The sequence below is a fragment of the Ziziphus jujuba genome, chromosome 11 (genome assembly GCF_031755915.1).
Source record: "Ziziphus jujuba cultivar Dongzao chromosome 11, ASM3175591v1".
Lineage (NCBI taxonomy): Eukaryota > Viridiplantae > Streptophyta > Magnoliopsida > Rosales > Rhamnaceae > Ziziphus > Ziziphus jujuba.
This window is the reverse complement of record NC_083389.1, coordinates 25,198,120-25,340,100: the sequence shown is the minus strand read 5'-3', so window position 1 is coordinate 25,340,100 and position 141,981 is coordinate 25,198,120. Positions and strand designations below refer to the sequence as shown.

Sequence of the window (141,981 nt, the reverse complement as noted above, 5' to 3'; positions counted from 1 at the left end):
ATACTAGATATGACCTCAAAATAACAGGGGTCAAGGTCGGCCAATGAGACTATGGGGGATAAGCTTCATCGTCGAGAGTGAAACAGCCCGAATCACCAGCTAAGGCCCCTAAATGACCTCTCAGTGATAAAGGAGGTAAGGGTGTAGAGATAGCCAAGAGGTTTGCCTAGAAGTAGCCACCCTTGAAAGAGTGCGTAATAGTTCACTAATCGAGCGCTCTTGCACCAAAGATGAATGGGGCTAAGTGATCTATTGAGGCTGTGGGATGTAAAAATGCATTTGGAGGGGAGCGTTCCACCCAGAGGTAAGCACCAGCGCGAGCAGTGGTAGATGAAGTAGAAGCAAGAATGTTAGCTTGAGTAACGCAAACATTGGTGAGAATCCAATGCCCCGAAAACCTAACGGTTCCTCCACAAGGTTCATCCACAGAGGGTGAGTCAGGGCCTACGACCAGGCCGAAAGGTTAGTCAATGGAAAACAGGTGAATATTTCTATACTACCCCTTGTTGGTCCCCAAGGATGGAGGAGGCTAGGTTAGCTGAAAGATGGTTATTGGTTTAAGAATGCAAGGTGCCCCTGCTTTTTCAAGGTAAGAAGGGGTAAAGAAAATGCCCCGAGCCAATGTTTGAGTTTCAGGCGCTATAGCACTGAAATAACCCATGCCATACTCCCAGGAAAAGCTCGAACGCCCTTCAATGAAAGGGTACCTGTAATTGAAACCAACACAAGTGGGTAGGTAGAGAATACCTAAGAGCACGAGACAACTCTCTCTAAGGAACTAGGCAAAATAGCCCCGTTGCTTCGGGAGAAGGGGTGCCTCCTCACAAAGGGGGTCACAGTGATCAGGCCCAAGCAACTACTTACCAAAAACATAGGTCTCTACAAAGTCATAAGACCATGTATGGGGGCTGATGCCTGCTCAATGTCGGAAGGTCAAGGAAGTTGGTGACCTGATGATAGGGGAGCCTGGGATTGGTTTAGGCCTTTCCTGTGCAGCTTAGGTGGAGGGCGAGGAAGTCCTCCTTCCGAGGAGCCCAAGCCATCAGTGAGATACCACTCTGGAAGAGCTAGAATTCTAACCTTGTGTCAAGACCTATGGGGCAAGGGACAGTCTCGGGTAGACAGTTTCTATGGGTAGTAATGGAGGCATGCAAAGGTTTCCTCGGGCCAGACGGAGATTGGCCCTTACATGCAAAGGCAGAAGGGAGCTTAACTGTAAGACCCACTGGTCAAGCAAAGATGAAAGTTGGTCTTAGTGATCCGACAGTGCTGAGTGGAAGGGCCGTCGCTCAACGGATAAAAGTTACTCTAAGGACAACAGGCTGATCATCCCTAAGAGCTCACAATGACGGGAAAGTTTGGTGCTTTGGCACCTCGATGTCAGCTCTTCGTCACCTGCGGCTGTAGTATGTTCCAAGGGTTGGGATGTTCGCCCATTAAAGCAGTACGTGAGCTGGGTTCAAAATGTCGTGAGACAGTTCAGTCCATATCTAATATGGGCATTAGAGCATTGAGAGGACCTTTCCTTAGTACGAGAGGATCGGGAGGGACGCACCTCTGGTGTACTAGTTATCATGCCCATGGAAAATGCTGGGTAGCCAAGTGCGGACCGAATAACTGTTAAAAGCATCTAAGTAGTAAGCCTACCCAAGTTGAGTGCTTTCCTATTCTGACTTCCCCAGAGCTTTTGGTAGCACAGCCAACGCAGCGATGAATTTTTTGCCCCTACGGGGGTGGAGCGATAGAAATTTTGAGAATTCAAGAGAAGGTCATGGCGAGACAAGCCGTCGTTTATTATTACGATAAGTGTCAAGTGGAAGTGTAGTGATGTATGCAGCCGAGGCATCCTAACAGACCAATAGACTTGAACGTTGTTCCTACATGACCCGATCAATTCGATCAGGCACTCACCATTCTTTGTTTAACTCTTTGACAACACCAAAAAACCATTTTTCAACTCTTTGACAACAACAAAAAATCAAAAGCTCTGCCTTTCCTCTCTATCCATCCAAGGGATAGAAGGGCAGAGGCCTTTGGTGTCTGCTCCAGTCAAGAAGTGGGGCCTCATAATCACTAGCCAATATGCTTTTCTTTCATGCCTTTCTTCGTTCATGGTTCAATATTCTGGTGTCCTAGGTGTAGAGGAACCACACCAATCCATCCCGAACTTGGTGGTTAAACTCTACTGCGGTAACAATACTGTAGGGGAGGTCCTGCAGAAAAATAGCTTAACACCTCTCATTCTTATTACTTTATTTTTTTCAATATGAAAAAAAAATGAAAAGTGAAAAGGTCGTCTTATTCAAAAACCCCAATTATGAAATCCCTTCTTTCCCACTTCACACCTCGGAACGCATCGTTCTTATATAAAGAGAGGCGCTTTCACATCTTCTTAACCCGAAATGACTAGGGAGAGGAAATGTTCCCTTTTTTTAGGGTACTCTTGGGAACAGATCTAGTGGAGATGGGATGGGACCTGTAGCTCAGAGGATTAGAGCATGTGGCTACAAACCACAATGTCGGGGGTTCGAATCCCCACCCACAACCAGCCAAAAAGGGAAGGTCCTTTCCCTTTGGGGGTAGGAAATTCATGATCGGGATTGCAGACCCCACGCTATGGAATTTGGGCATGGATCTTTTGTCGAAATGGAACGGCCTTACTCTTTCTTTTTTCTTTCTTTTTATTTATCGTTAATGGTGGATAAATTAAATACAGTATGCCCGACCTGAAGCCCGAATCGACATATTTTTTTGTTTTACGCCCCGTAATTCTTCCTCAGCCAGTCTGGGGTAGAATAGCGGAGAAAGTACAAGTATTAGTAGCATAACAAAAATGCGTTCCTCGTCATTAATATGTTTGCTCACAGTAACAGTGGCCTCCCGGGTGAATCGACGACTGCATCTTTGATGCACTTGCTAGTACATCTGAGAATTCTTAATTTGATAATTGTAAATAGCCCCAGACTGTGGAACAAAGGATTATCCAGACCTACACCGAGGTATTGACAGTGATTCTCAAATATCGCAGAATAGAATGTCATACGATGAGATAGAATGGAATAGAAACAAAGACACAGGGAACGAGTTACCTACTTTTAATGGTCAAAGTGAACCCTTTGATTCCGAATTCTTTAATTTGGAATGAATCAAATCTTCCCAAGTAGGATTCGAACCTACGACCAGTCAATTAACAGTCGACTGCTCTACCACTGAGCTACTAAGGAACAACAGGAAATTAGATCTCATAGAGTTCAATTCACGTTCTAAACCAATGACCAATATAAGCTCGAAGTTTCCTTTGTAACTCCTGGAACTTCATTGTAGTGGCTCCGTTCCATGCGTCATTTCATAGGGTACCCAAAAGTGGCTCTATTTCATTATATTCCATCCATATCCCAATTCCATTCATTTAATATCCCTTTGGTGTCATTGAGATAAGAGATGTTGTTTCTGGTCTATCTCTTTCTATTTCTATATATATATATATATATATATGGAAAGCTTAAAAATCATCATATAATAATCTAGAAATTGCAATAGAAAAGAAAGAAAGGGAGGTTTGTGATGATTTTTAAATCTTTTATACTAGGTAATCTAGTATCCTTATGTATGAAGATAATCAATTCGGTCATTATGGTCGGATTCTATTATGGATTTCTGACCACATTCTCCATAGGGATCTCTTATCTCTTCCTTCTCTGAGCTTGCGTTATGGAAGAAGGAGAAGAAGGAACAGAGAAGAAAGTATCAGCAACAACTGGTTTTATTACGGGGTAGCTCATGATGTTCATATCGATCTATTATGTACCTCTGCATCTACCATTGGGTAGACCTCATACAATAATTGTCCTAGCTTTACCGTATCTTTTGTTTCATTTCTTATGGAACAATCGCAAACCCTTTTTTAATTATGGATCTACTAACAAAAATTCAATGCGTAATTTTAGCATTCAATGTGTATTCCTGAATAATCTCATTTTTCAATTATTCAACTATTTCATTTTACCAAGTTCAATGTTAGTCAGATTAGTCAACATTTATATGTTTCGATGCAACAACCAGATGTTATTTGTAACAAGTAGTTTTGTTGTTTGGTTGATTGGTCACATTTTATTCATGAAATGGGTTGGATTGGTATTAGTCTGGGTACAGCAAAATAATTCTATTAGATCTAACGTACTTATTAGTTCTAATAAGTACCTTGTGTTAGAATCGAGGAATTCTATGGCTAAAATCTTTAGTATTCTCTTATTTATTACCTGTGTCTAGTATTTAGGTAGAATACCATCATCCATTGTTACTAAGAAACTAAAAGAAACCTCAAAAATGGAAGAAATAGGGGAAAGTGAGGAAGAAACAGATGTAGAAATAAAAACAACTTCAGAAACGAGGGGGACTAAATAGGAACAAGAGAGATCCACCAAAGAAGATCCTTCTCCTTCCTTTTTCTTGAAAGAAAAGGAGGATCCGGACAAAATAGATGAAACAGAAGAGATACGAGTGAATGGAAAGGAAATAATAAAGGATAAATTCCACTTTAAGGAGACACGCTATAAAAATAGACCCGTTTATGAAACTTATTATATGCATGTGGATGAAAATCAAGAAAATTCGAAGTTAAAAATATTTACAGAAAAAAAAAAAGATCTACTCTGGGTTGAAAAACCTCTTGTTAATATTCGTTTTTACTATAAGTTTAATTTTAATCTATAAATTAAATAATTGATTGAGTTAACTTAAGTTGAGTTAAGTTTTTTTATTTTATTTTTTATAAATTTTTTATAAATTAAAAGAAAATAAAAAATAAATTAATAAAAAGATTAATACATAAGATATATAGACTAAGAGATAGGAAGAAATTCGACCACCCCCACATATTTGATACCTTCTCCTATGAAAAGACTTACAATATCGACAGCATTCGTAGTTCCATCAATTATTCGTTTATCAAAAAAATAAGTTAGTTGAGCCAATCCTCTTATACCTTTAGTTCAGCATATTGCATAAAAACCATCTACGTAACCATGATTATATGACCAATCGTATATCCCATTTAATAGCTTTTCCCTAAGAATTTTTCTTTGTTTAGGAATAACTTTAACAAATGAATTAAAGAAATTCAAATTTTGTAAAGAGGAATAAACCGGCTTATATAAAAAAGACGCTATAAGGATTCCAGAAAAAGCTATACTAAATGAAAAAGTTGTGTTTGAAATAAATTCATACAAATCCACAGAAGTATTTGGATTTGGATGTAAAAGGTTTATCGCTGGGTTTAAAAATTTTGATAATATATCCAAATCCATAGCTTCCTTATTGAATTGATTGAAGAAAGGAATTCCTATGAATCCAATAAACAAAGTAAATAGTACTAATACAAGCAAAGAAAATAGCATAGTATTGTCCGATTCCTAAGGATATGAGAAAGTGTTCTTAGTTCCAAAATGACCAATAGTAGTAAAAGGGCGCATCATGCTTCTTAGATTACTATCAATTCGATATGCATTTTTAGAAAAAAAAAAAAAAGTAGCATTTTCATTATTATTCATTGTTAATAAAGTTAATAAAGTAACATTTTTTTTTAATTAACTTTTTGCCCTTCTTTACCCCATAGAGATATTAAATAGAACGAGCTATTTTTTTTTTCCACTATAAGTTTGAAACTGAAGATTTAAATGTCTTTCAAAAGTAAGTAAATAGATCCAAAACATATAAAATGCAGTTAAGCCAGCTGTGGAACAAGTGATTAGTGCAAAAATCGATGAATATAACCAACTATCACTAAGAATTTCATCCTTGGAGCAAAAACATGCAAGGGTGGAATACCACATAGAGAAAGTGTACCTAATAAAAATGCAGTTTTTGTAATTGGTACATGTTTTTGTAAACCGCCCATAAGAACCATAGTCTGGCTTTTATCTGGAGAATATCCAACAATTGTTTCCATGGAATGAATAATTGATCTGGATCCTAAAAACAACAATGCTTTCGAATAAGCATAAGTAATCAAATGAAATAAAGCTGCTCGATAAGACCCCATACCTAGAGCCAACATCATATAACCCAGTTGAGACATTGTAGAATAAGCTAAACCCCTCTTAATATCTTTTTGAGCAAGAGTTAAAGTTTCTACTAAAAGTAATGTTATTTTCCCAATAAAAGCTATTAAATTCATTATGAAAATGTATAACTAAAAACAGAAGAAGCAGAGCTACAAGAAAATTTCTGACTACTACCACAGTAGCAGTGTGTATAACAGCGGAAATAGGGGTAGGTCCTTCCATAGCATGAATAAACCATACATGAAGGGGGAATTGGGCAGATTTAGCAACTGCACCAGCAAATAATAGACAGGCACACAAAATAACCACTAAAAAATCAACTTCATTATTATCAACCACGTTATTGAATATTTCAAACAAATCCCTTGATTCTAAACTACCCGTTATCCAACAAAAACATAAAATTCCTAATAATAACCCAAAATCCCCTACACGATTAGTTATAAACGCCTTTTGACAAGCAGCTGCTGCAATAGATTGGTTTAACCAAAAACCTATTAATAGATAAGAACACATTCCAACAAATTCCCAAAAAAAATAAATTTGTATCAAATTTGAACTAGTAACTAATCCTAACATTGAAGTATTAGAAAAACTCATATAAGCAAAAAATCTCAAATATCCCTGATCATGAGACATATAATTATCACTATAAATAAGAACCATAATTCCAACAGTAGTGATTGATATTAACATAAGATAAGTAAGTGGATCAATTAAATAGCCAAATTCTAAAGAAAAATCATTATTGATGGTCCAATACCATACAGATAGATAAATAGAACTGTTATTTATTTGTTGAATAAATATATGGGCGGAAAAAATCATAACTATACTTAACAATAAAACACTAAGAAAAACCCACATACGACAAAGATTTTTTATTGCTGTTGGAAAAAGTAGAAGTCCTACTCCTATTAACATAGGAGTTGGAAGGGGAATGAAAGGTATGATCCATGAATATTGATATGTATATTCCATTAAAAATAATCTTTTTATCTTAATTAATTGTTCGTGATTCACTGGCTTTTATTTCTTTTGAAAGTATATAAAACTGAAATAGAATTTTCTAGCTTTGATTATTCTGAATCTTTCTCAACTACTTCAAATATTTCAAATCAAGAGGTTAGAGTTGGTCAAACGATATGACCAAGTTACTATGAAAAAGAAATACATTTTTTTATTAAATTATTAAGTCAAATTTTATGAAGATACAAAAAATGAAAATTTAAATTTTTACTACTATTACGTATTACAATAATTTATTTATACATATAGAGCAAGGATAGAAAATTTCACCAAAACCAGTTTTTTATTGTGATATGAAGCGTAAATAACCCTAATTTAACTCATAAAATAAAAGTTATTTATTTTAGTTTTAGTTGGATTATTCAGAATCAATAACGAATTTGAACCGATTGATCGTCTTCTATGCCAATAAAAGACATTTGTCAGAAAGGTTATGATAAAGAAACTATGACTCCAACAGGTAACTTTATATAAAATTCAGAGAAGGAATTCCTAAAATAGCTTTTCTAAAACCATCTATCCTGTATCTTTTGCAGATTAACTACTAGTCTCATTCTAATTTTTAAAATTTAATTAGATTTACTCATTTATCGAGCTTCACCAATTAAATAAAATGAATAATTAATAGAAACAAATTACTAAAGTTTTTTTTTTTTTAAATAAAGATAGGGGTTGGGTTATTAAACATTTCGATGTATTTTATTCCATGTATAAAATTTCGGATGACAAAAAAAAAAAAAACTAGACAGAGATGGAAAGGCACAAGTTTTTTCTTTGTATTTGTTTTTTCTCATACCAACTCCAATCAATTCTAGTTCTATCGCATAGTAGATTCTATAGATATAGAAGATATCAATTTGAAGGAAGATATAAGAGTACCAATAAAATAAATACAAATCTTTCTTCCAAATTGTATGGAATAGAAAAAAAAAACAAATAAAAAAAATTTGTATTTAATTTTTAAAAACCACCATATTGTTTATGTTGCTAGTATTTTATGCGATTTTTCTAGATCCATATTTTTATAAAGGAACTACAATATAGAAAATAAATAGAGCGATAATTATAATTAATAGTAAAGAACAATTGGTTTTGAACAATAGACGTCTTTGACATCCAACCCTAGTAATGAATAACCTATTAGAATTTTTTAATGGCAGTTCCAAAAAAGCACACCTTTATATCAAAAAATATTTGGAAAAGGAAGGGATATTCGGCAGCATTGAAAGGTTTTTCGTTAGCGACATCTCTTTCTATGAGGAATTCAAAAAGTTTTTTTTTTGTGCAACAAATAAATAATCCAAGATTGAGAAAAATCTGAATTGATTTAACTCGAAAAGTAATCTAGTTTCAATTTTTTTTTTTTAAGATGTTTAATTTTTTTTTGTTTGATTTTTATTTTATTTTTTATAAGTTATAGAAATAAAAAAATTGATAATTTATCAAAGTTAAAATAATTAAACTAATAAAAGGAATAATTTATATTCTTGAATGGTTTGATCTGATCAATAGTAATATTAAATAAATTGAAGTTATTTTGCCTTTATAGTCGAATAAGAATTTTGTGTTGACTGAATTTGAAAATCTAAAAATGGTATTTTTTTTTTTTTTTTGAAAAAAGAGTAAAAGCAAGCACAAGATTTCACCTTTCTTTTTAGTATGTTTTATAATTTTCGAGGTGGGGATTCTTATTTTCCCCGTCAATTTGATAATTCAATAAGAACAAAGGTTTGTCTTTTTTTATTTATATTATTTTTATACTATATATTCATATTTTAATATATTTAGAGTACTATAGAATATAGAATAGCAGGTATAAGATCTTTAGTCAAAATTAATGGATCATTTAATATAATAGATCATTGAAACTAATTGATTAAGTTTAAAATATGTCTTATCACTTTCTAAATTCTTATTTCTCTAGGTTCGTATCACTATATATCCCTAACTTTCACCCTTTTACCTTTTTTAGGTGATTATACAAAGACTCTACCAATTTTTTCTTCGTGGATAATTTTTTTGTAGATTCATAAAATCCCATAAACGAGAAATGAATCATTAAAAAATGCACATTATAAAGATAAAGAACATTTTTGAGTTTTATCCATGGATTGAAGTCTGAAATATCTAGGTACAACAGTCCTTGTTTAATCGAGCATAAAATAATAAATTATGAAAAAATCCCATTGATAAGTTAAATAAAACTGACACCCTAATACTAAATATAATGATACACTGAGAAAAGTAAGGATTCTTGTTGAAAAAGATACGTTCAAATCCCTAATTTTGAAATTTTCAAAAAAAAATTTTTAATCATCAATTTTAATGTTTCCTAAAATATATTACATTAAATTGTTTCCTTTAATCTTGACGATTGAATAACAATAGGTTATTATGATTTCTAGCAAGCTGCTATGGTGAAATCGGTAGACACTCTGCTCTTAGAAAGCAGTGCTAGAGCATCTTGGTTCTAGTCCGAGTGGCGGCATGGCATCTTCTACAAGAATAAGTCCTACAATGAAATCAATTCCCGATTTCCATTCCTACAATTGAGATACCCAATTTTTAATTTCAAAAGTTTATGATATTTTCAACTTTAGAGCATATATTAACTCATATATCATTTTTGATCGTTTCAGTTGTAATTACAATTCATTTAATAACCTTATTAGTCGATGAAATCGTAGGCCTATATGATTTGTTAGACAAGGCACGATAACTACTTTTTTCTGTATAAAAGGGTTATTAGTTACCCAATGGATTTATTTTGACATTTACCATTAAGTAATTTATATGAATCATTAATCTTTCTTTCACGGAGCTTTTTCATTATTCATCTGGTTCCCTATTTTAAAAAACAAAAAAAAAAACCATTTTAATTTAAATGCAATAACAACCCCAAGTTTTGCTACTTCGGGTCTTTTAACTGAAATGCATCAATCCGCAATATTAGTATCAGCTCTTCAATCCCATTGGTTAATGATGCACGTTAATATGATGGTATTAGGCTGCGTAGCTCTTTTATGTGGATCGTTATTATCAATAGCTCTTCTAGTCATTACATTTCGAAAATTAATAAGGATTTTTAGTAAAAGCAGCAATTTCATAAATGATCCACTTTCTTTTGGTGAGATTCAATATGTCAATGAAAGAAAAAATGTTTTACAAATCACTTCGTTTCTTTCTTCTAGGAATTATTACAGATCTCAATTGATTCAATAATTGGATCTTTGGAGCTATCGTATTATTGGCCTCGGCTTTATCTTTTTAACCATAGGTATCCTTTCGGGAGCGGTGTGGGCTAATGAAGCATGGGGATCATATTGGAATTGGGATCCTAAAGAGACTTGGGCATTTATTATTTGGACTATATTTGCGATATATTTACATACTCGAACAAATTTTAAAAGCGTAGATTCCACAACTGTGGCATCGATGGGATTTCTTATAATTTGGATATGCCATTTTGGAGTTAATCTATTAGGAATAGGGTTGCATAGTTATGCTTCATTTACATCAATATCAAATTGAATTGAAGAAAGGGCTTGACGAATACAAACCTAGGACAACATAAGCAGCTCTTTTATTTACATGCCCGTAATGCAAAAGAAGCCATCGATAAGATACTAAAAGTTATGAATATTTTTGGAATTACGATAGCCATTCCACCCATTTCCTCGAGATAAACAAGACGTATTCTACCATAACTCGTTCCTGCCAAGAAAAAAAGTGCAGCACAAATAAATCCATGAGAGATTATTTAAGTCCCGTATCATTTATAGAACCAATTCCTATAATTATAAAACGCATATGAGATACGGATGAATAAGCTATTCTTTTTCTTAAAAATTACATTGCTCCGGAGATGTTGAAGCTGCATAGATTATCTAAATTGTGCCTACTATGATCAACCAAGGATAAAAGATAGAATGAGCATGAGATAATAATTGCATATTTATCCGAGCCACTCCACACGCTCCCATTTTTAATAATATTTCAGCTAGAAGCATACAAGTACTGTAATGTGCCTCTCCATGCGTGTCTGGTAACCATGTATGTAAGGGTATAATCGGCAATTTGACAGCAAAAGCAATAAAAAATCCAATATAAAAAATGATTTCCAGTGTTACAGGATACGATTGATTAGTTAATGTTTCAAAATTCAATGTTGGTTCATTAGAACCAAATGAACCGATACATAGAACTCCTATTAATAAAAAAATAGACGCTCCTGCAGTGTAAAAAATAAATTTTGTAGCTGAATACAAACATTTCTTTCCACCCCATATGGATAGAAGTAGATAAAGTGGAATTAATTCTAACTTCCACATGACGAAAAAAAGTAAAAGGTCTTGGGAAGAAAATGGTCCTATTTGACCGCTATACATTGCTAACATCATGAAATGGAATAATCGGAAATCTCGAGTAAGCGGCCAGGCCGCTAAAGTAGCTAAAGTAGTGATAAATCTTGTCAGTAAAATAGGTCCTATTGAAATTCCATCTATTCCCAATCTCCAGTAAAAATTAAAAAAAAAATGGATCCATTTATAATTCTCTATAAGTCGGATTGATGGATCGTCCAATTGGAAATAATACCCAAATGTATAGGTTATTAGAAGGAGTTCTATTATGCATATACAAATAGTATACCACCTAATTACCTTATTCCCTCTATGAGGGAGAAAGAAATTAAAGAACCTGCAGATATTGGCAAAACTACAACTATCGTTAACCAAGGAAAATCATTCGTGGTAAAAACAAGATACACCTGGACCAAAACAACCTATGCTCAAAAATATAAAATAAAATATATTATTTTGAGTGTAGGTTTTTGTTGGTAAAAAAAAAAATAAATAAATATATTCAAGTAAGGTTTTCTGAAACGTATCAATAAGCTAGCCCCATACTTCGAGTTGTTTCATGCCATAAATGACGTCTCCGTAATAGTACGCATTAGTAAAACCAAAATACTCGTACAAACCGGCAAAGTAACCCCATCCCCAACAGTCTAAAGATTAAAATCTTTGTAATATTCTAAACCATTCATGAACATCACAGCAAATATGATTAAAACATTTATAGCTCCCACGTAAATAAGGATTTATGCCACAGCTACAAAATAAGAGTTTAATAGAATATAGAATAAGGATATACAAACAAGAACGAGTCCCAATGAAAAGCAGAATAAATTGGGTTGGTAAATAATACTACTCCTATACCTTCTAATATAAGACTGAATTCCAGAAAGACTAAAAGAAAATCATGTATTGGTCCAGGAAAATCATTATATGTAAAAAAAAGAGATAAAAAATCAAAATTTTTTTAATGACCTTATTGAGACCCGACCAGAAATTTTCTTTTATGATTTATAACCAATTCCTAATTGAATGAAATCCTTGGGGACGTGAATTAGTGTGGGTATAGATATTGGACTAATTTCATTCTTTATCTGAAAAAAAGAGTAGTTCAAATCTGAAACTATATTTCGAAATAATTATATGGACATTAATTACTCGATTTTCAATCCAAATTAAGATGTGATTATTACCAACTAATGAATAGTTGGGATTTGTAGGGTGTGACCAAAAAAAATGAAAGGAACCGTAGTACGTAGTAATTCAAAATTTTTCTTGAATCATTGGAGTTACTTATTTTTTATTTAAGGCGAATTCAAAATCGTTCGAATTGTATAATCATCAATTACTGATATTGGTTACCGACCCAAAGCAATTTGATTATAATTTAATTCATGATGATCATAAGTGGAAAGTTCATATTCTTCAATCATTGATAAACAATTTGTTGGACAATACTCAACGAATATCAGTTTCCAATTTCCAATTGACGACGAAATATACAGATTCCAAAATCAATACTGTAATTAAGCAACCATTTCTTACGAATATCAGTTTCCAATTTCCAATTGACGACGGGTAGATCTATAAGACACACACGAACACATACTTCACAAGCAATACATTTATCAAACTCAAAATGGATTCGACTGCTGAAACGCTCGGCAGTGATTAATTTTTCATAAGGATATTGAATAGTTACAGGTAAACGATTTGCGTGAGATAAGGTAATCATGAAACTTTGACCAATATACCTTGTAGCTCGTACTATTTGTTGACCATAATTGATGAATCCAGTTACCATAGGGAACATATCGTGAATGTATATGAATAATTTAATGTTTGTTTATTTCTCTTGTTTAAGCCAAGTTGTGAATATAGAATATATCATATTCCTTTACAGTGAAAAAAGCTGCAAAAAAGTTGTTAATAATAGATTACCGAGACAAATAGGTAAAAGAAATTTCCATCCAAGATTCAACAGTTGGTCCATTCTTAGCCCAGGTAAAGTCCATTTTGTTGCGATAGGAATGAACAAAAACAAATAAGTTTTAGCTAATGTAATAAAGATACCAATTGTCGCCCCAAGAACCTCATATCGTTGATTTATTTCAAAAAGCTCCGAAACAAATATATACAGAATAAAGACATTCCAACCGTCCAAGTAAAGGACTATTACAAATAATGACAAAACTAATAGGTTTAGATAGGAAGCAACATAAAATAAACCAAATTTTATCCCCGAATATTCAGTTTGATAACCTGCTAATAATTCTTCTTCCGCTTCTGGTAAATCAAAAGGCACTCTCTCATATTCTGCTAGGGAAGAAATTAGAAAAATGATAAACCCTATAGGTTGATGCCACAAATTCCATCCCCAAAAACCATATTTTGATTGTGCCTCAACTGTATCAACTGTACTTGAACTATTAGATAATCATAGTTGGCGGTACCATCACTATTTCCATCATTATTCCAAAACCGTACAAGAGATTTTCACCTCATATTGCTTTTGAAAGGCCATAAAAAAATCTAAGGACTGAATCCTTTTATCTTGTGGTGCTTGGTTATACGATAGATAAGATTCAAATCTATCAAACAGTCCAAAATTAGACCAATTGGATTCTGTCTGTTATGCTTTAATAAATTTTAATTAAAAAATAATAATTAATATAATTAATAATTAAGTTAAAAATTAATAATAAAGAATTCAATTTATTATTAATCTAATAAATTAATAAACTGAATTAATAATAAATAAATAAAATACTTCTGAATTGATCTCATCCTTTTTTTAAAAATTTCCATAATCATTTAAATTTTTCTTTGTTGAGTAATAACTTGATTCTTCAATAAAATACTCCTTGTAAAAAAAAAAAATCAATAACCCATCGTTTTCACTTATGAAAAAGAATTATATAGTACATTAATTCATGAATTATGACATGAATTGTATCGATATAAATCTAGATATAAGAAAAAAAGAACAACAAGGATCTTATTTATTCTTTTGTGTTCCTTTCTTTTTTCGTTCCTATTCTTCTTTCTATTTCTGAAAAAAAGGAGCTTACAAAATCAAAAAAGGGATTATTTTGTTCCCAATAGTCATTTATTTAATCGGTAAAGAGGAGCATACTTTGGATCGAAATCAAGGGGAGTACTGCCTTATAACTTCTACAAATTTAAAGCCTCAATTAGTATCCTTTGTATATTATGTAGAAAACGTCTACTTTTGGATAATTTACAGGATCTACATTACTAATCCTTTACATATCTTGGTGTTTCTACCTATCCACTCGTTTTTGTTCAATCGCCTTTTCTTTTATGGTAATACATGTATGAAAATACATACAAACGATAGTGAAAACTCAATACGGTTGATCTTTTGAGCCCGCTTCAAGTCAGGATGACTAATCAACCAATCTTGGGGTAAACGATATCTTCTGCTTTGGTTTATTTTCACTCAACTCTCTAACTCTTATACATAGAAAATGAGACTCAATATCTATACTACGAATTTATATAGAAGCTGTTCTCTTTCACTCATCGAACTAATCTGATTTAGTTCATCAATCCAACTAATGAATAAAAAAATGAAGATATCTACTCAATTCATTCTACCCATTTCCTAGAAAGAGAAGAATAGAAAGGAAGGAATAGAGAAAAATTTATATCTCAACAAATCACACGTAGAGATATTGATAACACACATAAAGTTAATGGTATTTCATAACTAATTGATTGAGCAGCATCTCGCAGACTGCCTAAAAAGGAATATTTATTATTTGACCTGTATCCTGAAATAAGAAGTCCAATAGGAGCAATACTGGAAATGGCAATCCATAAGAAAACACTGATATTGAGATCCGCTAAAACAAGGTGATAGCCAAAGGAATTACTGAATAGCTTACTAAAATTGATATGACTGCTATGGACGGTCCGATACTGAATAAACGAGTATCTCCTCTCGATGGAAGAAGATTTTCTTTGAAAAGAAGTTTTGTCCCATCTGCTAGAGCTTGAAGAACTCCCAAAGGGCCGACGTATTCAAGTCCAATACGTTGCTGCAGTCCTGTGGATATTTCTCTTTCTAACCATACAATTACCAGTACGCCTATTGTGATTCCCAATACAAGAGTAAAAATAGGAATAAAGGCCCATATAATTCCGTAGACCTCTTTTAAAAACTCCAATCTAGAAAAAGAATTGATATCTTATACTTCTGTCGTATCAATTATCATTTCATCGATCAACTTCTCCCATAATGATATCTATGCTACCTAGTACCGTCATAATATCAGCCAATTTCATTCTTTTAACTAACTGAGGAAGAATTTGCAAATTGATAAAACCTGGTGGGTGAATTTTCCATCTCCAAGGAAAACCACCCTGATCCCCTATCAGAAAAATTTCCAATTCTCCATTAGGGGCTTCAACACTAACATAGACTTCTTATTTTGATAATTCAAATGTAGGAAAAGATTTTTTTACTAATAAATTGATATTCAAAATCATTCCATTTAGGATCTATTCTCTATCAAAGTATCGAATTTCTAAATTCTCATATCGCCCTCCCGGAATTCCTTCTAGAGCCTGTTGAATAATTTTTATGGATTCTGTCATTTCACGAATTCAGACTGGATAACAAGCTAACGAATCTCCTTCGTTTTGCCACTGGACTTCCCAATCAAATTCGTCATAACACTCATAATGATCAACTTTACGAAGATCCCATTGTATTCCAGAAGCCCGCAGCATTGATCCTAATAAACCCCAATTTATTACTTCCTCTGTACCAATAATGCCTACTCGTTCAACTCATTCTACAAAAATAGGATTTTGTGTAATAAGTTTTTGATATTCAGCGATTCCTGTTAAAAAATAATTGCAAAAATCCAAACATTTATCTATTGAGCCATGAGGTAGATCAACAGCTACTCCTCCGATACGAAAATAATTATGCATCATTCTCATACCAGTGGTAGCTTCGAATAGATCATATATTAATTTTCTTTCTGGGAAAATATAGAAGAAAGGCGTCTATGCACCAATATCTGCCATAAAAGGGTTGAGCCATTACAGATGAGAAGCTATACAACTCAACTCTAACATAATTACTCTAATATAGCTGGCTCTTTAAGGCACTTGAATATTTTCCAACTACTCCAGGCCATTTGTGATTATTGCTTCTATGAACATAGTAGCTAAATAATCCCAACGCGTTACATAAGGCAGATATTGTATAATTGTTTACTTTTTCACAATTTTTTTCAATCTCTCGGTGTAAATAGCCCAATATTGGTTCACAGTCAATGGCATCTTCACCATCTAGAGTAACGATGAGTCGAAGAACACCATGCATTGATGGGTGGTGGGGACCCATATTTACTACGATGAGGTCGTTTCTTGTAGCTGGTATATTCATAAGCTTTTCCTCGATTCAGTCTTTCATGAATTGTTGAAAACTAAAATAAGTTCATTAAAATTCAAATTCAAGATCTAATAAATCAAATAATTCAAAATAAACTGCTTTTTCAAATTAGCGAGTTTTTGATTCCCCAATATCCAACTGATTAATTAATTCTTCATAACATATTCTATTTTTCTTTTTTTACAAATAAGATAGCAGCCATTGGCGTTTTCCCAAAATTTAACGTAGTCCTCTCTAAGATAAATAGTCTTTTCTATACAATTCCAAATGTGAAGAAAGTTTTCATATCATATTGCTGAGGCTGCGTATTTGAAATTCAACAGATCCTATTTTTTTCTTCTTTTTCTTCTTGCAAAATAACTGAGATGAATAAATTTTTTACCATAAAATGAAATCTGCCCCTGATGCGAATCCGCTCGAGCTCACACCACCGACAACTCGCTGGGGTACTAATCCGATACGGATGAAAACTGGACCGATCACTAGGGCTCAAGCTAAGAGGTTTAAGGATAACCTTGCTGCCTTTATCCAGAGAGTAATTCATTCTCAAAAGGGCTTGTCCATACCTGAGGATAAAAGATCTGTTTTAAGTATCCAAGTGGTGGAGGCTGATACATCGGATACCCATACATCGGACATTTTATATCGGACACCCTTGTTGATGTGATTCCGCCCGAGGCCGCTCAACCGATAACCCGCTGGGGTGCTGACTCGACACGGATGAAGACTAGGCCAATCACAAGAGCTCAAATTAAGAGATTTAAGGACAACCTGGGAGTATTTATACAGGGGGTAATCAATCTCAACAGAGCTTGTCCATACTTGAAGATACAAAGCCTATTCTAAGCATCCAAGTGGTGGAAACCGATACGGACCCGGGTGACGGTTTTGGTACATTTTTGGAGTCCGAGAAGCATGAAATGGTTCCAATGATTTATGGGTTCAATACATATGCCTAAGAGGTCATGGAATCAAGTTAAAGCAGCCTCAAATGCAATCAAAAAGGGCTTGTACGGACAGCTTCAACAATTTGGCCGAATTTGCTGTATTGCTAGCTGGCTTTACTGTATTTTACTGTATTAGCCTTTTCTTATTTGTCCAAGCATGGGCAACGTGTGGGCCTTCATATTCAGTTTATTTGGCATCCTACAAAGCATCTAGAAGCTGATTTGGAGCTCACTTTGGTCAAAGATTGGTCAAAGTCAAATTAATCAAAAAGCTAGTATTTTAGTTTCCTAATTTTATTCTACTTTTTGTTTTAGGAAACTACCATTATTTTTAGTTTCTATTTATTTATTTTCTGGACAAATAAGATTAGGAAAGTTATTATTTTATTATTTTCATTGTAAATTGATTAATTCCTAATTCAAAATAAAGGAATTAATTAATCCCAATTAGATTAGGAAAAGGAAAGTTTCGGCCAAGGTAGACTTCTCCATTGTGTGGCCGGTTTTTCCTAGGGTTTTTAGGGTTTATTTTGTTTCTTTCAAAGCCTATTTAAAGGCTTATTTTTCATTAATAATATAACTTTAAAACTTTGATTTGATTGAGAAAATACTTGTGAGATTAATTATCTCTTTGTTCTTTGAGAACACCTAAAACACCATTAGAGAATTGGTTGTTTTAGCTTAACTTATCAATAGGTTTTCCATCCCCTATTGTGGCGTCTTCATTATACCAAGGTTTCTAACCACAGGTTGGTTAGGGGTTGAGGTCCATTCCATTAGAACTTGAACTTAATTAAAGATCCGGGCTAATATAATACGGGTTTAGGAGCAGGTCGTCCTAGGTTCGTATCATTTGGTATCAGAGCTAAATTTTGTTCAGGTTTGATCTATCTTTATTTGCTTTATTTGTTTTTGTGTTATTCTGAAATTTTAGCATTAGGTTAAGGTTGCATCCATCCCATACACGTTCTGCATCTTAAACAAAAAAAAAAAAAAAAAAAATTCATTCCTAGTTGAATTTGGTTTCCTAGTTTTATCGTATTTTTGTTTCCTAGTTTGTTGGTTGTCTTTTATCATTGTTCTTGTTAATTTGGTTTTTGTTGATTTTTCTTTGCTGTTTTAGTCTTAAATATTTGCATTCATATATTCAGAAAAAAAAAAAAAAAAAAAAAGAAGTTTGCGGGAACATTTAAAAAAAAAAAAAAAAAAAAAAACTGCACATTTTGTTTATTTGGAGGTCACGGGTTTGGTGTTTGTTTTGGAGTTGGAATTGCAATTTTGGTAATTATTCTTGCTACTGCAGTTGTTTGTGTTCTGTGAGTGAAAAAAAAAAAAAAAAGAAAGAAGAGGTAAAGTCGAATAAAAAAAAAAAAATTCAGTTTGTTGGAGTTTGATTTGTTTCCTGGAAATTTGTTGGAGCTGCTGGTTTTTGATTATTTATTCAATATTTGAGTTGCTGGGAAATTATTCTTGCTGCTGGATATTTGGATTTTGGGTGAATAAATTTTTTGGATTAAAATTAGTTAAAGGAATTGATACAAAACTTGAATTACAAGAACAACAACCAACACTTTTCTATATTTTTGTTCTCTTTGATTCTTGATCGTATTTGAATTTCTTTTCCTAGAATTTTATTCTTGAACTCATAATCTACTACCATCTGGTGCAGTTTTCAAAAATTCCAACGTTTTACCATTATTTTGTGTTTTCTTGTCTAGAAAGCCGAAAAAAATTAGGATTTGTTGGATTCTTTCGGTATTCCCTACTTTTTGCTACTGTTTTGTTGATAAGTTTAATTAAAACATACTAGTGATCTAATTGCTGTTTTGTGGGTGTTTTAATTAGAACTTTGAGATAATTCATTGAGTGGAAAAAGGCAAGAGTGTGTGAGCTTAAAAGAGGGTAAAAGCCGAAACTAGTGTGCAAACACGAGTGTCGAGACCTTGTTTGAGTGAAACACGTGAGGGAGTGAATATTGTGAGGATTTATTTTATTTTTGCAGTATTTTTACTAACATGGCAGATTCTAGAATAAGAAGAGGGGATCCACCCTTGAAGATCAATGAGGAAGAGTCTGTAGCATTTCATGGCGATGACCGAGCTACCGGGAGTGGAGACCAAGTGGACATGAGAGCTATTTTGGAATCAATACAGCGGGTTAGTGCTCAATTTGAGCATGTAAATCAAAGAGTGGGAAGATTAGAAGCCTCACAAGGAAGGCCGAATACAAAAAATAGGCAAGAATTCCATGGAGGACGAGGCCGAGAACGAGGAGGTCGCGAGAGGCCGAGAGAGGAATTTGATGAGGAGCCATTGGACGGTGACTTTGAGGAAGGTATGGACGAAACCTTTGCTGTCCAAGATAGAGCTGGCCGTGGGAGATATAGGAGGGAGGATACAGATGAAGATTTGGGAAATATCAAGGTTAATATCCCACCTTTTATGGGTAAAAGTGATCCTGAAGCTTATTTGGAGTGGGAAGAGAAAATGGAGATGATTTTTGACTGCCACAACTATTCGGAAGGTAAGAAGGTGAAGATGGCAGCAATGGAGTTTGGCCATTATGCACTCCAATGGTGGATAAATGAGCAAAGCACCCGAAGGAGGGTTGGTGAAGACTTAATTACAACATGGCGACAAATGAAAGGAGTCATGAGGAAGCGGTTTGTGCCATCCCATTACCAAAGGTCGCTGCATCAAAGGCTTCAATCTTTGTCTCAAGGAAGTAGGTCCGTGGAGGATTATTATAAAGAGATGGAGATGTTAATGATGAGGTTAAACATGAGGGAGGATAGAGAGGCAACAATGGCAAGATTTCTTGGAGGGTTAAACCGTGACATTGCCAACCAACTTGAATTACAACAATACTTGGAATTGGAGGAGATGTTGCATGTAGCCATTACGCTTGAGAACCAATTCAAGAGAAGGGGTGTTAGTACATGGTTTGGAGGAGTTTCTAGCAGTGGAAGGACAAGTTCAAGTGGCTGGAAAAACAATTCCACTTATGAAAACAAGTTGAGGCCGAAATTAGGAGAAGAATCTACCAACCGGCCAAGAAGGGAGGTCAAGACCGAATCTGTCCAAGCACTTAGAGGTGAGATAAAATCTGATCCTAAACCTCAAAAATCTAGAGAAATAATTTGTTTTAAGTGCCAAGGAAGAGGACACATATCCAGCCAATGCCCAAATAGAAGAATCATGGTATTAAAGGGTGATGGTGAGCTGGAATCCGCAAGTGAAGAAAGTGGAGCTAAAACCGAGCAAGAGGAGGATTGTAATGAAGATGAAACCGAACCTGTAGATACATCTAATGCCGAGTTGAGCTTGGTTTCAAGGAGAGTACTTGCTGTCTACAAAGATGAAGAGCAGATACAAAGAGAAAACATCTTCCACACTCGCTGCGAAATACAAGGTAAAATTTGTAGCATGATTATAGATAGTGGGAGTTGTACTAATGTGATAAGTAATCTTGTAGTTGATAAATTAGGCTTGAAAACAATTAAACATCCAGAACCTTATAGATTACAATGGCTTAATGATAGTGGTGAGATGAAAGTAAACAAACAAGCCAAAGTAAAATTTAATATAGGTAGATATGAGGATGTAGTTTTATGTGATATTGTGCCTATGATTGCTGGACATATACTATTAGGTAGACCATGGCAATTTGATAAAGATGCTACTCATTTTGGTCGAGAAAATAGTATTGTTTTCAGGTTTAAAGGGAAGAAGATCAAGCTGGAACCATTATCTCATAAAGAGGTTTACAAAGACCAATTACAAATGCAACAAAGGAGAGAAGCCGAAAAGCTCAAGGAAAAAGCAAGTATGGCACCAACGGCTTCCCCATCCTTTCAAGAAGGTAAGATTGAGGTTGCTGACCAAGGTAAGGTTTCTAAGGTTCATATTGAGTGGAAAGATCAAGAAAAAGTTGAGAAAGGGGTGAGAAAAGAGAGCAAACCCGAGAGCACAAAAAATCTGGAAACTTCCGCCAATGAGAGCCAAACCGAGGAAAGAAAAAGAAAAGAAAGAAAAGAGAGGAAAAACCAGAATTTTTATTTGAGTTTAGGGGATATTAATAAGGTTATTGAGTGTGAGAAACCTTTGCTGGTCATGATTTATAAAGAAAATTATTTTAATGATCAAACTAACTTTGAAGAACTTGAATTGCCAAGTTCAATGATTTCTCTTTTGAAGGAATTTGGAGATGTCTTCCCAAATGAAATTCCAAGTGGACTACCATCCAATCAAGAGGGAAAAGGTGAGCTTGCTATCCAAGGTAAGCCTTCTAATACTCAGGTTGTGTGGAAAGATTTTAATAAAACTAAGAGTGAAAAATTTGGTGCAAAAGTCGAGAGTGAGGAAGGTGAGATGGCATTGAGTGAGAAAGGAAAAGGAAGACAAGAAAGGAAGAATATAAATTTTTATCTTAGCTTTGGTGATGTTAATAAAGTACTTATGAATAAGAAATCATTGCTGACCATGAATTTTAAAGATACTTATTTAAAGATGTCTTTATTGCATCGAACTTTATCTGCATTGTTGAGAGCTTTACTTAATGGCAATTTGAAAATTTAGGAAATATTGTTTGCTAACTTTAAAAAGTGTAATTTTTACCATAATGAGCATGTATTTCTAGATTTTGTTGTAATAGTGTTTGACCCAGGAGAATTGGTTTGGTTGCACTTACGAAAGGAAAGGTTTCCTAAACAAAGAAAGTCAAAGCTCATGCCGCCTATGGATGGACTTTTTCAAGTTTTGGAGCCGAATAACAAGAATGCCTACAAGCTTGATTTACCAGGTGAGCATAACATGAGTGCTGCATTTAATGTTACTGATTTAACTCCTTTTTCTGCAGGTGATGATCTTGATTTGAGGACAAATCCTTTTCAAGAGGAGGGGAATGATGTGATTCCGCCCGAGGCCGCTCAACCGATAACCCGTTGGGGTGCTGACTCGACACGGATGAAGACTAGGCCAATCACAAGAGCTCAAATTAAGAGATTTAAGGACAACCTGGGAGTATTTATACAGGGGGTAATCAATCTCAACAGAGCTTGTCCATACTTGAAGATACAAAGCCTATTCTAAGCATCCAAGTGGTGGAAGCCGATACGGACCCGGGTGACGGTTTTGGTACATTTTTGGAGTCCGAGAAGCATGAAATGGTTCCAATGCTTTATGGGTTCAATACATATGCCTAAGAGGTCATGGAATCAAGTTAAAGCAGCCTCAAATGCAATCAAAAAGGGCTTGTACGGACAGCTTCAACAATTTGGCCGAATTTGCTGTATTGCTTGCTGGCTTTACTGTATTTTACTGTATTAGCCTTTTCTTATTTTTCCAAGCATGGGCAACGTGTGGGCCTTCATATTCAGTTTATTTGGCATCCTACAAAGCATCTAGAAGCTGATTTGGAGCTCACTTTGGTCAAAGATTGGTCAAAGTCAAATTAGTCAAAAAGCTAGTATTTTAGTTTCCTAATTTTATTCTACTTTTTGTTTTAGGAAACTACCATTATTTTTAGTTTCTATTTATTTATTTTCTGGACAAATAAGATTAGGAAAGTTATTATTTTATTATTTTCATTGTAAATTGATTAATTCCTAATTCAAAATAAAGGAATTAATTAATCCCAATTAGATTAGGAAAAGGAAAGTTTCGGCCAAGGTAGACTTCTCCATTGTGTGGCCGGTTTTTCCTAGGGTTTTTAGGGTTTATTTTGTTTCTTTCAAAAGCCTATTTAAAGGCTTATTTTTCATTAATAATATAACTTTAAAACTTTGATTTGATTGAGAAAATACTTGTGAGATTAATTATCTCTTTGTTCTTTGAGAACACCTAAAACACCATTAGAGAATTGGTTGTTTTAGCTTGACTTATCAATAGGTTTTCCATCCCCTATTGTGGCGTCTTCATTATACCAAGGTTTCTAACCACAGGTTGGTTAGGGATTGAGGTCCATTCCATTAGAACTTGAACTTAATTAAAGATCCGGGCTAATATAATACGGGTTTAGGAGCAGGTCGTCCTAGGTTCGTATCACTTGTTTCAGACATCGGAGCCTTGCCTCGGACATTTAATCTCGAACTTCAGACATCGGATGTAACTTAGCTCGGCCAGACATAACTTAGCTCGGACAGACATCAGTTAGCTCGGCCAGACACAAGTTAGCTCGGACAGACATCAGTTAGCTCGGATAGGCCATAAGTTAGCTCGGACATCAGGCAGACATAAGTTAGCTCGGTTGAAGACATAATTCAACCTAGATGTCAAAGTCAACTCGTTACCTAATTTGCGATTGATTTTATTTCTTTTTGGGTTTTTATTTATTTATAGGTTTTTAGTTTATTGTAAATTAATTGATTCTTAATTTAATATAAAGGAATTAATTAATCAAACTTAGATTAGGAAAGGAAGTATAGTTGCGGCCAACTAGGTTTCTTTATGTGTGTGGTCGGTTTTACCTAGGATTTTTAGGGTTTATTTTGTTTCTTTCAAAGCCTATTTAAAGGCTTATTTTTCAATAAGAATACAACTTTGATTTGATTGAGAAAATACTTGTGAGATTAATTATCTCTTTGTTCTTTGAGAACACCTAAAACACCATTAGAGAATTGGTTGTTTTAGCTTGACTTATCAATAGGTTTTCCATCCCCTATTGTGGCGTCTACATTATACCAAGGTTTCTAACCACAGGTTGGTTAGGGGTTGAGGTCAAATCCATTAGAACTTGAACTTAATTAAGATCCGGGCTAATATAATACGGGTTTAGGAGCAGGTCGTCCTAGGTTCATATCAGCCCCCACTCCCCCCCCCCCCCCCCACTTTGTTCCTATCCTTTTTTTAGTGTTAGGTGGTTTTATTGATCAATAATAATAATGCCATTCATTTTAATTTAGTATACATGATACAATAATCTTAATTTTGTTAATAATTCCAAATTTGATGAAATAAAATTGTAGTCGAATAGGTATACCAAAATCTTCTTTTCGGCACTCACAAAAGATAAAAATTTAGACCTCAAATGAAAAAAAGAAGATTTTGGTGATAATTTATTGATCTAATTGATATGTCAATGAATCATGTATCAGAATGAAATGTAAGCCAATGCATGTGTGCATTTCTTTGTTTTCATAGATCAAACTATAGGAAATATAGGAAAAAAAAATCTACCATTAACTAATGAATTTTGAATCGCAGATACATATGTATCCTTACCAGACTGAAATGACTGCCATTATGGGTATCAAACCAATATCGATTCATACAAGCTAAATCTTCAAATCGATAATTAGGCCAAAGAAAGAATTTTAATTTAATTAGTTTTGTTGTATCTCTTTTGCTTTTATCTAAAACTTTATTGTTTTTGTTCTTACCATTGCAAAATGCTGCATTTCGATACATACCATTTTTGTTCCTAGAATTAAAAAAATTAGAATTCTCAATTCTCTACGACGTCTAGGGGATAAAAAAATTTCAGGCATAAACAAATCATAATGATTGTTGTCTTTATTTCCAGTCATTTTTTGATATTTTGCAATGAATTCAACAGAATTCTTGTTATCAACAGTGCTTTTTGTTAAGTACTTTTGATTTATTTCATGCTTACTCTTATAAACCAATGAAATACCTATGGTTTGATATATAATAAATTGTCCTTCATTTTTTATAGATAGACGGATTGGGTCGATAATCAATATTCCCTTTTTCATCAATTCTATAAGAGTTAAATCTTTCTGAATTAGTAGAATATCTAGGGTCAATTCGCCCCTTTGAATAGAGGATATAAAAATTTCTCTTGGATTTATCAGTCTAAGCAGGAGGCAATTACTTTGATGTTATCGATCATTTTTTTATTTAAAACACCATCCCATCTCAATTGAAAACACAAATACCTTTTTAGGAAGAAATCAAACCCCGCTTCCGTATTGTTCTTGTAGTGTTTTTTGTTTCTATCTTTTTTCATGTCTAATCCCACAAAATCTTCTTCAATATCTTTGTCTTGCTTTAAGAGAGGTGATTCAAAATCTACTTGGCTTGCGGATTCTTTTTTTTCCTTGATTTCTATTTTCTGATTCAAGAGATTTTTTTTTCATTCGAAAATATTGATATATTTCTTTTTTTCTTTCCAGTGATGCTTTTATTTTCACTAGCATTTTCATTTATATTCAAATTAAAAAGAATTAATTTGATTAGAATGGCCCATGGTTTAATCTTATACGTGTTATAAAGTATCAAAAATTCTGGGAAAAACCAACGATCCAGATTTGATACTGGACAACTTCGTATTTCTTCATTCATTCCCATCCAATCAAAAAGGTTTTTTTTTTTTTTTTGTATTGGATAGGTTGAATTCTTGATTTTGAGGAATCGTGAGATAAAAAAGACCTTGCGTATCGGTTTTATCAAGTAGTTGATAATTATTCCCCCGAGTCTTACTATATTTATTACTAGTTGTGTCAGTATCAATATTGATCCAGGCCTCAATATCGACTTTCCTTCTAAGACAAAAATTGAGAATTATCCAATCAAAATATTTTCTATCCGGATTTTTCTCCATATCTATAATATCATCGTCGACTAGATAATTATTGATAGGGATATCTCCTAGCACATTAAAATATTTTCATTTATATGTACTGTAATTATAAAAAATTTCTTGGTTATTATTTACTTGTAATGGTAATCCATAAATAGATGAGTTCTTCTGATCTTCATAATTAATAGATTTAGATGATATAAATTTATATGATAAAAGATCATATCTATAGTGTTTTTTAAAATTCTTTGTTTCCTTTTGTAATGAGGCTGCTTCAAAAGTCTTTTGTTTTTCGTAGTGAATTAATCAGTTTTTTTAATTTTCATATGAATTGCATTTCTTTAAATGGTTAGATTGAGCTATAAAGTGTTGATTGACTCTATTTCGCCACTTTGTTGGTACCAAGCTAGACCATTTGATTGGAGATAAATCATATTGATCGTGACCTTTTAACCAAATTTTCCATTAATTCATTCCCGAATTTCGAAGAGAATTATGTCTCAATTTGGAATGAAATAGTTTCTGTGTTCAACCAAAATAATTCTTTATTTCATTCTTAAGATAAAAAGTTGTTCCATTATACTGAAAAACGGATCTTAACTTGTATAAGTTAAGGGCTAGGTTGTGGTAATTTGTAAAATACATATGCTTGTGACATGTAAAATAAGTAAAAAACAGTCTGTGCGCTTTTTTTACTAATAGTAGAAAGGGACTTTTTTATAGTTGAAATAAAGTGAATTAGACTTTTATTTTTTCTATAAATTATTTTTTGATTTATTTCATTATTAGAATTAGAAATATTTTTATCGTTGTATATATATTTATTAAGAATTTTTTTTGTTGATTCTTGAAAAAATTGTGCATTAATATTCCGGATATCAATGATACCTAAAAAGATATCTATGTATATCTTTTCAATGAAAAAAATTATAAAATAATATGATTTACGAATTAGTCAAGCATTTCTTCTTTTTAATACCTGCCCAATATGTTTTGGCGATTCTAATCTTTTATCATCATAACTCATTTTGTTTTTTTTAGAACTTATATTTTGTATTATAAATTCTTTTTTGTTCTCTTTTTTTTTTTCTATTTGATTTATGAGTGTATTTGTTCCATAAGTTAAATTTTGTATTTTTTTTTTTTTTTTGCTAATGAATAATTTGTGCAATCTGTAGGTCGAATTTTACTAGACGATTCAAGAATTAGCTGATTATTTCTTATTGAATCTTTTTCTTTTTTAGTTTCACTTAATTGATATATTTCTAGTTCTCTCAAGCCAAATAATAGAGTTGGGTTTATTTTTTCGAGTTCTTTTACTATTTTTTTTAGAAATAGAATGGTTTTACTAAACTGGTTTTTTATGTCTTTTGAAACATTTAGAAAAAAATTTGTTTTTTCCTGTAAAATTCTTAGAACTAGAAAATGCTGCTTTTACCATTTTCTAATTTTTTTTGTTGAGTTCTTTAAAAATAGGTTCAAAAACTAAAAGGTAGTTTTTGGGAGAGCCAAAAGGCAGTTCAGTTTCAATTCCCTAAACTGTTAAAAAATAGAAATCATGTTTTTTTTCCTTTCTTTTTCATGGATCGTTAGACGTTTTTTGTAGCTTAGCTTTGTGCCTAGGTTTTATACGAAAAGGAAATAGGATCTTTATCTTAATACCGTCTGTTAGCTAGTTTTTTAGAAATTCTGTTTCTGAAAATTGGATGCCATTATAAGTACATTTAATATGCATTTCTTTATTCCAATCCTTTAAATCCTCAGACCATTTAAGAAATTGAAACATAGTATACGTATAATATTTTTACCTATTATCAAGAAGGGTAATAGAATATTTTTTCTAAAAATAGATTGGGTTACTGACACAAGACCTCTTAGTATTTAAGCAAATATAATATTATCCCATGCTTCTGCTATTTCTATACGTGCTTTTTCTCATCTTTTGTCTTCTTCTATGTTGTATTTTTCTTTGTTTTTCTCAGTGCCTTTTGGCTTTTTTTTCTGTATAATCTGAAATTGTTAATTTTGTGTTTTTCCACATCCAATTTTTTAAAAACATTTTCATAGGCTCAGAGATATCAAAAGAAAAAAAAATGTCTTTTTCGATTCTATCCAAATAAAAGGGTGAATGTACATTTCCTTGAAAGAATTTCCAAATAACTGTTTTACATCTTTGAGCGCGCATAGAAGCTTTTATTATGTGTCGATGAAAATCCAGTTGTTGTGAATAACATACCAAAGCCACTTGCTGCATTTTATCAGGATTATTAGTATCTTTAGTATTAGTGTCAGCAGTTTGTAGGTTATCAGTAAAAATCACTATACGTTTGGAATTTTGTGAATGAATCTCATACTCCGTTGCCACTCCCTCTGCGCTTTCTCCCTCCTGTTGTTCCAAATCACTAATTAATTTGTATGACCATCGAGGAACTTTTTTACTAATTTCTTTTAGTCCGATAGGTTTTTTTCTAATTTTTTTTTTTATCGTTAGGGTCTCTTATAACTGCATCAAATAGAAATTTATAATTTTTTTTGTTATCTTCTTAATCAATTTTTATTTGTTCTTCTTCGGGAAGTAAAGAAAGCTCTTTAAAATTTAAACATGATGGTGGTTTTTCAGTAAGTTCATTGATTAAGTTTAAGAAATGTAAAATTTTTGTTGTTAATGGTTTTTTATCAAATGGATTTTTTATCTGTTCAAATTTTAGATAATTAAAAATAAGAAGGATACTATGAATCTTATTTATCCTAAAACCCTCTATGTCAATGTTGTTTTTTCTGGAAGTTTCATTTAGGATTGCAGTTGAAAAAAAAATTGTGATTCGTTCTCGATAGGGCCATTCAAGAAAGGATCATATATTTTAGGTAAGTATTTGTTTTGAGGATTATCATTACAAAATCTAGTCTCTTTTTCGAGTATATTCCAAACAAAAAAAATCCTATCTAAAGCTTTGACTCTATTTATAAATTTTTTGTTCAGGTCTTTTCTTTTTTGTTCATTGCTAGAACTCCAATTATTATATAATTTCGGTAGAAGAGGGTTTATCTGCTGTAAACAGAGACATCTTTCTTTGTATAATTTCCAAAAAAATTGACAAACTGGGCGGGTATGTAAAAGATATTCTTTCTTTTCCGTCACTTTGACATATATAAAAAAAAATGTTGTGACATTTCTTTTCTTACAGCATTTTCAAATTGATTGTTTTTTATATACCAGAATGGCCTATTCCATCGCTATAGTCAAAAAGAATATTAACAAGAGGTTTTTGAAACTAGAGTAGATCTTGATTTTCATCCATATCCATATAATAAGTTTCATAAACAAGTCTATTTTTATAGCGTGTCTCTTTAAAGTGGAATTCATCCTTTGTTTTTTCCTTTCCATTCACTCATATCTCTTCCGTTTCATCGATTTTGTCTGGATCCTCCCTTTCTTCTGAAAAAAGGGAAAGAGAAGGATCTTCTTCAATAGATATCTCTTGTTCCTGTTTTAGTCCCCCTCGTTTTGAAGTTGTTTCTATTTCTACATCTGTTTCTCCCTCACTTTCCCCCCTTTCTTCCGTTTTTGAGGTTTCATTCAGTTTCTTAGTAACAATGGGTGACAGTATTCTGCCTAATAGTAGACACAGGTAATAAATAAGAGAATACTAAAGATTCGAGCCATAGAATTTCTCAACTCTAACACAAGGTACTTATTAGATCTAACAAGTACATTAGATCTAATAGAATTATTTTGCTGTATGCAGACTAACACCAACCCAACCCATTTCATGAATAAAATGTGACCAATTTACCAACCAACAAAACTACTTGTTACAAATAAGATCTTGTTATTGCATCGAAACATATTAATGTTGACTAATCTGACTAACATTGAACTTGGTAAAATGAAATGGTTGAATAATTGAAAAATGAGATTATTCAGTAATGCACATTGAATGCTAAGATTACGCATTGCATTTATGTTAGTAGATCCATAATCAAAAAAGTGTTTGTGATTGTTCCATAAGAAATGAAACAAAAGATACGGTAGAGCTAGAATAGTTATTGTATGAGGTCTACCCAATGCTAGATGCATAGGCACATCATAGATCGATATGAACATCATGAGCTATCTCGTAATAAAACCGGTTGTCGATGATACTTTCTTCTCGGTTCCTTCTTCTCCTTCTTCCATAACGCGAGCTTGGAGAAGGAAGAGACAAGAGGGCCCTATGGAGAATGTGGTCAGAAATCCACAATAGAGTCCAACCACAATGACCAAATTGATTATCTTCATGCATAAGGACACTAGATTACCTAGTATAAAAGATTTAAAAATCATCACAAACCTCCCTTTTTTCTTTTCTAGTGCAATTTTTGGATTATTATATGATGATTTTTAAACTTTCCATATATATATATATAGAAAGAGATAGACTAGAAACGACATCTCTTATCGCAATTACACCAAAGGGATATTAAATGAAGGGAATTAGGATATCGATGGAATATAATGACATAGAGCCACTTTTGGGTTCCCTATGACATGAGGCATGGATTGGAGCCACTACGAAGAAGTTCCAGGAGTTACAAAGGAAAATTCGAGCTCATATTGGTCATGGCTTGAGAATGGGAATTGAACTCTTTGAGATCTAACCTCCTGTTGTTCCTCAGTAGCTTAATGGTAGAGCGGTCGGCTATTAACTGACTGGTCGTAGGTTCGAATCCTACTTAGGGAGATTTGATTCATTTCGAATTAAAGAATTCAGAATGAAAAGGTTCACTTTGACTGTTAAGAGTAGGTAGCTCGTTCCCTGTGTCTTTGTTTCGATTGCATTCTATCTCATTGTATCACATTTTGTTCTGTGATATTTGAAAATCGTCGTCAATACCTCGGCGTAGGTCCGAGATAATCCTTTGTTGAACAGGCTTGGGCTATTTACAACTATCCAATTAAGAATTCTTAAATGTACTAGCAAGTACATCAAAGATGCAGTCATCGATTCACTCGGGAGGCCACAATTACCGCGAGCAAACATATTAATGATGAGGAATGCATTTTTGTTGTGCTACTAATACTTGTACTTTCTCCGCTATTCTGTCACAAATTGGCTGAGGAAGAATTACATGGCATAAAACTAAAAAGAATATGCCGATTCGGGCTTCGGGCCGGGCATACTATATTTAATTTATCCACCATTAATGATAAATAAAATGAAAGAAAAAAGGAAGAGTAAGGCTGTTCCATTTCGACAAAAGACCCACGCCCAAATTCCATAGCTTGGGGTCCGCAATCCTAATCATGATTTTCCTAACCCCAAAGGGAAAGGTCCTTCCATTTTAGGCCGGTTGTGGGTGAGGAAGGATTCGAACCCCCGACCCCGTGGTTCGTAGCCACGTGCTCTAATCCTCTGAGCTACAGGCCCCAACATGTCTCCCCAGTCATTTCGGGTTAAGAAGATGTGAAAATGCCTTTTTCTATATAAGAACGGTGCGTTCCGAGGTGCGAAGTGGGAGAGAAGGGATTTCATAATTAGGGTTTTGAATAAGACGACCTTTTCATTTTTCAATTTTTTTTTTCATATTACAAAAATAAAATAATAAGAATGAGAGATGTTAAGCTTTTTATCATCCTTGTGTCGAGCTATTTTTCCACAGGACCTCCCCTATAGTATCGTCACCGCAGTAGAGTTTAACCACCATGTTTGGGATTGGTGTGGTTCCTCTATGCCTAAAACACCAGAATATCAAACCGTGAACGAAGAAAGGCATGAGAGAAAAGCATATTGGCTAGTGATTGTGAGGCCCCAATTCTTGATTGGAGGGGACACCAAAGGCCTCTCCCTTTTCATCCCTTGGATAGATGGAGAGGGAGGGCAGAGCTTTTGGTTTTTTCATGTTGTCAAAGAGTTGAACAATGGTTTTTTCATGTTGTCAAAGAGTTAAACAATGAAAATAGATGGTGAGTGCCTGATCGAATTGATCGGGTCATGTAGGAACAAGGTTTAAGTCTACCGGTCTGGTAGGATGCCTCAGCTGCATACATCACTACATTTCCACTTGACACCCATCGTAATGATAAACGGCTTGTCTCTCCATGACCTTCTCTTAAATTCTTAAAACTTCTGTCGCTCCACCCCCGCAAGGGCAGAAAACCCATCGCTGTCTTGCTTGTGCTACCGGAAGCTTTAGGGAAGTCGAATAGGCAGAATAGGATAACAATCATCTTGGGGTGGGCTTACTACTTAGATGCTTTCAGCAGTTATCCGCTCCGCACTTGGCTAGCCAGTGTTTACCATGGGCACGATAACTAGTAAACTAGAGGTCCTCTCATACTAGGGAAAGGTCCTCTCAATGCTCTGACGCCCACATCGAATATGGATCAAACTGTCTCATGACGTTCCGAACCCAGCTCACATACCGCTTTAATGGGCGAATAGTCCAACCCTTGGAACATACTACAACCCCAGGTGGCGAAGAGCCAACATTGAGGTGCCAAACTTTCCCGTCGATGTGAGCTCTTAGGGAAGATCAGCCTATTATCTCTAGAGTACCTTTAATCCATTAAGCGACGGCCCTTCCACTCGGCACCATTAGATCATTAAGGTTGACTTTCATCCTTGCTTGATGGTTTGGTCTTGTAGTCAAGCTCCTTTCTACCTTTACACTCGAGGGCTAATCTCTGTCTGGCCTGAGGAAACCTTTTCACACTTCCATTATCTTTTAGGAGGCCTATAGCCCATAGAAACTTTCTACCTGAGACTGTCTTTTGGCCCGTAGGTCCTGACACAAGGTTAGAATTCTAGCTCTTCTAGAGTGGTATCTCACTAATGGCTCGGGCCCCCTCGGAAGGAGGCATTCTTTGCCCTCCACCTAAGCTATGCAGGAAAGGCCCAAAGCCAATCCCAGGGAATAGTGAAGCTTCATAGGGTCTTTCTGTCTAGGTACAGGTAGTCTGTATCTTCACAGACATGTCCATTTCACCGAGCCTCTCTCTGAGACAATGCCTAGATCGTTACACCTTTCATGCGGGTCAGAACTTACCTGACAAGGAATTTCACTACCTTAGGACCGTTAGTTACGGCCACCATTCACCGAGGCTTCGGTCGCCGGCTCCCCTATCATCAGGTCACCAACTTCCTTGACCTTCCGACACTGGGCAGGCATCATCCCCCATACATGGTCATACAACTTTACGGAGACCTGTGTTTTTGGTAAACAATCGCCGGGACTGGTCACTGCAACCCCCTTTGTGAGGAGGCACCCATTTTCTGGGAGTATGGCATGGGTGACTTCAGCGCCATAGCACCTGGTACTCGAACATTAGCCTAGGGCATTTTCTATACCCCTTTTTACCCTAAAAAAGTAGGAGCACCGTGCATCCTTGAACCGATAACCATCTTTTGGCTAACCTAGACTCCTCCGTCCTTTGGGACCAACAAGGGGTAGTACAGGAATATTCACCTGTTGTCCTCGACTATGCCTTTGGGCCTGATCTTAGGCCCTGACTCACCCTCTATGGATGAACCTTGCAAATATTTGCGTTACTCAAGTCAACATTCTCACTTCCGCTTTATCTACCACAGCTCACGTGGGTGCTTCCCTCTAGGCAGAACATTCCCTTACCGATGCATTTTTACATCTTATAGCTTCGATAGATCGCTTAGCCCAGTTCATCTTCGATGAAAGAGCACTCGATTAGTAAGCTATTACACACTCTTTCAAGGGTGGTTGCTTCTAGGCAAACCTCCTGGCTGTCTCTGCACCCCTACCTCCTTTATCACTAAGCGGTCATTTAGGGGCCTTAGCTGGTGATCCATGTTGTTTCCCTCTCGACGATGAAGCTTATCCCCCATCATCTCACTGGCCGACCTTGACCCCTGTTATGTTAAGGTCATATCTAGTATTCAGAGTTTGCTTCAATTTGGTACCACTCTCGCAGCCCACACTGAAACAGTGCTTTACCTCTAGATGCCCAGTCAACTGCTATGCGTTAACCCATTTCGAGGAGAACCAGCTAGGTCTATGTTCGAATGGCATTTCACCCCTAACCACAACTCATCCATTGGTTCTTCAACATCAGTCGGTTCTGACCTCCACATAGTTTCACCCAAGCTTCATCTTGGTGATAGATAGATCAACCAGGTTCCGGTCCATAAGTAGTGACAATTGCCCTATGAAGACTCACTTTCCTTACCGCTCCGGTGGGTTCCCTTAACCAAGCCACTGCCTATAAGTCACCGGCTCATTCTTCAATAGGCACGCGGTCAGAGCCCTGGTCTCCTCTCACTACTTGGGAGCTTACGGTTTCATGTTCTATTTTCACTCCTCGATGGGGATTCTTTTCACCCTTCCCTCATGGTACTACCTCACTATCTGTCACCCAAGAGTATTTAGCCTTGCAAGGTGGTCCTTGCCGAGTCACATGAGATTCCACGTGTCCCATGCTACTTGGGTTAGAGCATAAGCTAGTGATACTTTCGGCTACTGGACTCTCTCCATCTAGGGTATAGCACTCCACCGCTTCACCTAGCAGCATGACATTTGTATTGCTCTCCCACAACCCCATTTTCATGGTTTAGGCTGCTCCCATTTCGCTCGCCGCTACTTCGGGAATCGTTTTGCTTTCTTTTCCTCTAGCTACTAAGATGTTTCAGTTCTCCAGGTTGTCTCTTGCCTACCCATGGATTCAATAGTAATTCAAAAGGTTGACCTATTCAGGAATCTCTGGATCTACGCTTATTTTCAACTCCTCGAATCATTTCATCATTTATTACGCTCTTCCTCATCTCTAGGTGCCTAGGTATCCATTGTAAGCCTTTCCTTATTTGAACCTCACCCTTAACTTTAAGGCTATGCCATCACCTAAGGTGCTGCTAAATGGGAGGATCTTATCAACATCCATGAATGCTAAATCATAGCATAGATCAAACTGCCGAATCAGGAAAATTGGGTGCTATCATATAGCTTTGTATCGACTAAGTTCATGAGTTGTAGATAAGTGGACTCGAACCGCTGACATTTGCCACAGGGTAAACCACCGCCTCTCAGGCCCCCAGCTGATTCTACCATAGAGGCCAATGATAGATAATAACTTACCCCCGAACACAACTTACAACTTTCATCGTATTGTGCTCTCCAAAGAGCAACTTTTCTCAAAATCTTAAGAGGTGCTGAGTTAGAATCCCATTCTAACTAAGAATTATTATGGTTCTGGAGGATCTAGCTACAGGAGAACTAGGAACAAAAAGCTTTCCCACCCTTTTCCACTGACTCTTTGGTCTTAAGAATGCTGGTTTTAGGATTTATGATTGCCCTTCTCCGACCCTTACTGCCCAACCTGAAAGCGGACAGCTAATGGGTTCCACTTATTGAATAAGATTCTATGGTCGGTCCTCGACCCTTGGATGGAGAAGGCGTACTTAAGGTGATCTTGTAGCTCCTACGGGGTGGAAACGATAGGGTCAGTCTTTGGATTTTCCTTCCTTTTGCCGCATTTGACTCAAAAGGTTAAAGGGACATAGTGCATCAAGCTATTCGTAAGGGCCAACTTGATCCTTTTCCCAGGGATCCCAGATGACGGAACCCTAGGAAAGCCACCGACTCTAACTACCGTTCATGTACGATCCATATTAGATCTGACCAGCTGCCCATCCTACCTCCTCTACATTCTTGACGGCCCATCTTTGTCTCAATAGAGTCTTTCAGTGGCATGTTTCGGTCCTCTTCCCCATTACTTAGAAAAAATGAGCCACCGGTTCAGGTACAAGATACTATCATTACCACCTGGACAATTAGACATCTAGCCTGTAATTGCAACGACCCGATTACAAGAGCAGAGCTCTACAAACTAAGCTATATTCCCCCGAGCCAAGTGGAGTATGCTTCTTCTATTCTTTTCCTTGGTGCAGCTGGGCCATCCTGGACTTGAACCAGAGACTTCGCCCGTGAAGTAAATCATCGCACCTACGGTCCAACCACTTGGGAGAGAATCAATAGATTCCTTTTCGGGAGCGATTCATCCTTCCCGACTGCAGCATACAACTCTCTGTTGTACTGTGCTCTCTAAATGTGCTTATTCCTCCCTTCTTCCTTACCATGGCAAGTCTTTGTAAAATAATTCCGATGAGAAGAAAAAAGAAGGCATTAAAAGACCCTTCTGGCACAACCCTAGACACTCTAAGATCCTTTTTCAAACCTGCTCCCATTTTAAGTCAAAAGATAGATAAGTAGACACATCCCATTGCACTGATCGAAGGCGTTCATAGTGATTGAGGGGGTCAAAGACCAAGAAGTGAGTTATTTATCAGCCAAGCATTCTTCTTAAGGCTAGATCCAATCTCCTGGTCCCTGCAGAAAGGAAAAACAATTTCACGTTCTTCCTTTTGGGAAGGGAGGATTTGGAAAATCCTATTGATTGCAGCTTTCTGCAGACTCCAGGAAAAGCATGAAAAAAATACTCGAATGGTACGATCCCTCCGTCACCCCAGAATGAAAGGGGTGATCTCGTCATTCTTGGTCTGTGAAGCTATGTTGTTAGGTGCTCCATTTTATTTTCCCATTGAGGCCGAAACTAAACCTGTGCTTGAGAGATAGTTGTCCATATACTGATAAGGGATGTATGGATTCTCGAGAAAAGAGGAGTCGTGGTGGTCCCTCACGGACCGTCCCATCTATCCTCCTGAGCAGAAGTTCGATTTCAAACCCCAGTTCGAACAAGAGAAGTATGCCATGCTAATGTGGCTTTTACTCCCCCACGTCACCACACGTGAAAGACATGGGGACCTAAAAAAGTGGATCCTATCAATTTGTTCTGACCTAGGATAATAAGCTCATGAGCTTAGTCTTACTTCACTGTTGAGAAACAAAAGAAGACTTCCATTTCCAAGTTTCACTTAGATGTAGCTCTCTTCTTTTTCGGTGTGCAACAGTGTCAAACCAAAATACCTAACAAGCATTAGCTCTCCCTGAAAAAGAGGTGATCCAGCTGCACCTTCCAGTATGGCTACCTTGTTATGACTTCACTCTAATCACTAGCCCTGCCTTCGGCATCCCCCTCCTTGCGGTTAAGGTAACGACTTCAGGCATGGCCAGCACCCATAGTGTGACGGGCGATGTGTACAAGGCCCAGGAACAAATTCACCGATGTATGGCTAATCGGCGATTACTAGCGATTCCAGCTTCATGTAGGCAAGTTGCAGCCTACAATCCAAACTGAAGATGGGTTTTTGGACTTAGATCACCTTCGCGGGATCGCAACCCTTTTTCCTAGCCATTGTAGCACGTGTGTTGCCCAGGTCATAAGGGACATGATGACTTGACATCATCCTCACCTTCCTCCAGCTTATCACCGTCAGTCTGCTCAGGATTCCAAACTCAACGGTGACAACTACACACGAGGGTTATGCTCATTGTGGACTTAACCCAACACCTTACGGCATGAGCTGATGATAGCCATGCACCACCTGTGTCTGGGTTCCCAAAGGCACCCCTCTCTTTCAAGGGGATTCACGGCATGTCAAGCCCTAGTAAGGTTCTTCTCTTTGCATCAAATTAAACCACATGCTCCACCGCTTGTGCAGGCCCCCGTCAATTCCTTTGAGTTTCATTCTTACAAATGTACTCCCCAAATGGGATATTTAACGCGTTAACTACAGCACTGCATGGATTGATACGCACAGCGCCTAGTATCCATCGTTTACGGCTAGGACTACTAAGGTATCTAATCCCATTTGCTCCCCTAGCTTTCATCTCTCAATGTCAATGTCAGCCTAGCAAAGTGCTTTCGCCATTGGTGTTCTTTCCAATCTCTACACATTTCACTGCTCCACTGAAAATTCCCTCTACCCCTACCGTACTCCAACTTGGTAGTTTCCACCGCCTGTCCAGGGTTGAGCCCTGGGATTTGACGGCAGACATAAAAAGCCACCTACAAATGCTTTATGCCCAATCATTCCAGATAACACTTGCATTCTTTGTATTATCACGGCTGCTGGCACAGAGTTAGCCGATGCTTATTCCCTAGATACCGTCATTGTTTCTTCTCCAGAAAAAAAGTTCATGACCCGTAGGCCTTCTACCTTCACGCGGCATTGCTCCATTAAGCTTTCACCCATTATAGAAAATTCCCCTTTGCTGCCTCTCGTAGGAGTCTGAGTCGTGTCTCAGTCCCAGTGTGGCTGATCATCCTCTCAGACCAGCTACTGATCATCGCCTTGGTAAGCTATTGCCTCACCAACTAGCTAATTAGATGCAAGCCCCTCCTCGGGTGGATTCCTCCTTTTACTCCTCAACCTATGGGGTATTAGCAGCCATTTCCAGCTGTTGTTCCCCTCCCAATGGCAGGTTCTTATGTGTTACTCACCTGTCCGCCACTGGAAACACCACTTCCTGTCCGACTTGCATGTGTTAAGCATGCCGCCAGCATTCATCCTGAGCCAGGATCGAACTCTCCATTGTTTTCAAAGGTAGGATTACTTCTCCAGCCACTTGGATTTGATCTTCCTCTATTGAAAACACCTCCAAACCGTGAGCCTACACCCCTCCTCTTGAATTGATACTCTAATTTAATAGCCATATGCAACATCTCCTTCAATTCCACATATTGTTGTAATTCTAGTTGATTGGCTCTTTCACGATTCAAACCACCAAGAAACCTTGCCATGGTTACTTCTCTATCTTCATTCATGCTTAACCTCATCATAAGCATCTCCATCTCCTTGTAACAATCCTCCATGGACCTAGTTCCTTGAGATAAAGATTGAAGTCTTTGATGCAGCAACCTATGATAGTGTGATGCAGCAACCTCATGGCTCCTTTCATTTGTTGCCATGTAATGATCAAGTCATCACCAACTCTCCTTCGGGGTGTTTTGCTCATTGGTCCACCATTGAAGTGCATAATGACCAACTTCCATTGCTACCAATTTCACCTTCTTAGCCTCCAAATAGTTGTGGCATCGAAATCATCTCCATACGCTCCTCCCATTCCAAGTAAGCCTCTGGATTCCTCTCTCCAATGCCTCCCACGGCCTAGCCTCTCTTGGACAGCAAGTGTTTTATCCATCCCTTCCTCGAAATCATCTCTAAAATATTCCTCTTCAAACTCCTCTCTAGGTCGTCCACGACCTCCTCGACCTCCATGGAACTCTTGTCTCAAATTCGGTCCACCATGAGATGTTTCTATTCTATCCATCATTTGATTTATGTGGTCAAATTGAGCATTCATCCGCTGTAATTGTTCCAAGACAGCCCTCATGTCCATTTGCTCACTACTACCCGTAGCTCGGGAATCACCATGGAATCCTACGGATTCTTCTTCATTAATTCTTAGTGGTGGATCTCCTCTCCTCATCCTTGAATCTGCCATGTTAGTATAAATAATGCAAAATAAAATTAATTCTTAGCTCACACACTCTTGCATTTTTCCAGTCAGTGAATTATCTCAAATTTCTAATTAAAACACCCCAAAAACAGCAATTAGATCACAAGTATGTTTTAATTAAACTTATCAACAAAACAATAGCAAAAAGTAAGCAATACCGAATGAATTAACAAAACCTAATTTTCGGCTTTCTAGGCAAAATAAAGCAAAATAATAAGGAAAATTTTGGAATTAGAAAGAACTGGACCAGATGGTAAGAGATTAAGGATTCAAGAATAAAATTTAGGAAAAATAATTTCAAACACGAACAAGAATCAAATCGAACAAAAATATAGAATAGTGTTGGTTGTTGTCCTTGTAATTCAAGTTTTATATCAAATCCTTCAAATAATTTTAATCCAAATAATTTAAACACACAAAATTCAAATATCCAGCAACAAAAATAATTCTCCAACAACTCCAAATATTGAATAAATAATCAACAAACAGCAGCTCCAATAATTTCCAGCAAATAAATCAAACTCCAACAAAATGAAATTTTTTTTTTAATTCGGCTTTTCTTCTTCCCTTTTTTTTTCACTCACAGATCATAAAACAATTGTAGTAGCAAGAATCAACACCAAAATTTGCAATTCCAACACCAAATAATAACCAAACTCGTGACCTCCCAAACAAAATACAAATTGTGCAGTTTTTTTTTTTTTATATCTGTGTGGCATTTCTTTTTCTTTTTTTGAATATATGAATGCAAATATTTAAGACTAAAACAGTAAAAAAAAATCAACAAAAACCAAAATTAACAAGAACAATGATGAAAAACAACCAACAAACTAGGAAGCAAAAATACGGTAAAACTAGGAAATCCTAATTCAACTAGGAATGAATTTTTTGTTTTTTTTTTTAAATATGTAGAATGTATATGATGATAGAAGCAACCTTAACCTAATGATAAAATTTTATATTAAGACAAAAACAAATAAAGCAAATAAAGATAGATCAAACCTGAACAAAATTTGGCTCTGATACCAAATGATACGAACCTAGGATGACCTGCGCCTAAATCCGTATTATATTAGTCTGGATCTAATTATGTTCAAGTTCTAATGGTCACTTTGACCCCTAACCAACCTGTGATTATAAACCTGGGTATCTAATGAAGACGTCATAATAGGTGATGGAAGGCCTATTAATAAGTCAAACTAAAACATTCATTCACTAATGGTGTTTTAGGTATTCAAAAGAATAAAGAGAAATTCAATCTCACAAAATAAATTTTGAATATTATCAATGGTATGTTATTCCTTAAAAACAAGCCTTTATATAGGCTAATAGAAAACAAAAATAAACCTTAATTACAATAGGTAAAACCAGCCATGCAATGAAGATTCCTATTATGGTCGAAACTATCTCTCCTAATCTAATTTTGATTAATTAATTTCTTTATTTTAAATTAGGAATTAATTAATTTATAATGAAGAGAATAAAATAATAACTTTCCTTAACTTATTTTTCTAAAAAATAGATAAATAAAACCTAAAAAGTAAAGGTAATTTCCTAAAATAAAAAGTAGAAAGCAAATTAGAAATCTAAAATACTAGCTTTTTAACTAAGTTGACTTTGACCAATCTTTGACCAACTTAAGCTCCAAATCAGGTTCCATATATTTTTTAGGATGCCAAATAGGCTAATCATGAAGTCCCACATGTTGCCCTCGCTTAAAGTAAAGAGAAAAAGCCAACTTAGCAAAATACAGTAAAGCCCGCGGAAAATACAGCAAAACCGGCCAAGCTTCCTCTTATGCGCACACCACCTATTTGATTGCCTTTGAAGCTACCTTGACTTGATTCCATGGCCTATTAGAGATATTTATTGAACCATAAAGTGTCGGAACCATTTTATGCTGCCGGACTCCATAAATGCACCAAAACTGTTACCCGGGTTCGTATCAGCTTTCACCATTTGTATGCTCAAAACAGGTCTTGGATCTTTGGGTATGGACAAGCCTTCTTGAGAATCAATTATTCCCTGGATAAAGGAAGCAATTTGGTCCCTAAACCTCTTAGCTTGAACCCTAGTGATCAGCCCAGTCTTCATTCGTATTGGGTCGGCACCCCAACGGGTTGTCAGTTGTGCGGTTTCAGCCTCCCCTGGCTCTTCCACCGTCCAGGCTCCCTTTCCTCCCTATGCTCCCCCGGCACAAGCCTACCATGCTTCACCCCTGAGGCATTTTCGCCAGACAGTCTTTGCCAGTAGTACCATCCTCCCCATTGGCTGTATGGGCAGTTTGTCCCTCACTGCTGCATTCTGTTAGGCTATGGATTACAGGAACAAATGTAGTTGAATGAGACAGCAGGCGGGTTACACGTTCCACTGTATTAAGATGTGAGGTGCAGGTGGTGATGATCACCCCGGGGTATGCGCTAGCGCCCTTGACAGGCACTCCAGGACCCCCCAACGCTCATGAAAACCGGAGTCAGTCGATCCTCCATTCATCCAACTAGAGGTGTGTATAATGAGGCCACCTTCACAACATTCTCCCTTCTGTCCCTGTGTTGTAGTGAGGTAGGGCGGTTCTCTTGAGTTGCTCAACCGTCCCTTAGCCCCGTGCTAAATGTGCTACGGAACCTCCACTGTGCTAGGGGACCAAGCAGGGCATAGCTAGCAGTATAAGAGCCAACTCGGCATCAGCAGCTTCGTGCTGCACTGGAGTGATCTAATATGTGGTTTCGCACATTCCACCACTTCTCCGTTCATTTCCAATACTGATTGTGAAACACCATGAGTAGTAAGATGTTGAGGTCCGAAATTCGAAGTGAAATTTTTTATTTGCCCGTTCTTAGTCGTCATGGGAAAGAAAGGAAGAAATAAGAAAGAGATTATTCCCTAAGAGCTTGTCCAGTACTACTAGTACCAGAAATGCATCTCCTTCGCCCACGCGCGATAGCTCTACCTGGCGTGCCGCCTTGCATGCAAGCGAAGTGCTATTGGTGGAAATAAATAGCTCACTGAGGGAGCCCCTATCTCTGAAAGCTGAAGGAAGGCAGTGCCCTCGATTGTTCCAGAGAGAAAGATCATGGCACCCCGGAACTGTGACATCCAGCAGTAGCACCTCCTTGCGTGTGAGAGACTTCTATGCCAGCCATTATTCTCGGCTCTATTATGAAATACTCATCTTACAGGTGTTCCCTAATGAAGGATTTTAGGAGATTAGGGTTCTCCTTTATCTCCTCCACCCAGGTTTCAGTATCCATTCCGCAGATATTTCCAGATTGCGAGACATAATGTTCTTTGCAGCACTGGAATATCTTTCTACCATTTTGAAAAAGTGAATGGACAGCTTCCCTTTCCCTTTCTCATAATGTTCCCGAACTAGCTCAAGAATCAAAGTGTGAATGGAAGTTCGAAGTGCCTCACATGGGGAACTTCCACCGGTTCTAGAGCCAGCGGGTTCTAAATGAACTCCCTCTCACGATAAAAAGAGTGGTTAACCATCTCGATAAAATCCATATCATCCATTCGAAAAACGTGTCTCAACCACATCTAACTCCCCTGTTACCCTATCGAAAAACCAACCCTACTCAATTTGTTTTAGAAATGCTAACTAAGTGACACACTAGGGCCATGGGTCATGAAAGAGGTTGACCCTCATCCCTACTCAATTTGTTTTAGAAATGCTAACCAAGTGACACACTAGGGCCATGGGTCATGAAAGAGGTTGACCCCCATCCCCCTTCACTATGTATGGCTAACGAACTCCTCGCTTTAGTCAATTCTTTTCCTTCTTTTGGCTCGGGTAGATGGTCACCGTGGTAGCAATGTCCCGGAGCCCAGCTACCAAGTCGAGGTGCTGATTGGGAAAGTAATAAAGGGACGTTAAATGTAATTCTAGAAGGGTGTTACCACAAAAAAGAATAAAAAAATCCGAGTCTTGGCAATTCAAGTGACAGTTTATTAGACTCGTACCACTAAGATGGCCGAGAAACTAACTTCCGAGAGAGTAGCTTTTGCCTCGGTAATTACCTAACAAGAGAGAGTCGATGCCAAAGCAGCCCTTTATGTGAGGGAACGCCAGACAGACTAACCTCTGCTAACGACATTTTATATAGACTGGAAGCTGGAGAGATACTATACTAAGGTATAGTGCTGCTACCAGAGAAGGCTATTTCATGCTAGGCGTCCAAACCAACAACGCTCGAGCTGCTTCCCTGGTACACTTGCTATATCCATTAATACTTCATCCTACCAACTATACCTACGATAAAGTCGTTCTATAACAATTCAAGACAACAAGAAAGCAAGAAAATGATAGTGATCGGTTTAGGAGCATCACCAAGATGGGGGGGGAGCTGAGCCTGCACACTTTATGCTTTTCCCCAGCTTTCCTTCCAGTAATTTATTCTATCTTTTATACCCCCTGTGTCTTGGGGCATGAGTTAAGCATATAGTTGATTGCTTTTTCTTTCAATTGAGCATTGGTACTTTTGGAATATCTCTCTATAGGCATGTAAAACAACGAAGCTATTGCTCCTCGGGGCGGTGAGGTGGACAATCCCTTACTCTAGCTCCAGAGGAGCATCTTTGGATGAATCAATACTAACTCCTCAGTCAGCTAACCTTCGATTTCAGAGATTATAGCAAAAGAACTCCGTAACGACGAAGAAAGGTTTTGCTGAAGCAAGTGCCTTAGTTCTTGTTCATATTTTTGGTATTTTTTGAATTATAATAATATAATAAAGCAAGCACACTTGCCTTACCCATTTATATTTATGATTTTTTTTTTTTTACTTGATCCATAAACTTCTCTCAACCCAATTTGATTCTTTTTTCAATCAGAAGGAGGGGTTATATGGGGCATCTATCTACGGGGGCCTGCACTTTGTTATAGGAAAGGGGAGAAGGATGAACTTCATTCGGTAGCAGCGGGGTATCGAGTCATTGGTAACACCGCCTCATTTCGGAACCAGATCAAAACCCAACCCACTTAAATGTCCTAGAGAGGGGTATCGATAAGGGTTGGATGTGAACCCCTCCCATGAGAAAGAAAGGAGCGTAGCAGCCTTTTATCTATCTATTCCTGATCGAATTCCCTCCCTGTCATCGTATCTTGTGTTAGAATCGCTTTCGAGCTTCTTGGCACTTTCCCATAGTGGCAGTTTTTTCTCTTGTCCCCACCGATAGTAACTAATCAACCTACTGTTGCACCATTATTGGTATATTTCTATCTCAGAGTGGATTAAGGCATCAATCTAAACTCCAAGTGGGAATAAATGCTTCCCTTGAAAGAAGAACAAGCGAAACAATACCTAGATCCGGTTGGGAAACTATAATGTTTCTTAGGTTAAATTGGCACTTTCTTTTTTTGTGAGAATTGGGCTGGCTTCTTTCCTCATCTGAAAGGGTGGGTTTACGGTATCCCCATTAGCGAAGGTCTGCTTCACTAAATGGCCTTGGAGTAGGTCATTCCCACGAATGCAGATCTGCTGCAAACCAAATTTTTTACGTAAGAGAGTGGGACAACTAACTGAAGTAGAAGGCTACTTTTTATAGAGCATGTACGGTGAAAAGGGAGTGAAGTTCAGTATCAGCGTATATCAAGTACTCACTATGGACAAGAAGATGATTCATTAGAGAAGGCCTTAAAGTAAGAGGGTGGGGAAGGAAAAGGTGGAGAGGAGGAGAAAGGAGAAAGAGTCTCTTTTGGTTAGCTAGACCATCTTGCCTTCTTTCAGAACCTTAGTTAGTAGCGAGTATCTTATAAGGGGGGCCAAGACTGATTCCTTCTATCCAAAGATATATCCCCGAGTAGAATCAGTCTTTTCAAGTCAATAATTTCCAATAAGATCTTTGAAAGAAAGAGCTATTTCATAGTTGGATGCCCTGGTGATAGAATCCACTGCTCTTTGATTTGAAGGAGGAATTGCACAACTAGATTAAGAGGGTGAGATTTCGGTAGGAAGATATTTCAAACACTAGTTTAAAAGACTTGACAAAGCGTCTAAAATAATTATGTCCTTTTTGTGGGGTTGTGTGATAGGGCGAGTTTCACCTGGTTTATTCGGTTTTGGAATCTAGGATCGGTACATAAGAAAAAATCTAAAGGACCCGTTTCTTAAGGAGGATAATAGATCCTCGAGTTTCCTATGCTTGAAGTTTTTGCTGTTCTTTATAAGGCTTTTCTCCCTAAGAACTCCATTCCTGGGCTGATTGGTGGTCTTCACACGGCCCAAATAAAGTGAGTCTAGCTGGTGGACATGCTCCTTTATTGTCAGTTGATGAGAAGCCTCCGCCCAAAGGTGCTTTCGCGAAAGCCTAAGCCAGTCCCCGGATGGTGTAAGAGAAGGATTTCCCGCGGTGCAGTAGTTCTTCCATACCATCTTAGCTGCCCAGTGTGCGCTCATGGAGAAAGAAAAACTTTCAATCTAAATGTATAGAATACTCTCAATTGAGGTTGTAATCTTAGCTGCCCAGTCGCTTTCATTTTTCAAGAATTGGACTTTCTTTCGTTGCCCCTCCTATTGAAGTTTTAGTTGCCCTTCCTTCCGTAGAAGAAACAGTTGGAGCAAGGAAAGAACGGAGCAGCCACATGGGTGCTTGAGTACTTTTCTCAAATAGAGATGGTCAAATAGAAGAATATCGATGCTAATACTTTGATTCTTTGGGGAAACGGACCGCAGCGCAACGACTAGGACTCAAAATCCCGCACTGTAAATCTACCGATTCACACTCCAACGTCTATTTCACTCCACAATATGTCGATCGGAAGAGAGGAAAGATGGACTTGCATTGTCAACAAAGGAAGAGTTTCTTCTCTAATTCAACTGGAGTTGAAAATTGTTATCATCTGGTATGAGAGCCCAGACTGTGAGGATATGGTAGCAATACAGTCTTCTGGATCAAGTGTTTTACAAGCTTGATTCAAGTAATAGAATCGAGTTACCAAGCAGCTATGGGGAGAAGGTTCACAGGTCACTACACCTCCAAGAATCTCTGTATTGTCTTTTTCCTGGAATGAAATTGCTGACCTTATTATATAATTAACAATTAAGCTTAATATACACGGTTATTTATGGGCATTATCTGTCAAATGCTTGCTTGCACTCTTTAGATAGGAAATCAGTACTCAGACTAAGATGAAAAAGCAAATAATTCAGAGCTTGGACATTAAAAATTAACAGTTTGATCTATTCTATTCTATCTTGTATTTGAAGGAAATTACAATGCCAAAAAGTTATTATGCTGTATTAAAGGACAAGCCAATCTTAAATCAATTTTGTGCTATCTATTAAAAAATAAACTACCATTTAATAAGTTATCGGAAACGAAATCTTATTCTAGTGTAAAACTCCATTTCCTTTTTATTCCTAATATGGTATTTACTTCTCGTGGATAGAGATTGCCACCAAGGAAGCAGAGATGAACTTTCAAATAACTTTCATTCAAACGCGGATGAAAATAATCTAATATTAGATAGGTGGTACCTAAAAAAAAAAAAAAAAAAAAAAATTATTTAGTACTTCAAATACATCTCTCTCTGAAGTAAGCGTACACCTTCACTGAATACGAACTGTTAGAAATACTTACAACTTCTAATGCATAGAAGTTATTCTGTAAATTTTTTTTTTTTTTTTTGGTTCCCTCTAGGAAAATAAAGAAGTAAATAGAATAACCAATCATCCATAATGATTCTGACTAATTTCACAGAAACTATTTTAAAATTTATTATTAAACTACAATATTCATACACTTTAAAGAAGATGAAATTTACACACTTCAAAAAACACTTTATTTTTCCTTTTTAACTAATTTTGCGCACATAATATTGAACCATTTTGATGATCAAGAATTGACCACATTACATTTCTTCCTAATCTCTCCAGAACTTCCTGTAAGAACTCCAATAGCTCCCATCCTCTTCATTGACTGAGCAAACTCAGAGAAATATTTATCAGAGTTAGCTCCCAACTCTTCAACAATGTTGGCAGCTTCATTGTCAGTCAAAAGAGCAGCATCAGATTGAAAAAGACCCTGATTGAGCTTCAACTGTTTGAAGTAATGGTTATCAAAGGAAAGTGAGCTATCACGGTCCATTCCAACTATGGATGTATTGTCTGAGAGGTTTAGGCATTTGGTTTTCAAGAAAGCAGCATATTCTGCATCTAAAGAAGGACCTGCATCTCCATTTCCTGTGAAATTGTACAGTCTCTTTCTAAACAAATTGCAATGCCCTACACCAATTGTATGTGCACCTGCCATGCATACCCAATTTCTCAAATTTTTTTTTTTTTTTTTTAATCAAACTTTCATCTTTATTCAGTAAAACCTTCTTGAATCTGTATATATATATATATATATACACGGTCCTGCTATGGTGGGCAATCCGGTTACCTGTAATTAATTGATATATCACCTGAATAACATGTAATGAGTAGCTAGAAGCCCAACCAATATTAATTCTTTTATTTTTTATATTTATTATTGTTATTATTATTATTATTATTTTATAAAGTCATGTATCTATAGAGAAAAGCACCTGATAAAACAACAAGATCATGAACTGTGAGACTCTTTTTTTCGAAACCTTTTTTGAGGGTGTTGAAGTTGGAAAATGGAGAAATGAGGTTGGCCAGGGCCTCTGAGGCAATGGAAATTTTTCCATCTCTTCTTCCAGTCAGTACTTTCCACAATGATGTCTTTGACTGTACACATATAATAGTTTTGGTTAATAATCTGTGTTCATAGCATGTTTTCATATATATATATATATATATATATGTTTATGTAGAAGTAGAAGCTAAAGCGATGATATCAGCACAAGAAACTACACCAGGACAGGTTTCCTCTAGTTGGGTTTTGATCTCCTCTATGACATCGAATCCCTCTAGAGGCAGATTTGGAGCTGCTGTTTTTTCTGTTTTTTCCCTTAACTGCTGTCGAATCCAACAGTATTGATGCATCGCAACCCTTATAAACAAACAATAATCCAAATCACACAGAAAGAATTTGTTAAAAATTAATAACATTTTAGCAAAATAGTTAAGGAAAAAAAAATCACAAGTACTACATGAACAATGACATATTGATAAAGATAATGACATTACAGTTTAATAAACCATCTATTATTATTACTAATGGTGACAAATAGTAATAACATTTTTTTTTTAACGACTAATAATGATATGTGAAATATACATACCCTCACAAAACAATCATGGAAATGCAGGCAAAGATGATTTGCTTGCAACATGCTTCCAAGTGATGTCTCCCACAATTTGCTCTGCATTAGGACAACTCTCCTTATAAAAGCTTTTCACCAACTTCCCTCCATTGCAAAAACCAAGAAAATCAACTCCAAAAACTACTACAACTACCAGTTCAGAGACTAAGAATCTTTGCCTCATTTTGATCTCTCTCACTATTAGCTGTAGCTATAATGTGCTTTTCTTGTGTGTGATTTTGCTGCCATATAGATCACCCGAATTCATCTTTACTAAGGGACTGGAATTGTCAAAGTCCTTTACTGGAAAAACAATTCATTAATTAATGAAAATGGGGAGGAAAAAGAAAGGCTAAACAGCAAGTGGGAGAAAACTATACTAAGTCTTGAATTGCTCCAGAGAGAGAATATAAGAGTTTTGAGTATCAGGCTTACTTTTCTTTACCTAACCACAAGGAATCAATGCATGAAAGAGTGAGAGGCTTGGTAATTGGATGGAGTTTGTTTAGTTTATTTGTTGCAAGGTCTCTTTCATTTGGGCCCTTAGGATTTGGGGATAAAAAAAAAAAAATTCTTACCCTCAAAAAATATTAAAGGTATTAATGAACTTTCAAATTATGCGTTCCGGAAATTGTCTTGTAATTACTAAAAAACTTGAAAATTAATTATCGATAAACATGTTATCATGGCAGAGTCTAAGTATGCACTAGAGCTTCTGTTCTCGGCTACATTTAATGAAATTAATTAATAAATAAAATAAAAAGCCAGCTGGTTATCATGAATTATGATCACATCAAACTAAATAATCATTGTCTATAATTCAACGTTAAAAAAATGAGAGCTACTAGAAGATTTTGATTTGAAGGGCATGCAGCTGTTCAAATAATGAACCATGCAAGATTTTGAAGCTTTAAAATATAATTTCATTTTACCAAATCATGTAGATTTTACTGGGTGGGTTTCTAAAGTCTAGACAAAGTCGAAATTTGTGTTTTTCACATGGTCAAAAAGAAGAAAAAATGATTCCTAATAATGCCCAGGAACACTTTTTCTACCATATCATAATTTCTCACCTGATCATATTTCCAATGGCGTACGTATATGTGCATACAATGCAGCAGAATATTATCTGCCTGAAAAAGTGCAGTCTCATAAACTCTACTTTGTGTCCTAGTCAACTGGTTCATTCCATTAAAAGCCGGTTACGCCCAAGTAGGCATGTCGGATACGTTTACAGGTTTCTCATTGGGATCGAGTGGTTTCGGTTTGAACGCAGGCACATATACTTCTTCATAACCATTTCCATATATAGCGCCTGTAAGACCCAGCTGGAAGTGTGCACTTATGGTCTGAAGAAAGACTACCTTGTTTTGCAAGACTATCAAGATCAAGCAACTTGCATTGTTCTTTAAACCAACCACTCTCTGCATGTTTATTATCTCTATCAGCAACACCAGCACTACTACTAACCTTTCGGTTGCTACCTTTCAAACGACGAGCCTCGTCTCTAATAGTCTTCTCCAACTTCCTTTGCCTCTCTTTTGGCGTTGCCCTCGTAGCATGCAACTGATTCAGAATTGCATCCAAATCAGGACGGTCCAAGAGGATCATGGTCTCCTCAATTTTTTTCCTTTTGGTTTTGAGCCCTTGCCAAAAGGGTGCACCAGGCAATGCTTTGCCGGTTAAGAAGCAGGAACTTAATGAGGCTGAATTTATCAAACTGTAATTCCTTCAACAGCTTGTTTTCAACCTCTCTGTCATCATCACCAATATTAGCAAGAATCCCAATAACCTTTTCTGCAAGCCTTTGGCATTGCTGTGGATCCAGTACCTGCTCTTGATCATTATAAGCTTGAGAAATTTTCCTCTGAAGCCAATATGCATCAATTAGGCTCATGCTTCCATTATTAGCCTCCTTCATATCATCATTATCATCATCATCAATCCCGCCTCCCACTTCCAGAGTCGCGGGTTCGGCCACACCATTGTCAACATCATCATCATCATCATCCTCATCGTCATCCTCATGGACCATATCAAGATCACTCACTCCCTCCTCATCATCCTCATCTTCTTGAAATTCAACTGCAACACCCATATCATCGTCAATGTCGATAGCATTAGACAAAACAGAATTATCATCCTCAAATTGATTATAATCAGTAATTTCATTCCCAATTGAAACCAGATCATTAAAATCGGAATCAGATAAAGAATTCAATACCTTCTCAATTTCCTTTTTCTTGTCAAAGCTCTTGATTCTCGTATTCTTCAGCACGGCCAAGACCTAATCTGCTGCACAGTAAAGAACACTGTCAGGGTATCCTCCCAACTGTCTCTGAATGATATCGAGCACGAGATTGTAAACAGCTTCTGTCTTGTCTGTCATGGACTTGTATAGGCCTCCATCGAAGGCACTGAGAACACTCTCTTCGCTAAGTACTCGCCGCTGCTTCTTTGTCTTCCGGTGGAAAGCACACTTTCGGGTTGGTCAAGCTCCTTCCTTTTCTTCATCAATGTCAGCTTTACTCTGGAAACTCCGTCTCCGAAGGTTTTGGGATCAATTTTTCCCCAGAGTGACTCTGCCTCACCGGTTGGCTCGTCGGTTTCGAGCCGGCGAGAGTCAGAGGTGAGGACGAGGCTAGCGTTGGCTCTGTACTCGTACTGCTTGAAGCGCGCATGAGCTTCAGCACCGCCATTGCCACTCAGATTCACCAATGTATTTTTTTTTTTTTTCCCTTACCCCTCTCTGTCTGTCTCTCTGTAGCCTTAAAAAAGCTCTCTATGAAACAAACCTGAAATATATTTCTGAATTCTGACTCCTTCTCTCTCTCTCTCTCTCTCTCTCTCTCTCTCTCTCTCTCCACCGACTTTCCGTAACACAATTTATATCCTAGTAGGATTAGTTTCCTTCTGCTTTCTCTTTGCACAGTGTATATATATATATATATATTTGAAATCACTTTTAAGGAAAATGATTAAGATATATTTCGAAAGCAAAATATGGTGGAAACTTTTTCTGCGTGAACTAAAATTTGATTTGTTGCATATGGAAAATTTAAACTGATGCATAAAAAATAAAAAAATAAAAAAGAGACGCAAAGAACAAAAATTCGAAAAAGGCATTTTTTTTTTTTTGTTTTAAAGGAAAAAAATTAAAGTAAAAAGGATGAATTATGAACCTTAATATTTAATTGCCATGTATCATTAGATTAAAAAATATTTAAAAATAAATTAATGATAAATAATGGCCCTTAATACTTAAATTACCACGTAATCAGGGAATTTCTTTTCTTTTTTTTTAATAAATTTAAAACAGTCAAGCTGATCCACATTGACCGTAGTGCCGTTACTGCATGGGAAACCAGCGTTAGTAGTACAACATGTATTTGGTTTCATGGAGAAGGGGAAAAGGGTATTTTGGTGGATAAGACATTTTGACTTGCGATTAAACTTGTAAAGACTCTGAAATACACTTTCCAAATTCTTTTACGTCATCAAAAACGCATTCTTAATTTGATAGGAAGCTGTCAACTATGACTTCCAACTTAGAATAATAATTATAATAACAATAATAATCACTAAACCTTAACAAAAATAAATATTTATTAGCTTGGTTTGCAAGATTGATATGGTAGGGATTTTGAATTAAATCTTTTTATCATTTTGAGGAAAAAAGGCATCATTTTCATCTCCAACTTTAATTTTTTAAGTTAAAAATGGATGGCTTTTATAAAGTAAAAGTTGATTACTTATATATATATATATATATATATAATAACATGTAGGTTTTCTCATTTGGTTCCACCAAAAAAAAAAAAAAAAAATTCATAATAGATGTCTTAGAGACGAATGTTGATTTTCTCTCTCGTATTTCGTTCTTATATTTGTATGAATGCTAAAATTAATTTTATAATAAGTATATATTCAATCATGTTAACTATAACCATCATTAACACTCAGTATTAAGAAAAAAAGAAAAAGAAATTAAAGAGTGCTATTACATTTATTCTTTTTTTTTTTTTTTGGGGGGGGGGGGGGGGATAAATGCATGATTATTACATACTTATGCAGAAAATAGAACATATATATATATATATATATATATATATTATGTATGTAGTCCTCCGGCTACAATATTGCTGTTTGAACCAATCAACAAGAAAAGCAAATTAAGTAATCAAACATAAAGTTTTAGTTATGCATTAACTTTTCTGCAATTCTTCCTGATTTCACCCTTATCACCAACCCTTGTAATGACTCCAATCTCACTCATTTTCTTAATAGAACGACTAAATTGAGACATAAAAACGAAAAAATTCTCAAAGTCTCTTGCAATCCGAGCTGCATTCCGGTCTGTGAGTAAAGCAGCATCTGATGCTAATAGGCTTTGGTTTCGGTTTAGAGCCACAAAGTAGTGACTGTCAAACCGAAATTCGCTGTTCCTGTCCAACTCCACAGTAATATTAGGATTTGGTGGGTTTGAGCACTTTGTTTTCAAGACCTTTGCATATGATGAATCCAATGCAGGATCTTTATCTCCTTTTCCTGTGAAATTGAACACTCTCCTTGCAAATACGCCACAACGTGCCACGCCAATTGTATGTGCTCCTGCAAAGAAGAGAAGAAAAAAAAAATATATATTTGTTAATGCATTTTCATCAGTAATTAGCATGCTTAACAATCTCTAATCCTTGTTGGAAAATGGTTTTGTAGGAAGTGATTAACTTATGAGACAGGGATGTGTCATCGACTAGTCGTTCTCTCTTATGTTTGACTTCTTTATATTCATAAGGTCCTTTTCCCATTAATACAAGAAATGCTAATGGAAATCAAATCTTTGTTTAAGGTAGAAGTGAAAAGTTAAAGAGTAATTAAGAACCCCTGCTAATTACCTGATAAAGCTAGAAGATCAAATACGTTTAGTCCTTTATTAGCAAACTGCTGTTTGAGTGTAGTGTAGTTTGCAAATGCTGATGGCAAGTCCCTTGCAGCCTCTGTTGCTAGCGACACTTTTCCATCTTTCCTTCCAGTAAAAACCTGCCACATTGATCTCCCAAACTGCACAATTTTCGATACAATTTGCATCTATCAGTCAGACATATGGATGTCATACACGTTCATGATGTTCATCATCATCATCATCAACATCATACATATACATATATAATATACATACTTGGTAAGAGACTGCATCTCGGGCTGCTAGGGCAACGATATCAGCGCATGAGACAGTGTTAGGACACTCTTCTTCTAATTTGGCTTTGATTTCATCAATGATTTCATAACCTGATACAGACCCGTTAGGGATTGCCTTTTTCTCAGTTGAATTACCTTCCACTGAATCTAATAACAGTGATGCATCACATCCCTGCAAGGCATAGACAAGCACATTGCCAAGTTAGCATCAATCTTAAAAAGCTCATACAAAACTAACATGAACTAGAAAGTAGATCCAATTATGCATATGAATATGCTATATAAGTGACATTAAACCAGTAAACCAAACAAAAAGTATATGATAAGGAAAAGGGTTCCAAGTTTTAAATCCATCGAAGCTGATCTCCATTAGACAACCAAGCCAAGTCAATAGAAATGCTTGTAACATTTTATATGTGTTTATACAAATAGTGTGGGTGTATAAATATATATATGTATATTGTATTTGCATGAAGAGCAGCATGATGGTGAGGAATAAAGAACGGTACCCTGACAAAGCAGTCATGGAAATGAAGCCTTAGTAGCTTAGCTGCTACACTGCGGTTTTCTCCAACCTTTTCCCAAGTGATTTGCCTCACTGTTTCTTCAAGTCGAGGGCAATCTTTGCCATAGAAATCCTTCTTCAGTTTCCCTCCGTTGCAGACATTACTAGAAGCTATGAACAAAAGAAGAGAAACTAACACAGAAACAGTCCTAGGCCTCATCTTGGATTTTTCTCTGCTTTAGTTTGAATGAACAAGGTAAGCTTACCATGGGACAGTTTTTATAGCCAATGGAAACCCAAAAGTCCGTCTTAATTCTTGTTACATTTTGGAATTCCTGGAAATGATAAATCTATAATTGAAAAATGATTAATGCTCAAGTCAACTTTAATATTAAATATACATGATCCAACAAAGTCAATGGGTTTCCTTATTACAGAAACAAAGGAAGGGTTGCTTCTTATATAAGTACTAAACTATGACCTTCTGCGATTCTAATACCAGACCCATAATTCATGCAGATTTACCAGTAATTTAACCAAGAATTTCATGAACCCTCTTTATGAAATGTAGTTTCCCTTTCACTGGTCTTCATAATGAAACAAGAAAATCAAGCTAACTCTGTAATGTGGAAAAACCATACAATTTGCAAAGAAGTTATGGTGATTATGTGTAGATTTACTTAAAATAAACAGATTTAAAATAAATTAACAGTTTATCTAAGATTCTCATTAAGTTGGTTAAAACTTCATTAAGGAGAGAGAGAGAGTGGTGTGTGAAGGCCATGAAGTGAGGGGGTTTCCATTTTCAACATTTATCTACTTATTATTAGAGCATGTTCAAGGTACGTGAACCGGCCTAGCATTTTTATGAATAAATGCATGCTTTTGCACTACACCTCCAAGAATCTCTGTGTTGTCTTTTTCTGGAATGAAATTGCTGACCTTATTTAATAATTAAAAACTATGCTTAATATACACGGTCATTTATGGGCATTAGCTGTCAAATGCCTGCACTCTGTACAGAGCTTGGACATAAAAAATTAGCAGTTTGATCTATTCTATTGTATCTTGTATTTGAAGGGAATTACAATGGCAAAAAGTTATCATGCTGTTTTAAAGGACAAGCCAATCTTAAATCAATTTTGTGCTACCTATTAAAAAAATAAACCACCATTTAATAAGTTACAGGAGTCAAAATCTTATTCTAGTGAAGAATTCCATTTCTTTTTTATTCCTAATATGGTATTTGCTTCTGTGGATAAGGGTTGCCACCAAGGAAACAGAGATGAGCTTTCAAATAACTTTCTTTCAAAAGTAGTTGAAAATAATCTAATATTAGATCGGTGATACTTAAAAAAAGAATTATTTAGTACTTCAAATACATCTCTCTCTGAAGTAAGTATACTCCACTGAATACAAACTGTTAGAAATACTTACAACCTCTAATTCATAGAAGTTATTCTGTATTTTTTTTTTTTCCCTTCCCTCTAGGAAAATAAAGAAGTAAATAAATAACCAATCATCCATAATGATTCTGACTAGCTTCATAAAAACTATTTCAAAATTTATTATTAAACTATAATATTCATACACATTAAAGAAGATGAAATTTACACACTTAAAAAAACATTTTATTTTTTCCTTGTTTTTTCAGTAGTTTTTTTTTTTTTTTTTTTTTTTTTTTTTTTGGGCCATGAAAACTAATTTTGCGCACATAGTAATGAACCATTTAGATGATCAAGAATTGACCGCATTACATTTCTTCCTAATCTCTCCAGAACTTCCTGTAAGAACTCCAATAGCTCCCATCCTCTTCATTGACTGAGCAAACTCAGTGAAAAATTTATCAGAGCTAGCTCCCAAATCTTCAACAATGTTGGCAGCTTCATTGTCAGTCTGAAGTGCAGCATCAGATTGGAAAAGACCCTGATTGAGCTTCAACTGTTTGAAGTAATGGTTATCAAAGGAAAGTGAGCTATCACGGTCCACTTCAACTATGGTTGTATTGTCTGAGAGGTTTAGGCATTTGGTTTTCAAGAAAGCAGCATATTCTGCATCTAAAGAAGGATCTGCATCTCCATTTCCTGTGAAATTGTACAGTCTCTTGCTAAACAAATTGCAATGCCCTACACCAATTGTATGTCCACCTGCCATGCGTACCCAATTTCTCAAATTTTTTACCAAACTTTTATCTTTATTCAGTAAAACATATTTTAATCTATATATATATATATATATAAATATATATATAAAAATAGTCCTGCTATGGTGGGCACTCGATTACATGTAATTAATAGGATATATTACCTGAATTACACGTAATCGGTTGGTAGAAGCGCAACCAGTATTAATTCTTTTAATTTTATATTTATTATTATTATTATTATTTTATAAAGTCATGTATCTGGAGAAAAGCACCTGACAAAACAACAAGATCATGAACTGTGAGACTCTTTTTTTCAAAATCTTTTTTGAGGGTGGCGAAGTTGGAAGTTGGAAAAGGGATGTTGGCCAGGACCTCTGAGGCAAGAGAAATTTTTCCATCTCTTCTTCCAGTCAGCACTTTCCACAATGATGTCTTTGACTGTACATATATCACAGTTTTGGTTAATAATTTGTTTTCATCGCAGGTTTTCATATTTATATATATATGTGTGTATATATATATATATGTTTATGTAGAAGTAGAAGTTAATTACTTGGAAAGAAACAGAATCTCTAGCAGCTAAAGCAATGATATCAGCACAAGAAACTACACCAGGACATGTTTCCTCTAGATGGGATTTGATCTCCTCTATGACATCGAATCCATCAAGAGACAGATTTGGAATTGCTGTTTTTTCTGTCTTTTTTTTACTTGCTGTCGAATCCAACAATATTGATGCATCGCAACCCTTATAAACAAACAATAAAACAAATCACACAGAAAGAATTTGTTAAAAATTAATAACATTTTGGTTAAATAGTTAAGGAAAAAAAAATCACATGTACTACATGAACAATGACATATTGTTAAAGATAGTGATGTTACAGTTAATAAACCGTCTATTATTATTACCAATGGTGACAAAGAGTAATAACTTTTTTTTTATACGGATAAGAATGATATGTGAAATATACATACCCTCACAAAACAATCATGGAAATGCATTCTTAGTAACTTAGCAGGCAAAGATGATTTGCTTGCAACATGCTTCCAGGTGATGTCTCTCACGATTTGCTCTGAATTAGGACAACTTTCCTTATAGAAGTTTTTCACCAACTTCCCTCCATTGCAAAAACCAAGAAAATCAACTCCAAAAAATACTACAACTACTACCATATAGACTAAGAATCTTTGCCTCATTTTGATCTCTCTTACTATTAGCTATAGCTATAATGTGCTTTTCTTGTGTGTGTTTTTGCTGCTATATATATATATATATATATTACCCGAATTCATGTTTATAAAGGGATTGGAATTGTCAAAGTCCTTTGCTGGAAAAACAATTCATTAATTAATAAAAATTGGAAGGAAAAAGAAAGCTAAACAAAAAGTGGGAGAAAACTATACCTAGTCTTGAATTGCTCGACGTTGTGGAGAATATAAGAGTTTTGAGTATCAGGCTTACTTTTCTTTACCTGAACACAAGGAATCAAAGAATGAAACAGTGACAGACTTGGTAATTGGAAGTAGTTTGTTGCAAGGTCTCTTTCGTTTAGGCCCTTAGGATTTGGAAAAGAAATAAATTTTTTATCCTAGAAAAATATTAAAGGTATTAATGAATTTTCAACTTATGCGCTCTGTAAATTATCTTGTAATTACTAAAACAATTTAAAATTAATTATCAATAAACATGTTATCATGACAGAGTCTGAGTATGCACTAGAGCTTCTATTCTCAACTACATTTATTGAAATTAATAATATATAAAATAAAAAGCCAGCTGGTTATCAATAATTATGATAACATTAACATCAAACTAAATAGTCATTCTCTATAATTCAAAGTTAATAAAATGAGACCTACTAGAAGCCCTTAATAATTTGAAGGGCATGCAGCTGTTCAAATAATGAACCATGAATTGAAGCTTTCATATATAATAATTTATTTTTACCTAATGATGTAGATTTTATTGGGTTTCTAGACTCTAGACAAAGTTGAAATTTGTGTTCTTCACATGGTCAAAAAGAAGAAAATATAATTCCTAATAATGCCTAGAACACTTTTTCTACCATATCATAATTTCTCACCTGATCATATTTCCAACGGCGTACGTATATGTGCATGCAATGCAGCCAAATTTAAAGACACAGCTTAATTTAACTAAAATATTTTATTCCATGAATTACAAAGCAAAACTTTAACAAGGAAAATGTGAATAGTTTTACAGTGAAAAGAGAAGCAGAGGCGTTTTATATAAAGATTAATAGTCAGTTTGGTTTAATAACTTGGTCTGTCAATTTCCTATGTAAAGACTTCCCCTATATATTGTCATTTTTCAATTTATTTATTTATTTTTGTCTGCTTTTATTTTCGTGCAAGAACGGACATGAAAATCGTAGGAAAAAAAAAAAAAAAAAAAAAAGGTACAAAACATTGTATCTCTTTGGAAACCATTCTCTATTCGTTCATTCTTGTCGTCAATCAAAAGTCATGGTCCAAACTCTTAGCTCATACTATGTTCATTCAGTTTTTACGTTGTAAATTAATTCTAGTAGCGTTGTTGGATAATGTTAGAAGGATTAATTGCACCTTACGACCTCGAGTTTCAGGATTGAGAAGTTTAGACCTTCTGTTAAAAAAATACACCATATTAAGCTCTTGATTTTGGATTTCTTGCACATTAATTCAATTGGTCCCTGAACATGCACTAGACAAGGGAATGAACATGAATTGGACAAATGTGCAAGAATCCAGAATTAAGAGCTTGATCTGGTGGATTCTAAAACAGATGGCCTAAATTGCACAACCCCTAGAGGGTAGTGAAGCCAAAGGGCAATTAACCCACGTAGAATTGGTCACTCTCAAAGCTTCATAATTGTCAACGACACGATGGTTGATAATCCCATCTAAATGGTTAATTTTCTGATCACCAAACACACTTAATCATAATAGCTCGGGGTTCATATGTCATGATTTCTAGAACAAGAACATAAGTTGACAGCAATTCATATGGAATGAAAAGATTTTAGCATGATATTCAAGGTAAACTCTCAATTATTCTACAGCTAGAAGAATACAATTCAATTTTTGACCAAATGATAATTGCATCTCAACTACCAAGATGCTCCGCAGCCACAAAAAATGGGTACCAATATTCTCCCAGTGATCTCCTGCCATCGATAGCATATTTGCTCCTCCTGCAGAAATTCACAAAAAGTTGATTACTATTTTAGTACTTTTAATTTTTGGTCATATATTAGTGCTTAGTATTGACCAACTCCTTTTTCTGCCTAAGTACAATATGTTCCAGATTACAGCGTTCTTCCTAAAGCAACTTCAATTGCTCTGTATGAGGTAGATGAATCAGCTTCCGCCTATTGACAAAGATGTCACTAGTAAAGAACTTGGTCATAGACAATCTTGAATGATGATCTAGCCATAACATGATATTGCTACGAGTAAGGAAATTTTCCCATGTTAGATGATAACAATGCAGTCAAAAACAAGAGAAATTTATCACTTTCTAGGCAGAGTTCAAGGTCAGCCTACTATGCAACTATATTATCAATTTAAAACCTACTTCAATTAGACATTCCAAATATCGTATTTGCACACCAGCCCTTGTACATGACAGGCAACTTGATGCAAGATGGAAACAACCTCTGAAAACTTATCAGAGAAGAGGAAAAACAGATTCTAAGGCCCAAACATTAGGCATGATCTAGGACAAGATGGGCTTATTTGGAATCTTCAAGGATTTTAGTAAATTAATTTAGTTTCCTATTTTTAATTAGAGTATTTTATTATTTAATTAGGTTTCCTATTATTTTCAGTTTCTTAATGTTATTAGTTTTCATTATTTAACTAGGTTTCCTATTATTTTAGTTTCCTAATGTTATTAGATGATTTTAATATAAATAGGGTTCTTTGTAATTCTTGGAGAATTTAATCAATATTAAAAGAATTTTATGAGATTATTTTCTCTGGTTTTGTGTGATACAAAACAAACTTAGGTGTGATGCCTAGGGTTTTGGGAGTGATTCCTAAAATCAATCTAGGATTTTGGGAGTGATTCCTAAAATCAATCTAGTGTGATACTAGAATCCTATCTATTTCTTTTCTATTTTCTTTCTTTCCCTACCTGTCCTACATCAGTTTGGTATCAGAGCCTAGTTCCTAGCCGCATAAGCAGTTCCGTCAACAGTAATTCTTCGGCATGAACAGTAATCCAACGTGAACAGTATCCGGTGATCAAATTGTTTCTTTGAATTAAGGAATCATGACTACGAGATCTGGAAAGAGTTTTAGAGGTAAAATAACTGACAATCAATTTGAAGAATTATTTATTCGTATGGTCGAACAAGTGGAGTCTCTTAATGTTCGGGTTGGTAATATTGAAGCCCAAATATCTCAACCTTGCAGTTCTTCAACCAACAATGAACAAGAGGAGAATCCTGAAGCCAATGATGATAAAAGTCAAGAGAAGCTGCCAGCAAAGACAATTGCTCCAGTGCCTTTCCCTACAGCCCAACAGACACCTAATTGGGTGAGAGATATATTGCAATCAACACAAGGACATCACAATACTTTTGATGACATCACAAAGAGGGTAAAGATTGAAGTACCAAATTTTGAAGGCAAAGTAAATCCAACTGAGTTTGCTGATTGGCTTTCTTCCATTGAAGAATATTTTGATTGGTATGATCTGGATGATGATCAGAGAGTAAGGTTCGCTAAGATGAAGCTAGTAGGTCTTGCCAAAATTTGGTGGATGGGTGTTGAAGGAAATTTAAGGAGAATGGGATCACCACCCATTGGTACTTGGCAAGAGATGAAAGCTAAGCTTAGGGAAAAATACATGCCTACCAATTACTATGATAAATTATGTGAGCAAGCAATCAACTTGAAGCAAGGTAATTTGTCAGTTGCTGAGTATATGCAGAAGTTTGATGAGTTGAAGACTTGAAGCCAACTACCTGAAGATCCAAGGCAAAGATTATCAAGATTTAAATCTGGTTTGAGGTCCGACATTAGGAGGGAGCTACTAAGACAACCTATCTACGGCTTAGAGCAAGCTTTTCAAGTTTCTTTGGATTTGGAGGAGTATCTTGGAAGTTTCAAAAGACCTAATATAAAACACAGCAACAGAGTTATAGCAAATCAGCCTTCAAAACAACCTATGAAGGCCAAGGTACCTTTTCCTAATGCTTCTGAACTTAGAGGAAAAGGCAACCAATGTTTCAAATGTGGACAGCCTGGTCATATGGCATATAATTGTCCTAAAAGAAACCTACATCTTGATGTAGAACATCATGAAGAACCTGATCAACGAAGAGAGGAAGATGAAGACAATTTCAACTATGAAGTTTATAATTATGATGACTTGGAAGAAGATGAAGTAGATACTTCATTAAATGCTATTGTTAGACGTATCCTTTCAATTCCGAAAGATGAGAAGGAAGATTGGAAACGCACCTCTATTTTTCAAATGTTGGTTCGTTGTGAAAATCAAGCACAAAAACTTATCATTGATGGTGGTAGTAGTATGAATGTTGTTTCGGCATCTATGGTAGGACGATTAAAACTTCCTATTGAACCGCATCCACATCCATATAAAGTAGCATGGATTGACAGTACTTCAATTCCAGTAACCCAACGCTGTCTAGTTTCTTTTTCATGTAGGGTTTACAATGACTCAATTTGGTGTGATGTGATTCCGATGAAAGTAACACATATTCTTCTTGGTCGTCCTTGGCTTTATGATAGAGATGTGTTTCACTGTGGGAGAGAAAATATCTACTCTTTCATGTTCAAAGATAGGAAGGTTGTGTTGAAGCCTATGACGGTAGCTGAGATGGATAAATATAAGGTGGAAAAACCAAGTAAGGTTTCTAATAATCCACAAAAGTCTCTACATATTCTTACTAAGAAGAATTTTGAGAGAGAAAGTAAAAAAAATGGAGTTATATATGCTGTTCTAGCAAAGGAAACAAAGAAGGAAACAGCAACCAGCAAGCAAACGTTTCCAGTAGAGATTCAGAAGTTGCTGTCTGATTTTTCAGATTTGGTTCCGGAAGAATTTCCAAGTGAATTACCTCCTTTACGTAACATTCAGCATGCCATAGACCTTGTACCAGGAGCTCAATTACCTAATCTTCCAGCATATCTTATGAATCCTAGCGAGCATGCAGAGCTTAAGAGGCAAGTGGAGGAGTTGCTGTCCAAGGGATTCATCCGTGAGAGTTTAAGTGCTTGTGCTGTTCCTGCTTTGCTTACACCCAAGAAAGATGGGAGTTGGCAAATGTGTGTTGATAGTCGTGCGATTAACAAGATTACAATCCAATATCGCTTCCCTATCCCTCGATTTGATGACATGTTGGACATGATGGCTGGTTCGTGTATATTTTCAAAATTGGATCTAAAAAGTGAATATCACCAAATTCGTCTAAGGCCCGGAGATGAGTGGAAAACAGCTTTCAAAACAAAGGATGGTCTTTATGAATGGCTGGTAATGCCATTTGGTCTTTCAAATGCTCCAAGTACATTTATGAGGTTTATGAATCAAATTCTACAGCCATTCTTTGGTAAATTTTTGATAGTATATTTTGATGATATATTGATATATAGCAAGAGCAAGGAAGAATACAGGTTTGTATATGCCTCTTCCCATACCTCATGAGCCATGGAAGGAGTTAAGCATGGATTTTGTTTTAGGATTACCTAAAACAATAAGGGGGCATGATTGCATAATGGTTGTGGTTGATAGATTTTCAAAAATGGCACACTTTATTGCCTGTTCAAAGACCATGGATGCCGTTCACGTAGCTAAATTATTTTTCAAAGAAATAGTTCCTCTTCATGGACTACCTATGACAATAGTTTCAGATCAGGATGTAAAGTTTATGAGTTATTTTTAGAGAACCTCATGGAAGACAATGAATACCAAATTGAAGTTCTCTTCTGCTTTTCATCCACAATCAGATGGTCAAACAGAAATTGTAAATCGAAGCTTGGGAGATTTACTTCGCTGTCTAGTTGGAGAGCACATAACTAGTTGGGATCAAATATTTCCTATGGCAGAATTTGCATATAATAGCTCCATAAATAGGAGCACAGGTCGCAGCCCATTTGAAATTGTAACTGGGATGCTCCCTAGGAAGCCTATTGACTTGGTTCATTTGCCTTTGGCAACAAGACCAAGTGTTGAAGCTGAAACTTTTGGAAGACACATTCAAGAAATTCATGATGATATTCGCAGAAAAATTGCTCTAAGTAATGAAAACTACAAGGCATATGCTGATTTGAAGAGAAAATTTGCTGAATTTAATGAAGGGGATATGGTAATGGTTCGGATAAGGCCTAAACGTTTTCCTAGGGGCACTTATAAAAAGCTACATTCAAGGAATGTTGGTCCATATAAGATTTTAAAGAAAATCAGCTCAAATGTTTATGTCCTTGATCTACCAAAGGATATGGGTATAAGTAATGTCTTCAATATTGAGGATCTAAGTTCTTATGAGGGACATGAAAATGATACAGCAAGTGGTAGCAAGGCAGCAAGTCTACCATCTACATTTCGATTAAAAGAGGAAATTGAAGATGTTGTTGATCATCAAATAGTATCAACTAGAGGTGGAGGATATCAACGGTATCTTATCAAGTGGAAGAACCGACCACTTTCAGATTGCACATGGATCACTGACCAAGAATTTCAGAAACTCAATCAAGACCTCTATGATCAACTTCATGCCATCAACTCGCCGGGGTCGAGTTTTTCTAAGCCAAGGGGAATTGATGCAAGATGGAAACAACCTCTGAAAACTTATCAGAGAAAAGGAAAAACAGATTCTAAGGCCCAAACATTAATTTGGCATGATCTAGGACAAGATGGGCTTATTTGGGATCTTCAAGGATTTTAGTAGATTAATTTAGTTTCCTATTTTTAATTAGAGTATTTTATTATTTAATTAGGTTTCCTATTATTTTCAGTTTCTTAATGTTATTAGTTTCCTTATTTAATTAGGTTTCCTATTATTTTAGTTTTCTAATGTTATTAGATGATTTTAATATAAATAGGGTTCTTTGTAATTCTTGGAGAAGTTAATCAATATTACAAGAATTTTATGAGATTATTTTCTCTGGTTTTGTGTGATGCAAAACAAACTTAGGTGTGATGCCTAAGGTTTTGGGAGTGATTCCTAAAATCAATCTAGTGTGATACTAGAATCGTATCTATTTCTTTTCTATTTTCTTTCTTTCCCTACCTGTCCTACATCACAACTATAACTAGTGTAACAATAACACCCATATGAACCATGCAACACTCATAATAGTTTAATTGAAGAAAACCTTAAGCTGAAGATTTTTTATTCGCCACTGCATCATGATTTCTCCAAGGATTTAGTGCATCTCTAATAGCCTGAGCCTCTGGAGAACTCTCCCAACTCCGCTTCTCTGACTCCAAGACAGTTACTTTATCATCTGCATGGTAGACAAACAATATGTGAGAATAGAATCACATCATATTAAATGTAGAAAACAAGTTAAAGAACGGGACAAGCGCTTTCCACCAAATGTTGTAGTTATATTGAAAAATTCAAAAGACAAACAAGAATTTTATAGAAATACAAGAATAACAAGACTGTAAATAGACAAACTACAATCACTAGGAATGATGGTCATAATGGAGGTTCCCATTGGGTAGAAATGCACCATTTGGTAATTGCCTCACGTGTGAAACCAAGAGAGCACGACACTTCATTTAAGAACATATGGATGTGATATCTCAACTACGTTCTTTCACTTGCAAGGTTATTTAGATCAAAGTAAGAAATAGATTGCTAAATATACAGTACCATTCCCAGCTAAAAATTCATGTTCAAGATTTTAGTACATTGTACAAGACAGCTTTCACAAACATAATTATACAATAAGAAGCCTTTACTATTCAAATCATAACGATGGTAGTATATTCTACCCAAATTGCAGATCAATTTTGAGGTGAAATTCCCAAATTTCGAAATAATGAAAACATTTTTTTTTTTTTTTGCAATGATACCAAGACGGTATCACAAAATAATTATGGTTTACTTACTTATCTGCGTTCTAATAACCATCATCATCATCTAATCTATGATACATAATCCCTCACACCAAGCCACTAAAAATTGAAACCACCCTTTTAATTATTAAAAAATTGTCAGAAATTGAACCTTTCTTGAGAAACTACAAGAATATATACATATATAATATATATCAGCAATAAAAGGTTATAATAGAAAATGAGGGGAAAAAGGAGGGTTCGCACACAGAAACCAGTCTTGATCATGAACAACTCCATGGAAGCTCCAACCAAAGCCGCCCCAACTGAAATCTTCAAATACCAATCTAGAAACTTCACTTCCCTTTTACTGCATACATACATAGAAATCTATTCATAAATCCAAACAGGAAAAGAAAGAAATCATTCAGACTTTATCAATGGAGTGTTTGTTTCAAGCACTCAAAAGATCAAAAGACTGGGTTTTTTGTCGACATGATAGCAAAAATGGTATACCCAGATCGAGAAAAATGGACCATTTCATCAAAAACATGAAAAACCATTAAAAAAAAAAAAAAAATCTAAAGCATGTAAAGGATTTCAAGCTAAAAATATGAAGCTAAATTTCAAGCTTTGGTATATCCAATATTACCAAAAAGCTCGTGCCATTGATGGGAATTTAGGCGAAGCGGGAAGAAGCGACGGAGGAAGAAGGCAACGGCGGCGAAGGGGCTAAAGATCAGCCGCCACTGTTCAAGTAGTCTTTGACTTCTATACTGTGTTAGGAGCAATGGACCTCATTGACCTCGCACTTTGCTTCTATTTACACCCGAAAAACTGTAATTGAATTTGTAATCATCTTTTTGAATGTAATTTAAAAAAATAAATAAATATATAATTTATAATATAACTTTTACTATGTTTTCTCAGTATAAAGTTTTTCAATTTTTAATAAATATATTGGCATAATTATGAAAATACATGCATATTGGATATTTATTGGATAAGGGAAAAAATAAACATAGGCATAATTACGAAAATATGCATATTGGATAAGGGAGAAATAATAGTAATAGAATTCTTCAATTAGAATAAATAATTGTATAATGAAGAATATCCATAAATTTATAATTGCTTAAAATAATAGCATAAGAATTGTGATCAAAGCAAAGTCCCGTAGCTAATAAAATAAAACTATTTGACTGCTTTTTAGTCAAACCTTCCATCTTTCTTCCGAATATTGACTGCAATTTCCTCATGGTAAAAAACCCACCGTGTATAAATCACTAAGCTATTTTTGGAAAAAAAAATTTACTTTTTATTCAAAAAATACATAATTGTTTTCTTCCAATGTAATTTAAATAACTTTTATCATAAAAACATGAAGCTTATCAAGGGAAAAAGAGAAAGAAATGATTAAAGTTCCCTCGCAATTTGCATTATGGTTGGAAAAAATATAATATGAAATAATGAACGCATTGAATGCATGGACCTACCCTCCCTCATATTGTCCGTGGCTAAAAATTTTTTAAAAAAATATATTTAATCTTTTTGGCCCAGGGCTTGACAAATATTAACTCTTACACCTATTTTTTTTTAAAAAAAAAAAAAGATTTTGAAAACTTTACACATAATTCGTTATTTAAAGGGCGGGGCAGAATTTTTTTATTTTTTTATAAAAAAGAATATCAACTTTTTTGAAATATATTTTATCAAAATGGAATAAAGTAAAATGATGAATAAGAAAAACAAAACTGAAAAAGATTAGAATTTTAGGTTAGCGTGGTTCAAAAGCGAGTAGACAGTGAACCAATGAGAGTGCGAGTAAGGAAATGATCCAATGCGGGAAAGAGAGACGATAAGACAATAAGACATGTTGGACAGCGGACAAGTTTCTCGTCATCTTCCACGCGACCTGACCAAACCATAGTCTTCTCTCTCTTGCTAACCCATTTCATATTTTCCTAGTGTACTAACAAAACCTTCTTAGCAAGCTTCACTAGTCTGTTCCAAACTCTTTGATTCCTTTTATTTCTCGATCTTTGTTTATCATCTTAGATATTTGTATTTTTAGCATCTGGGTTCTGGGTATTGTTTTACTTTCTTTAGTTTTTACAGAATCAAGGCAACTTTTGGGGGGTTCTTGTGGCTGTGGCAAATCATGCAGGCAGCTCAAACAGTCACTAATGGAGCTTCTGAAGAATCATCTCCCCAGGTTGGTAGTTATTCTAGGCATATATATGCTATCTGAATTTTACTTGGTTTGATTAAAGCTGAATCCTTTTTGGCTTTTTATGTTGATTTTGGTTGTTAGTTTATAGATAATCATGGATATTCTATGAGAAAATTAAGTTTGCCTTTAAGTTTGAGGGATGTTCTTGTTTCAGATTTTTATTGATTGGAATTATTCTTGAGGATCTGTTTTACATAATTCTTTGTTCTGCTTCGCAAGTGCGTTTTCTTAACAATTTTTTTTCTTGTCAGTGTATATTTTTGCTTTATTTAAGATCGTTGGTTGGGTAAAATTTTGTATTTTTCAGATCTTCATTGATGTTTGTGATTTAAGTGTGATCTTACTTTTGCTTTCTTCGGGATAACAATGGGGTTGGGGTGGTTGGCTAATTGCAGATCTTGGTTATTTTCTTTTAAAGAATTTTGTCAGTGAACCATTGCCATTTTTAATTGATCCCCTGCATATCCCACATTCGTCTTATAAATTTAGCAGTAAGTTTAATGTTCTGTCCAAAAAAAGTAAGTTTTATGTTGATTTTTATTGTTTGCGATAGTATAATTTAGTTTACTTTAATGTTAACTATAGTGATATAGAGGAACAATTATAATAAAGGAAAAGTCTAAAGCTTAAGAATATGAGCTGCCGTATAAGTGATGTTGAATAATTGGCTTAATGTAGACCGGTCTCCAATCTGGAAAATCCTCGAAGGATGGAGTTTCAGACCCCGGACCAAGTGGGAGGAAGCCAGATATATCACTTCAAATTCCTCCCAGGCCTGTAGGTTTTGGCACTAGCCGCAGTGGAAAGAATTTACAATCTCAAGGTTCCTCTAAAGGTAGTTCATTAGGAGGGTTGTTAAGGGCTTTAAGCTTAAAGAAAAGAGGTCATGTACCAGAAGGTGAGAGAAGTTCCCTCCTTGATTCTGATCCCAGGACAGCTCCAGAAAGTCCTATATTGGCCAATATCAAAGCTGCATTTTCTTGGAAAAGATGTACCTCGCTTCCTGTTAGACCAGCAACAAACTTGTCACCTTCGGTTACTACACCTATGTCAGCAAGATTGCCTAATGAACAACCTAAGTTACATGTAAGTTTTTGCATACTTTGCAGGTTATATATTTTATGGTACTTCCAAAAACAAAATGTTATGTAATTTAGTTGCAATTTGAGGCTATCTAAAAGGAGGGAAAATTTGTAAAATGCAACGGAGAAATTCCTTGAAGGTTGTATAATTCTTGAAATTTTTTATCTCAAGACTGTGTGCTGTCCAAATGGAACTCTGATTCAGGCAGGATTTTGCTCTTTTCAGTGGCTTGTAAATCATGAACTTCTTGAAATTTAAATTGATTATGGTCAATTTTATGCAGAAAGGAGCTGCTGAGGCTACAGTTTCAAGGTCCCTGTCTGTACCTGGGCGAAATGTTGTTATAGTAAGATCTATATCGTTTGCTACCCGTAATGAGCACACCACAGAAGATACTAGTGATGGTATGTAACAGCCCATCATAGTTCCTTATTTATCATGTTGTTTCAAAAACATATATAAAGTTAGAAATTTTATGACTTGTTTAAACTTTTCCATATAGAGTTAATTGAGTCTTTCTCATGCTTTTCTTTATTTCGGTACACTGGTCTCTTCCTTGCCCTATGTCTTATATCAATCATATATGAAATATCAAAAATGCTGATCGATATGTGAAGATAATATATTCCTCTGTGACTTTTATTTATTTATTATTATTATTATTATTATTTTTTTTTTATTTTTTTTTTTTTTTGGGGGGGGGGGGAAATCAGATCAAATAAATCCAGTTCCCATGGGTGAGGGCGATGATGATGAAGAGATTCCTGAAGAGGAAGCAGTATGCAGGATTTGTCTTGATGAATGTCAAGAAGGAAATACACTCAAAATGGAATGCAGTTGCAAAGGTGCCCTTAGGCTAGTACATGAAGAGTGCGCAATTAAATGGTTTAGCACAAAAGGAAACAAGAAATGTGAGGTATGTGGGCAAGAGGTAAAGAATTTGCCTGTGACTTTGCTTCGGATACCAACCTCCACTCGGAGGGATAACAGACAGGATCGCAGCCAAACGAGTCCACGTTCACAATCAATAAGGTGAGATAGTTTGTGATTAGGTTCCTCTTCATCTATGACTTAAATAGAGATGTCTGACAATAATCAGCTAAGTTGGTCCCAGGCACCATTATTAGTGTGTTTATATAGTTAATGATAATGCCACTCATATTCGCTCATGTAAATTTTCATGTCATATAATAGTTGCAAATTTTTCTCATCTTTTTTTTTTTTTAATTTTAAATTTGTGTATTTTCTATTCTTAGCTAATGAAATCTACTTTTATACAGTGCATGGCAGGATTTTGTGGTACTTGTCTTGATTAGCACAATATGCTATTTCTTCTTTCTTGAGCAGCTACTGGTATGTGATTTTTCCATGAGAGAAAGCTTAAAACCAAATAACTTGCTCCTTTGAGTAAGCTAGACTTTGGTCATTTCTCATTTTGATTAGTTGAAAATCGAAACTCTATTAGATTCAGCTAACATTTCAAACTGTTGGGTTTTGGCCTAAACCATGCCCAGTATGGTGCAAAATTTCATGTCAGACCACTCAAAATATTCCAGCAATGTCATGAGATATTCAATGGTATATTTGTATGGTCCATAAACAATTACAGCTTATTTAGGGTCCCAAAAAGGAAGTGCACATGATGAAAGAAAGGATTCACTTCTTGGAATCTTACTTGTTATCACATTTTATATTCAATTATTTGCATTTTCTGTAGTAAACAGCATAACTGAGTTGTTATATTCTTTAAATGCTGTAGATTCATGACATGAAAAGTCAAGCAATAATACTTGCAGCACCATTTGCGTTTACATTGGGCCTTTTGGCGTCCATTTTTGCAGTCATCCTCGGTACAGTCGAGCTTTCCTTTTCACCAGCACTTCTTGTGCAATTAAAGAATTTCTTAACATATGGTGTTTGTCTTGCAGCCATCAAGGAATATATATGGACATACGCGGCTCTTGAATTTGCACTTGTGGCCATCACCCTCCACCTATTTTATACCTTGGTAAGTGGCGATGTCTAATTGTAATCTTTCATTCAATATATTGTTTACCTTGGAAAGTCTGAATATTTTGCTCCTGCTAAGGACTAAAATACAAGATTCCAAGCATCAAGTTGGTAGTAGGTGGACTTCCTGATTCTTTTATTTTCTCATCTTTGATGCGCTGTTAATGTTTCAACCCTTGGTTTCTTGTTAAAAAAAGCTTTTTTGATTTATCTGGCAGCTTAATTTGAAGGCCATTTATGCAATATTGCTTGCTTCAGTTCTTGGTTTTGGAATATCTATGAGTATCAACTCCTTGTATATTCAGTATTATACTTGGAGAATCCAGGTTTCTCATAACACTAACACTAGTCCAGTATGATTGAAGATGGGGTGGCAGAGTTGAAAGAACTGGCTTCGTTGTCATCGACTGTCAAAATCATTTTATTCCACCAATCGTGAAATTAGTTAAATGGACTTGATAATTGCTATGATATATAAGTTTGTTATCATGGAATTCGGGAAAAAAAAAAAAAAAAAAAGGATTATATATATGTGAAGAACAATCATGCACTGTATGTTTCACTTCCATTAAATAAATTTTTATTATTTTTCCGAGTGCAGCATCTACTTGTATCTCCTTCCAACTCTTCTAATCAGCATCTCCGAAAAAACCAAAAAAAAACTATTACCAGAGGAAAAAGAGTTCAGTATGTTGATCATTAGAAGCATTGATGACCAACCAAAAAATAAAGGGAAGACGGAGATGAAAAAGAACTATAGACATATTAAGAGACATTTTTCTTAAAAGAAGAAAAAAAAAAAAAAAAACTGATCAAATTAGGATATACAACTGCCATATACAGATGACTGCACAACAAACAAAACTGCGCAAAAATACAGACAAAATAATAATAATAATAATAATAAAGCTCATTTGGTTTTAGTCACTGGGACGAATTTCTTGCCATCTTTCTTCATCCATATCGTTGAACGGGTTCTCTTAACGTGATCCACGAATATCTGATGCCTGTTAAAGGAATACCATAAGGAACTATAGTTTATTTTGTGTTAAAACCAAAACAGCCAACTATAATTTATTTGTCAGGAATGCAAGTTGATGAATAAAAAGCCATGAAGCGAAGCAAATGATGACTACCTTTCATACTCCAGTTTCTGAGTAACAATCCCATTCAATAACAGCTCGGAACTGTAAATTGCTGCTCCTGAAAAGTATAAAGCAGCATTACAATATTAAGTCTACATATTTTTTTTGAGGATAAAGTTAGATATTAAATAAAGATTATGCTTAACCTTTTTCAAGGAAAGGCACACAGATTTCAAAGTCTTCTTCACAAGATAGAATCAAGAGATCTTCTGGAACTTTCCCATCCTTCAGTGCATTTCTACCAATCCTCTCAACTGCCTAATAATTCAATATAACCATCTTTCATCAGATACTTCTAAGTAACAGTTGCAGGAAGTAATGAGAATCATGATTAATGAGTCAAAATTAAAACACAAAGTACAAACATTGTGTGTGTGTGTGTGTGTGTGTGTGTGAGAGAGAGAGAGAGAGAGAGAGAGAGAGAGAGAGAGAGAGAGAGAAAGAGTTATAAATCCATTATTTCATGCTGAAACTATGCAAGACATTTATTGGAGATAACTAATCAACTAGATCATTCTGATAAATAGATATACAACTAAAAACAAGTAAATTTCTAAATATACAGCTAGAATGAAGAAGAAAGTGTTGGGAAGATTGCATACCTGGCCCTGGACTGCCTTAACCAGACACGAAATTGTTTCTTTCCCAGGCTTTGTATTTGGAGTGACCAATACTCTCCAACCCTGAAGAGATCCATTCTTGTGAGTTCCGAAAAGTGGAACAAGTAGTGACTATAAACCAACATAAATAGATATTTACCTCTAAAAGTGGATGCTGACTTGCTCGTGTCAAAGAAGCTGGCATGCTAAAGCCAAATTCCTTTTCCTTTTTGGCATCCCGTAGCATGTAGTTTTTCTCATCAATGAAGCAGTTAGCTTGGCCACAGCTGGCAAGCCATGAATGTGTCACCACTGGTTTACCAGAAGCAATAGCTTCTAACATATTCCTTGTACGCACAAACTCATCTGCTATAAAATGTGTTGCATCTGTAATAGAGGATGCTATGGAAACTCCTAGACGGGCAATAATCTGAGAGATAAGAACGCCAGACAACATATAAGGTTCAAATCAGTTCGTGTATTGCTAAATGAGAGAATAAATGGAATAGTACCTTCTTTTGCTGCTTAATTATATCATCATCCAAGTGCTGACTGTACAAGACTCGCACATCAGTCATTTCTCTCCTCCTTCGTAAATCTTTTGATGGCGTAGCAGGTTCAGGCCAAGTGGTGCCTAAGCTACTGATTTCTTTTAGTAGTTTTGATCTTGACAGACTCCTCTCACATGATTGGTTGAAATATTCATTACCCATACAAACAGGTGAGGCATCTTTGGCAGGTATTGAACATTTAAGTGGAGTTTCACATGAAGAAGATGATTTAGATTGTGTGGGCAATTTTTCTTCCATCCCAGCGCTTGGCCATGCACTTTTTTTATCGTCTGAAGCCACCACGTCTGGTCTTTGTTGAGGTAATTTTCCTTCCAACAAAGAAGACATAACTGGACAACCACATCTAGATGATTGTTTATTCCTGCATGACCTATTATGCCTAGTAATAGATCGTTCAACTTCTTCTGGCTGAATAGATGACTCACATGGACCATCTAAGTTGCCAAACTCATTAACCTGATTTGACAGATTTCGAAGAGATCTTCTTCCTCTGGGACAGCTTAATGCATTAACCTTATCAGTAAGAGCTGCCATTTTACGATTTAAATGCTGATGTTGGTTTGCTTTGATATTACCAACTTCTATAGATGGAGTATCTCCCAGTTTTGAAGATCTTACATTCAATATTTTAGAAGCCTGAACACCTCTCATGCTATTTTTCTTCTCCTCGGATGCAAAAACCTCTGTCACATAGTTTATCCCCTCTCCACACCCACCAGTTGCATTAGATGGCCTTTTCAAATATACAACCTTGGACCTAGTTCGACGTGCAACAGGTGCAAAATCACTAATTTCCCCTCGTTTATCAAATGCATTGCAGCCACTTGTCAAAGGTCCTGCCTCTCTTTGCTCAATAATCTCACAAGGCATTTTACTGGAGTTTTCACTTCTGTTGCTGTTAAGCTGTTGTTTAGCTTTTGACTTGGCCTTCCTTGGTTTTGTTACCACCAGCTCTGTCTCATGCTGCTTCCTGACATTGTTAAACTGTTCCTTTGATGAAAACAAAGACTCCTTTAAGTTAGCACCCATTCCCCTAGTTTTCTTGGACTTCCTTGAAGCAACTTCTACATCAGTAAGCCATGCTCTTTTTAGAGATTTGGGTTGTTCTGAGCAAATTATATTCTTTTGTTTTTTCCCAATTGAACCTTTTGTAGAACTGATTGATTTTTTTTCAATACCTTGATGGGTATCACTAGCGTTGGTATTGGCACCGTCCTCACCACAAAATAAAGCTTCCATAGCTTCAGCAGCCATCTGAGTATCAAAACCTACATCTGACATTTGTGGTACATCTTTATTGATAGCATTATTTTCCAAGTGTCTTGTCGAGGAGTTAATATTAGACTCTTTGTTGAACTCATTAACAAGATTACTCTTCAATTCCTTTTCAGCGTCATGGAAAGTTATGTCATCGACTTTTAAATTGCGTGTGACTAATCTAGAATCAGAATAAGCTAGGCCCATGGTTTTATTATTTCCATTTAACTTTTCTTTACGAGACCTCTGCTTTTCTAGTTCATTTGATTGGGGCTTTCGAGGTTCCTTCCCTTGACTTCCACTACCAAAGAATTCTTCCTTTCTTCTGCAGAAAATGTCACCTCCTCCTTCATCCTCACGACTGTCATCCCAATCATAAATACCTATTTCTCCGGTGGAGGTTTTATCATTCACCTTCTTGGCCAGCCTTTGTGGCCCTTTTACACTTGAGACACATTTTGAATTCCCACTGGTACTCTTTCCATGGTCCACCTCTTTATCAAGTTCCATAGCATTGTCTTTGAGGAACTTATCCACAATATCAAGTGCATTTGCTTGTGATAGTTCTCCAGGTTCTTGAGACTCAATATAGCTTAAATCTGCTAAATCATAAGCAGGCAAGTGATTCAAGTTTTCTTCTCCATTAGTATCACCGGGAAGTGCCATGCCTTCAGTATCCAAATCTTCAGTAAAGAGTTTTCTTGCTGCTGGCATTCCAATCCTGCATTTGTTCTCACTCTTTAATATCTTCTCTACCTCATTGAATCCCGAATTCTTGTCCTGATCGACTTTACCCTCAACTTCCATTAAAGAAACTGCAGTATCTTTAACTTGCTTTGGAGACTGGCAACTAGTTGGCATAGAACATGACCCGTTGCTAGCATTTTTCAGAGCCTTATTCCGAGCTGCTAAACCTGAGGCCCGGAGAGAGGCCACACCAAGTGAGGCAAACCGCATTCTCCGAGATCCTGAAAAAGACAGGGAGGAGACAATTAAAAGATAAAAACCAACATGCTAATAGCTATTCTACTCATAAACCCAATCATTAAGTTGACCAAGAATCACAACATTCCTATAGAGGAGCCATGACAGACGCCACCTTCCACCGACTAGACATGCAAAATAACCCACTGAATGCATGCATGAAAAAAATGACAAAGAAGATATTAATGAATGGCACACAGCTGAAAAAGAAACTACACAAATTGGTAGCACCTCAAAAAGTAACCAGTCTGATCACTTATGTTTTAACTCAAGCTAGAGACATGCTGTTTCGAGGAGTAATTAAAATTTTGATCTTCCACCGATGAACTTTTATACAATGTTGGATGCAGAAATGGATTTTCTATATGCGAAGACCATACTAGGTTCCACTACAGGGGAAACTTGAGCCACAGGAGTTGCAATGGGAGTATGGTGCTCTGAAACACAGAAATTCTAACTACCTTTAGAAATAGTAGACAAATGTTTTGGCCCGAGAATGCAAATTTAAGTTTGATACCTAAATTCTATATATATATATATATATATACATAGGGAAAAAAAAAAAAATTCTATTACCAAACCAACAACACATAATCTATAACCCATTTTCCACCAAAGCCAACGCACCAGCGGATGATGCACAAGAACAATATCGATGCTCAAACAAAACATACTAAGCTTTAGAAACAGAAACACTCAAAATGATAATATTCTCAAGTGGTTTTGAAAGGACTACCTGAACTGTGCTGCCCATTGCTTAACACATCAGATTGCTCCATTAGCCCTTTCTCACCATGTTTGCAAAGAGAAGTGCCCTGTATCTTATTCTCATTTGTTGATTGACCACCATCTCTTCTAATAGACTCATCATCAGAGAGCTCGTTGTTATCACCCAAAACTTCAGTTTCATCTGTTTCTTCGCCGTCACTATCAATGAAAACTTCATCAGCAAACTCATCTAATAGCTGGGTTTCCATATGCTCAATACTGACATCCTCGAATACTTGGGTCTCACCACCAAAATCCATTAACTGGGTTTCGCCACCAAAATCAATTACTTGGGTTTCACCACCAAAATCTAGTATTTGGGTCTCAAATGCATCGTCAACCATAGCAGGATTATCAAAAGGCTCAGTACTTTGTAGTAACTCATCAGCATCCCCAAATTTGACTTTTCCATCTATTTACGGTTTAAAAATAAAAATAAAAACCACAGAAAAAAGATTGTTCTTTAGAATTTTTTTTTTTTTAAATACAAAAAAAGAAAATATAATTTATCAAATTATAATATAGTATGCAATAGTAACTGATGGGCACAAAAAGGAATTAAACAATCCCATTTTCATCCTCCCAAATAATTATCTACAGAACTTCATTTGCTTGCCACCATTTGTGAAAATCAATGGAAAAAGCACATGTCCATTGAAAAGTTTAAAAAGCTTAAAACAATAAAAAACATTTCATCTATCTTAACCAAGAAATCACAGAGTATGCCCGCATGCAAAATTTCACTCAAATATTCCTAAAAAACCACATCTACTTTTTTCTTTTTCTGAATTTTTTTTTTTTTCCCCTTTGGATCGTTTACCTTAATTGCCATACTGCTTGGTTAAAAGAAAAAAGGAAAAAAAAAATGTTTATATAAACAATACCATATAATGGAGGGGTTGAAATCTGACCATCGAAGGACTGGGTCTCGCTATTTCCATGATCAACAAGCGAACTTGTCTTCATCGATGGCTTAGTTCCACCATTATCGCCCCCAACAGAACCCATTCCTCCTCATCTGCAACACAATGAACAAAATTACAATTTAAAAAAAAAATAAAAGCAAAAAAAACCTGACAAATTACTGGAGATTATCAAAGAAAATACCTAGAGCCAAACTTAACCCAGTTAAGAGAGAGAGAGAGAGAGAGAGAGATGGATTAGGGTTGAGCTTTGGAGGGAAAAAACCAGTAGAAAGTAGAGATTGTGGACAACTTATTTGTTTTGGAGGGAAAATCGATATATATACACTACAAGTCCCTTTCATTTTACTGAGAGACGGTGGGAATTTAATTTACCCTATTTTATGGGACGAAAGGGATTGAATTTACCCATTGGTCTTACTGTCTAACAACTAAGTTATATTGACAGGTGAAGATGGCAAACAGCGGGCATTTGGTCTAGTGGTATGATTCTCGCTTAGGGTGCGAGAGGTCCCGAGTTCAATTCTCGGAATGCCCCTGAACGTTTTTTATTTTATTTTTTTTATTATTTCGTATTTTTGACTTTTTTTTATTGGATTAAAATTTAAATTATTAATTGCTAATTTAATATTTTTTCATTTTTTATTTTCTTAAATAAAAAATCTGTATGGAAAAAAAATTGCAATAGAAAATTAATTTGCTACGAAATTTCTTTAAATCCTTCAAAATCTTGAAAATCTATATATACTTACATGAATAAAATGAACCCCCAGTAAAATAAAAAGGTATTGGGGCATTCCGAGAATCGAACTCGGGACCTCTCGCACCCAAAGCGAGAATCATACCACTAGACCAAATGCCCTCTTTGTTTATCACCAAAATAAACCTAGAAATACTTACATTCCACACGAAATAAGCGGCCAAACTACTACCTAGGCCCTAGCCTGCATGACAAAATGATAAGCTTCTCTCCCTAATAAATCCTTTTTGACAGTCCATTTTCTGCAAAAGAATGTTTTAACATTCATGGGACTCTACTAATATGGCAGAATGTCATATATAATTTATGCCATAATCTTATAGTGTCAAAAGTTTTATATATATATTTATTTATATATTTATAAAGAAAAAAGGAGCTACTACTTCTATTTTGTGGGATTATGTTAAGTCAGAATTTCGGGATGATTGAACATGGATTAATGACTACAGTATCAGATTAGCAATTATGGTTTTTAGTTAATATTGCCTCTTTACCAAGCAAAGCTTGTCTAATGAGTGATGGGTTTATAGCATAAAATGAGAGAGAGAGAGAGAGAGAGAGAGAGAGAGAGAGAGAGAGCAACCCCTTTTAAGCTCATTTCGTAAGAGTCTACGAGGTTTACACATCCGATGACCACAGACAAATTGCTGAAATCAAAGGTACAAAACAATAACATTAGCGGCTAAAAGCTAAAAGCTAAATGCTAAATCTATCTACTTCAAACCAAGAAGAGCTAACGAGTAAACTTTGATTCAAACGAGTGCAGTTAAAACAAGAGTAACTTCGCCAAGTTAAAAAGCTTTTAACCTTCTCTCATGGTTGGCTAAATTTCCAGCCCCATCAACAAGTCGTAAGTACAACCCAACTAGTCAATCCCACATAGAAAATATCGGATCAGAACAAGAAATTTAGAAGGCAACAATGTTCGAACAAAACCATCTTTCTCCACATTGCATCTGAGCCAGGAACAACATAAATACTCAAAAGGACAATGGCTGATGCATTTGTACAAAAATATAACTTGCTCCCTCTGATACCAAGCAAACTCGTCCCTCCTAAGGCAGTGCTTGTATACAGCATTAAGTAGAAGAAAAATAATTAACTGGCAATGCAGCAGGATCAATTTCCCAGCAGCCTCTCAGGCTGCCTTCTCTCTCATTTTTCAGCCGAAAAGCAGGTATCTGGTGGGAGAACTTAAGAAGCTCCATCTGCGCAATAACCTTGCTGATAGTCAATCCTTCTTGAACTTGAGCCTTAAAAACTGAGTTAAAACCATCCACACGCTCCAAAACCATAACCTTTACCCCCTTGTTATTTTCCTCAAGGACTTCCACTATGTCATACTCACAATTTTGCAACTCATAGCTTTTCAAATCAGCACTCCAGTCCCTATATAATGCCCAAACTTCACCTTTCCTAGGATAAATGGCATGTTCATTCTTCTTACCAATAGAATATGCTTTAACCTGATGCGAAAAGGAATTAATTTGATCATAGGCCTGGGTACTGCCCCTTTTAACCCTAAATAAGCCACAGCAAATGGGCATGTCTTGATCACTCCATCTAATCACATGATCTGGTAGTGAGGAGGAGGCAAGCCATGCAATATGCACTCTGAAAACTGGGCATGAATCAATTTTTGTAATCTGACCATAGTATTTTGGCAAGCCATCCTCATCACTATACAATGCCCAGATCTGACCCATCTGAAACTTTTCCTGGGATTTATCATCATCGAAGTTGTAGAATTCAGGTTCTGGAATTTCAATGTCTCTTGTACTAGGAGATGAAGGATCACTAGAGTCTTCAATGTCACTGCCAGAATTACTGTCCTGAGGCTGTGAATGGCTCCTCTTCACGTCATTCTGGTATACAGATGTGTTCTTATCACACCCTGTCTTGGCTTTATTGTTACGTGCAGACCTGAAATATGTGGGCAGTGAAGCAGGATCAAGTTCAAAAGAATCTGGTGGCACTCCTTCTACTTCATCAACTATCATTTTATAGGATGGAACCCTGTGGGAGAATCTCAATAATTCACTTGCTGTAACTAGAAATTTTTCCTTCCCTTCCTTTACAGCCCGGCAGAATAGGCACTCAAAGCCTTTCACCTTTTCCAACAATGCAACATTTACTCCAACACCCTCAACAAACTCAGACAAGATCTCAACAAATTCATATTCATACTTACGCTTATCATGTAAAACATGATCAGAGTTCCATTTGATATCCCAATTCTTGAAAAGTGCCCATGTTTCTCCCTTCATCGGATTTATCTTGCACCTATTTCTGTGGCCACCCTTCACCAAAGAAACCATATGAGAGAACATAAGTCGATTGGTTATTGTATCAGAATTCCCATATCTGAACTTGCCACAAGAAACTGGCAGGTCCCTTTTGATCCATTTAATTTGATCCTTGTCATCTGGATCCGGATCTGGCTCTAGCCAGGTTATCACCACCTTGAACCCAGGATTGAGAACCTTCTTGATCCTAGCATAGAATCTAGGCATGGCATTTTGAACATCATAAAGAGCCCATGTCTGCCCTACTGCAAAACATTCTACTTTTCTGTCCTTTTCAAAGTCACTGAAATCTGGATAAGGTAAATCAAATGACTGCAGACGCGGATCATCATCTGAGACTGAATTTTTGTTATCATGAACTTCAAAAATTTTATCTGAGCCATCATCTTCCATTGGTACTTTACACCTTGTACTCTTCTGGGTTGTCCTACCTCCATTCAGTGAGCATTCCTCAACAATTTTCTTCTGTTTAACCTTCTGATCTTTTTTAAAGCCAGCAACAGAATTGGAATTATTGATATTTGATTCCTCCTTTTTAGATGTATCACCATTTCCCTCTTCAGTAGCATGAGATGATCCAGTACCATTTGGCTTTTTTGAAGGGCTCACAAAATCATCATCATCACTTAAATTTTCCTTGTAGGAAACCTGCTGCTTGCGGCGGGAGGATCTCCGTGGATTTTGTTCTCCAAAATATCCGAAGTTCTGTACACCCTTAATGTCGCCATTCTCATCAATTTCCATAGCTTCTTCAGTCTCGGCACTGCTTTCAGAGTCAGAGTCAGAGCTTTCACTTGATTCTACAACCTGCTTCCTTTCTCTCTTTCGATTAACCTTTACCGAGGTCGCATAAGAATTTAAATCTACTTTCTTACCAGAACTATGAACTGATTCCGCTCTGGGATTCACACGACTAAAATTCTGTTGCCAATGCATTTCCACTTTTCTGCTACCATTGTTTTTCTGTTGCGGGAATACTGGCTGGCTAAAAGCTGTTGGTGCTGCACCTTGCACATTCATATCATATGCAGTGAACGGCTTCTCGCATGTTTGACAACGTATAGATCTATTGATAACATCTTTGTAAAACTGATATCTAATCAAACAAAATGGGCATTGAGTCCAAAATGTCGAGCGGATATTCAAGGGCACAGCTTGAGCAGCCTCTTGTGACTGCCAGTTCTGCGGATTCAAACCTGACATATTACTTCTAAAATTGTTTTGAGACATAATATTTGAGTTCCAACGAGGACCCTGTGGGGGTTGATAAGGTACAGTTGGTTTAACTACAAAAGCCCTGCGTCTGTCATGCATGGCACGTTTTTCTCTATCCAAGAGCACTCTCTGAGCTTCTCCAATTAGTTTGAAAGCAGCTTCTGCACCAGCAAAATTGTTTTTATCGGGATGAAGTTGGAGAGCAAACTTTCTGTATTGCTTCTTAATTGTTGCCTCATTGGATGTTTGCTCAATCTGAAGAATGGCATACCAATCCATCTCATCCCCAAATAATTTCCGCTCAGCAGAGCAATGAACATCGCACACAACAAGCATCTGAGAAATATTCTCCAAATCAGGATAGAGTTGTTGAGCCTTCAAAGCAATCTTACGAGCCCCCACAAAGTCCTTGCTTTGCATCTTCTTCTCAGCAATCTTCTTGGCCCTGACGGCCTCTTCTTTATTACACTCCATCAGTCTTAGGAAAACCTTGTTCACTTATGTAATCAAAGACAACCCGGCTACATTAAATCCACACAAAAGATTGGAAATTAATGCAGCCAAGTTAAAATGCAAAGCCTCTAGCAGCTTCTAGAAAACATAAATCCTCACCAAACTTCACCTCATACATTCATCTCTCACATCAAGTATTGACCATGCAAATATTTTATCTATGAAGCGTGGATTTAAAACCCTGCCATTATAGAAACATAAAAACAAATAATAAAAAAGAGATACATATCAACAACTTTAACTCACCCATCTGAAAGAGACAGGCATAATAAGATGCATTTTAGCGGTTAAAATGAAATTTATGGAAGAGAGCAATATCACAACCCTTTCATCTTTATCCCCCAAACAGAATTTAATTAAAAAATGTCGTAGGCTAGTTCCACAGCATGAACCAAATACATTATAACACTTACTAAACAAAACAAATACACCACCACTGCTTCATAATAACCTAAATTCAACATTGTAGCCCAAACCCATCAAAGTAACTAACTTATATACAGAGGCTCACCGAGAAAATAAAAACAAAACCATTTAAAAAACTGAACAACACTAGCAGAAAAACTGTCTGCAAAGTGGCAAATGGAGACCCAGAAACAACATGTAATCCAGATAGGCCAAAACCCAAGTCAGAATTTTTATCAAAGGAAAAAATATTCATTTATATACATATATACACCCATTGATAGACCCCAAAAAAGAAAAATGAAACAAACCCATAAAATGTTATGCAATGATCAAATAAAGGGTTGTTAAAGATACAAAATTAAACATATATTTTTAAAAAATAATTAAAAATAAAAAACAAAAAATACTGATTAAGACGAAGACTATATTGGGTAGAAGAAAAAGATAACAATTTTTAGAAAGATCAACGCTTACTCCTTTGTCTCGGATGAGAAATCGCAGGGAATAAAGGGCAGGTGGGTGTTGAGAGAGAACACTAAAACAGAGTGGGATTCTCGAAATTGGGGAAGAATAACTATAGAAGGTTCGGATTAATTTCTATTATGCCACTTGTTTGGGTTTATGGGAACTGTGAACTATATTGTAATTCCAGTGAAATTGAAGGGTTTTTTCAGTGAATTGCTCTATTTATTGCCCTAGCGTGAGAATTTTTTTTCTTTTTTCCCTCCCTTCTAAGTATGAGAAAAATCGCTCACACATACAATTCTCGTGTAATTTCTCTGTCAGAATATATTAATTTTTAAAAAAACAATTTATTTGTATTTTAGAGATTTGACAAAAATGCAATTATAAAAAGTAGATTGAAAAAAATATGAGTTTACACTATTAAAGTTAACTATGGTTATTTCTAAGAAAAACAGTTAACCATGGTTGAAAAATTTTCTTGTTGACCAAGTTAACATCCACATTATCTATTTTGCCCTTGCATAAAAAGAATTTTTATGCAATGGACATACTTCTCACCTTTATGCATAAAAAGGTAAAACAGACTTTTTATAAGTCAGATTAGTCAAAAAAATAAAAAAAAGGAATTTTCCATTTATGGCTCAATCGGAAAATACTGAGTCAGCTACTGAACAATAATTTCCCCAAATAATACCTACTTATTGAATTTATTCCAAATCTCAGAGGTAGATGAAGTGATGAATGAGAGTATCGTAGTTCAAAATATATTTTCAGTACCATTATAAATATTATTTTCAGTTTTTATAGCATTTAGATTATCAAGCATTATAAATTAAATTGTTCCCTGCTTTAGATACTTTTTAATTTTTTTTGTTCTTATTAAGATGTTAAAAAATTATTAATCCAAAGAAGAAACAATGAAATCCCAAATCCAAACCTCCTCCAACTTCCCTGGTTATTGAATATTACATAAACAAAATTGAAGAGGCATCATCATCAATTAATCAGATTTCCATTTATTGAAAATTCAAATTTCTAAATGTATATCAGTTTGCAAGAGAGATAAAGAGAAGGTCATACATATAAAGTATTTACAGCAAGTTTTTATGAGGCTGAAAATTTTATTGTAGACAGGGAAGGGTCTCTGAAAAGCTTGTGAAAAGAATCCCTACTGATATTAGATAAGGAAATCTGGGTTAATGCAAGTTGAAACACTGATCATTCTGAAAAATGTAAACTTGCAAGAGAATAACAAAACACATAGTATGTATAAATGCTCTACTTTCTTATAATTTTAGGAAAGTTAGTAACAATAACCTTTTTATACAACACATAACAATTCTTAATTACCATATGGTGTAAATTCAGCTGTGGTAGAACCACTTGAATTGAATCAACAATATATTCCTACTGTACAAAATTCTACATTCATAAAAACCTTACTCTTCAGACCCTACCGCACCCTCCATATCCACGGAGCTTCCCAGTTCAGCTCCCGCTGATAATCCCTCAATATTTTCACCCTCTTGTGCTGATGAAGATGAAGGCAAATCCTTGTTTTCATTCTGTGGCAATGAAACATGACCCGTCAATGGATCTCGGTCTGGTGATCCCTTGACATTTTCACTGTCTTGGGCCGAAGTAGATGGAGGCAAATCCTTGTTTTCGCCCTCTGGCTGTGACTCAGAAACATGAGCAGTTGCAGCTTCATCTTTCAATTCTGATTCCTCAGGCACTGAGGGGCTGCCAATCAATTCCATTTTAGATGAGCCAGCAGCATTATCACCCTCAGTTGTCAACGAAGGTGGAGGCTGATCCAAATTTTCAGAGGAGATGACAACCAATTCCACTTCAGATGAGCCAAGAACATTATCACCCTCTGATGTTGAAGGTGGAGGCTCATCCAAATTCTCAGATTCAATCTCTGCCACCATCCTACAATCCTGAGAAACATCAACCTTATCACCCATTTCAGCTGGAGATCCTTTTGATTCCTCCAATACCACTAAGCTGACTATACCATCCTCAAACAAGCCCTCAAGCTTTTGTTCCTCCGTCACCATAGAGGGTGCTGGCAGAGCCATGTTCTCTGACCTATCGTTGTCTGGCAAGACTGTACTAACCTGAGTTGAAGACAGCACACCATTTTGAGATCATAATAAATAAAAAAAACATATACATCTACAATAGGAAATGAAGAAGCCTGAACATTTTTTTTTTTTTTCCCCTTTTTATCTTCCACCGTAATTAGAAAAAGCAGGCAATACTATTAGATTTTAAGCCATATTTTCATATTCGAACAATTTAGCTCCCATGGATAGTAGTTATAACCTGGAGGGCTGATTTAACTTTTTATTAAATACTTTTCATCTCTTAATTTTGGAACTAACCAACATGGATGGATAATTTAGAAGATTTCTAGCACTAAAAGAATTGTGAGTTTTATTTCTCACAGAATCACACTAACCTGGGATGCACCCAATTGACCATCAACCTCAGAACCCTTTGATTCCACTACTGCTTCTAAGCTGCTCATTCGATTATTTCCGGAAGAACCCTCAGCCTTTTCTTCCTGAGTCTCTAAAGAAGATGTAACAACATCCACCTTTTCTGATACAATATCTTCTGGCATTAACCCAGCATCCTGGGGTATATCATTTGTATCCATTTGATGACTGATTTTATCATCGTTCTTGTTTGATTCATTCAGGGATAATGAGCTGCCCTCCTCCTGACTCTTCTCAGATAAGCCATCACTCTTTTCTAACAAATTTTCCAGACCCAAACCACCAACATGAGAAGCATCGATTAGATCCCTGACCTCAGCTACAGGAATTTGTGGTTCCTCCACTGCCATGGAACAGTCAACATGGCCCTCCTCAGATGAATCCTCAATTTTCATTTCTTTTTCTGCAGTGGGAGAATTTACAGGAAGAATTTCGCCAGCATGGGAAACATCAATTTGGTCATCAACATCATTTTCAGACCCTTTTCGTTCCACCTGTTCCTCTGAACTGCCAATCAGATGCTTTTCAGGTGACCCAGCAGTCTTTCCATCCAAAGTTGCCAGGGGAGATGAAGGTAAATTTATATTTTCTAAATTACTTTCGGGCAAAATTCCACCAATCTGGGAAGCACCCATATCATTAACAATCTCAACCACAGAGTCTTCTGATTCTTTAAATGCTACTGGACTGCTACACAGAGCTTTATCAACTGAGCCCTCAATCTTTTCTCCCTCTGATGCTAAAGAAGATGAAAGCAGATTCATGGTTTCCGATTTTTTACTTTCTGGAGAACCAACAACATCATGACCTGCATCCACTCTATTTTCCACCTTAGCCTCAAAACCTTCCAACCTCTCAAGTTCTACCGACAGGCTCAATGAACACTTCTCCAATGAACTCTCAATCTTTTCTGCATCTGTCACTGACGAAGATGGAGGATGTGCATTTTCTAATAAAAAAATTTCTTGTGACATCTTGCCAGCAAGATACGAATCAGTTTGAACATCTTTAGAACCCTCAGAACTGTCTAGAGGTTGCACAGCCCCTTCAGCTTCAGAATCTTTTGATTCTTCAGGCACTGAGCTGCCCGCTGGATCCTGCTGATATGAGCCCTCAATCTTATCTTCCATGATAGAACCTGATACAACCTTTTCTAGCAATACCTCGTTGTTATTTGATGAATCTAATTGTACATCTATTTCAGCTTCTGAATCTTTTGGTTTCTCTGGTTCCTCAAGTGCTGGACCCTTCTCAGATGAACATCCAATCTCTTCTCCGGACTCTAAACAAGAAGGTAACAAAATAACTTGATCTGGCAAAGTCTCACTGCCCCCCGCAGAATCAAGTTGAATATCCATCCCAGCTTCAGAATCTTTTGGTTCCTTCAAAGCCACCAAGCAGCTAACAGGAAACTTCTCAAATGAACTCTCAATCATTTGTTCCTCTTTCACCGAGGAAGATGAAGGTGGGACTTCTGATATATTTTCTGGCATAAAACCACCCTCACAAGAAACATCCAACTGATCACCAGATTCGGCGTCATCAGGTCCTTTCTGCTCCCCAACTGCTACTGAGTTGCCAACTGGACTTCTCTCAGAGTTATTGAGTTTGTCTTCCTCCGTGACCAATAAAGAAGGCAAAGTAATCTCATTTGATATTTTTTCATGTTCCATCAAAACATTCTGAGAACCATCCATTTGATCACCCTTAGAAGGGTCCAATTCCATATTGCAAGCTTCATCGCTATGATCAGTAGTTTCAATTTCTTGCAGCAGTGTTCCAACATGAGCTTCTGGGATGACTTTGGCACCACTAGATTCAGCTATGACTGACTTTAAAGGGTCCGGCATGGTTTCCTCTTTGTCTTCAGAAGCATCACATTTAGCTTCCAAGTTGCCAGTTTCAGAAGTGTCCTGCAAAGTCTCACTACTATCTCCCAAGGCAATATCAGATGGTCCATGAGCAGCTCCACTATTTTCGACTTTCGGTGAAAATTTTAAACCTGCAACACTGGCTTGACCAGAGCATTCAGCAGCTGTTTCAGCTTCAGCATCATTAGAGGGCAGAACATCTTTCTCAGAGGCATCCTCTTCAAAATGAATACTAGGAGGTTGATCTCCAGTCACAGGAATAGATGATTCAGCTTCAGCATCATTAGAGGGCAGAACATCTTTCTCAGAGGCATCCTCTTCAAAATGAATACTAGGAGGTTGATCTCCAGTCACAGGAATAGATGAGGGATTTCCAAGGCTTCCAATTTCAAGAGAAGATTTTTGAAACTCAGCTTCTGTAGAGCACAGAATAACACTCTCAGAGGAACGCTTCTCAAATTTAACACCAGTGGATCGATCTCGAGTCAAAGAAATAGTTGGAGCATTTTCATCAATTCCAATATCAAGAGAACAATTTTTAACCTCATTTAAAGCAGGCTCTCTATCATTTCCAGACTGAATCTCAGTCATAGGAGGCTCTACCACACTGGAATGATCCAGACTTTGAGAAATTGGTGATTTAGGATGCTCACCATCATCATCATCATCAGCCTTTTCTGAAATTACAGGAGCTTCAGGATTGCCTTCATCTTGTGGAGATGTTAACTGAAGCTCTACCACACTGGAATGATCCAGAATTTGAGAAATTGGTGATTTAGGATGCTCACCATCATCATCATCAGCCTTTTCTGAAATTACAGGAGATGTTAACTGAAGCTCTTTAACAGAAGGCTCTATTTTGTTCTCAGAGCCACTGACAATCATAGCAGAAGTGACCACTATGCCTAAATTTTCTGGAGTCACAGGAATAGGCGGAGTGGTTTCAGGATAATCATTGGACTTGTCTGTTTTTGTGGAAATTGTCTGACATTCAAATCCTCTGGCATCAAGGTGAGAAGAGTTTGGAGACTCCTTTGTCAACATTTCAGTTTTGTTTCCAGAAGTATTTGACATTGCCACAGGCTCCACCACACTTGGAGGAACCAAAGATGAACTTACATCATTGCCAGAGGCCCTTGTAGTAAAACCAGGTGGACCAGCATCAGGAGATTCTCTCTCAGAAAGCCCATCATCCCTTTCTCCAGCACTAAGAGAAGCTGTACATAGAGCTCCTGTGTTAGGCAGTGAAATTGCATCTTCATTAGAATGTTTTTCTGAGTCTGCCATTTTCACAACTGAAACTGCAGTTGTCTTGATTTCCGATTTACTCAAATCAGTCATGAGAACACGGGTGCCATCTGCTTCCATTCCAGATCGTTTTTCATAATTCACCGGAAGGTCAAGAACAGAAGCTGTGGTCAGAGTAGGCATAGATGAATGTGCTTTATCCTCCAAAGTTTGATTTTTGGCCACTTCCATAACAGTCTTACTTACTACCGGTAAATTATGGACAGCCCTACCTTCTTTCCCAGCAGTCTCCCCACTTTTATTTTTTGACAAGCAAGTTCCAGAAAAAACCTCTTTCATAACTCGTGCAACATCATTTACATTAGCTGTTTGAATTCGACCTAAAGCAGAATTTTTATCAGAGGATCCAAGAGCACTGTCAATTGTTGTCGGAGGATTTATTAACTGCTTCACTGGGGGAGTATGACCAGATTGCTCTTTTCTTTTTGGATCCTGACCAGCTAAACCACTAGGCAAATTGACCTCAGATATCTGAGCCTGAATAACATTGTTTTCCTGTGTGTCAGTTCCATGCTTACCCCTTAGGATAGCAGACTTGCTTCCAATTGCATCATCAGACCTATTCTGGGATTGAGAACTTAATTTTGAAGCGTGAGCTGCTGAACCATCAGGTACAGCAGACATTGTTAAAGCCTGTTTCTTTCCCCTGCGACGAGGTGTTTCTCCTCTAGGTGGAGCCTTTCGACCTTGTCTTTTGACTTGTATAGATTCAGTTGGTAAAGCACCAGTAGATTGAGAGGCTGCAGGAACAGAAGGGTAAGGAGGGGTAGACTGAGGGTTGATAGCAATTTCTGCAGCAACAAGATGCTTTGTCTTAGTGATACCTTCCATTGTAGTGGAAGTGGCAAAAGAATCAGTTGAAGGAACAACTAGAGCTGCACTCATTACGGTAGATGTAGCCGTAACAGTTCTATCCACTAAACATGAGTCCTTGGTCACCTCAGGGGAAGTCGTGCTTGATAAAGCTACAGCTGGAGCAACAACAGCTTCATTTCCTGAAAGCTTATTTGCTTCCAGTTTGGATGAGCAATTTTCATTGGAAGCATCCTTTGTCAGAGATGCAACATTGAGGACAGCAGCATTTTGACTCTCTCCGGATGTAGGGCCTGCACAGGATTGGAGATCTTTAATATCGATTTTCAGTCCTAGTGCTTGGAAATGATGGACAAATTGAGAATGCTTACCCATGGAGATCTGATCACTGTCATGTGTGGTTGATGAGACTTCTGACTGCTTAGCTAGAGCTAAGCCAACCGGCTGTTTGGTTGATTTTACGTCTTGATCTGGACCTGCCAAACTATCAGGTGCATGACATACTTGCTCTTGTATAGCATTGGTTGGCTCCTTAGCAACATCTTGCTTGCTTTTCACAGCTTGACTCTCACTCAAATCACCAGATTTATTCTGTGAATTTACATTTGGTTTTAAATCCTGACCAGGTGACACATCAGGAACAGGAGGTGATACTAGTGCCTGTTTCTTTCCCCTACGCCGGGTTCCACCTGCACCACTCTGAGTCTTCCGACCTTGCCCTTTCATTTGCATGGGCACAGAAGGGCAAGGAGAAGAGGATTGAGATACAGGATTAACACCTTGCAAAGTAGGGGTTTGAGGAGAGCTCAAACCTGTACCCTCGCCATGATGAGGATCTATTACATCAGTACCTTGTGAAGCAGCAGAACCTGGTAAAGAATCAGGACACTGGACCAGAGGAGTACTAGAAACAGTTGCAGTAATGACAGTGGCCTGATTTACTGATGGATTCATTGATTTATTCTGTTGAATCTCATTTTGTTTTAGATCCGATCCAGTCAAACCACTAGTAACAGCAGGTGATACTGGCCCCTGTTTCTTTCCCCTACGCCGGGGTGCTTCTCCAGAACTTTGAATTTTCCGACCCTGTCCTCTTCCTTGCACGGGAACAGAAGGGACAGCAGCTACTTGTGCTCCAGAAGTAGCAGAAGGGGGAGTGGTTGGTTGAGAACTAGGTGTAACCCCTATACCAGTTTGATGTACAGTCCCAATGACACCTTTTACATTGACCGCTAAAGGATTGGGACAGGAGGTTGTATCAGAGCTAGATGTTGTTCCTCTCTGTAATGCCAAATCCACTTTGTCAGTTCCAGAGGGAGCTGTAAGAACCACAGCAGTTGGTGATTGATCTGTAGTAGCTCTTTTTGGCCTCCCACGGCCACGCTTAGCTGGTGGTGTTACCTCTTTGCCTTGCTGCAGATGTGGTGGTTGGATAGTCGGTGTTGGTTGGATAATCGGTGCAGGTTGGACAGTGGGTGCTGGTGGAGGTGGTGGGATTGATGTGACTGGTTGGTGTGTTGAGTGGGATTGCTCTGATGAAAGTGGAGCAGGAATTTCTGTCTTAACAGTCACAATAGATCGACTGGCATCTGTTGGCAAATTTGTGTCTTTAACTTCTTCCTTCGGTTTGCTAGGAGATTCAGGGGAGTCAACCTGACACATCTTTTCAAACTCCTCCTCCGTCCATTGCTCTTCATAGGAACGAACCTTCAACAAAGAGAAACATCATAATTAATTATAGAGTTGCAGGACCAAGCTAAAAAGGAAAAAGGTGGTGATACAGCAAGCAACAGGCTGTGGGAATCAGATATAAAGAATACCTCTCTTGCTCGTTTTCCTCTTCCATATTGCTGAGTATCAAGGCCCCCAAGATACTCACCCTTCCGCTTGACACCAACATTTGACACCATACCAGGCCCAGGTTTTGGCACTTCGTATATCTTCATTACTTCATAGAATTCCTTCAAATCTTCCTCTGTAACAAGGCGGGAAGGCAGAGGAGGTAAAGGTTCAGAACTATCTAACCCTCGTTCAATTACCAGCTTCCTCCATGTCGCCTGAGTAATCAAGTCAGCAGTTTCCCATCAAAAAGAGGTAAACACACATACAAATGCATTCTCATATAGCTCAAAATCAATATACAGCCAGAGTTCAAGTGTTTAAATGCATACCATCTCTGCTTCCTGCCTTTGTTTATCAACAGATTCAAAGATATCAATCTCTGGCTCACTGCAATTGGAAAAAGGGCAGAAATGAAACAACTTTGAAGCAAAGGAATATAAACTTGTTCAAGGAGGGAAGGGAAAAAATAGCACTTCAAGCAAAACAAAGGTAATAATGATGTCCAGGCTATTAACACAAACATACACAGGGCACAGCATTATTGGTACCAAGCTATGATACTGAAACAGCCCCCGGAATTAACAAATCTATGATATTCATTTTCCAATATAAAAGTGCCTTCCAGCGGCAATATCCATGATACATCTTATATGACTCATATTATTTTGCAAATGTAATAGGGCAGCAAATGAGACCTAAAAAGAATATGTAGCCCACCAAACACCTGTTAAGTCGGGTAAGATTCAACATAAAGAAAATTTAATTTCATGAACATTCATCGTTCACAAACACAAATCCTCCAGGTTTCCTCCCAAATATAGGCTTCTACAAGGCCCAAGCACAATGTGGCTGACAGAACCATCATACCAAGTGAAGACAGATAAAAACAGAAAATTCCAAATATCTACCTGCGGGCTAAGAGATCATTTAGTGCATCATCATCTAAAACAGGTGCAGCTTCCTCTTTCTTACACTCTCGGAGAAGTGCCTCTAGATATTCTCTTCGATCTTCAGCACTGAGATAAATCATTTGACGAAGCACTTAGACATTCTTTTAAATTATGTTAAAAAAAAAAAAAAAGTCTAATTCAGTTAGGGTCACAACTAACCTGGTATTATTGTCAAAGAAACCAGCAGTTATGCTCTGATTAGCAACTCCCAGTTTGTGCTCAGCTGAAGCTCTGACTTGTTCTTCAACAGTTTGGACCTTTAATGAAATAGAACGGAAGCGTGACGGTGAGCAACCAAAGATTGGAACATATGCATTCTACAAGAAACTACAAATGCAGAATCCCACACATATAATGTGACATTACAGGAACATATGCATTCTACAAAAAACTACAAATGCAGAATCCCACACATATAACGTGACATTACAGCACTCAAATGTCTGTCCATCTCCATTTGACCAATTAGTTCCCCAATTCAATTTACATGAAATTTTTAAAAGACACCTTAAATGAAAAAACAAAATCTGTTACAACCAAAAGCTAAAGAAACCTACAGCTGCCAATAGAAATTATGAAGAAGATATTCATCACTTGGAACCATAATTGGATAGAAAGGCAAACATACAAAATGGAAATGAAAGCTGAAGATGTTAAAAAGATAAAGCCTAATATATTTAGTTATTTACCAAGCATCACAATCTTACAAAGGGGAAAGCTAATTACCGTTTCAAATCGAAGAACAAGCACATCCCTTTTCTGGCCAATTCTATGAGCTCTCGCCTGAGCTTGCAAATCCACCTGACCATATATCAACCAGAAAACAAAACCAGCTTTAGACTTAACAACAAATGGTTTCAATTTTACAAAATCAAGAAATGGTAATTCAAAATATTGCCTGTGGATTCCAGTCAGTATCAAATATGATCACTGTATCAGCAGCTTGAAGATTTACTCCAACACCACCAGCCCGAATACTATCATGACATTCCAGAAGTCAGATATGAAATCTTTCTTGACTAGGTTCAAATAAATGTAATCATTAGAAAGAAAAGGCAAATAATAATTTAAACTCATTTTCATTTCTCAGTAACATTGTCCACTGGTGGAACAAGGGTGGAGCAAGAAATTAGAGTTAAAAGAGGCAAAGTATATTGGCTAAATATTCATTATTTGAAACTTGTAAGAGCTAACAAAGGATCCAATCAACAAATGCACTCTCAGAGAAACCACATAGAGCCATATAATAGCACCGTCCCTCTGTTACTTCCTCCAATGTTAACACCTTATACCACTTCCTTACTTGCCCCAAGCATAAAAAGAGGGGAAAATGCATAGTAAGACATACATCACCACCCTTTAAGGGGCAAAGTCCCGACCACTTGCTACGGTGAAACTAGAGATAGGACACTAAGAACATAACAAACATTCAGAATCACCTGAGAAGAAATATAAATACAGGTGAATTTGGATTGTTGAACTGGTCAATGAGGGCACCACGAACATTCCCAGATGTCTGGCCGTCCAACCGAAGGTACTGATATTGCTTGAAGTTGAGATACTCCTCCATAAGATCAAGTAGTCGGGTCATTGTGGAAAAGAAAAGAACCTGGAGAGTTACAATTTGCAGTTGGTCACAATATATCCAAAACTAGAATATTTCAACACAAATGCCTGAAAACAGACAAAAATAATTGCACACCCTATGATCTGTTGCTTTTAACTTGGGTAGTATCCGATCTAACATTTCAAGCTTCCCACAAAGTCTAATAACAGTTGGGAGATAATGCTTAGGTATCAAACTATTGACCTGCAGAGGAAATATGATAAACATGTATTTAGAGGCAAACTAACATGAGCCCAAAAAAATAATAAATAGTGAAAACATGAATAATAACTTGTGAGAGGCAAAAGCATATAAGAAAGGAAAGGCACTTGAGAGAAGAAAACTCAAGCCACTGAGAAAAATTATTTTCTTCGGTCCTCCCACAGGATTTTAAAAAAGCAAAAAGAGATCAAATGAAATAGAGATAAAACATGCCTCCTCTGCATGAAGCTGGCTAAGATAAGGATGATTGCATATATTGCGAAGCTCCATAACAGAGTTATGCACTGACCGAGACTGTAAAAATCGAGTGTTTAAAGGTTAGATAAGAGAATAGTAAATACACAAGAGATAGCATAGGTTATGAATTCCTTCACATTTTGAAGGAAAAAAGCAAACTAGGAAAAAGAATCTTACCCTAGAACTTCCAATCGATCCCAGATTTTCTTCGACCCTCTTCATCAAAAGCTTCTGATAAGCAGAAGCCTCACATCTTATAAGTCTCTCAATCTTTTCTGGCAATTGATTTTCAACCTAGTAATAGAATTTAAGAATGCAAGAACATCAGAGCTGAAAAGTTAAGATTTGTAAACCAAATAACTTATTGAATAAAAACCTCAGCAATACCATTCTAAGCATTCATAAGTGAAAAATAATGGCAAATGCCTAGGCTAATTAATTTGAAACATCTCTCATTTTTTAGGAACGTTTTATTATGATGGGAAAAATATTACAAAAGAAAAGATGAGAATCCCCAAATGCAACCATCTAGACCAAAGAAATACACTAAGACCACCGTACTGTTATATTGAAAATCACACATCATAATTCAACCCACCACTAGTTTCACCATCACTGAAGTTACAAAAGGTGAAACTAACAAACCTCTCAATAGTGCCTGAACATCTCAGCAAACGCATGCAAAATTTAAATTTTAGCACTAAGCATGTCTAAGACATTTGATGAATGGCCATGTTACCACCAAATGTCTTTGCCATAAGTTGTTGGGTAGCAAATGCATTTTCCTTGACAAATATAAACTCAACAAACGACTTTAGAGCAATAGAGACATGAATGCACATGTATGCGTATGTAAGACACGAACACCTCCATTAACCAGTGATGTATAATCGCAAACTGTTATGAAATAACTTCTTTTAAGCTGTATATTTACAGAGTAAGAACTAAAACTTTTAAAGCCATACATAGCATACATGCACAGAGCTATATATTGCAAATAAATCAACTTCCACGTATCAGGACATACTAAAAGCACTTCCCAAATGAAAATAAGAACTGATAAATGCAAGATATGTTTTAAGGACCTTGTGTTTCAGCCTCCGAAGCACAAATGGTCGAAGTACTTGGTGAAGACGATTTATGATCAAGAGATTCTCCTCCTCGGAGAGCAAAGCCTGGTCATGATGATCCAAGAACAAAAACATAGATTATTAAATATCCATGCAATTACAAAATAATAATAATAATAATACCAACAATAGCAAAAGAACGAGGAAAAAGAAAATCAATTTCTAGAATGCAAAGCAAAAACAACTCTTACTTCATCCGCTGAGTTATCACCATTACTCTGAAATGGTTTGTTGAACCACTGAGAAAAATCCTCTGAAGAGTTGAAAATATTAGGCAACAGGAAGTTCAGCAATGCCCACAACTCCTCAAGGTTGTTCTATTTGAAGGAGAAAGACAAAAATTACTTGGCGTATCAAAATCAATGCATATAAAAGGAAAGCCATTCTATATTTGAGATACTAGAGCATAAACCAGCATGTAAATAAAAAATCAAAGAAGCACACAAAAAGAAAGCTTCTAACCTGTAGTGGAGTTCCAGTTAATAACAATCTATGAGAGCTCCGATAATGCTTCAGGTCAGCATTTAACTTGCACGAAGCATTTTTTATACGGTGTCCTTCATCAATTATTATATAACGCCAGTGTATTTTACTTAGTTTTGGTCTGTCATGCTTGTTCATCAGATACTCATATGTTGTCAGGAGGACATTGAATTTCTGGTGAACAATTTTTTCCCTGCAACATAAGGAATCACAATGCTTAAAAATAACATGACAAAAGGAAGGAAGAAGAATAAAGTAGATGTCTGGGGTTCACGTCATTACTTGAATAACTTACGCCTCTCCTCCGGAGGCCCGAAATAGACAATCTTATGTATACTAGGTGCCCATATGCTTATTTCTGTTTCCCATCCAGGTAAAACTGAAGATGGCACAACCACTAAAAAGGGTCCTCTATCGTTTTTGGTCTCCATCAGGTAACAAATTAAAGCAATAACCTATAAGCACACATGCTATCAGATTCCAAACACATAAATTGGAAATAGAATGCAGCCAAAGTAAGACAGAACTATAACCAACCTATACCTGAACAGTTTTACCAAGGCCCATCTCATCAGCCAGGATACCATTCAAATGATTATTGTATAGCGAAACCAACCACCTTAGACCATTCATTTGATACCTGAAAATCAGAAACTACAATGTAAATAATTCAAACCTGAGAATGACAAGAATTAAGTTTTTGCCTCAGTCTATATCAGCTAAAAATTAGAAAATGTAGAAAGCAATAGATATAAAAAATTAATACTTCCAGTGATAAAAAATAAGAAACAAAAACTTCCAACCAATTAAAAACCTAATATTAGAATATGCATATTCACTCACTCTCTTAATTTTCCACCCTGAAGACAAGATGGCTGATCTGCAATGCTCTCTTTTATACTGCAAAAGAAATGTAGTTCACGAGATACTATGATAAAGCATGTAATTCAAAATTGTCAGCAGTCTAAATCCATGGAAAATTTTATTTCACCAAGACAAAGTGAACTCCATATTATACAATAACATAGTGAAACATTTTAAGATAAACAATAATGAAAGGAAAAGAACCAAGAAGGCTAAGTTCAACCACTGCTAAATAAGCATAACAACAGTGACCAAATTAAACCTAATTTTAAGCAGCACACTTGTGAATATAACAAAGCCATGTCCATACCTATGAGCCATCAAATAGTACTTTTCATTGCTTTCCAAATAATGCTGCAAGGCGGTTGGTGTTAGTCAATAACTGAATGAGTGAAAATTTTTAATTAAACAAAAAGATGGAGCAAAGAAAATGAGCTTGCCTTTGCTTGATCACTTTCATCTTCATTTTCAAATGCAGTCTCACTCTTCTCAACAACACTTGGAGCTCCTGTCTCATCCATATCATGTTCAAATCGACTTGCCATAGACTTTGCCTCCTGTAGCTTGGATCCAAGCTTTTGAAGGTATTTCTCTGTTTCTTTAAGAAGTTGCTTAACACGATCAGACTTGGCATCCTATCATGTATACAAAAAGATTTCATGCAAATAGAATAAAAATAATAGGACACAACTTTCACGTCAGTAAGAAACAGTTAAACAAACCTGCACCATTCGAAGATATCCTTCCACATCATTGATCTTTAACAAATTAATCTTCTCACGTTGGATCCGATCAATCTTCTCACGATGGATGCGTTCCTTCCTCTTGTGGAATTCCTTTACATATTTATTGAAACCCTTCCACCGTTCTCTCTTAAACTTGAACACATCATCAAGTCTTTCCCTGAGATGCAGGGAAATGGTAAACCAACATGCAGTATCCTCAAAAGCAGATCATTTCAGGAGAAATGTATTAAGAGAAATAAATGCAAAAAGCAAATTTATCTAAAAGTAGCACTGCATACTTGTGAACTTCTATCTCACTAAAGAACTCCTTCTGCCTTTCTCGTATTCTCTTTTGTCGCTCTTCCTTCATTTTCTGTTCAAACTTTTCTAATTGTTTTATTCTCCTGCCATGTCTGTGTTTCTTAAATGATTTCAAGCGATCCATTTCAGTCGTGATTGGTCTAAAAAAGTCATTCAGGAAATCACTGCCCAAATAAACAGAAACACCATTAAGAAGTGACAGATTACTGAAAACTGAGAGAAGATACCATAATTAGACTAACACAAAATAAAATGTCATAATCTTACCAAAAACCAGATAAACAAATATTACCTCCATTCCAAAAAGTAACTCACATCGTAGTTTTTAGTAGCCTCAAAAGTTTTATATCCATGTTAAAAAGACAGAAAATTTTATTTTCCCAATCTCCCTCATTAACATTACTCATGATATCAACTCCTGAATGATAGTAATTTATTTTAATTCTAATACATGAGAAGGTGAAGAGAAAGCATTTATGCAGTTCCATATTATGTGACTTTCATATTCTCAAAGTTGACATTTGATAAGGGACAACAGGAGTAAAAGAAAACCACTTGATGCATAAAAAGAATATAAATAACCTCCGAAGACGACGTTGAAGCTCCAATAGTTGTAGTTTCTTAAGCTCTATGACACTTTTTGTTTTTGCAGATATATCTTCAGACGAGCTCACATTCTCCTACATTTAGTAAAAACACACAAAGTGTGAGGTATATATAACTTCAAAAATATCACTAAGCCATTCATTAGGTTCAATGTACATTGCAAGACAATGTTTATGTGTTAAAAAAACATAGGCATATCCATAGGATAGCTAGAAATGGCAAACCACTTAGTTTAAAACATACAAAGTTCACAAATAAATACTTCAATAAGCAGTCAATAACAAGAGATTTAATGAGTCAAGGCCATACAGGCATAACACATTGGTTCTAGTTTAAAACATAGAAAGTTCACACACAAATAGTTCAATAAGCAGTCAATAACAAGAGATTTAATAAGCCAAGGCCATACAGGCATAACACATTGGTTCTGAAAAACAAAAGTTGAGAGGAAATTATATTCTGGCACAAGTACTACAGCTAAAATACAATTTAACAGGATTAACAATTTAACAGAGTACTCCAGTATCAAAAACCACTGTACTTTGAATCTTCATCATCCAAAAAAGTAAACTTTTTTCTCCTGATTGTTACCCAACGAAATCAGATACATGGGCTTTTCGGTAGTGCAAGAAAAAAAAAAAAATATATATATATATATATATACACACATATATATAAACACTAACAAAAACAACTAAGTAAAATCATGACATAGAGATTTTTATAGAAATCATCATTTATAAGTAAATACACATCTATATTGCAATATCCTTTGCATGACAATTATCTTATTTGGAAGGTAAGACATATGTATTATGTAACATTCTAGAAACAAGTTGGAGAACACGATAGAATGAAATGTATAATATACAAATTTCCCTCTAATGATGTGCACTTTATGAAATGAAGCTGAAAATATATGTATCAAGTATCAAATGAATACATTGACAGCTGCAGAATAAACTAAGATTAAAAGAAACATCAATGGATAAATAGGTACACATATTAAGACATGTAAACAATATACAACATACAATACATACAACATCCTAACCACCAACCTTTTTTTAACATTAGCTTCAATCAATGCTTCTAGCAATATTTCCACTGGTATATCCATAAAAAACATGCAAATATCCACCTTTTTTAGCCAATTTCCACCAAGATTATTGTTTACTAGACATAGATACCAATATATTTTTCCCTCTATTTCATGCAGGCAGCTACGACCTAAGGATATTTTAGAGAATATATTAATTCTTTTCGTCTCTATTCCATGTGAGTGCCTTCTCTACCATATAATCAAATTCATAAGTTACAAGAGAGTTGTTCTTTAATAAAATCAGGAAGCTTCCCTTATATCAAAGTAAAGTAACACCAAACATATAACTCTTTCAACAGAAACAACTCTTGAAGTTAGTCAAAACTCCATTTATCAAGTAATTCTAGGGCATCCTTGAATTGAACATTGCCTTCAAGACTCACTCCTAATCACCTAAATCGAAGCCACTTTCATGGAAAAATTTAGTAAATCATTTTGAGATACCCCTTGTAACCAATTAACTTCAATCTTTTTACATTTCAAAATAAATATGTTTCCACAACAAGGTTTATTATATTAATAACATTCCAAGGCCAAGGAAAAAACAAGAAATATAATCCTTTTATGGTTATTCATAAAATCTATGGTTACTCATAAAATCAGTGGTTTAGGACGTAATACTATTCCTTCCTTAGTGAGCTTCAAAGAAGACATCTTATTTGTCTACTATAACTTAACGAATTAACTTCAAATGAACAAGAGGCACATTCCTCAATCCGTGGATTATAACAGAAATGTGCATAAAGATTACAAAGTACTACCAAGTCTCAAGCACAGACCTTTGACTTGTGGAAAGACACTGCAATTCTTTGCTTTGCTTTCTGCTGTTTTAGAATCCAATTTTGCTCTTCTAAATGTTTCTTTTTCTGCTGATCCATGGTCCATTTCTCTAACATGGTGTACTTAGGAGAAGGTGGCACATCAGTCGATAATGAGTCATCTTCCTCAACTTGCTCTGCAGTAAAACTAGTGCCATTTTTCAGTGTTTCAGAAAAATGAACTACTTTCCGTCCATCTGAAAAGCATCCATTTTGAATAGCAGAAACTTTAGAATCATCTGTAACACAGATACCACATGTTATGAGCATAATGAAAGAAAAATTAGCTTTTAACTACATAATTTAGCAACAAGTCACAGTTCTAACCCTGCAATACATGCTTTTGCATCATATTAACATCCTTCATAGGAGGTACTGCATGGTGATCATTTTCAATTCCAGAAACTGGTCTCCAACGATCTCTTACTGAAAAAAGAAGAAAAACTATTATCAGCATATTGATTCCTTGAAGAACTATGGTATATCAAACTTTTGACACTCACTAGGTGCATTATCCTTTCTTGCAGGCACCATCTCACGCTGAACACTGGAGGTTGGTAGTGGTCCTCTAGAAACATCATTAGGATTACCAACTCCAGTCCAACCAATCATCTCAGGAGTCATCTGCCTATTCATGGCTATATACGAGGCTTGGTTAGCCTTTCCAACTAGCAGGTGGCCATTTTCCATATTTTCCCCAGGCATGGTAACAGTTATACCACCCCTTCCACCAGAAAAATCATTCTTTTGCGATGCCATTGCTAGGGAAGATGTTGTTTCCTGTGTTTGTATTTCAGCATCAGGCTTTCTTGAAAGTAGAAGTTTTCTTTCTTCTGCAAGTACAGAATGGTCTGAAGGTGGGCCACCTTTGTCCTCCATTTTTGAGCTCCCAGCTTCTATAGATAAGGATTCAGTTTCTTGGAATCTTCCAGTGGATGAGGCACCTGAAGGTATTTTATCAGCTTCCCTGGTGTTGTTCAGTCTTACAGGTGGCATCATGACCTCAGGAACAATATTTGGATCATTAGAAGATTGTGCTTTCCCTTTATGGTCGATCAACTCTTTGCGAGGTCCATCAGTATTAGTACCTAAATTTCAACAAGTTAATAAATAATGATTGGTTTAGATACTAATGATAATAACAAACAACAATATTAATAATAATAAGACACCACCTAATTTAGAAAAGGGAAAAAAAATGTACACACCTTCTTTAGGAAATATGTTTCCAAGAGCAATTTCGAGATGCAACTTCTTTGGCATCAACCCATTTCTACACATAGAAAGCAGTACTCAATACAATTCAACTACGAGTAAGTTTAGAATCACGTATTATTATTCTCCACAAAATTCAAACAATACGATGCTATCTACCTGAAGGCTAAAAATACAAGACACTGGGCCCTCAGCTGTTTCAACTGCTGTTCCTTAAAAGGCATACCAGATGCTACAGGAGATTTTCCAGGATCTCTAGATGTTGCACTTCTAAGCATATTCATCTCAGATATGCTGCTTTCCCTGGCACCCTGCAGAAACACCATACACAGGCAAGTTAACAGATATACATACTGCACACAGATTATGCCACGCATACAATAAAATTAAAGATAATCAATTAAATTTAAGCAAAGAAGGCAAATTACACAAAAGAACATGATAAGAATCCTCAGGGAAAAAAAAAATAGTATAAGGATCTGTACAACTAAAAACGTGATGACTAGAATCAGATACCTGAGAAAGTTTACTTGCATCTGCTAACATATTTGAACTTCCTCCATCGTTTTCCATAACCTTTCCAGGCATTGCACCACCAAATTGCATTGGACTTGAGAATCCAGACTCTGCAACTGGAAATGGATTAGAAGCCACAGGAACCCCTCCATGAACCTTCGCAAACGGATCTAAATTTCCATGAATTTCACAATGAGGTATAGTTATTCATGGACTCAAGAGATGTTCCAACTCATACTAATTATTCAAATTTTTGACTTTCTAGTACTAGAGAAGAAAGGAAGAAATTGATAAATATTGTATAATATTTTATAGGAAATAGATATTAAGCCAGTTTTAAGCCTAAGACAACCTTCTATCACATAGTTCGTAAGACTAAACTTTAAGCCCCAACTGTTACCCTGATTCAATTTATAATGTTTTCAGAATTGCTTGTTAAAAAATCAGATTAATGACCCCATAGAAAGAAAAAAAGGTCAAATGCTTTAAAACAGTATCTCATAGATCCTTACTTAATCCAACAGATGGAACTGTTGACTGCTGCATTGGAATTTCTGCTGTCATGGTGCCAGGAACTGGATTAGATGGAAATCTGGGAACCTGGGACTTTTCAAACGGTACACCAAGTTTATTTTGATTCCACACACCCATAATGTCATGTGTAGATGGTACTGAACCAACCTGTTGCTGTGTCGAAGGACTTTGCATAGAGGAAACTTCCAAATCTTCGGGGAACTTTGAACTTGGAGCCCGAGAGATTGGATTGCTAATGTTCGGTGAATCCAACTGTTTATCTATCAAATGTTGAGCCTCTTGTTTGGATCTAATCACCTGTCTCATGCTACCAGACAAGGACGAGAAGTTTTCCACTTGGCCACTATTTGGAAGAATATTAAAAGTAGAAGACGGTTCAATTTTGTTCATCTTTCCCTTCCTTGAATTACCTACAGTGCTGCGGGTATCAAGTTGCTGAGCATTTTCATTGTGTGGTTCCATGGGAACTGAAGTATCTACCCTCTTTCGCTTACTAGTTGTCTTTTTGGTGTCTTTTTGATTCACCTGTTTTTCCCAATTTGCCGTATCACGCCTTTCTTGTGATTGCGAGTTAGCGGACCTAGAGTCCAAACTAGATGGACTTTCATGATCAAAAGACTGACTACTCCTATGGGGTCCAGCTCCTTGATAATAGTCGTGTCCTCCACTACTTGGACCAACAGGCGGCCTACTTGATCCAAATGGATCAACTTTCGCAATCTCATTTTCAGCCATGCCCGCTTTGGAATCTTTTGAAACCCCAGCAGCTTGAGAAGACCCTACAATAAAATGATTCAGGTTATATAATAGGTCCAAATGCAAGAACATGATAAAGGAGCTTCTTCAAATTGATACCAAAATATCAAAATAGGATATTAACAAGGAACAGTATACCTCCAAATTGTGCGGTTGCGGAATCGCCTGTTTGAGTTCCTCCAGCCATAGGAAGGCGCGATGACTTCAGGGCTTCAATATCAAGACCATGTTGATTGATAACAGTCTCCATTGCCCTTTGATCAACCACAAGTTAAGAGGAAATAATGAGGCAAAAGACATGAGGTAGAAAATACAAACATTAGTCAACTAAAAACATATCAAGCACTTAGAATCTACAACTGCTAAAGATACACTAAAAAAAAAAGGAAAAATGAGATTAACAATAAGTATCAAATGAGCACTGAAAGTACCAGAAAGATACACATAGTGTAAATGCATCAATACAACCATGCAGGCAGATCATAAATGTATCACATTTTCCCACTATAAATATAACAATAGTTTAATGCTTCAACCACATAAGATGCCATAAATGTGAAGCTAAAAACAAACATTTAAATCAACCTAAAGACACTTGATCTTTACCTTGATATTACTTGATAAGGCATAGAATGCTCCTTCCCACTTGACTTCATGTGTTGTAATATCTGATTAGCACAAGATATGTGAAACAAAAATCAGAAGAGATGGAAAAGGGGGGGACACATACAGAGCAATTATAAAGAGGGGGAAAATATATTTATATATATATATATATATATATATATTTACACGAACCACGTAAAGTTTCGCAGCCAATTTTGCGGGCTCATCTTTAGAATCTTGAATGAGTTTGTGCAGAAACTTTGCTGCCTCCAACTCGACATTATGCGAAGACGCCATCTCATTCAAGCTACAACGGGAATTATTAAAGGCAATAAAATCAATCCCAGCAAATAAAAGTCAAAGCACTTCACTATCCATAATACATCTAAACGAACATCCCAAAATGAATTTGAGCCTACCACCTCTCCTACATGAGCGAAAACGTCAAAACTCTTGTTGAATTAAAAACCCATATTCACTAATTAGTTAAAAATCCAATACACTCTCTGCAATTATATTTGATTAACCTCAGTTCTTTCCAATTTCCCAAATGAAATTTACAAATCGCTCAACCATATCCATATGTTTCAAAATTACCAACCAACCCAAACAAAAATAAATCAATTAATTAAAAAACAAAATTACACTCGGTACAAAGCCGTTCATGCTACCTCCGATTTTCCATCAGATCCTCTATACAGTGATGTCTGGCTTCCAGTAAAACAATTTAATGCGAGAAAACTCGTATAATTCTTAAAATTTAAAGTCACTTTATTTGATTTGGTTTTCTAAAAAGTTACGGAAAAAATAAATAAATAAATACTCACTCACCTTTGAAATCGAGCAAAATGAGTTGAATACGATAGCGCAGTTAACCAAAAGCTTCCATTTCCTTTTTTATTACGAAGAAATATAAATTATCAGCGATGAACTACGATACCAAATCGAAAAGCGATCCGAAAATCTGGCAAAGAGTTCTGGCAGTTCTAGGGCTTTTCTTTCGATGCCATGGAAGTGGAAATACTGAAAATTCCTCCTGATTTCTACCCGTACGGCGTCGTTTTTACGCCCATCGCAACCTTTTAAATCAACGATTTTCAAAAAAGTACATATTTAATAAATTTTTTTTTATAAATAATACTTTTATAAAACAATTATTTGATAAAACATTTAAACAATAGCAAAACCAAAAGCGATGGCACGACGGATCATCTACTTCTTAATTCTACAATACAGCCTCGTCTTGTGAAATTCTGAAAAAAGCCTACAATTTATTTATTTTTTTTTAAGCCAACATTACCCCTTATCAATTATCATTAATTTGATAATCAAACAGAAAAATTATATTTTTTTGGCGAATAAAATAAAAATGATCACTAATTTAACTGTACTTATATATATAAATATATATACACAGAGGAAATAATATAAACTTTTTTTTTTTGGGGGGTTAATGGACAAATTGCTTGTTTTCGCAGCTTTCAAAAGATTATGCATGCTTTTTATTAAATTTCAAAAATAAATTTTACGTGTTTCTTTTATTAAATTTAAAAAATATATATAAAACTCTCCAAATACATTAACTTTTCTTTTTTGCAGGAAAATAAAGTTTTATTACTACACATAAGTTTTAAAAAAATATTTATGTCATATAAAATGTATATATTTAATTTAAAGGTTTACACTTTAATATCACTAGTTTTGGAATTTTACAAACTAAGTCTTTTAATTTTTCTTTACCAAAAAAAAAAAGCCTTTTAATTTTAAATTTACCACATTAAGCCGTTTATTTTTTTATTTTATAAATTTAATATTTATTATTTTTAAACCCTAATGTAATTATGGAATATTGGTTATGACCTTTACAAATTGAAAACTGGTGTTTTATAATATGCTTAGTTATGTAGAGCATTCTAAATATAATAATTTATTGGTTAATATTGAAGAATTTTCAAACAATTAAAATAATATGCACCAAATAAAAGAAAAATATGGCTCAATGTGGTAACTTTTAAAACATAGGATTTAAATTATAACATTCTAAAATTGAAAAGTATCAAAGTTTAATTAACCTTTAATGTATAAAATGTCATGAAATAAAGAGTAGTTGACACCACTATTCTATCTAGATTTAGCATTCTTATACTTTAACCCCAATAATATTGATCTAGAATTGATATCCTTCGAAATTTATAAGCAGTGCAGATTAGTCTAAAATCTCTATCTCATACCCTTTATTAATAAAATGCATGTGCACTACATGTAAAGAAATTCCCTTTTCTAGACATTGTATAATTATAATAAAAATTTTGTTTTCTAAATATAATTTAGTAGATAAAAAATCACAATATAAAAAGGTTTTAGACTAATGTGACCATTGTTTACAAACCTTATGAGAGCGTTGATGCTAGTTTCATATCATAAAAGCACACAAAATGATGAAACTACAGAAGCATTGATGCCAAAATCTATAAAATAAAATAAATACATTTTAAATTTATTTTAAAATTTTAAATGTTCCTTTTCGTTGATAGTAGTTTTATAAATATTAAATGACTTATCAAATGATGTGATAAATATGATATGTCATTAATTTATTAATTTTAAAAAATATATAAAAATGGGCCTATATTTAAAATGATAATCGTAACCTAGTTACTTTACAAAATTTTATCACAAAAGTTTATTAAAATGCCATTATTTTGATAGTGTAATTGGTTTATTAATCGTTTTTTATATCCATATTTCCTAAGATAATTTAAATTCCAATTATAACTTCTAAGTATTCATTTGTAAAATTATGAAAAAACAAGTTTATAAAAAAAATTATTTAAAAATTAATCAATAATTATCAGAACATAAACGAAGAGAATTAGTTTCAATGATTAAGTAATTTTATTTATGCCATAAATGCATGGATTCGAATTATATAGAAAATGAGTTTGAATATTTTGTAATATTAAAAAAACAAAAATTATCAGAACATGGAAAGTATTTGTTTCCCGAATATTTCTTTTTCTTTTTTTTTTTAGTTTTTGGCAAAGATATTTCTCTTCTTGAATGAAGCATGGAAAATAATTTAAATTTAAACTTACACAAATAAATAACTCTCCAAAATTAATATTTGGATGGAATAATCAAAACATACATTATTTATGCTGCAAGCTGCTACTGTAAAATATATATTGGTTTATATATATACATATAGATATATTTTGCTGCTTGGAAAATAAATAAATAACAAAATTATAATTTAATTATCTTATATGAAATTAAATCAAACATTGAAAAACAGAACAGAGACAAGAAAGTTAAAACATTTAATAAAGTGGGCTCCACTAATCATAGTGAACCAATAACACTACAGTAAATGCGAGTGTCATAACTTCAAATAGCCACATCGGATCCTATAAACAATCGTTACGTGTCAAACCGACTCGTTCTGATCTTACATGTCAACCATCCATTGGCTTAACGTATGGAAGAATGAGTGTTCATCACCGTACAACATCCCCAATTTTCAAATTGTCGTCTCTGTTTGGATACACCTCAAAACGTAATCCCATTATTTTGATTTTATGTTCCCGCCCATTCACACAGACGAGTCTCACCAAAATTTGACTTAAAAAACATTCTAAAAGCCATTCTTAACGACTATCATATCCAAAGCTTGTTTCCCCATATTTTATTCCCCAAACACTGTTTTTCTCTCTCCCCCTCCCTCTCTCTCTCTAACTGTCACTTTGTTCAAATCTGGAAGCGATAGAGAGCTTCAAGCTAAGCCAGCGAAGATGAACGAATACCACATATACGAAGCCATTGGTCGAGGAAAATGCTCGGTAAGAAGCCAAATCATCTTTCGGATTCTCAATTTTTCCAATCGATTTTTTTATTTTTTTTTGGCTTAATCTGATTTCGGCCAATGCTTCTTTTTGTTGTTTTTGATTTGTGGAATTTTTTTGCAGACTGTGTATAAGGGGAGGAAGAAGAAGACGATCGAGTATTTCGCGATTAAGAGCGTCGAAAAATATCAGAAAAACAAGGTTCTTCACGAAGTAAGCTAATCTGTTTGTTTGTCACAGTTTAGATTTTGGAAATTTTAAGCTTTGGGGATAGTTTCTTTGTTTTTTTTTTTTTTTTTTTTTGGATTTTAGATTGTGTTGATTTTGCATTTTGTTAAATTGTTATTTGTTTTTCACTTTCTCGGTGTGGTAATTTGCAGGTTAGGATTTTCCATTCATTAGACCATCCAAATGTTCTGAAATTCTATTCGTGGTAAGTGCTGCTGATGGAGTGTTTATATATATATATATATATGAGTAAGCTAATTAGGTGTTCTCACATGAGATTAAGCACTGAATTATGTAACTTCGATGCCTCACTCAACTTGTGTATCAGGTATGAAACTTCTGCTCACTTGTGGTTGGTTTTGGAGTATTGTGTTGGAGGAGATCTCATGACCATATTACAGCAGGTATCCATTCTTAACATATATATGGCAGCAAGTCATTGCAGATTTCAATTTTCCAATCTGTTGCATTATGTTGTAATGACAATGTTTGGTTGTTCTTTGTATGATTTATATTGCTTTAAATTTTACTTTATGACTAGATATTGGAGTATTGAACTTATTTGATATCTTGACCTAGCACCAATGATCTTGATGTTGGTATGAAATAAGTAGGTTCCTTACAAATGCACTACTGATTGTTTTTATGAGTGTACTGCAGGATAGTAAGCTACCGGAAGATTCAATTCACGATCTTGCTCATGACATTGTCAAAGCTTTGCAGTAAGAGATGCTCACTAGTTTTATTAGTATCCTTCTTTCTGGAATTGTGAAGATAATTAATTGTTTTTTATTTTATATTTTATGTGATCTCTTGGATTAGGTTCCTACATTCAAAGGGAATCATATACTGTGATTTGAAACCATCAAATATCCTATTGGATGAGAATGGACGGACAAAGGTACTAATGGATATTATTTTCCTCTTATAGCTGGGTTCTTGCAAATCGTTTTTAGTCTATGTATGAACTTTATTTGTTTATCTTGATGCAATGCAGCTATGTGATTTTGGATTGGCAAGAAAATTGAGTGATATATCAAAAACTCCTTCTTCCTCGGTAAGTTTTTTATTCTTTAACCATTACAGCATTTGACATCCTATTTACATCTTTAGTATAGATTTGCATTGATGTTTCATTTTTGATTTTTGATTTTTCACTGTTTGTATAAATTAATGGAGCTTCACCTTCATGAATCCGTTTAGTTGCCACAAGCAAAACGTGGAACACCCTTTTACATGGCTCCTGAGTTGTTTGAAGAGGGAGGAGTTCATTCATATGCATCAGATTTCTGGGCCCTTGGTTGTGTCCTATATGAGTGCTATACTGGGAGGCCTCCCTTTGTAGGAAGAGAATTTACTCAGCTGGTGAAATCCATCCTCTCAGACCCCACTCCACCTCTGCCAGGTACTCCCAGCCGCCCTTTTGTCAATCTAATAAACTCTTTACTGGTGAAAGATCCAGCCGAAAGAATACAGTGGACAGAGCTTTGTGGACATGCTTTCTGGAGAACCAACTTTAGTCCAGTTTCTCTACCGCCTCAGCCTGCCTTTGCTAATATGATAGAACTTTTTGCTAAGCCATGTCTTTCAGAACGTAATGGAGATAAATCTCTGCAAAACAGAACCCCTCCTAAATCTCGTGAAAAAGATGTAAAACGAGCTTTGAAGCAGGATGAGAACTCTATGGTAGGATCAAGAGGCAATGAGACACCTGTTAAGGGCACACCAGGTAGCCGCAGAACTCAAATAAAGGCTTCCAGCAGAGTAGAGGAGAAACAAAAGGATCCTTCTAGAGGTGTGAATCTTTTAAGATTGTCAAGAATAGCAAAAACAAACTTACAGAGAGAGAATGAGAAGGAAAATTATCGGAGGCCCATGGCCAATGTTTCTGAGAATGATTCTGAAGTTAAAATTGAGAACACTGATATGGAACTTGATTTTAACGAGAACACTGAAGATGATGGACATGATGAGCCTGAGGGAACTGATAACCAAGCTAGTACACCTGAAGATAAGATATCTAGTCAAAATCAGTACCAGGGGAAAGTGGAAGAGATGGAAAACAGCAGACAGCAACCAGATGCTCAACCCGTGGCTAATTTGCCTTCCTCGGATGAATCAAGAACATTTGAACAGGAACCATCTGCAGAACACTTTGAAGTAGCTGCAACCCCACCCAGTGTTAGCCCCCAGCTGAAAAACCAGAGAATTAAAGAAGGTTCAGGGTCTGCACTCGACTTTGATTCAACAAAACCGTTCAATAACCTTCCACAGGTTCTTTGGCATCCATCTGATCAATCAGTCAGACCTGTAATGCCCAGCAGGAAATCTGACAAAGTGTCAGACGTGACTCATTCACTTCCTTTTGAGGCACTGCAAGCATCTGAATTTGTGAAGATGTCAAGGGAGCAATTGGAGACACTCAACAACAGGATCATATCCATTTTTAGTGGTAACAGTAGCATTATGGAAAAACAAAATGTGATTAGATACCTTGAAATGTTAAGCACTAATGCTGATGCCGCCAATATCTTGACCAATGGGCCAATAATGCTCATGCTTGTCAAAATGCTTCGACAGTCCAAGACTTCAGCTTTACGTGCCCAACTTACTTCTTTGATTGGTTTATTGATTAGACATTCTACTTTTATTGAAGATGATTTGGCAAATTCTGGAATATTAGGTTCACTTACTGATGGACTTAGAGATAAGCAGGAAAAAGTGAGGAGATTTTCTATGGCTGCTTTAGGTGAGCTGCTATTCTATATATCTACTCAAAATGAGCAAACCAGAGATAACAATCCACTGGAATCTCCGTCAAAGGACGGTCGATCTGTGTCAGGCTGGCAGGTTGGTTTCCTATATTGCAATAAACTTATTTTTTTATGGGATGAGGATTATGTAAAGCTTTATTTTTATTTATTTTCTTTTTTTAAATTTTATTTTTACTGTGTGAATTACATATTCCTTATAAATGTTATGAATCAAAACCTAGTTATCATTTTTGTCTAGTCTAAACTTTGCTTGCTTCTGGTAGTCATAAATTGAAGTCTTATAAAAGATATTTCGGACAACTGTTGCCTACTGTGACTTCTTTCCTTCCCTTATACATTCTGCTTTATCTATAGATCATTTATTGTCTCTGGTGCAGGTACCAAATTCACTGATATCATTGGTCTCATCAATTTTACGGAAAGGAGAGGATGGTATAACTCAACTTTATGCATTGAGGACAATTGAGAACATTTGTAGCCAAGAAGGGCACTGGGCAGCTCGCTTTACCAGCCAGGATGTAATAAACAACCTTTGCTACATTTATAGAGCTGCTGGCAAACAGGAGAGCATGAAACTCACGGCAGGTTCATGTTTGGTTCGCTTAGTTCGTTTCAATCCTCCCTGCATTCAATCAGTTATAGAGAAACTTTCATTCAAGGATATGGCATCTGCTCTTGTTAAGGGCAGTCTACGTGAGCAGCAAATCAGCTTAAACCTTTCAAATATGGCCATGCTTGGAAGTCATATGTTCACAAATATTGGCAGGTGCCTTTCACCACTAATGGAGGATAAACATCTTGTCCCTGGTCTTGTCTCTCTTATTGAGCAAGGAAGTGAAGTTTTGAAGGGCAAGGCACTTATATTTGTGGCTCTTCTTAGTAAGAATGGTAGAAGGTGGCTGCCACAATTTTTTTGCAATGCAAGGTTACTCTCTGTGGTGGACAGGCTCACAAAAGAGAAGGACCACTACGTGCAGCAGTGTCTGGAAGCATTTTTGAACGTCGTTGCATCTACTGTACCCAGTTTACTTGATATCATAACTGGAGAAGTTCAGCAAATGATGGGAGGAAGGCGCCATGGGCATATATCTTCCCTTACCAGTCGATCTGCTCCAAAGACTAACATTCATTTATTTCCTGTGGTTCTTCATCTTCTTGGAAGCTCATCTTTTAAGCACAAGGTGGTGAATCATCAGGTTCTGAGGCAATTAGCAAATCTTATCAAACTTGTGGAGACTCCATTTCAGGTAGGTGGCTGCAGCTGAGCCATAGTGTTGTTGAGAATTTATAATCTACATTTTAAATGGAAAAAATATATATATAGTATTGAAGTTGATGTTGACATATATATCTTTCTAATTGACTTCCAGGGCAGGGATGACTTCCAAATAACCCTTCTTAGGGTACTTGAATCTGTCACAGAGGAGTCAACTGTAATCCTTGAAAGCCCTGACTTATTTATCCGTGAAATTCTTCCCAGTTTGGCTGTTCTTTATAAGGGCAATAAGGATGGTGATGCCAGATTTTTGTGTCTGAAAATTTTGTTCGAAATTAAGGTTGTCTTTTTGAATGAACAATGTGAAGATGAGCAAAGGTCAAAGGATTTGGAGTCCATATCCAATAAATATTTCCTCCCTATCTACCCCTCCTTGATTGAAGATGAGGATCCTATCCCCATGTATGCACAGAAGCTTCTCGTAATGCTGATTGAGTTTGGTTACATAAAAATTTCAGATATTCTACATCTTAAGACAATTTCACAGTGCTTTGAGTTTTTGCTTGGGGATCTCTCAAGTGCAAATGTTAGTAACGTTAAGCTTTGCCTGGCTCTGGCCTCTGCTCCAGAGATGGAATCCAAGTTACTTTCTCAGCTGAAGGTTGTTAGAAGGATTGGAAATCTTCTGGAGTTTGTATATGCAAAGGATATGGAAGATTTCCTAGAACCAACCCTTGGCCTGTGTAAGGCTTTTCTTCTACGGTCTGTGAGCAGCAGGAAAGGCTTCATCTACACAAAAGAACCTGCTCTTTTAGGTGATGGTTCTTCTGAAGTAATTGGTCCCGTTGATCAGCAGCAAGGTGTAAGAGATATTATGGACTTTGGAAGCAATGTCGGCGTCTTGCTAGAGTTAAGTGCTTCCCGTGAAGCAAATGTGGCAGATATGGCTTCTGAATGTGTTGTCTTGCTGCTGAAGGCAGCTCCTAGGGAAGCTACTACTGGTCTGCTTGCTAATCTTCATAGGGTCAGTGCAATCATTGAGTCATGGAACAGGGGGATTCCTCACTTATTGGTGCAGCGGATGCTACATGCTATTGGCTATTCATGTAAGCAGTATCTTTCTCATGCAATGATATTGTCGATATCCATACCAGAGATTTCAAAGATTGAAGCAATTGTCTCTGAGCTCAAAAGTTCAGGCATATCTGGTTTAGCCAATGCTGCTTCGCTAGTTGCGGTGGAGTTACAGCGCCTACCTCGTTGCATTTGAAATCCTAGAGGTTTTATGTTTTGAATAGTGCTTTTTGTTTATCTAATCTTTCCTTCATAATTGGCCATAATTAACCACCCCTTGAAGTCTTTCTTTACAATTTTGAATAGTGCTTTTTGTTTTTTGTGGCTGCGAATAGTATTTAGTATGTTGAATTGTTGCCCGTTACAGTTCTGGATTGCACCAAATTAATTCAAATTCAGTTTTAATCAAATTGAGTTATTTTAAATCTAGCCAAATTTAGTTAGATTGAACTTTAAATAACAGTTTATATACTAGCATTTACTACATATGTGGTTTCACATGGAGGTTTTGAAATCTGGATCAAAAACAAAAGAAAAGAAAATTATTTCCTTTTAAACGATCAAATTGAAAATCCATTGGCTGTACATGCCATCTCGGTTACACTTCAGAGAAAAATTCCTTCGACCCCATTTTTAAAAAAATTTTCTTTTTGGGGGAAGGATGCTCATGGATACCTTGCAACCCATTACCAGAAGATCAAGATGAGATGCCTTCCAACCCATTACCAGAAGATCAAGATGCTCCTGAATGACTGCTCGTTTGGTTTCTATGTGATCCCTAATACTGGTCCGTCTAACAGCAACTTCATAGGAGTAAAACATAACCTGGAATCAGGTTCAGGGTCAAGTTCGAGATGTGATGAGAGTACTTCCATGAATACCACAGACCAGCAACTCCTTTCCTGGATCTCACTAACCTAGAGGAGGGATGTAACTGGGTTGCCCATTAGAATACTTTCTCCTATACCTTAGGATGCCTTAATCTGTTCCTCTCTTTAAACTTGAGTTTGTCTCACACACATATATATACATACATATGTATAATATTACAGAGTGAATGATATTAATTGTGTTTATGATACTCAAGCTACTTCAGTTTCCATGTAACAACCAAAAATAATAACATTAACAATGAAAACCTACTTCATGGCTTTTCCTTTCATGACTATTAATATTCGGTAACTTCTTTTGGTGGTGGTTTGTGAATGGTAAACATGCTAGACTGGTTTGTGAATGGTAAACATGCTAGACTATACTTATTTTTTCACACACGGAGAACAGAGTATAAAAAGAAAATAAAACACGTATTGAGCAATACAAAATTACCAATTCAAACATCTGTAAAAACAAAGTAATAAAATTAAAAAAAGCTACAACAACTACTCCGTAATTTAATTTGTTTTATTTTGTCATACATGGAGAACAGAGTATAAAACGGGGAATAAAACAACCACTGAACAATACCAAATTACCAATACGCGCATCTACAAAAACAAGTAATACAATTAAAAAATAAGTTACAACAACCATACTATAATTTAATTTGTTTAAAAAAAAAAAATAGAAAAGACGCTATTCTCTTCTATGATCCATTAGAAACAGCGAGGAGCAATCCAAAGAGGCAAAAAAAAAAAAAATATTCTACCAAATTCTTGAGAACTTTTTCATCTAAGTTATAAACTCTGACATGAGGAATATATGAAGTGATGTAGATTGAATTTTCTTTCCATTCGGGAAACTCTCGAGCAGATAATGAGATGGCTTGATTTTCACCTATAAACAATGCTTGACCCTTTAAATTTTCAACTTTTTCCCATGCTTTCCCATCACGATCCAATAACTTATAACCATGAAAAAAAGTCTTTGATATCCTGACCAATACCATATCCGGAACTTTCGAGGAACACATACAAAATCTCTCCTAAAGATTCCACCAACTGCATATGAGAGTAAAATTTGCATCTAGAAACAGGAAAAAAATTCAATGAAGGAGGCAAGAATTCATGTGGCAAGGGTAGGGGAGGTTTAAATGTAGCAACTTTCTTTGGAAAACAATCATCAAAGTCCCAAACTTTCAACTTGGCCATTGTTTTCTAACTTAGTTTTGGCATACTCCAAAAACCACAATGCGTAGACCTTGTTATTGTGGCACATTATATCGGAGTAGAATGTCCCACGCTCTATACTTTATTATGTATTGTACTCTCCATTCACATTTATGTGTACAGAATGCTAGGTGACAACATATCATTTCTTAAAAGTAGTGCCTAGAATTATTTAGAAAAGAGCAAAAGAAATTAACATCCACTCACTCAGGCTCATCAACACGCTCTTGAACCTGTTCATCAACTCGCCACTGCAGCAAGCTACTCCAGTTTAAACGGTTACGGTTTGTTCCGTGCATGACTGTTTTTGCTGGTACGAGGACGAAACTTATTGAGGATGTTCAAAGGTGGAGAAAATTACTAGGAGCTAGAGTGCTTGCTGGGTAGCTCTTTAGTGGGATGAGAACTCTTAGTAAGGATCTGTAGATGAGGATCCAGAAGCCTGTTCAAGAGGATGAGGACCTTAAAGTGGTACCTGAGGAAGCAGTTCAGGCAGAGGACCAAGATTGAGAGGCAGCTAAGCAGCGGCGAGTTGATGAGCAGGTTGTAAGATCCTTCAAATCAGCATAACTTTTCGCAAAGTGATGAACCCTTACAAAATCATCACTATCATCATACACTTCAGAAACATTTTATTCAAACAAATTTTTACGCTTGTGAGTCGCAGTCAGAGTCATTTCGTCAACCACATCATCACTAAGATGGCACAAAGCAATTCAATTGAACAGTATTGATAAAAAAAATTATACAACAATCGAGAATTAGAAAAACTATAGTTAATATTACCTCAACCTCATAAAAATTATATTTTCCATATTTAGCCTCTGAAATTTCCCTAACATACATTTCTGGAAAATTGATGTCTTTCAGCTTCTCAAAAACAATCCCGGATAGTTCATAGCCGTATTACAAAATGAAGTCAAGTACTCAGACATAATTCCAATGCACCTCCTCTTTTTAACCTCCTCACTTAGAAAACCATCCAACATAGTATAGTTATCTATACTAACTCTCAGTTTGTATAAATACCAATTTCTATTCATCGAATAAAATACAACTTTTCTGATCATTTTACATCAGCCCTAATATGTATCAGAGCATTACACTCCAAAGAGTCTTCTTTCCCGATCCACTGTCAATTGCAACGCGGAAAGACAATTTTTTTTTTTGTTGCTTTTTTTAGAAAAGGTTTTAAGAATTATTTAAATGTTTTTTTTAGGCAATTATATAAGTGTTATTGATAAATGAAAAGTAAGCTATTAGTTTTCTTATTGTAATTTTTATTTTATTATTTTATTTTATTTTTTGAATTAGGTGGTAATTTATTTATTTTGGTACCGAATAGAATATATTTATTGGAAGGTCAAATTACAAACTATTGGAACATAAATATATATATATATATATATATATATATATATATATATATATATATATATATATATATATATATTTGGGTAGATGGCCATTTGTTGAATGAACATATGTATATAACTATATATATATATATTTGGGCTTATCTTGAACGAACTTCATATAATTTTCACTGTTTCTAATTTGTCAGTTGTATTGTGCTGACGTAATAATTTCTAAGCTGCCATAAGATTAGGTTTGATTTTTGGTTGGAGATGTTTGGATTTTTCTGTAGTAATTTGGTAGATTTTATTTTTCTTTTCTGAAAAGTTGGTAAAATATTTTAATTGAAAGCAATGATGTTTAGAGGTATATTTCTATTACCAAGTTTGTCTTTTCTAATGTAGCAATTCTAATAGTTGTTTCAGTATTAACGACAGCATGATAATGGAAATATTTCTGAAGAATACTTATTAACAGAACTTGAAGATGCCTTGCTGAAGCAACGGCCAAACTGTGTGTCCGGTTTTGAATTGACAAAATCAAGGGACGATCATCATCAAATCCACATTCAGCATCGATTAAATGAACTTGAAGGTAACTTTTCATAAGTGTTTTGTATTCATGTGCTGTACGTGATTCTTATAAGTTTTGTCAGTGTAAACCATAATTATTATTGTCCTTATTAAAATACCAAACGGAAAGAAATTATTACTTAATTCAAGTTTTAGTTTGGAAGCTTTCTATACGGCTCCTTATGTGTTCTTTCTATGCTGTATATATGTCACTATTCTTACTTTGTTGTTATGATCCTGATTAACTTCCCAAAAATATCACTTATGCATTAATGGTTTTTTGAACCAGAGTTACCTTAAAGTAGAGAAGAGGAGTTGCAGACAATGTTCTTGCTTGAGCTCTATGGACTAAAGGCAACGCTTTGTGTACTAGAATTGGTTTAACACTTATCTTCGTTCGCTTAATTTGCATAAAGTTCATAGCTTGTGGAGCTTGTTTTAATCCATACAAGACTTTGTGTAACTTATAAACCAAATGCTCACTGCTCTTTTTTTCATACCTTACATAAACATCTTCACTCAGCTCAACATGGAGAAAAGCTGACTTGACATCCAGTTGAAAAATTTACAAGTCCTTCTGTGCAGCTAGAGCAATAATCATCCTTATTGTATCCATCCTTACCACTGGTGCAAAAACTTCTATATAGTCTATTCCATGCTTCTAAGAGTACCCTTTAGCAACCAAATGAGCCTTGTATTTATCAATCTTTCCATGCTCATTGTATTTGGTTTTGTAAGCCCACTTCACTCCAATTCTTTTTGCTCTAGTTGGTAGCTCAATGAGTGTCCATGTTTTGCTCTTCTCGATGGATTTGATGTCACTGTCCATGGTCAATCTCCAATTTGCACTCTGTACAACTTCTTCAAAATACAATGGATCAGTTGATACTACTAGTGCCATATGAATTTCATCTTCAGATAGACCTTCTCCACTATCATAATCACCCATCCACATAGGAGGTTGCTTCTCATGGGGTTGCCTCAATTCCTCACTTTCTCTTCACCCTTACTAGAACCATCTTCCTCTTCTCTAACTGCCTCATCACTAATGTCTCCTACCTCGCCATCAATATCATCTCCATTCCTATTCTCACTCACCCGTTCATTCTCGCCATCATCATCATCATCATCCCATTTTAAGTCTACTACTATTTGTTTTTTGTAACTCACATCCCAATCCCATTGCTTCGCTTATTCGAAAATTACATCTCTACTCACAACAACCTTCTTAGCAATAAGATCATATAGCCTTTAACTTTTTGACTCACTAACTCCTAATACCACACGAGTAATGCTTCTACTTTCAAGTTTAGTCCTCTTTGCTTCTGGAACATGGACGTGTGCATGCAACCAAAGACTCAAAATTGAGCTACTGAGGGTTTCACTCCACTTAAAGTCTCCTCTGGTCTAACATCCTTGACAGCCAATGTAGGACACCTGTTTAGGGCATAGATAGTCCATTTTATTGCTCGCAGCCAAAAAGTCTTGGGAATGTTCTTGCCAGATAGCATTGAATGAACCATGTTCATCACAGTTCTATTCTTCCTTTCACTACGCCATTCTATTGTGGAGTGTAAGCGATGGTCAATTGCCTCTCGATCCCAGTTTGTTTGCAGAAATCATTGAACTCGTTTGAATTGAATTCCCCTCTATCAGTGCGCAAACACTTAAGGAACAACCCTGTTTCTTTCTCAACCATAGCCTTAAAATATTTAAAATAATTTAAAGCTTCTAACTTTTCTACCAAAAAATACACCCATGTTTTTCTACTGTAATCATCAATGAATAACAAAATGTACCTCTTGTTGCTATTAGATGTAGGAGTGATCGGATCATAAATATCCGCATGAATAAATTCCAATTTCTGAGTTTCTCTCCAAGTACTCCTCTTTGAGATAGGGTCACGGTGTTGTTTCCCATTGATGCAATCAATGCATGTCAAACTTGAGGCAGAGAGTTGAGGAAGTCCACATACCATGTTCTTGTACAGCAAGGTTCTCAAACCCTTGTAACTCAATATTGTCAAATTGTGATTCGAAAAGTGAATCATTTTGTTAAAATTATGAAACGTATATCGTAAGATACATTTAAAAATAATAATAATAAAAATAATAAAATATAGTAATATCAATCTATCATTCATCAATGTAAATATAATTATTAATTATAAATTTAACATCTAATTTTTAAAATTTTAGCTACATCCATAAAATAAAATTTTAATGAATACTATTTTTTGAAAATAAAACAATAGAAAATTTTGATTAATTATAAATAATGTCTATCTTCAAATTCGAAGGGATCGATATCATCATCCCCCAATTCATCTCCACTCTCTATGTGATGGTTTTATGCTTCCTTATCATCACTATCGTTTTGTCCAATATCGATTATTTGTTTCCCTTATCTTTGCTGGTAAGATCTATTGGATCTACAAATAAATAAATATATATGTTACTATGTTAGTGACTATTTTGCAAAAAACAATATACTTAAATTGTTTATATATTACAATTACCTCTTTTTGTTTTTTTGTTGTTTTCTTCTTCTTCAAGTTCAAAATATTCATTGACATTCATCCAAGTTGTATCATTAGGTAAGACTGAATGTTCTTTTTCGGTAATCTACTCATCATCAAATTCTGAATTTGATAAATAACTAGGATCATAGGACTCACCTTCTAATATTCTTTTCTTATGTCTTGTCTTTAATTGGAGATTGTAATTTACAAAAACAAGTGCACCTAATCTTTATTGTTCTAAACGATTTCTTCTCTTTAAGTGCATCTATTTAAAAAAATAATAATTATATTTAAAGTTTAAACTACATCATATAAACATTAATTAATATTTAAATAAAAATATTATACCTGATCAAATATACTCCAATTTCTAGTTTAAACCATATAAATATTTACTAATATTTAAATAAAAATATTATACCTAATCAAATATACTCCAGTTTCTTTCACATCCAATGGCATTACAAGTCAAACTAAGAATTCTAATGGCAAGATTTTAAAGCTTCTTACAACTTCTGCCAAATGACTCCCATCATAAAGTTGTAAAATTAAAAACAAATAAATTTAATATATAATTTAATTTATATAATTTAAATGTAACTAAATTCAATATTTTACCTGGTTGCTTTTTATTTCTCATTTGAATAACTATATCCATACCAAACATGTTTTCTGCATTTCGGAATTGATCCAACTGTTTATCAATTTTAAGCCTTAAGTCTGATTCTGGACACATTCTTTGTATTGTCGCATAAAGTCTCATTTTTACTTCATAATCCACATCAAATTTAGGAGAATATTGAAATCTACACTTCAATTCAAATGGTAATTAATTAAAGTAGAAGAATAATTAAATAAAATTAATTAAGCCATAAAAATATTATATTAAATAGATAGACTACCATATAAAATAAATAAATAAATCATTAAATAATAAATAAAATAAAATTGTATTTTACCTTGAATTAAGAAAATAGGCTGTTGCATGAAGGGGTCTATAAAGTTATAATACCCATCTTTTATCAATAATATCTCAAATAGGCTTGTAATGCTTTTGAACTTTATTGAAATTAGCTTTAATTTGTTCTTTTGCACGGTCCATTACTTCATAGATATAATCCATCGCAGGTTTTAAGTCTCTATTAATAAGCCTCAATACTTTTACTAATGGAATTACACATTTCAAACAATAATTAATTGATGTCCACAACTTTTTATCATCAAGAATAATATCCGTAACCTCGCACCATCTAACTTTTTAGAATAATTGCTTCTTTGCCATTCTTCAAAACCAAACAATGCTTTCAGTCCAATTTTATTTTCTTTCAAACTTCTCAAAGTCAAATAAGAAGTAGCAAAACACGTCACAACAGCTCTATTTAATTTTCTTCCCTTAGCATATTTTCTCATAAGGTTCAAAACCCAAGAATGCCTATAGATATACATTGTAATCTTTTTTGCCTTAAAAACTATATTACTATATATGGGTAAGCTTCTAATATCAATTAGAATCAAATCTAGATAATATGCTGTACAAAGAAACCAAAATAATTTTGATCTAAAAAGGTAAGAACAAAAACACAACGAGCTGGATTCAATGACTTAGTTTTATTGATAATATCCTTAGCTTAAATAGCCATTCAATATACTATCTTAACAAGAACACAGCCAGTTTTATTGATAATATCCTTGGCTTAAATAGCCATTCAATATACTATTTTAACAAGAAAACAGCCCACTTTGGCGAAAATAAAGCCAAGTGGGTCAAATACTAGTAGACTTCCTGAAGACTATGGCTTTCCCTGAAAACCAGAGAATTATTCTAAGAAAAAAATGCAATAAACTCCTTCATTTCTATCATAGAACGATTGATTTTTCTGATGGATGATCGAAATTCATCAATTGTTTAATTTTTCTTATAAATTTCTAGGTTCCCAGGTTCGACCACCTTTATCCTTTGGAGAGAATGATTTTGTGATTCAGTTGACATTAATTGAAGTGATTTTATTTTTTTTGTCAGGTTTCGAAATAAAAAGTAATTTTCCTAAATTTGTTGTAATTTTTTTTGAGGACAATGAAATTGCATTAAGTTCTGCGTTATTTATATACTTTTTTTTTTTTTTTTTTGGGTGCATGCGTGTGTGTGTGTGTTTTGTGGGGGTAAGATGAGTGTAGAAGGAAGAGACAAGGGGCAGAAAAGGATAGAAGATGAGGAGGAAATAGATGTGGAAAGAAGGCAAAGAAGGGACAAAACAAAATTGAAGAGGCAGAGAACGAACAAAGTTGAAAGCTCTCATAAGCATTCCAAATGCCATTCTCATACAGGTACCTAATTTAAGATTCTAACAATTCAATTTTGACAAATTTATAGTTCAATGATTATAGGGAGACACTTATATTTGTTTTACAGGCTTTCTTGATACTAATTACCTGAATACTAGGAAATTTTCTTTTTATTATTTCTAAAGGAAAAAATTTACTTTTTAATTTGAAATAGATCCTCTACTCTTAATGGGCTTTTCTTGATGCACTTTTTGCTTGTAATATTTTCATCTCCATTAGGAATACGGTGTTTGTGATGGTGCCAGAGGAAGCATCCACATGCTACTACATGAGGTATTGTACAAATGTTGGTGACTATCTTATTCTTTCAGCAATTATAGATTCAAATCTCTGTTCCCCAAGCTCTACTGTTAAACGAATACTTGGCTACATATTTATCTACCCATATAAATACTAAATTGATTGTAATATTTATCTACACACATTAAAAAAATTGAAGGGTATGTATATCCACTTTGTTATTTTATTTTGATCTTGAGATGCTGTATATGTGTTTCTCAAGTTGAGAATAATTTCCTCCTTTTCCTTGGATGGTTTAAATGCTAATATAATATAATATGGAATGTTTTTTATTTTCCGCAAAAAAACTATGGTTACCTGAAGGCAGTGGAGAGAGGATAATAGCATTTATGGAAAGTCAGAGCATGATTAATCCCAAAACACCTCTATTGAATGGAGCATATGCTTATGGAGTTGTGGAGCGTCCATTCCCACTAAATTGCTTCCTAAAAAATTGGTATGATGGTCCCAACATTTATCATGCTGTGAAAATTGGCACAGTCAATATCTATGTGCTCATTTTTGCTACTGGAATTTATTTTGGTACTCAGCGCTTCTATTTGGTGTTCGTTGAAGCACTGTTTGGCAGTAGATGCTCAAAATAAAAGGAGATATATGACTTTGGCAGTGTAGTCAGTAGATGGAACAGGCATGTATTGATCTTTTCTTTGATAACTCTTTTCTCTAAATTAATTTCTCAGGTATATGCTTACCTCTTAATTGATATGTAACTTCTTTTAAGTGTAATTCTTGTGCATATTTTTTAAATTTCAGATATGTTTCTTGGTTTCCTATAGGAGAATCTTGTTTTTACTTATTATAGAACGTAGATGCTTAACAAAAGCTAGGTGTTTCTACCTTTTTTATAAGCTTTTTTTTGTCTTTGATTGATGCTTATTTCCAGAGATTGTATGCTGACATTGTAAGATTTAATAGAAGAGGATCTGCTAATTATGTGATGCAATGATAGTGTCTTCTATGAGTCTTGGAATTAATGTGAAAGTAACTTTAAAGGCATGGTTTATGTTGTTGGATCTGAAACTTTGGTCTCTAACTTCATATGGTTTTGCCAATTCTTTTTAACATTTTAGTTGGTTCATAACTTTTAATCCTTTATTTTTCTTTCCTTTTTTTGCAGATGGCAACCAATTATTAGAATATCAGAAAAAGTTGGTTCTCCCCAAGCTTCTCGGATATCTAATAGAAAAGTAGAAGGTGCTATGCCAAGCTTATATTGGAATGGTGAAAGGATGGTAATGTTCAGTTTTCTTGTGTATTTTTGTTGGTTTTTATCTTATTAATATTTCCAGTCATAATTAATTACTCACAGTTTCTGTTGGAATCTAGTCTGCTGAACCTGAAAAGACTAGTACTAAGCTTTGTTATGGTGGACTTGACAAGGGTGGCTGTGAATTGAGCTTAGGAAGTACAGAAGCTGATAAACGTTATTATGATGAAAATGAAAGTTATTTGATGGGTAGAGAAGGTGCTGGAAATAGTAGAGTTCCAACAGAAGGGGAAGAGATGCCATGTAAACAAGCTGGAAATTAAAGACAGTCTAAATGATCTTTTGGATGACATAAAAGAAGCTGGTACTGGCACAGAGGAACAAAACCTGAGTGCTGCGAAGGGAAGGTCAATTGGAAAGGGTCTTAGAAAGAAAAGTTAAAGAGCACTTTTTGTTAGAGGTATGCCTGTAAATGTTTTCAAACTATGAACTATCTGTCTTCTTTTCTTTGGCATTTTCTCCCTCTGCAAAATGGTGTCTCTATCTGTGTTCATTTCTGTAACTGGTCGTTATGTAGCTCATCAATTGTCTCAGTGCTATTAAAAAGGCTATAATCTGGTCCATGGATTTTTACTTAGTATTTTAGAAAGTTTTGAAAAGTAATAATTGGTCACTCTTCACTGATCAGTTTGATTGTTTCACCTTTTGCGTTGATCACTCTGTCCTCCATTTGTGGAAGCTGTTTGGATTTTCCTTATAATTTGTTGCGACTCTTTTCTTCATATACATGAGGACTCTCCCTTTGAAGCGTTGAAAACTCTGGCAGATATGTCCTTGATGATGCCAGAAACACCTACTGACCATGGTAAGAAATTTATGTCTTTGAAACTAATCTCTTTCTAGCTGTATATGTTTACGCTGTTCTCCAGCAGCCTGGATTGGGCCTTGTTTTTAAAAAAAAAAAATATAATTTCTTTTCCACTGTATTCTAGCAAGCTGAATAAGTGTGTACACACTCACATTTATGCTGTGAGCTGCAGTGCATAAAATACAATATCCATCATGTTTACTTAAGAGTTATTCGTCCACATTTAGATGAAGGCATACTGTTTTGCCGTTTTCTCATTGCTGTTTTCCAATGTTTTGAGGGTTCAGTTTTGTATTCTTTTTGCAGCATGTTTATGGGTATCAGAAAATGCCAGCTTATGGTTAGGCTTCTGGTGATATTAGTTCTCTTATATTTTTTTTGTCATTTGATCTTCTTAACTATAAGTTGATTCTATTTTGCTTCAATCTGATATCTTGTTGGTTTTTTGCATCTGAAGAGCCATCTGTACAGGACAAGGGAGAAAATTTGATGTTGTTATCAAGTCTAAACTTAAAGGGAACCATTCAGTTCTTGGGGTTGAAGACACTGCTTTCAGCTAATCTGCGAAAGGCCAAGCTCACCAGTTTAATGCTGGAATCCAGAAAAGAAAACAAGTTGAAGACACTGCTTTCAGCTAAACTGCGAATGGCCAACGAGGGAGCTCACCAGTTTAATGCTGGAATCCAGAAAAGAAAACAAAAGTCTTTTCCATTTAAAGTGAGGAAAAATATAGTTTCTCCTTTAAAAGTTTATACTATTTTTCTGGTTAATGACATGATTGATTACCACATGCAAATTCCTCTTCATTGCAGATACATGAAAATGAAGGTCATCCGAGTGACAATCAAAAGATAGAGGTGTGTAATTGTCAACCTAAAACAGATGAGTGATGACTACGGGATTCTTCTTCTTCTTCTTCTTTTCTCCCCAAAAGGCCTCATATATAGGGGATAAACTTTTAGGCCTCTGGTGGGGAGAGATATAGTGCGACTTGCTTTATTTGTTGTTCTATTTACAGGTGATCTGAGTAAATATCGCATTCATACTAATATTCCATGTTAACTGTTAAGTTGGACAGTTCTAATGCTTTTGCCTGTACGTATGCCTATCAAACTACGAGACTGGAATTGAGTCTTCCAACAATAATGAACAGAATTAAGGGGCAGCTGGGTTGACCATGAGAATACTTTCTCCTATGCCTTGGGATTTCTTAATCTGTTCCTCTCTTTAGACTAAAATTGTCTTATATATGAATATGTATATATATATATATATGTATGTATGGATAATGTTACATAACAGTTAATGCCCATTATTTCTTTTTTCCCAAACAAAAACTATAAAAAATAAAAATAATTTTTATAAGTGGACGAAAGGAATTGTCTGTTGGTAATTTGCCATGTGAAACGTGTATACAAATACAGTTTCGTCATTCACATGATCTTTGATTCCATCTTCCTTGCCGCTTTCTCTATAGCAAGAAATTCTTCTTGAAGATCGACCATTGTTCCTCTGTCAAGCTTAATCCTGAGGATAAACAAAATTTGAAATACATGCATACGCTCTTAGAGTATAAATAGTCAACACTATTATTTGCCTTAATACATGCATATATACCTATAAAAGCGAAAGGAGTCTGCAACAAATCGACAACAAATCATTGATTTAAGTGCAACATGAAGAGCTTAAAATGCATATACAATACGAAACCATTGAGATGGGGTTGCTAATATGACAATGAATAAAAACAAACATTTGTACATTTCTACAAGAGGAGAATCAATCGAACAATAGTACAAAATATCACATAGATTTCATCACTTAAAAGATTATGGTCGGTGGATCTGAAAATTTTTAGATAGCTTGTAGGCCTTGATATTCATGTTTTTCCGCTTAATATGGAATAAGAACGTCACAATTATTACGTAACTAAAAAGCAAAAGTCCTGCCTTCACATGCATATAACTAACAAAGGGAGCGAGGCTAATTCTTAGAGGAATATAAAAATAATAGCCAATTAAGAGCGTCAGTCTTAAAAGTTATCCTAAGGATTCAAAATTTCATTGAATTGTGTTTAGAATTCATCTTTTAATTGATATATTTGAATAAGGCCTAACTTCAAGATTTTGATAAGGTCTCACTTCAAGACTTTCTCCAATTCCACATTGCATTGCTGTCTAATCAAAGGCAACAACAAAGTGGCAAATTACAAATATTTTATGAAAGTTTGAAGATTGAAGTAACTGGTCAAAGACTCCTTATTTTTACTTCTTTCTATCGAATTTAAACACAGCAGAAATGAAAATGTCGCAAGGAAGTCGGAAGCAATTTATATCATGATATCATGTACCAGAACCCAGATCTTGCAATGCAGGGTACTAGTTTATAGGTCAACTAACATAATAGTCAAACAAAAGCCGAACACCCCCATTCTTGACATTCGAGAAAAATCTTCAGCCCCTTTTCTAAAGCAGAGATTGAAGAAGGATGAAGGTTTCCACACAAATGCAAACTAAGCAAACTCCATAACCAGAAGTTCCAAGAGCTGGTTACTTCAAGAAAGAAGTAAAACTAGTCCAAAATTCCCCATATATTACAAAATAGTCAAATTAAACAAAACAGAAACAGATAAGTGTTCTTCCCAGCTCACTGATGAAACCCAATCACCCTTTTGCTAATAATCAAAGTCTCACAATTCAAAAAACAACCACAACAATGATCAAAGAATACAACTTATACAGAAAAGAAAAAGGGGTATAAAATCAATAATGCAGAAAATAACTATCACCTTTAGAAGTGTACTATCTTTCCTGTAGTATTCCCTTATAGAGACCAAAGTTTTCCCACAGAAATCTTGAATCGTTACCTTTCTCTTCTCTGAAAGCTGAATCAGAAACAAGAAAATAAAGTTAAAATCTAATACTATAAACCAATAAAGCAAATGGGCATTTTATATTAACCTTCTTTTAAACAAACACATAATCATCAGCAGCAAAAATATGTCCTTTTTCTCCTCTGATGGGTGATTCTCCGCCGTGAATGGTGGCTTTGGGCAATGGTTTTCGGACGGATGGATTTCTGGGACGAACGGTGGCTCTTTCTCCTCCGAACAGTGGCTCCTTCTCTTTCGCCCCCGGTCGGTGACTCTTTCTCTCTGTGGATGAATGGCGGCTCCTCCGAAAGAAATTTGAGATTGGCCAAATTTAATCTGGGCCATCCATTTAATTGAACGGTCAAGATATCCCCTCACAAAAGGACCATGTTTTTGGTCTGGATACAATTTGGTCAGTACGTCCGGACCGTAGACACACTCTGTATGTATAATATTACAGAGTGAATGATGATAAGTGTGTTTATGATACTCAAGCTACTTTAGCTTCCTTGTTACAACCAAAAATAATAACAACAATAACAATAAAAACCTATTTCATATCTTTTCCTTTCATAACTATGAATAATTGGTAACTTCTTGTGGTGCTGGTTTGTGAATGGTAAACCTGCTTTCACACATGGAGAACAGAGTATAAAAAGAAAAATAAAACACGCATTGAGCAAAACCAAATTACCAATTCAAGCATCTCTAAAAACAAACAAAGTAATAAAATTGAAAAGAAGATACTACAACTACGCCATAATTTAATTTGTTTGGTTTTTTGAGCATAAAAGAGGAATAAAACGAACGTTGAACAATACCAAATTACCAATACGAGCATTTATAACAGCAAGCAATACAACTAAAAACGAAGTTACAACAACTATACCATAATTTAATTTGTTTTAAAATAATAGAAAAAAAAAAAAAGCAATTCTCTTCTACGATCCATCAGAAACAGCAAGGAACAACCCAAAGAGGCACAAAAAGGTATTCTATCGAATTCCTAAGAACTTTTTCGTCTAAGTTATAAACTCTGAAATGAGGAATATATGAAGTGATGTAGATTGAATTTTCTTTCCATTCCGGAAACTCTTGAGCAGATAATGATATGGCTTGATTTTCACCTATAAACAATGCTTGACCCTTTAAATTTTCCACTTTTTCCCATGTTTTCCCATCACGATCCAATAACTTAAAACATGAAAAAACTCTTTGATATCCTAACCAATACCAGATCTAGAACTTTCGAGGAACACGTACAAAATATCTCCCAAAGATTCCACCAAATGCATATGAGAGTAAAATTTGCATCTAGAAACAGGAAAAAAATCCAATGAAGGAGGCAAGAATCCATGTGGCAAGGGAAGGGGAGGTTTAAATGTCGCAACTTTCTTTGGAAAACAATCATCAAAGTCCCAAACTTCAACTTGGCCATTGTTTTCTAACTTAGTTTTGGAACACTCCGAAAACCGCAATGCGTAGAGCTTGTTATTATGGCACATTATGTCGGAGTAGAATGCCCCACCAAATCTAGTCCACGCTTTATCCTTTATTATGTATTTGTACTCTCCATTCCCTCTATGTGTACAGAATGATAGGTGATGAAAAAACCCATAATAAATTACAAGTGTAAAGCTTTTGGTACTAGAAGATGATGGATCGGACAAAAGGATAGCTTTACCCACAAGAGTATCATCAGCCTTGATTGGGAGTTCAATTTTAGTACCTGTGAATGGATTGAAGAGACAACCGAGGGACGTTTGGTCGAAAATTATGAGCCATCCATACGATGATCCCACGCACCTTGGGCCATAATAATCATCACCCAGCCCTTTATACATGTTCACTTTGTAACGCGTTTGTTCCTGATCTGCAAAATTGATGAAGCAGGAATAATAAAAATGATCATCCTCCCCTTGGAAGATGTTTCGTTTGTTATTGTTGCCGTCATCCTTTTCTTCTTCTTCTACTGTTTCTTGGTGAAGAATCAGCCATGGAGATTGTTCGAGATGCGAACACAGGTAGGAGTTAGCAGCTTTATTCCAAGATTTACAAACCGCTTTCAAGCGGACTTTGTCGACCAAATGCAGCTTTTTCATGATTGATTCGATGAGTTCCGTCGGAAGATCCAACCAATTTGGCTCTACTCCATAACTCTCCATCTTCTTTGCCAGCATCGCCATACTTGTGTTCTAACTGTTGGATTAATGCTCCTGGAGCAAGCTAATCCATGATTAGGAGCCTTGATTAATAATGAGCCATAGGATCCCCAAACTAGCTCATTAATTGACAGAGCCCATTTAATTGATTATTAAGATACAAGAAGGAGCCCATTAATTGGGCTCAAGGTGTTATTAAACCCTAGGAGGATTGGGGTTAGCAGTCTATAAATATACTGTTTACTAGCCTCCAGTTAATAAGTTTAACGTATTATGTTCTAGAGATTTAGAATCTCAGTAGAAAATAAAACACCTTGAGAGAAAAACAGAAACTGTGAGTTTCAAAGGTTTTTTTTTCAGATTAATCTTCTTGTTTCTTTTGTGATCAGGTGCACCCACACACAGATCTGTCGCTTAGAGAATAGTTTGGAAGGTTCTACGCTAAAGGTTAGTAAACTTATGGATAATGACATAATTTATTGCACACTTTATTAAATCTTGATCAGGCTTCCGCTGTGTATATGATACTAACAATTGGTATCCAAGCCGTGATTGAATAAGTGTGATAAAACGAATCCATTTTTTATTTTTCATGTATATATGATTTATATTAGATATATGGCACCTAGGATTCTATTATTCATGTTATTTATATTTTTTTTTATTATGAATGAATGATTTGGTTTTGGCCTTAATCCATGGTAGATTTTTGCTTGTATATTTTTTTTTTTTTTGGGATGTAACAAGAAGGCTAATCATAAGATTAGGGTTTCCTCCTTGATTGATTTACTTATTTATTTTTCCTGCAATTGTATTTGAATTTTTTTTTATGTAAATTCGGATTTATTGGAAAAATATGTAAAAATACAAAAAAAAAAAACTGTATACTCGTTGCTGTTCATCGTTTTTCATGTGTATTGGAGCTGCGGCTTGATAGATCAACATCATAAGAAGTTGAAGGACACGAAAGAGGATCGGTGGGAGGAGAAGGGTCGCCGGAAACACCTGAACGCGCCCACATGCGCCACTCAAAGCGGCTGAGACTGGGATTCACGCTCCTGAATTCATCAGGCGCGTGGAGGCGCGTGCGTGATCGGATTTTGATAATTTTTTGTGTAGATTCCTTATTTGGGTATCTACCTTCCTGTAAAATTTCATGGTGATCGGAGTTTTGTGTGGCGACTGGCGGTGGTTTTGGTGCTCGGGATCAATATGGGACTTGTTAGGGTTTTGTGTTTTTTGGGCTAAAAACCCTAGAAACCAATTCTAACTTGGCCCACACCCCATTGACTTGCAAAATCTGAAGAAAAGAAGCAGTACGGGCCAGATATTAAGTTGGACTTTTTGGGCCTATTGGGCTTGTAATTTTTCTTTTCTAGGAAACCATGGATTAGGGCCTATTAATTATTCTATGTTTATAATTGTTTAAATTATATAGATATAACATGTGATATGTGCTTAACATGTCATTTAGAATAGGTGGTGCCATATAATTGCATCATTTGATATATACATGTGCATACTAATATTTGTTTTATCTAGATAATATTATTATGGAAAACCCTAATTAATTAATGTAAAATATTGAATGGGTGAAGGTTTTAAAGAATTAATTTAATTAATTTGAAACCTGGGGCTCCATTAAGGGTCCAATAATAAAATGGTTATGTGATGCCCCAACGGATAAACATGATCAGATTTTATTGGATTGGATCTAAAATAATTTCAAAATTTTAATAAGGTTGTACGGCCCAACGTCGACAATACTTAGATATTAAAGATAATTTTGAAATTAAAATTAATGGTTATTACATTCAATTTTAATGACATTAATAATCCTCCCAACGAGGCTCTGTTAGTGTTATTAAAAGCTGAAAGATTATTGAAACAATGGTTGATTTTAAAATTAATTTTGAATGATATGTGTTTGTGTTATTTGAGAAGGCTTTGTCTAAGGAGGTAGGTTTTTAAGGAGTCTGAGACCCACCTCACCTTTCCTAGGAGCTGACTTGGTAGGACACTATACATATCGGGTTCAAAAAGTTTTAATTTTTTAATCAATTTTGAGTGGTATATTTTGGGGTTATCTAAGAAGGCTCTGTCTAAGGAGGTAGGTTTTTAAGGAGTCTGAGACCCACCTCACCTTTCCTTGGAGCTAACTTAGTAGGACATTAAAATATACCATGTTCAAAATTTAATTTATTACAAATGTTTTACCTAATGTAAGTATCTGTAATGGAAATTAAATTATTGTTGCAATAAACATTAATAATAAGTAGTTTAAGAGATCTACATATTTGTATGTTTGTTGTGTTGATTACGTGTTAATATGTGTGCATTTTAATTTTTAGAAAATGGCATCCTTTAATCCTCTAGCTACAATTTTGAATCAAAAACCATTGGATGGAAATAACTACGACCTATGGAAAATCAATCTCTATATTGTCCTTGATTTTGAGAGAATTAAATTCATTACAACAACTCCGAAACCCCAGGAGCCCGCTGCTAATGCTTCAGAGGAAACTAAGAAGTAATTTGCAGATTGGCAACGAGCAAATATAACAGCTCGCTGTTATATTCTTGCCAACGTTGTAGAACATTTACAGAAGCAACTTGATAGTCTGGAGTGTGTGTCAGAAATGATTCAGACTCTAGATGGAATGTTTGCTAAAAGTAGCAGTACTGCTAGACATTAATGAACACTCGCATGACTGGAGGAAGTGTACGGGACCATTGTTTAAAAATGATGGCGCACATCAGTACTGTAAAAGTGATGGGGCTAAGCTGGAACAAGAGATGAAGATAGACATGATCTTGGAATCTCTACCGAATAGCTTTAGTCAGTTCAAAATGAACTATAATATGAACAAACTAAAGCTTACTCCTGTTGAACTGATGCACGAGCTTGAGAGTGCTGAAAGGTCTCTCAGGAAGCAAGAAAGTGCTTATCATGCTGAAAGTTCTTCAAAGCCTAAAGGGAAGCCTAAGGATGGAAAGAAGAGCAAGAAGCAGAAGGGAACAGGTCCAGCTGTCAAACCGGCTGCAATGAAGAAGCCGTAAGGCAAGCGCTTCAAGTGCGGACAGAAAGGTCACTGGAAGAAGGACTGTCCTAAATCAGGTATGGATAGTCTAAATGTTGTTAAGGCTTGTTTAGTGGAGAATTACAATGACAAATGGATCATTGATTCAGGAGCCACTAACCATGTTTGTTACTCTTTGCAGTGGTTCAAACAAAGCAACCCACTCAATAAAGGACAAAGAAGCTTGAAGTTAGGAAACGAAGAATATGTCTCCGTAATGGCAATAGGACTAGTGGAGTTATATTTTGATAATAAAATTTTAAGTTTATTAGACTGTTTATTTGTTCCGAATTTTAAGAGGAATTTGGTTTCTGTTAGTTGTTTAGTTGAATATGGTTTAACAGTACAGTTTAATTCCTCAGTTTCAATAAAAAAGTAATAATACTTTTATTTGTTCCGGATTATTGATGAATGGTTTATATTTTTTAACTCCTTTGTCTTATAGTATTAATGCCATTGAAATTAATGATGATGAGAAACTTCCCTTATCTAAGAAAAGGAAGGTTTCAAATGAAACCTATCTATGGCATTCGCGATTGGGTCATATTAATTCTAGCAGGATTTATGGTTTGGTTAAAAGTGAAATTTTAAATTCCTTGATCTTTGAACCTATACCAGTATGTGAATCATGTTTAAAAGGTAAAATGACAAAGAGGCCTTTCAAGGCCAAAGGAAATCGTGCCACCATACAATTAGAATTGGTACATATAGATGTATGTGGACCAATGAGCATTCAAGCAAGAGGCGGGTATGAGTATTTCATCACATTTACTGATGACTACTCAAGATATGGTTATGTTTACCTAATGCGCCATAAGTTTGAAGCTTTTGATAAATTTCGAGAGTATAAGGTTGAGGCAGAAAAGCAATTAGGTGTCCATATCAAACAGCTTCGGTCTGACCAAGGCGGTGAATACTTGTCTGGAGAGTTCAAGTCTTACTTGGCTAAAGAGGGGATCATTTCTTAATTATCATCTCTTGGAACACCCCAGCAAAATGGAGTCTCTGAAAGGAGAAATAGAACCCTTTTAGATATGGTGAGGTCGATGCTTAGTTATTTATCATTACCTGAATCGTTTTGGGGATATGCCTTAGAAACAACTGTATACGTACTAAACTTGGTTCCATCTAAATCTGTTTCAAAGACACCCACAGAATTATGGAAAGGATGCAAGCCCAGCTTAAACCATATTCGGATTTAGGGTCCCCCAGCACATGTCTTAGCACAGAAATATCATAAATTGGAATCTCGTACAGAAATATGTATATTTATTGGCTACTCTAAGGGAACGAGAGGTGGAATATTTTATAATCCAAAGGAAAAGAAGGTGATAGTAAGTACTAATGCCACTTTCTTAGAAGAGGATTATATGAACAATTTTAAACCTAAGAGTAAAGTGGTTCTTGAAGAGCTTGACTTAGTTCGCGATCCACCAAAAACTCCTATTTTTCCACCCCTATTTCCTGTTGATGTTTAAAGAGGGGAAAATGTACAAAATGTACTCGAAGGTGAACAAACACAGGAAATAGCTCAGGACCAAATTCAAGAAACTCAAGAACAAGGATATAATGAAGAGATTGATAATCCACTTGAACCACAAAACTTGGATCCTCCTGTACATGTACAACAACCAGTGCAGCAAACTCATAGTGGGAGAATGATACGTAAACCTGCAAGGTATACCTTGTTAGGAGAGACTTATCAAGTCGTTTTGGATAATCCTGATGACGACCGTACCACATACAGAGAGGCATTGGAGGATGTTGATGTGCAAAAATGGAGAAAGGCCATGGACCGTGAGATGGAATCTATGGATTCTAACTCAGTCTAGTCTCTTGTAGAAGCACCTAAAAGGGTAAAACTAATTGGGTATAAGTGGATCTACAAGAGAAAGAGAGGACCAGATGAGAAGGTTGAAATCTTCAAAGCTAGATTGGTGGCAAAAGGTTACACCCAAAAAAAGGGCATCGATTATGATGAAACATTTTCACCAGTAGCCATGCTTAAATCTGTCCGGATTTTCTTAGCTGTAGCAGCAGCTCTCGATTATGAGATCTGGCAAATGGATATCAAAACAGCTTTTCTAAATGGGAAGCTGGAAGAGGACATTTATATGCAGCAACCGGAAGGATTTATAACAAAAGGTCAAGAGCACATGGTTTGCAAGTTGCGTAAGTCTATTTATGGACTTAAGCAAACATCCAGATCATGGAACATCAGGTTTGATCAAGTTATCAAATTATATGGCTTTGAGAAAAGCCCTGATGAACCATGTGTGTATAAAAAGATTCAAGGAATAGTGGTTGTTTTTCTGGTTATTTATGTAGATGACATTCTGTTAATTGGAAACAGTGTGAAAGTGTTGTTAGACATAAAGGGTTACCTGAAAGAGCAGTTTGATATGAAGGACTTGGGTGAAGCTAACTATATTTTAGGAATCAAACTTTTACGAAACCTGAAGAAGAAGATGTTAGCTCTATCCCAAGCTTTCTACATGGATAAAATAGTGACCAGGTTCGGCATGGAAAATTCCAAAAAAGGACTTCTACCCTTCAGACATTGAATTCATCTTTCTAAGGAGCAATCACCAAAAACTCCTGAAGAGAAAGAACTCATGAGTAAGAAACCTTATGCTTCGGCTGTTGATAGTCTCATGTATGCCATGCTATGTACCAGGCCAGATATCTACCATGCAGTGGGAGTAGTAAGCCGGTACCAATCAGACCCTGGAGTAGAACACTGGACTGCCGTGAAACATATACTCAGGTATTTAAAGAGAACGAGGGATTATATGTTGGTGTATTCCAGTGGGAGTCTTGAAACCTTTGGTTATACGGACTCTGATTTTCAAGGGGATATTGATTTTAGCAAATTAACATCACGATATGTGTTTACCCTAAATGGAGGAGCCATTTATTGGAGGATTGTTAAATAGACTTGTGTTGCTGACTGCACAACTAAAGCTGAATATGTAGCTGCATCTGAAGCTGAAAAGGAAGCTGTATGGCTTGAGAAATTTCTTTTGGATCTCCATGTGATACCAGGTGCAGATCGGCCCATTACCTTTTACTGTGATAACAGTGGGGCAGTAGCACAGTTCAAAGAACCCAGGTTTCATAAAAAGCAGAAACACATATTAAGAAAGTACCACTTGATTCGTAATTTCATTGATAGAGGAGATACAGTGGTTACTAAGATAGCATCTGAAGAGAACCTAGCAGACCCTTTTACTAAGACTCTTCCTGAACTTGTGTTTGAGAAGCATGTAAATTGTATGGGTCTTAAGAGGATTCCAGACTTACTTTAGAGTAAGTGGGAGTTGGTTACATTTATGCTCTAGGAGCAAGACTAGTTGTAATTTCATTTTCTGATTTAATGTATGGATTTTCAATTCTTATGCATGTTTTATTTTACGTATAAGGTTCAAATTAATTATGTAGTATATGATCATATGGATATGTCCATAGAAGACATGGTCATAGGTTCTCATAATTAATGAATTATCTCACAGTTGTTAAATAAAGTTGGGCATTTTATTTAGACTGTAATATTTTATGAAATAATCTATCTTGGTTATTATAAAATATTGGAATGAATTATGGTCATTCTGAGAGGATCGAAAGAGATTTAATTAAGGATAAATTTTTGTGAAATGTATTAATTCTCAGGCGATATTAGATATGTTATTTTTCTTAATCCTGAGTATATTATAAATAGGTAATTAAGTGACTATGGTTCTTTGAATTATCGATAGGTGAGGTTTATTTTTGAACGGCCAATATCTTGATGATTTGGGAATTATGATCCTTTGATTGCTAAGTATTTATGAAATATACAAAAAGGAATTTGTATGAAATATCCTCTTGACATGTTTCAGTACTCGGATGTTGAAAGTCACTGGCTAGTGCATTGGATTCGTTAGAGAAACTGATAAGTTAAAAGAATAAAATAATTAATTGATTGACAGAAATTATTATCAATTAATTATTAATATTTTACAAAGGAAAAATACATTTAATATAAATATTATTAATCTTGGAGTTCACATCTGGGCTTTTAGTGGAATAGCACCAGATAAGATCACGTTTCTAGGCTTGCTCAGAGCAAGTGGGAGATTGTTGGATTAATGCTCTTGGAGCAAGCTAATCCATGATTAGGAGCCTTGATTAATAATAAGCCGTAGGATCCCAAAACTAGCTCATTAATTGACAAAGCCAATTTAATTGATTATTAAGATACAAGAAGGAGCCCATTAATTGGGCCTAATGTGTTATTAAACCCTAGGAGGATTAGGGTTTGCAGTTTATAAATATACTGTTTACTAGCCTCCAGTTAATAAGTTTAACGTATTATTTTTTAGAGATTTAGAATCTCAGTAGAAAATAAAACACCTTGAGAGAAAAACAGAAACTGTGAGTTTCAGGGGTTTTTTTCAGATTAATCTTCTTGTTTCTTTTGTGATCAGGTGCGCTCACACGCAGATCTATCGCTTAGAGAATAGTTTGGAAGGTTCTATGCTAAAGGTTAGTAAACTTATGGATAATGACATAATTTACTGCACACTTTATTCAATCTCGATCAGGCTTCCGCTGTTTATATGATACTAGCACTGACATGGGAGCCAAGGCTTGGGAGCTAGGGCTTGGCGTTTCGTGTTTTCGTATACATATACGTATAGGACGGCTGGCTTCGATTACGCCTCTATGGCTACAATAATATATTTACCATTTTTTATTTTATTTTATTTTTTAAAATTTGTATGAATAAAGTAAATTAATTTTCTTAATGGACTCCAATCCAATTCATTGTAATTTTTATTTTACTTTTTTACATTTATAACCGTATACGGGAATTTCTACTATTTTCAATTTGTCTAATCAAATTTTTTCTTTTTTTTCTTATTAAGAGGGAAAAGAAAATAGAAATATTTTTTCTTTTTTTTATTAAAAGGGAAAGGAAGAAAGAAACTGCAGAAGAATGTCATGGGAGGACAGACTCGCCATCTCTTTATATCTACATAATATATACAAGGAGAAAAGTATTATTTTTATATTTTTTAATTTTTTTCAAAATTATTAATAAAAAAATTATTTTATTATTATTTATAATCTTTTAAAAATATTAATCAATACTAAATAAGTAATTTAAAAATATAATATTTTTATCTTTTATTTAAAAATATATTTTTTTATTATTATAATATTATATAATTGATTGAAAGAATATAAAATTTTTTATATTTTTATAGATGTATCTAAAAATATATAAAATCTATTATTAGAAAATAATAATAAATATATCATTATTTATTAATAATAAATAGCTATATATTTATTATTATAATATTATAAGTATAATTACTATGGATGTGAAGTTAATAGCAAGTGATTAGTTAAATATTATATGATGAGAATCCATCCGTATCTATACAATTGACCATCCACTGGGATACTGATCCAATATAGATGAAAACCAGACCAATTACTAGAGTATAAGCCAAGAGATTTAAAGACAACCTGGTTGGTTTTATAGAAGGAGTTATCAATTTTCAAGAGGACTTATCAATAACCGAAGATTCAAAGCTTGCTTTAAGCATCAAAGTACTGAAAGTCGATATGGACCCGGATAACAATTTTAGTACATTTATAGACTTCGGATAGCAAGGAACGAGTTCAACACTTTTTGAACTCAATTAATATCACCAATAGGCCATGGAATAATGTCAAGGCAGAAGCAAAAGCATCTAAAACTAGCTTGTGCGCACAACACCAATATTTGGCCGAAAATGTTATGTTTTGCCACTAGTTTTGCCTACATTTGATGATCAAGCAAGTTAGACTTATTCCAATCAAGGGCAATGCATGGGAACCAATATTAATCCTAATTGGCATCCTACATGGCATATGGGAGCTAATTTGAAGCTTAAATTAGTCATTGATTAGTCAAAGACAGCTTAGTTTGAGATATTGTCAACTAGTTTCCTAATTTGTAGTTTGACTTTTGTTTTAGAAAATTAGTCTTTTATTTGGTTTTTATTTATTTATTTGCTGGATAAATCAACTTATGAAAGTTATTATTTTATTATTTCAGTTGTAAATAATTAATTCCTAATTCAAAATAAAGGAATTAATTAATTCAAATTAGCTTAGGAAAATATTGTAAATTTGGCCAAGCTTGTTTTCTAATTCCTTTGGGATGAGTTTTACCTAGCAAGTTAGGGTTCATTATTTTGTGACTTTGGCCTATTTAAGGACTTATTTTTCAATGAGAATACATTTTTGATATTATTCAGAAAATAACTTGTGAGAAAGAATTCTCTTTGTTATCTTTGAACACCTAAAACACCATTAGAGAGTGAGTGTTTTAGTTTTGACGTATCAATAGAACATCCATCACCTATTGTGGCATCTTCATTCTATACCAAAGTTTCTAGCCACAAGTTGATTAAGGATTGAAGTTTCCATAAGAATATGAACTTAATCATGATCCAGGCTAAAACAATACAAGTTTAGGAGCGAGTCGACCTAGGTTCGTATCATTATATATTTAGGACGTGAAGTGAAAGAATAAAATTTATATTTTTATTATTATAATATTATATATGATATAAATTGTATTTACATATATATGATTCCCATAACCTAATATATTTCAAATATTTTTACATACATAAATGTGATTATAGTGTTATATTATATATATATATATATATATTCTACTTTTATATATTATATATTTTACTTTTATACACTATATAAATTGTTGATAATAATACATATTATATATTGAAAATTTTACTATAATAAATATTGACATGCACATTAAATGTAGTTCATAATTAATTTATATGTAATATTGATATAAAATGACAGGATCCGTCCTGGGAACTCTCTCAGAATCTCCTAGTTCTCCCATCTAGTGAGGTTCCATTGGGTAATCCCTAACGATTATCCAATGGAACCCACTTAAAACGTGGACAACGAGTACATACATTAACAATAATACCTCAATATATATATATATATATATATATATATATATATATAAAACCACAACAGTATAAAGTCCACAACTAAGGTCCATAACTAGCCTATCGTACTACAGGCTTTAATTACACATATATATAATATGGTCTCTACTATATTTAATATTTAGATTAGAGCATTTTAAGAGAATTTGCAAAGCTTAGAAGTACAAATAAATAATAAATACTCTAGAAAGATAAGGATAAGTATGAAGTGACAAGCAGTGTAAAAGGTAGACTGTCACTAACTGCCTGGACCTAGGGAAACTAATTTAAAACAAATAAAACATGAGATAAAAAAATCTCAATGAGTGGCATAATATAATAGAAAAGTAAAAATTTATTTCTATAATACTTTCTCTCCAGATTTCTTGTTCCACTTTTTTGAAAGGTTCCCCTTTTTAAAATCATTTCATAAAATTCAAACTTATACCCCAATTCAATATCATAAAACCGACGCTCAAAATGATATAAAGTGAATAATCATTATAATATTATAAAATATCTTAACCAAGACAAAAATATTAAGCATAAAATATTATAAACACAATTTCACCTAAATAATTGTGAAAGTGTATGATAACCACAATATTGGAAAACCAATAATATACTCAGAATATATAGAATATACCATACGATATATTAGATCATAAACCGTGGGATAACCCACCTCACGACCCTTAGTGTACGAAAAGTATCATGACAATAATAAACCATTGCGATGAACCTAACCTCACGACCCATGACAATAATAAACCGTCAGGATGAACCCAATCTCAGGGTATCATGGTTAAATCAGTGCGCTATAATATAATACTGATCCGAAACACTAGTATTATATGATACATCAATTAAAAATAACCAATACAGTATCCGTAAAACAATCTTTTGATATCACACTTTTCCAAACAATATTGTATCATAAATCATAATTAAATATTCAAACTCATTCGCTTATTTAAATATTTCAAAAAAAATTTCAAATCATCATTTCATGCTAAAATCAGAAATACTACAGTGAAATACATATCACCATAAACCAATTTTAAGCATATAAAATTATAAAATAATTGAATGTGCTTAAAATCATAAAATTTTAATATACTTTCTCAAATCAATCATTTTCCAAAATGATTTAAAACCTCAATTCAAATATCGGTATATTTAAATAACATAATCCACAAGTTCACTATGAACTCATCAGAGTTAAAAACAATTTAAAATCTTATCAAAATGCACATAAAATAATAACATATATATGTAAATGCTGATATTCATATATGCAAAAAGTAATCATTTAAATCAAATGATCTATACATAAAATAGACAAACCATATATATTATACTACATACCCAAAATATATTTTTTTTTTTAAATATAACTACTCACTGTACTGCAAGTGCTCACTCCTGCTCCCCTCCAAGATCGCCTCCAAACTCAACAAGAGTGTCTGTAATATAATAAAAATATTTCTCAGGCTCCAACAACTAAACCAAATACATTCATGTACACCAAATGTCTTAAAATAATTTGTATAGCTATAAAATTACATAAATTGAACACCGACCGGTTCAATTATACTGCGTACCCTTAGGATCCAGTATCCAAAATTAGGGCTTTTCATCCAAAGGCTAATCTTTAAAAATTGAACATTCTAATGGATCCTAATAATATCTAATTTTACTAATCCAACTTCAATTTTTTTCAATTTCACAAATATCATACAAACACAGTCCCAGTTTATCTGGTATTTAACTAATTGATCCAAAAATGGAAAATTTATCAAACGATGTCTAAAATTCACAAATTTAATATCAACAAAAAGTCCAAGAGATAAAAACACAATGGTGTGCTTAACTCAGTCCAAAAGTGTCTTAGGTGGCCAAAAACTTGATGGAAATCTTGAATGAACTCTCCGTTGACATATCTCTCAAATGGTGAGGAATTTGGGCAAATGGAGCATGGAAATGAGTTCAAAGGGTTCAAAACTGGGGGAAAAGGTGTATGGGTTGGCCTAAAATGATCGTAAAACACAAAAATCCGATGACCCACCTCACTGGCCGCCGTCGAATTCATTGGCCCGATCTGGGTGCGTCGGCCAACCGTTCACCATGAAATTTCAAGGTTGAGCTCGCCGTTGTATGAGCTTCCCTCTCATGTGGCACATGTAAGACGTTGATGGCTAGAATGGGCAAAAATAGCGATGACCCGGTTGGACGGAAAATGGGTTCAAAATGACCTAATTTGGACCCATGGGTTTGAAAAGGAATTTCTCAGGGTTTGGGGTATAAAATGGGTATTTTAGAATTTGTCTCCTGTTTAACATGC

The 141,981-nt window shown here is 35.4% G+C and overlaps 11 protein-coding genes, 1 long non-coding RNA gene, 4 other non-coding genes and 4 pseudogenes across 50 annotated transcripts; 7 read left to right on the top strand and 13 right to left on the bottom strand.

The window, feature by feature from the left end:
* Nucleotides 1-3,152: 3,152 nt before the first annotated feature.
* On the bottom strand, nt 3,153-3,224 carry TRNAN-GUU (transfer RNA asparagine (anticodon GUU)). The gene has a single exon. It is a non-coding gene; the product is annotated as a tRNA-Asn (tRNA).
* A 385-nt stretch (nt 3,225-3,609) lies between these two features.
* LOC125419580 (protein TIC 214-like) lies at nt 3,610-5,095 on the top strand (annotated as a pseudogene).
* Nucleotides 5,096-13,343: 8,248 nt separating this feature from the next.
* LOC125421575 (NAD(P)H-quinone oxidoreductase subunit 1, chloroplastic-like) lies at nt 13,344-15,687 on the bottom strand (annotated as a pseudogene).
* A 1-nt stretch (nt 15,688) lies between these two features.
* On the bottom strand, nt 15,689-16,871 carry LOC125419663 (NAD(P)H-quinone oxidoreductase subunit H, chloroplastic-like; annotated as a pseudogene).
* Nucleotides 16,872-25,005: 8,134 nt separating this feature from the next.
* On the bottom strand, nt 25,006-30,689 carry LOC112490736 (protein TIC 214-like; annotated as a pseudogene).
* Nucleotides 30,690-31,014: 325 nt separating this feature from the next.
* Nucleotides 31,015-31,086, top strand: TRNAN-AUU (transfer RNA asparagine (anticodon AUU)). The gene has a single exon. It is a non-coding gene; the product is annotated as a tRNA-Asn (tRNA).
* Nucleotides 31,087-47,392: 16,306 nt separating this feature from the next.
* On the bottom strand, nt 47,393-51,827 carry LOC107431499 (peroxidase 56-like). 8 transcript variants are annotated; one of them, XM_060812997.1, is made up of 6 exons: nt 51,169-51,823; nt 50,018-51,029; nt 48,924-49,044; nt 48,553-48,691; nt 48,261-48,426; nt 47,394-47,976 (listed from the first exon to the last, which is right to left on the bottom strand). In XM_060812997.1, the coding sequence occupies exons 4-6, from the start codon at nt 48,682-48,684 to the stop codon at nt 47,567-47,569; spliced, it is 708 nt and encodes a 235-aa protein (XP_060668980.1). In that variant the 5' UTR covers nt 48,685-48,691; nt 48,924-49,044; nt 50,018-51,029; nt 51,169-51,823; the 3' UTR covers nt 47,394-47,566. The 8 variants fall into 8 exon arrangements, 5 of the variants coding, with proteins under 5 accessions (XP_060668978.1, XP_060668977.1, XP_060668979.1 ...); XM_060812998.1 differs by having other exon boundaries at nt 48,924-49,004; XM_060812995.1 differs by having other exon boundaries at nt 47,393-47,976; nt 48,553-49,044; nt 51,169-51,825.
* Nucleotides 51,828-53,074: 1,247 nt separating this feature from the next.
* On the bottom strand, nt 53,075-54,884 carry LOC107411406 (peroxidase 24). Its single transcript, XM_048465792.2, has 4 exons — nt 54,653-54,884; nt 54,124-54,315; nt 53,840-54,005; nt 53,075-53,555 (listed from the first exon to the last, which is right to left on the bottom strand). Exons 1-4 carry the CDS (start codon nt 54,866-54,868, stop codon nt 53,143-53,145), a joined length of 987 nt encoding a protein of 328 aa, XP_048321749.2. The 5' UTR covers nt 54,869-54,884; the 3' UTR covers nt 53,075-53,142.
* Nucleotides 54,885-56,191: 1,307 nt separating this feature from the next.
* LOC132799263 (peroxidase 39-like) lies at nt 56,192-59,577 on the bottom strand. 6 transcript variants are annotated; one of them, XM_060812831.1, is made up of 6 exons: nt 58,202-59,577; nt 58,081-58,125; nt 57,773-57,910; nt 57,348-57,542; nt 57,067-57,232; nt 56,192-56,795 (listed from the first exon to the last, which is right to left on the bottom strand). In XM_060812831.1, the coding sequence occupies exons 3-6, from the start codon at nt 57,797-57,799 to the stop codon at nt 56,386-56,388; spliced, it is 798 nt and encodes a 265-aa protein (XP_060668814.1). In that variant the 5' UTR covers nt 57,800-57,910; nt 58,081-58,125; nt 58,202-59,577; the 3' UTR covers nt 56,192-56,385. The 6 variants fall into 6 exon arrangements, with proteins under 6 accessions (XP_060668814.1, XP_060668813.1, XP_060668812.1 ...); XM_060812830.1 differs by having other exon boundaries at nt 57,773-58,125; nt 58,202-58,269; nt 58,882-59,577; XM_060812829.1 differs by having other exon boundaries at nt 57,773-58,125.
* Nucleotides 59,578-59,733: 156 nt separating this feature from the next.
* On the bottom strand, nt 59,734-66,684 carry LOC107411405 (uncharacterized). Of its 3 annotated transcripts, none has more exons than XM_048465861.2 (4): nt 66,487-66,681; nt 66,104-66,224; nt 65,144-65,275; nt 59,734-59,991 (listed from the first exon to the last, which is right to left on the bottom strand). In XM_048465861.2, the coding sequence occupies exons 2-3, from the start codon at nt 66,216-66,218 to the stop codon at nt 65,145-65,147; spliced, it is 246 nt and encodes an 81-aa protein (XP_048321818.1). In that variant the 5' UTR covers nt 66,219-66,224; nt 66,487-66,681; the 3' UTR covers nt 59,734-59,991; nt 65,144. The 3 variants fall into 3 exon arrangements, with proteins under 3 accessions (XP_048321818.1, XP_048321816.1, XP_060668816.1); XM_048465859.2 differs by having other exon boundaries at nt 66,104-66,204; nt 66,487-66,671; XM_060812833.1 differs by lacking the exon at nt 59,734-59,991 and adding an exon at nt 60,144-60,168 and having other exon boundaries at nt 66,104-66,204; nt 66,487-66,684.
* Nucleotides 61,074-63,480, top strand: LOC132800039 (uncharacterized). Its single transcript, XM_060812938.1, has 2 exons — nt 61,074-61,707; nt 61,777-63,480. The coding sequence occupies exons 1-2, from the start codon at nt 61,074-61,076 to the stop codon at nt 63,471-63,473; spliced, it is 2,331 nt and encodes a 776-aa protein (XP_060668921.1). The 3' UTR covers nt 63,474-63,480.
* Nucleotides 66,685-67,676: 992 nt separating the features above from the next.
* On the top strand, nt 67,677-71,752 carry LOC107431508 (uncharacterized). Its single transcript, XM_016042446.4, has 9 exons — nt 67,677-67,836; nt 67,953-68,049; nt 68,746-69,153; nt 69,434-69,554; nt 69,864-70,182; nt 70,431-70,503; nt 70,910-71,000; nt 71,079-71,158; nt 71,379-71,752. The coding sequence occupies exons 2-9, from the start codon at nt 67,996-67,998 to the stop codon at nt 71,517-71,519; spliced, it is 1,287 nt and encodes a 428-aa protein (XP_015897932.1). The 5' UTR covers nt 67,677-67,836; nt 67,953-67,995; the 3' UTR covers nt 71,520-71,752.
* A 152-nt stretch (nt 71,753-71,904) lies between these two features.
* On the bottom strand, nt 71,905-77,750 carry LOC107411410 (uncharacterized). Of its 2 annotated transcripts, none has more exons than XM_016018992.4 (9): nt 77,593-77,750; nt 77,370-77,503; nt 76,454-76,897; nt 73,417-75,701; nt 73,065-73,334; nt 72,908-72,988; nt 72,452-72,563; nt 72,297-72,363; nt 71,905-72,167 (listed from the first exon to the last, which is right to left on the bottom strand). In XM_016018992.4, the coding sequence occupies exons 2-9, from the start codon at nt 77,491-77,493 to the stop codon at nt 72,071-72,073; spliced, it is 3,480 nt and encodes a 1,159-aa protein (XP_015874478.3). In that variant the 5' UTR covers nt 77,494-77,503; nt 77,593-77,750; the 3' UTR covers nt 71,905-72,070. The 2 variants fall into 2 exon arrangements, with proteins under 2 accessions (XP_015874478.3, XP_024926792.3); XM_025071024.3 differs by having other exon boundaries at nt 77,397-77,503.
* A 124-nt stretch (nt 77,751-77,874) lies between these two features.
* On the top strand, nt 77,875-77,946 carry TRNAP-AGG (transfer RNA proline (anticodon AGG)). Its single transcript has one exon. It is a non-coding gene; the product is annotated as a tRNA-Pro (tRNA).
* A 252-nt stretch (nt 77,947-78,198) lies between these two features.
* Nucleotides 78,199-78,270, bottom strand: TRNAP-UGG (transfer RNA proline (anticodon UGG)). Its single transcript has one exon. It is a non-coding gene; the product is annotated as a tRNA-Pro (tRNA).
* A 472-nt stretch (nt 78,271-78,742) lies between these two features.
* LOC107411411 (uncharacterized) lies at nt 78,743-83,284 on the bottom strand. The gene is made up of 2 exons (XM_016018993.4): nt 83,085-83,284; nt 78,743-82,383 (listed from the first exon to the last, which is right to left on the bottom strand). Exon 2 carries the CDS (start codon nt 82,161-82,163, stop codon nt 79,248-79,250), a length of 2,916 nt encoding a protein of 971 aa, XP_015874479.2. The 5' UTR covers nt 82,164-82,383; nt 83,085-83,284; the 3' UTR covers nt 78,743-79,247.
* A 1,057-nt stretch (nt 83,285-84,341) lies between these two features.
* LOC107411408 (chromatin structure-remodeling complex protein SYD) lies at nt 84,342-105,248 on the bottom strand. Of its 8 annotated transcripts, none has more exons than XM_048464956.2 (36): nt 104,939-105,248; nt 104,300-104,414; nt 104,108-104,169; nt 103,640-103,755; nt 102,724-103,524; nt 102,212-102,381; nt 101,855-102,006; nt 101,689-101,753; nt 100,984-101,568; nt 100,808-100,906; nt 100,442-100,719; nt 98,537-98,634; nt 97,933-98,118; nt 97,631-97,811; nt 97,349-97,543; nt 97,219-97,262; nt 96,888-96,944; nt 96,588-96,684; nt 96,327-96,499; nt 96,024-96,237; nt 95,753-95,878; nt 95,517-95,606; nt 94,609-94,725; nt 94,408-94,488; nt 94,069-94,176; nt 93,806-93,975; nt 93,265-93,343; nt 93,093-93,167; nt 92,526-92,623; nt 92,325-92,432; nt 91,746-91,803; nt 91,395-91,631; nt 89,946-91,281; nt 89,586-89,867; nt 85,543-89,501; nt 84,342-85,198 (listed from the first exon to the last, which is right to left on the bottom strand). In XM_048464956.2, exons 2-36 carry the CDS (start codon nt 104,402-104,404, stop codon nt 84,515-84,517), a joined length of 11,286 nt encoding a protein of 3,761 aa, XP_048320913.2. In that variant the 5' UTR covers nt 104,405-104,414; nt 104,939-105,248; the 3' UTR covers nt 84,342-84,514. The 8 variants fall into 8 exon arrangements, with proteins under 8 accessions (XP_048320913.2, XP_015874477.3, XP_048320914.2 ...); XM_016018991.4 differs by having other exon boundaries at nt 85,543-89,867; nt 102,724-102,817; nt 102,893-103,524; nt 104,939-105,247; XM_048464957.2 differs by having other exon boundaries at nt 85,543-89,867; nt 102,212-102,327; nt 102,724-102,817; nt 102,893-103,524; nt 104,939-105,247.
* A 2,494-nt stretch (nt 105,249-107,742) lies between these two features.
* Nucleotides 107,743-113,651, top strand: LOC107411386 (serine/threonine-protein kinase RUNKEL). The gene is made up of 10 exons (XM_016018963.4): nt 107,743-107,946; nt 108,073-108,162; nt 108,330-108,382; nt 108,506-108,581; nt 108,838-108,899; nt 109,000-109,078; nt 109,175-109,234; nt 109,381-111,027; nt 111,329-112,198; nt 112,322-113,651. Exons 1-10 carry the CDS (start codon nt 107,899-107,901, stop codon nt 113,435-113,437), a joined length of 4,101 nt encoding a protein of 1,366 aa, XP_015874449.3. The 5' UTR covers nt 107,743-107,898; the 3' UTR covers nt 113,438-113,651.
* A 7,806-nt stretch (nt 113,652-121,457) lies between these two features.
* LOC107411403 (uncharacterized) lies at nt 121,458-125,727 on the top strand. Of its 11 annotated transcripts, none has more exons than XR_007238518.2 (8): nt 121,459-122,120; nt 122,358-122,411; nt 122,742-122,874; nt 123,556-123,670; nt 123,765-124,510; nt 124,820-124,865; nt 124,971-125,230; nt 125,326-125,727. It is a non-coding gene; the product is annotated as an uncharacterized LOC107411403 (long non-coding RNA). The 11 variants fall into 11 exon arrangements; XR_007238517.2 differs by having other exon boundaries at nt 121,460-122,120; nt 124,820-124,853; XR_007238516.2 differs by lacking the exon at nt 124,820-124,865 and having other exon boundaries at nt 121,462-121,733; nt 121,971-122,120.
* A 126-nt stretch (nt 125,728-125,853) lies between these two features.
* Nucleotides 125,854-129,579, bottom strand: LOC107411396 (F-box protein At2g14290). Of its 3 annotated transcripts, none has more exons than XR_009634982.1 (4): nt 129,115-129,579; nt 127,474-128,010; nt 127,302-127,397; nt 125,854-126,040 (listed from the first exon to the last, which is right to left on the bottom strand). XR_009634982.1 is itself a non-coding variant. In XM_060813031.1 (4 exons), exon 1 carries the CDS (start codon nt 129,569-129,571, stop codon nt 128,609-128,611), a length of 963 nt encoding a protein of 320 aa, XP_060669014.1. In that variant the 5' UTR covers nt 129,572-129,579; the 3' UTR covers nt 125,854-126,040; nt 127,302-127,397; nt 127,474-128,010; nt 128,513-128,608. The 3 variants fall into 3 exon arrangements, 2 of the variants coding, with proteins under 2 accessions (XP_060669014.1, XP_060669013.1); XM_060813031.1 differs by having other exon boundaries at nt 128,513-129,579; XM_060813030.1 differs by having other exon boundaries at nt 127,474-129,579.
* Nucleotides 129,580-141,981: the final 12,402 nt, after the last annotated feature.

Coding starts and splice junctions, on each gene's coding strand:
- LOC107431499 (XM_060812995.1), bottom strand. CDS start 48,825: ATGTCATTATCTTTATCAATATGTCATTGTTCATGTAGTACTTGTGAT. Junction 48,427..48,552: donor TAGAGGAAACCTGTCCTGGT/GTAGTTTCTTGT, acceptor ATATGTGTACAG/TCAAAGACATCATTGTGGAA. Junction 47,977..48,260: donor TGATCTTGTTGTTTTATCAG/GTGCTTTTCTCT, acceptor TATGCATGGCAG/GTGCACATACAATTGGTGTA.
- LOC107411406 (XM_048465792.2), bottom strand. CDS start 54,868: ATGAGGCCTAGGACTGTTTCTGTGTTAGTTTCTCTTCTTTTGTTCATA. Junction 54,316..54,652: donor TCCATGACTGCTTTGTCAGG/GTACCGTTCTTT, acceptor TATGCCTTGCAG/GGATGTGATGCATCACTGTT. Junction 53,556..53,839: donor TGATCTTCTAGCTTTATCAG/GTAATTAGCAGG, acceptor TCTTCTTTGCAG/GAGCACATACAATTGGCGTG.
- LOC132799263 (XM_060812827.1), bottom strand. CDS start 57,994: ATGAGGCAAAGATTCTTAGTCTATATGGTAGTAGTTGTAGTATTTTTT. Junction 57,543..57,772: donor TCCATGATTGTTTTGTGAGG/GTATGTATATTT, acceptor TTTGTTTATAAG/GGTTGCGATGCATCAATATT. Junction 57,233..57,347: donor GAGATTCTGTTTCTTTCCAA/GTAATTAACTTC, acceptor ATATATGTACAG/TCAAAGACATCATTGTGGAA.
- LOC132800039 (XM_060812938.1), top strand. CDS start 61,074: ATGACTACGAGATCTGGAAAGAGTTTTAGAGGTAAAATAACTGACAAT. Junction 61,708..61,776: donor AGCAATCAACTTGAAGCAAG/GTAATTTGTCAG, acceptor AACTACCTGAAG/ATCCAAGGCAAAGATTATCA.
- LOC107411405 (XM_060812833.1), bottom strand. Junction 65,276..66,103: donor CATGATCAAGACTGGTTTCT/GTGTGCGAACCC, acceptor TCTACCATGCAG/ATGATAAAGTAACTGTCTTG.
- LOC107431508 (XM_016042446.4), top strand. CDS start 67,996: ATGCAGGCAGCTCAAACAGTCACTAATGGAGCTTCTGAAGAATCATCT. Junction 68,050..68,745: donor CTGAAGAATCATCTCCCCAG/GTTGGTAGTTAT, acceptor GGCTTAATGTAG/ACCGGTCTCCAATCTGGAAA. Junction 69,154..69,433: donor ATGAACAACCTAAGTTACAT/GTAAGTTTTTGC, acceptor AATTTTATGCAG/AAAGGAGCTGCTGAGGCTAC.
- LOC107411410 (XM_016018992.4), bottom strand. CDS start 77,493: ATGGGTTCTGTTGGGGGCGATAATGGTGGAACTAAGCCATCGATGAAG. Junction 75,702..76,453: donor CAATGGGCAGCACAGTTCAG/GTAGTCCTTTCA, acceptor TGTCTTTTTCAG/GATCTCGGAGAATGCGGTTT. Junction 72,364..72,451: donor TGTGCCTTTCCTTGAAAAAG/GTTAAGCATAAT, acceptor TATACTTTTCAG/GAGCAGCAATTTACAGTTCC.
- LOC107411411 (XM_016018993.4), bottom strand. CDS start 82,163: ATGGAGTGTAATAAAGAAGAGGCCGTCAGGGCCAAGAAGATTGCTGAG.
- LOC107411408 (XM_016018987.4), bottom strand. CDS start 104,404: ATGGCGTCTTCGCATAATGTCGAGTTGGAGGCAGCAAAGTTTCTGCAC. Junction 100,907..100,983: donor AAGAAAGGATAATGCACCTA/GTGAGTGTCAAA, acceptor TTCTTTTTTCAG/TAAGAGATCGTTGGAGACCA. Junction 96,500..96,587: donor GCCTTGGTAAAACTGTTCAG/GTATAGGTTGGT, acceptor GTGTGCTTATAG/GTTATTGCTTTAATTTGTTA.
- LOC107411386 (XM_016018963.4), top strand. CDS start 107,899: ATGAACGAATACCACATATACGAAGCCATTGGTCGAGGAAAATGCTCG. Junction 109,079..109,174: donor ATGAGAATGGACGGACAAAG/GTACTAATGGAT, acceptor GATGCAATGCAG/CTATGTGATTTTGGATTGGC. Junction 109,235..109,380: donor CAAAAACTCCTTCTTCCTCG/GTAAGTTTTTTA, acceptor GAATCCGTTTAG/TTGCCACAAGCAAAACGTGG.
- LOC107411396 (XM_060813030.1), bottom strand. CDS start 129,571: ATGGCGATGCTGGCAAAGAAGATGGAGAGTTATGGAGTAGAGCCAAAT.